The sequence below is a fragment of the Corythoichthys intestinalis genome, chromosome 13 (genome assembly GCF_030265065.1).
Source record: "Corythoichthys intestinalis isolate RoL2023-P3 chromosome 13, ASM3026506v1, whole genome shotgun sequence".
Taxonomy (NCBI): domain Eukaryota; kingdom Metazoa; phylum Chordata; class Actinopteri; order Syngnathiformes; family Syngnathidae; genus Corythoichthys; species Corythoichthys intestinalis.
Genome location: NC_080407.1, coordinates 1,381,800 through 1,525,978, shown reverse-complemented (window position 1 = coordinate 1,525,978; position 144,179 = coordinate 1,381,800). Strand labels below are relative to the sequence as shown.

General features: G+C 42.3%; 3 protein-coding genes and 1 long non-coding RNA gene across 12 annotated transcripts; 2 read left to right on the top strand and 2 right to left on the bottom strand.

The window, feature by feature from the left end:
* Positions 1-33,256: 33,256 nt before the first annotated feature.
* syt1a (synaptotagmin Ia) lies at positions 33,257-117,229 on the top strand. Of its 6 annotated transcripts, none has more exons than XM_057853777.1 (10): positions 33,257-33,275; positions 57,805-57,919; positions 91,234-91,426; positions 97,293-97,465; positions 101,108-101,233; positions 107,413-107,580; positions 107,985-108,152; positions 108,893-109,010; positions 113,952-114,085; positions 114,162-117,229. In XM_057853777.1, exons 3-10 carry the CDS (start codon positions 91,249-91,251, stop codon positions 114,366-114,368), a joined length of 1,272 nt encoding a protein of 423 aa, XP_057709760.1. In that variant the 5' UTR covers positions 33,257-33,275; positions 57,805-57,919; positions 91,234-91,248; the 3' UTR covers positions 114,369-117,229. The 6 variants fall into 6 exon arrangements, with proteins under 6 accessions (XP_057709760.1, XP_057709761.1, XP_057709763.1 ...); XM_057853778.1 differs by having other exon boundaries at positions 33,258-33,275; positions 57,805-57,918; positions 91,239-91,426; XM_057853780.1 differs by lacking the exon at positions 33,257-33,275 and having other exon boundaries at positions 57,603-57,918; positions 91,239-91,426; positions 101,117-101,233.
* A 1,265-nt stretch (positions 117,230-118,494) lies between these two features.
* LOC130929169 (NADH-cytochrome b5 reductase 3-like) lies at positions 118,495-123,307 on the top strand. Its single transcript, XM_057856150.1, has 9 exons — positions 118,495-118,678; positions 118,919-119,044; positions 119,136-119,208; positions 119,279-119,385; positions 119,446-119,575; positions 119,638-119,721; positions 119,794-119,879; positions 119,939-120,038; positions 122,832-123,307. Exons 1-9 carry the CDS (start codon positions 118,658-118,660, stop codon positions 123,002-123,004), a joined length of 900 nt encoding a protein of 299 aa, XP_057712133.1. The 5' UTR covers positions 118,495-118,657; the 3' UTR covers positions 123,005-123,307.
* A 319-nt stretch (positions 123,308-123,626) lies between these two features.
* Positions 123,627-128,255, bottom strand: LOC130929168 (E3 ubiquitin-protein ligase TRIM35-like). 3 transcript variants are annotated; one of them, XM_057856148.1, is made up of 7 exons: positions 126,503-128,255; positions 125,649-125,744; positions 125,362-125,592; positions 125,258-125,280; positions 125,076-125,194; positions 124,075-124,154; positions 123,627-123,830 (listed from the first exon to the last, which is right to left on the bottom strand). In XM_057856148.1, the coding sequence occupies exons 1-7, from the start codon at positions 126,926-126,928 to the stop codon at positions 123,714-123,716; spliced, it is 1,092 nt and encodes a 363-aa protein (XP_057712131.1). In that variant the 5' UTR covers positions 126,929-128,255; the 3' UTR covers positions 123,627-123,713. The 3 variants fall into 3 exon arrangements, 2 of the variants coding, with proteins under 2 accessions (XP_057712131.1, XP_057712132.1); XM_057856149.1 differs by having other exon boundaries at positions 123,627-123,854; positions 126,503-127,329; XR_009066830.1 differs by having other exon boundaries at positions 123,791-123,854; positions 124,075-125,194; positions 126,503-127,332.
* Positions 128,256-128,268: 13 nt separating this feature from the next.
* LOC130929171 (uncharacterized) lies at positions 128,269-134,869 on the bottom strand. Of its 2 annotated transcripts, none has more exons than XR_009066831.1 (7): positions 134,646-134,869; positions 132,121-132,189; positions 131,151-131,246; positions 130,726-130,924; positions 130,573-130,641; positions 130,440-130,502; positions 128,269-130,308 (listed from the first exon to the last, which is right to left on the bottom strand). It is a non-coding gene; the product is annotated as an uncharacterized LOC130929171 (long non-coding RNA). The 2 variants fall into 2 exon arrangements; XR_009066832.1 differs by having other exon boundaries at positions 130,726-130,841.
* Between the last annotated feature and the right edge of the window lie 9,310 nt (positions 134,870-144,179).

The following is a 144,179-nucleotide window of genomic DNA, read 5'->3' as shown; positions in this document are numbered from 1 at the left end:
GTGGGTAACATGCGGGTCTCTTTCCTGAGCGCATCTCGGACTGCGAATTAGCACATGCGTGATACTTGAATGGTCTCAATGGACAAAGGCAGTCTGAACGGCCACGCCAAAAAAAAACAGATATGACAAAAAATCGGATTCGTGCATTAAGACCTTATGTTCGCTAGGAAGGTTTGCTACAACAGCCTCCCAGAGAAGTCTACTGCTTTAAGATAGTGACTGTTTACTAACGCCGGCGAGTCCATCATTTCGCATCTAGTTCAATATACATGTGATTAGGGGTGTGACAAAATATCGAAATGGTGATATATCGTGATACTTTGTATCCCAAAAGGTTATTGATATGCTCCTGTCAAGAATCGAGATATCGTTTTATAAAGGGGTCAATGTTTAAAAAAAAAAAAAAAAGAGAGAACAATCAAGTTGCTATCAAAATCTTTGTTTTCCGAAATTTCCGGGTTCACGATGAGTCAGAACCAGCACACTTTTGCTCAATAGACGATGTTTATTGATTAGAAAATGCAGAATAAATGAGATTTATTGATTGCAATTCCACAAGAGCAAGCAACAAGTATCAAAACAAGAACAAGTGGTAACGATGACGTTAGATCGAGTTTGTCAATCCCTGAATCCCAGCGTTACCGTTACAGCACAACAAACTGTTTCTTAACAATGAAAATTGCTTACTGTTGACAAATGAGCGGGGAGCCAAACGCTCCGGCAAAGCGGTGAAGGAACAAAGCCAAGCGACCCGTACGTAATCCTCTGGCAGACGTCCGGGGAGTTGGGGGAATCTCCCGACTCTTATAGGCACGTCTGACGCTGGGACACGGGTGGCCACTCCCTGCCCCCACGAAAACGCACCACCCGAACTTATGAGACCCCCCCCCGCAAGTGTAAGAGATTAGCCCCCAGTTGAGGCTCCCAGCGGTTAAAGTAGAATGTTTATTTAAGTTATCTTGTGAGATTCCCTCCTAACTATAAGACTCAAGCGCATACTATGGTGCAAAACAAGTTATCTCGTGAGATTCCCTCCTAACTATGGGACCCAAGGTGAAAAACAATAGAAGTTGTTACAATCTAGGTCACAGAAGCAATCACACATCACAAAGGCATAATGTGCTAATGTTAAGGCATCACATAATAATTTCCCCCACCATTCTTCCACGATAATAGTGTCTCAGTTAACTCTAAGGCTGCCAGTGACTGTGCTCGACACCCAATCCATTTAGACTGGGAATGTTCGTTCATTCAAAACCAGAGCATTCACGGTCATTCCGCCTTATTTTCGGGGCATTAAGAGGTCACTTGCTGTTCATTTTAGGGCATTTAAAGGTCATTTCCTGTTGAGTTTGAGTAACTGCCTATTCATTAGGGTGACCCATAAAATACCCCAAAATCAACAGGAAGTAACTTTATATCAACAGGTAAATGACCTAAAATGGCCCAAAATGACCTCATTGCCTGGCATTGGCTGCCACTGACAGCCATAGACGTTCAATCCATTTGAAGTGGGAGGGATGGCGGCGAATGAACGAATGTTCATTTGCTGCCACCCTCCCACTTCAAATGGATTGGACGTCTACTAGTGATAAACTCATTCCAATTCACAGCAGAAGCTTGTTTTTCTGTTCATTACTTACTAGAAGGATTTCCTGACCAATGTATCGATAATCGTTTTATCGTCAGATCATCGTTATCGTGAGCTTTGTATCGCAAATCTTATCGTATCGTGAGGTACCAAGAGGTTCCCACCAATACGGTAATTACTTTTCTCATCTTGGCAACGCGGTTACCGTTGCTGAGGATGTAAAGGCGTGCGTTACCACGTTGGTTGAATGATGCGAGAAAAGTCTGAGGGACACGGACTCACGGAGACGAGAGAGCAGAGCGGGAGTTGTGACGCCGTTGCAAAGGCGACGCTAGGTGGCTCCAATAATACCTGACTGTAGCAGATAGCCGTTAAACTACGCTCACATGATGCTACGGTAGATATCACATGTATACAGAAATGACAGAGACGGCTGCATTAGCAACATGTATGATAAAGAACTAGATGCGTTAGTAAACAGCCGCCATCTTAAAGCAGTAGACTCTGTTGCAGAGAACCTTCCTAGCGAACCTAAGTAACTTTTTATCTAAAATGCTCCTAAATCGGCAAAATCTTGACTTAAATCTATCTTTAAATGATGAAATAGTTTTAAAAATTAATGTCAAAAGTAGACAGAAGAGAACTAATGCAATAATGGGAGCAATTTTAACAACTTTTAACGTTTCATTCACAACATTAAATGACTTCCACACATAGCAGAGGTTACTATGTAGTTATCGCAATATCTGCAATACCCCTGTGTCTAGTTGAGTTTAGGGTAAATTGGCCAATTGTCCCCCAAAAAACCCTTTAAGCTTCATGTTGAGTAAACTATTTTTTATTTTTATTATTGTTATTATTTATATTTTTTCTTTGAGGAAAAAAAAACATGAAAATTATCACCAGTTACTTTGCCAAGTAACTAATTACTCTTACATTTAGGTAACTGAGTTACTAACGCAATTACTTTTTGGGAGAAGTAATTTGTAACTGTAATTAATTACCATAATTTCCCAAATATAACGCACACTTTTTTTCCCCAATATCAACTTGTAAAATCATGGTGCGCATTATAAACGTGTACATGGATGGAGACAGAAATATATTTTCATATATCTATATATAAACCGATTTTTTTTTTTTTTGACACGGCCACGTTGTGTTGAAGAAACATATGCGGCGACTCGTTGCCGGCCATTACGGTACGTGACGTCACCATTTTGTTTCGGTAATACTTCACTCTTATCGGCCGAATGACTTCGTCGGTGTTAAATTCTGCTTTTTTCACTCTTCATGAAGCACAGAATTTAGTTTCTTGAACTCATTTGAGTCAACGTTTATTGCAGCTCCGCAACTCGGACCGTAACAAACGTAAGCACGCAGTCTTCCCGTGTCCATCAACTATATCTGTCCCTCGGGAAACTCAAACCCAAATAACAATAGTTCCTATTGTTACTGTCGTGTTGACAGCGATGAGTTCTCCCGATTTCCGAGTTACGTTCTCACTTTCATTTTACCGTACCAATCCATGGAAAAAACATTTATTCATCATGTTAAAACGAGCAAGTTATACAGCAGCCTTTAAAAGAAAAGTCACATCTGTTTTGTTTTCTCCTAGATTCTGGTAAGTTGGAGAAGTTGTCAAATCATATTATTACTGTAACTATTGTCAGTTTATGGTAATGTTTTGAACTACCAATGTGCTATGCTTGTGCTGTGTTTCCCAGTCAGTAAAATGACATTTCTGTATCAGTACACGAGCTCTGTTTTCTTGTATTCTTCTATTTATTGGTGCTAAAATTAGGGTGCGCATTATAAACGGTTCCAATAATTTTCCCTAGATTTTACAAGTAAATTTGGGGTGCGCATTATACACAGGTGTGCCTTATATTCGGGAAATTACGGTACTTTTCAAAAGTAAGATTAAGAACACTGATCAACATTGAATATCATGAAAGTCTTCAATACGAATACACTTGAATACTTAAACTTGAACACTTAAATAAGGAACTGATTACACGTAGCAAATATTTATAAATATTGGGGATGGTTGCAAAAGAGTATACGTTCCTAAAATATATCTAAAATACTGTCGTAATTGACCAATGGATGCTAATGCTGCTGAAAGGCATTGCTTATTTTTGGGAGCGAAGTCGGCGTCTGCTCTGAAACTTGCCTCCGATGCGAACATCCCGGTTTGTCGCCATGGCAACCCAGCCTCCCGACGGGCTGCGGGTTGTCATGCCAGCCGCCTTTAGCCGCTCCCTCCCTTTTTTTTTTAATGCTCGGGTCGGGAATGTCCGGCGCTCCCCCAGATATTCCGAGGCGGTCGCGGATAGCGGCCCGAGGTCTTTTATTCTTAAAGGCGTCCGCCCAGTTGGACGGCAAAACGGTCATTAGCGCGGCGCTCCGGGATAATAAGCGGGCATCTGCTTCCGTTTGATACGGAGCATCTCGCGCCGTTCCCGTCGGAAGATCGGACGCTCGGCAGCGGACCGCAAAGCCTCGGGTCAAACTTGCCATTTTCGCACCGTCTTATTTACTTACTCTTGTGCCAGGGACTCGCATAGAATTATGCCGGTCTTTTCTTATCTCCTAAATGAACTTATTACCGTCACGCACCGCGCGCGAGAGATTGCTCTCGAATTTATAATCAGCCTCCCGCCTAGTGACGTTCGTCGTCAAGAATTGTGTGATTGGAGCAGATTCGGAGCCAAAAAGATGAACGTTCCTCTCAATCAAGTTGTTGGTTGTTATTTTGAGAAGTTGGATTGTTTCATATTTGTTTGTTATCTTGTTTCATTTTTGCTGAATAAAAAAAAAAACACTCTTTCACAAAAATAAAATTCTAGAGGAATATTCAAAAACTCCCCCTACCCAGAATCCTTTGTGTAAACCTGGTATATTCCGCTGTCAAAAATGATTTTACAAGGGAAAAAAAAACCCCCTGCTCTAGTGATGTGATTGCATCCTGATTTCATTTCCGCCTAGCAGCTAGCAGGACGGCTCCACACCAAAACCACCCAATCAGACCCGGCCTGCCCGTCAATCACGCTGGTCCCCGGAAGCCGACACTAATTGCGTATGCAAATGAGCGACTTTGCATCAGCTTGGGGCTTTTTACTGATTGCCAGACAAGCGCCGCTCTCCTCGCGTTAAGCCGTCTTAATGAAGAGTTTTCTCAGGAAACCTTCAATCACACGCCTTCAGTGCCATTGACGGGGAAGGACGTCCGATCCATTTTGAGTAGTGTGATCGCTCGCCCATCGCTGTCAATGACATAGGATAAAGGATATATTCCGTGTACACGTGTTGCGCCACCGTTTGTGGCCGATTTGGTCATTCAAGGTCAACAAGTACAAGGCTTTTATTTCTCGCGGGAAAAGATAAGCTGGGTAAAATCTATACAGCTCATCACTTTCCAAGGAAGCGCCCGAGGCTCCGTCTGCGGGCTTTGGCCTCAACTTACCTGCGAATCCGAGAAAACGGCGCCGGCTTTTTCCCAGTTCCCGGCGGCGCGCGATTGACCCGGCGCGTCGCGGGTAAGCGATGTTGTCTGGGCGTACAGTAAACACGGCGGCTGAGTCGTGACTCGCGGGGTCAGCCACTGTTTACCCGCCGGTCTTCCGAAAGGACTCTCTATCTGGCTCCGGAGACGTTTGGCGCTTGTGTGTTTTCGCGGCGGTAGATTGACACGGTCAGGTGAAGAGGCCAAGTGAGACTTGGAGGAAGTGTCCGCAGTCACAAACTGGGATGATGGGTCATCTACTATAGTTCTGGGTAATACCATCACATACAGTGATCCCTTGTGAAAACCCGCAAAGTAGAGGCGGAGCTTATTTACATTTAAGAAAAATAAAAACATTTTGGGGGTGTTTTCAATGTATTTATTCAGATTTAACAGCCTTATCAAAAGATACATATAAGTTGTATATGTTTTCCCCCAAAGTATGATTAAAAAATAATTTGGAAAAAAAAAAAAAACTAAATATGTATAAGGCGGAAAACACTCAAGTGACTTGAAGTTCCCCTCTGATTTCAAAATTGTCCTATATGCATGTGTGACATCATTGGAAATCTTAATATCTCAATTTTTTTAGGGAAGAAAAAGTAGGGCATTTTTTTTCAAAAAATATTTGTAACCCCCTAAACCCTACCTCTAGGCGACAGCATGAGAGAGCATAATTAAAGACACCATGATGTTAACGAGATATTACCGCCAAAACACAGCTGTGAATAGCCACAGCTGAACTTCTGGGGGATTTTATGGGTGAAACACGGTAATATAATAAGGGTCACCATTCAGAAATTGTGGACATCAAGGAGTGGTTGAGATCTTCTTTTTCAATATTTACCCTTTTAAACGATTTTTTTTTTCAGTTTTTCTTTGTTTGGATCGATTAGTTAACATCTAAAATATGGGGAAAATACGACAGTAACAAAAAAATATAATTATGCGATAGTTATGACTATGAGGTAGATATGTGTGACGTATTTACAGACAGTTTTTTTCATTGTGACGTAATTTGTTTAAAAGTTTAAAATATGCGAGTAAATACTTTTATAAAGTCGTTTTTTTTTTGTTTTTTTTTACAAGCTAAATATTACACATCAATTCTAAGCTAAAAATGATGGGCATTTCGAATAAAGTGGCTGGGTTGAAACAAAAGTGGTTGCGCAGTGTCTGTAAGCAGGGGTCTCCAGGGTAAAACGATGAAATTACAAATAGTTCGGGGGCTTCATGCACCATGAAACTGCTATGGCAACATATAGACGTATTGTTCTATCAAAAACAACAGTTCTTTTAGCTTAAAATACAGTTTATTTTAAAGAGGAGTGCAAGAGCAGAAACTGCTTTTTCAGCTGTGTCTGTGTTTTCCGCCATATACATATTTTAATAAATGGTTTTTAAGCTCTGCAAATGTAATAATTGTGATATAAATATATATATAAAAGACAACAAGGATTTGCCCAACGACAGCCCCAAAACATCACTGCTCTAGAGGAGATCTGCATGGAGGAATGGGCCAAAATACCAGCAACAGTGTGTGAAAAGCTTGTGAAGAGTTACAGAAAACGTTTGGCCTCCGTTATTGCCAACAAAGGGTACATAACAAAGTATTGCGAAGAACTTTCAGTATTGACTAAATACTTATTGTCCACCATGATTTGCAAATAAATTCTTTAAAAATCAAACAATGGGATTTTCAGGGTTTTTTTCCACATTCTGTCTCTCACGGTTGAGGTTTACCCATGATGACAATTACAGGCCTCTCTAATATTTTCAAGTGGGAGAAGTTGCACAATTAGTGGTTGACTAAATACCTATTTGCCCCACTGTAGCGAAGGATCACTCTATTACACTTTTCATCCAATATGATAAATTATAGGATGAGGAAAGCCCTCTCCGTTTCTTTGAATTGGAATGAAACACACTTGATAAAATTGTGAAATCCATCAACTTAGTCGAGATCTAACATTAAACAAATGAGTTAACAGAAGCATCGATGCAGTATTTTTGCACAAATGTAAAGATGGCTAGTTACATAATAATACAAAATAAGGAATTAATATATTAAAAAGCCTCAGAATCCACAGGGACCGAACGGAAATTGCCCACAATCAACAGGTCTGTCTGTATTTAATGTGTCTTGCTGTTTAGGAGAGCAGTGCTATTTCCAATTGTTATGAATGCATTACTCACAGTCAACAAATATATTAATAATTACTAGGGTTGTTCCGATCATGTTTTTTTGCTCCCGATCCGATCGTTTTAGTTTGAGAATCTGCCGATCCCGATATTTCCTGATCCGATTGCTTTTTTTTGCTCCCGATACAATTCCAATCATTCCTGATAATTTTTCCCGATCATATACATTTTGGCAATGCATTAAGAAAAAAATGAATAAAACTCGGACGAATATATACATTCAGCATACAGTACATAAGTACTGTATTTGTTTATTATGACAATAAATCCTCAAGATGGCATTACATTATTAACATTCTTTCTGTGAGAGGGATCCACAGATAGAAAGACTTGTGACTTTGTATATTGTGACTAAATATTGCCATCTAGTGTATTCGTTGAGCTTTCAGTAAATGATACTGCAGCCCCAATGCATGATGGGAAGTGGAACCATGACTGTGTGTAGTGCTAGCAATTCATATATCTTCTCTGCGTTGGGAAATAAAATAAGGTGTTAAGATAAAATTCAAATGCACCCTTGCTTCCCCACATTGCTTCCCATCATATTTCTAATCGTAGGGAGAGGGATTGTAAGGCTTTAGCCAATTAAAATAAGCCTCCAAAGGCTGCCAAAATTCACGCTACTTATTTTATGCTGCCTTTTATCTCTTGAAATAGGTAAAATTGCACTATTACAGATTGAGCGCGTTAATGCGTGAGTGGGTCGTGCAACGCATGCATTAATTGCGTAAAATTTTCTAACGTGATACATTTAAAAAAACTTATTACCGCCATTATTGGGATAAATTTGATAACACTACCTTAAGCCTAAACTAAAGACTCTGGATGAGTGTAACATATTATGTCTGTAACTTTAAATACAATCAGAAAACGATTTAATGAAAAAAAAAAAGTATATTAAAAAAAAAAAAACGCATGGCCGATATTTTTTTGCCGATTCCGATACTTTGAAAATGACGTGATCGGACCCGATCGATCGGCACTAATTACCCATTTCATTGGCCAATTCATATAATGTTGTAGTAGTTGCTCTTTGTGTTCACAAATCTAGTAATTTATGCATTTTCAAGAACTGCATTCAATGTATGCACCATAGGTTTATATTGTTTGCTCATTTAATACGCCCTTGGTTTGGATTCAGTGACATCTACAGGTTCTTTTGTGGTCACATCCGGTTTATCATGGTGTTTGCGATATGCAGTATATATAGCATTTTCTCCTAGAGCGAACTTCATGACCATCCGTGCGTCTGTCTGAGTCACACGCGCATCCAAAGTGCTGACTCCGACTTGTAAAGCCATCTTTTCACGGAACGACAAGTAAAAATGTGTCACCGGAAACTGCAGCGCCATCAAAAAGTGGCGAAAATGTCACGCGGATGGATGACGCGCCGGCAAAAAATAGCCGCGGTGTCATCTCGCCGCTCATTTTATCTGGCGTGCGCAGCGGCTCCGCGGAGAACAAAAGCGCACAATGTTGAGTCAATTATAGAAACGATTATAATGTAGTCATCAATTATGAATCGGCGAATAATGGCAGCGGAGCCGGTGTCGTCCGAAAGGCGCTTTGAAAGCCCGTGCGAAAAACCCCACGGCCCTCAAAAATGTCAACATTTCCATTTTACACACACGCCGGCTGACTTTCAAGGGCGTGTGTTTTTCCCCCACCGAGATGGCCTTCACGCTATCTGTCCCTTCCGCCCGCACGGATTTTTACATTTCACCCCAAGATGCGCACCCGTGAACGAGCCTGCCTTTTAACTCCTTAGCTGCCATTGACGGCGAAAGACGTCCGATCCATTTGAACAGATGATCCGTTCGAGTAAGCAAGTGAAAAACTTCACCGTTTTTGTCTCATGGCTCGGTTTTGCTCAAGGACATCTGTTAGGCGCGTTGCAAAAAACAGTTCATCACCTTAAATGGGTACATTAATTGCGTTTCATTCAGATTCATGGCAGAAAATGCGCATTTCTTCTACCTGGTTACTGTCTTTTGCTGTTAAATCAAATAATTAAATATGTCTGATCAGAGCGTACAAAAGATGCTACTTCTCCCCTTTATAAATGCTGTATTTCCATGACAACTCTGCCGCTGACAAAAAAAAAGATAATGGCGCTCTCTCACTCACCAGGCCGGCGCGGGAAGAGCGGCCGTCTTAATGGAGCTCGGCCGACGTGGCGTGAAATCGCGCCCGCCCGAATAAAAAGCGTCCTGTTCTCGTCCCATCCGCCGTGAAAACATTTTTCGTGGCGGCCGATCAGTGTTGTTAGTAATCTGGTTACTTTCTTTCAATCTAACGCGTTCATTTTTCCAAACCAGTAATCTGATTAAAGTTGCAGTGCATCACAAAAGTGAGTACACCCCTCACATTTCTGCAGATATTTAAGTATATAGCCATTAATATCTATACCCCTGGCAACTAAAGTCAGTACACCCCATAAAAACTACGTACATCCCTAAATGTCCAATTTGAGTACTGCTTGTCATTTTCCCTCCAAAATGTCATGTGACTCGTTACAGGAGTGCTGTCAGCATTGCTGCAGAGATTGAAGAGGTGGGGGGGGTCAGTCTGTTAGCGCTCAGACCATATGCCACACTCTACATCAAATTGGTGTGCATGGCTGTCACCCCAGGAGGAAGCCTCTTCTGAAGATGGTACACAAGAAAACCTGCAAAGTTTGCTGAAGACATGTCAACAAAGCACATGGATTACTGGAACCATGTCCTATTGTCTGACGAGACGGTCGGGCTTGCTTGTGTACCGTCTTCAGAAGAGGCTTACTCCTGGGGTGACAGCCGTGCACACCAATTTGATGTAGAGTGCGGCGTATGGTCTGAGCACTAACAGGCTGACCCCGCCCCACACCTCTTCAATCTTTGCAGCAATGCTGACAGCCCTCCTGTAACGAGTCACATGACATTTTAAAGGGAAAATGACAAGCGGTACTCAATTTGGACATTTAGGGATATGTGTAGTTTCTATGGGGTGTACTCACTTTTGTTGCTAGGGGTTTTGATATTAATGGCTATATTATCATTGAGTTCATAAATCCGATGAACAATCATTCAAGTGTTTTCGAGTATTCGGCGACCCTGGCGTTGGTTTTATCAGCAAACCGTACGGAAGGGTTAAATATTTCTGGAGCTAATTCCGCTCGGGTGCCTCGGCCGTGCGATAAACCTCACCAGCCCCCATCCATACTCATCGATCTTCTCCGTTTAGAGGCGCGGCGTACAAGTGTTATCTCTGGTCGCACTGAATTGAAGCACTCAGACGTAAGGCATGGATTTTCTTCTGGGTTCAAGGTCACCTTGCTGCCCAGGAACTTGCAGTAAAAAAAAAAGAAAAAAAACACACTTTTTCAACTGTCAGCTAATGATTAGTTCTTTTTTTTTTAACCTTTCGAAATAGTTCATTTGCTAATCGATTCATCGTGAGACCCTTGGTTCTCTATTTGAATTGTTTGTACTTGCAGCTGAAAACTGTTATGATGGCAAAATGCTTTATTCTTTGGATCTTTGCAACATTGGCCTCTTTATTTCCTGCTTTTCAGGCCATTAGCGCATAGACTGTCGCGTCCGCTCGGCTCGCAGGCTAAACCAATCACGTCACGTCGCGCCGGGCCCATTGACGCTAACCAAACGTTTGACCGTAAGTGTCTCCGCTTCGTTCGGTGCGTCTGTCTGCATCCATTCCCCTCACTTAGCGCTAATGCTGTGTATTGAACAACAAGCAGGCCTGCTCAAAACACAAGCCGGGGCCTAATAATCAGCCTCGATGGGACTTGAGCCACGACCGCCGTCTCCCCCTATCGAATATCAAAGTAGTTGTTGATTAATTGGGTAATGGAACGATTCATCGCGAAAGTCGATCGGCGGCGGTCTAAGTAGGGGATTTGAGACATGGGCGTAGGTTTGCATAGGGACAGTAGAGACAAAACACTACCAATTTTCAGGATGCTCCAATTGTCCCCACCAACATTTAAGCATTATTTGCGTTATATAATGACTTCAGTTACAGTGGGGCAAATAAGTATTTAGTCAACCACCACTTGTGCATGTTCTCCTACTTGAAAATATTAGAGAGGCCTGTAATTGTCAACATGGGTATACCTCAACCATGAGAGACAGAATGTGGAAAAAACCCCAGAAAATCACATTGTTTGACTTGAGAATTTATTTTCAAATTAGAGTGGAAAATAAGTATTTGGTCAGCTACAAACAAGATTTCTGGCTGTCAAACTTCTTCTAACGAGGTCTAACGAGGCTCCACTCGTTACCTGTATATAGGCACCTGTTTTAACTCATTATCGGTATAAACAACACCTGTCCACAACTTTGGTCAGTCACACTCCAAACTCCACTATGGCCAAGACCAAAGAGCAGTCGATGGACACCAGAGACAAAATTGTGGACCTGCACCAGGCTGGGAAGACTGAATCTGTGATAGGTTAAAACGCTTGGTGTAAAGAAATCAACTGTGGGAGCAATTATTAGAAAAGGGAAGACATACAAGACCACTGATAATTTCCCTCGATCTGGGGCTCCGTGCAAGATCTCCCCCCGTGGCGTCAAAATGATAACAAGAACGGTGAGCAAAAATCCCAGAACCACACGGGGGGACCTAGTGAATGACCTACAGAGAGCTGGGACCACCGTAACAAAGGCTACTATCAGTAACACAATGCGCCGCCAGGGACTTAAATCCTGTACTGCCAGACGTGTCCCCCTGCTGAAGAAAGTACACGTCCAGGCCCGTCTGCAGTTTGCTAGAGAGCACTTGGATGATCCAGAAGAGGACTGGGAGAATGTGTTATGGTCAGATGAAACCAAAATAGAACTTTTTGGTAGAAATACAGGTTCTCGTGTTTGGAGTAGAAAGATTATTGAATTGCATCCGAAGAACACCATACCCACTTTGAAGCATGGAGGTGGAAACATCAGGCTTTGGGGCTGTTTTTTTTTATTTTTTTGGTTTTTTTTCCACATTCTGTCTCTCATGGTTGAGGTTTACCAATGTTGAGAATTACAGGCCTCTCTAATATTTTCAAGTGGGAGAACTTGCACAATTAGTGGTTGACTAAATACTTATTTGCCCCACTGTATATAGGCAATTTAGATTGTCTCCCCACATGTTTTAATTGTTGTCATTGACCCCACCATCATTAAGTTAATTATTTTTTATTATTGGACATTTTTCAGCCAGTAGCAGCCACTGTAAGAGATGTAAAAAGACTTCAATGTTGTGGAAGTGGGGAACACACCACTAATTTTGCTACTGAAAGTCTAACCTGCATCAGAGTTAGCATAACATTAAACTGTGTGAACTTGCCAACGTGCAAAAGTCAAATAGGAAGCTGCTTAGAGAAAAGTGTCCTCCTCTATGCGAACTGTGAGAAATGTATGTGGTCTTAAAGCAGCCCACAGGAGCTTTCATCTTTTTTTTATTTTGGCTTTGCTTGTCAAAAGCAGTAATGTTTTACCTGAAGGAAAGCTCCATTTTTATTTATTTTTTTGTTATTCCCTAACAAAAGTTTTATTATATCATTATATTTAATTTCTTTAATTAGACAATGTTGAGTAGTCTTAAGACATTTTTTTTGTTTGCTAAGAGATGATTAACAGGCTTTTATTTATTGTTTATGTTAATACTATTTTAGTGATATTCAAATAATGCAATTTCAACTTGCTCATAAAATCCGGACATTTTTTCTGTAGTTTTTGTCAAGTCAATACAGATTTATATTGCATTGATCATTACGAATTGACATCTTGATTTGACATCTATCGCCGTCAATGAATTCAAATCATCTTTAGTCGGATTGTGTTTCTCCACAACCCGTCCTGCTAGTTTATTGAAATGTTAGTTGTTGCGTGGAGTCTGCACAATAGAAGCACTCCGTGGAATATTTATGACACAGCATGCCGTTCGCAAACTCTGGCATAACAAGCCTGTTAATAATTGAAAAGGGCAATGCCAACGTTGCGAGCGCCGACGTCGCGCCGGCCGGTTCGATTCCGTGACGATTCTGCCGGGCGCTTTTTGGCGTTCGGAAAGGTCAAAGCGCCACCCGCCGCGTGGTTCGCCTTTCGCGCTCGGATGTAGGGGTGTGACAAGATATCGAAATGGTGATATATCGTGATAATTTGTATCCCAAAAGATTATCGATATGCACCTGCAAGAATCGAGATATCATTTTAAAAATGTGTCAATGTCAAAAAAAAAACAAAAAAATTTTTTAAAAAGGAACCAACAAGTTGCTACCAAAATCTTCCACCAAAATAATGTCTCAGTTATAACTCTAAGGCTGCCTTGACGGTGCTCGACACCCAATCCATTAAAACTGGGAACGTTCATTCGAAACCAGAGCATTCACAGTCATTCTGTCTGATTTTTAGGGCATTTATAGGTCACTTGCTGTTCATTTTAGGGCATTTCCAGGTCATTTCCTGTCAGTGTTGTTAATAACGGCGTGTTATTTTTTTCAGTAGTGAGTAATCTAATTAATGAATTTTCTCATCTTGGCAACGCCGTTACCGTTACTGAGGATGGAAAGGCGTGCTTTAGTATGCGTTACTATATTGGTTGAATGACGCAAAAAAAAGTCTGAGGGAGCCTGACTCACCGAGACGACAGAGCAGAGCAGGAGTGGGGAGGAGGCAAAAAAGTTGTGACGCTGAGCAAACGCGATGCTAGGTGGCTCCGATAATACCTGCCTGTAGCCGATAGCCTACAAAGTACGCCCACATGATATGGTAGATATGGTAGACATGGTAGATATCACATATACAGTGCCCTCCATAATTATTGGCACCCCTGAAAAAGATGTGGTTTTTAGCTTCTAATAATTTTTTAAAATTCAAATAATATGGGACCTTAATGGAAAAAAAGAGAAAAATCCAACCTTCAGTACAAGTGCATTCATTCAGTGGGGGAAAAAATCCCACATAAAGAAAAAATTATTTGACATCAAATAATGTGTGTCACAATTATTAGCACCACTGGTGTTAATACTTTGTACAACCCCCTTTTGCCAACAAACAGCACCTAATCTTCTCCTATAATGTTTCACAAGCTTGATTTTGTGTCTGGTGAACCATTTCTGTGTAGATTTGGCCATATGTTTAGGGTCATTGTCTTGCTGAAAGACCCAGTGACGACCCATCTTCAGCTTTTGGGCAGAGGGCAACAGATTTTGATTTCAAATGTCCTGGGATTTCAAAGCATTCATGATGCCATGCACCCTAACAAGGTTCCCAGGGCCTTTGGAAGCGAAACAGCCCCACAGCATCACTGACCCACCCCCATACTTCACAGTGGTCCCAGGCTTCAACTGGCACCGTGTGCTTTGGTCAGATGAGACCAAGATTGAGCTTTTTGGAAGCAAACACTCTAAGTGGGTCTGGCGTGCCACGAAAGATGCGCATGCTGAAAAGCACCTCATACCCACTGTGAAGTATGGGGGTGGGTCAGTGATGCTGTGGGGCTGTTTCGCTTCCAAAGGCCCTGGGAACCTTGTTAGGGTGCATGGCATCATGAATGCTTTGAAATCCCAGGACATTTTCAATCAAAATCTGTTGCCCTCTGCCCGAAAGCTGAAGATGGGTCGTCACTGGGTCTTTCAGCAAGACAATGAACCTAAACATATGGCCAAATCTACACAGAAATGGTTCACCAGACACAAAATCAAGCTCCTCCCATGGCCATCTCAGTCCCCAGACCTTGTTTTGTTGACAAAAGCGCGTTGTACAAAGTATTAACACCAGGGGTGCTAATAATTGTGGCACACATTATTTGATGTCAAATAATTTTTTTCTTTATGTGGGATTTTTTCACCACTGAATGAATGCACTTGTATTGAAGGTTGGATTTTTCTCTTTTTTTTTCCATTAAGGTCCCATATTATTTGAATTAAGAAAAAAATTATTAGAAGCTAAAAAACACATCTTTTTCAGGGGTGCCAATAATTATGGAGGGCACTGTATATAGAACTAGATGCGAAATGACAGACACGGCGGCATTAGCGACATATACAGTATAGGACCTAGATGCGTTAGTAAACAGCCGCCATCTTAATTAAAGCAGTAGACTTCTTAGGAAGAGAACCTTCCTAGCGAACCTAAGTAACCAACTAAAATACTCCTAAATCGTCAAAATCTTGACTTGAATCTATCTTTGAATGATGAAACAGTTTTAAAACTTTCACATGTCAAAAGCAGAGAGAAGGGAACTAATGCAATAATGGGAGCAATTTTTTTTTTTTTTTTTTTTTAACTTTGTTTTTATTCAACACACAAAACATTGGAACACAAGAGGATGATTCAGGGTAAAGGGTAAATTAGGGTAACCTTTTAAACTTCACATACCGTGACTTTTTTTTTTTTTTTTAATTTTGAGGAAAAAAACAAAACATGAAAATTATCACCAGTTACTTTGCCAAGTAACTAATTACTCTTACATTCAGGTAACTGAGTTACTAATACAATTACTTTTTGGGAGAAGTAATTTGTAACTGTAATTAGTTACTTTTTTAAAGTAAGATTAAGAACACTGTTTTCTGTGGAGTGAGTCTGTGAGTCACTGCCTATTCATTTGGGTGATTCCCAAAATACCCCAAAATAAACAGGAAGTAACTTAATATCAACTGGTAAATGACCTAAAATGGCCCAAAATGACCTCATTGCCTGGCATTGGCTGCCACTGACGGCCGTAGACGTTCAATCCGTTTGAAGTGCTGGCACATTTGTTCATTCGCTGCCATCCCTCCCACTTCAAACGGATTGGACGTCTACTAGTGATAAACTCATTCCAATTCACAGCAGAAGCTTGTTTTTCTGCTTATTAGTTGTTTGTAGAATATCCTAAAATGATTTCCTGACCAATGTATCGATAATCGTATCGCCGTATCGTCATCATGAGCTGTGTATCGCAAATCGTATCGTGAGGTACCAAGAGGTTTGCTTTGCGCCGTCTGCTGGATGGGAGGGGCCGCTTTGAGGCGGGGGAAGGATTTTGGGAGAGCCGCTTCCGTGCCTCGTAATTATTCACGCCTGCGAGTTATTTATACAGCGAGGTGCGTTTGTTGCCGGCGATTGGCGGAAACGACGTTTTCTAGGTCACGCGCACGCAAATGTTCTCCTCCCGCCTCCGCCGGGAAAAGGTGATGCGGCTTTTCCGCGTGGCCGCTCGGCACACTCGCCTGTGTGCTTCTTTTAATTTGTTTGAACGGCTTTCTTTTAAGCATTTGTAGGGCGCTCATTGGCTGTCGTTGACAGCGTTAGACCTCCTAATCACCCTGATTGGGAGTGGCGAATGAGCATTATGGATGTTCATTCGCTGCCACCCTCCCAGTTCAAATGGATTGGATGTCGAAAGTGTCTAAAACCCATTCAATATCAATATAGGGAATATCAAAAATTGATATTTGATATTTTCTACGTCCTGTATGGCATACTGGGGACGGGTTTCAATAAGCTTCGGCTTCTCCCGTCAGCCCTTTTCTTTTCGGGTTGAATTAATTGTAAACACATATAAATGCTGTATGTTTGTTTGGATTTGTCATGCCTGAAGGGAAATAAATAAATCAATAAACCACGGCAGAACTGTTTGCTAGTCAACATTTTTAAGCCATCAATGTGCATTCATGGTATGGATGATTATAGGAAAATACAGTGGCGCAAATAAGTATGTAGTCAACCACCAATTGTGCAAGTTCTCCTACTTGAAAAGATTAGAGAGGTCTGTAATTGTCAACATGGGTCAACCTCTACCATGAGAGACAGAATGTGGGAAAAAAACAGAAAATCACATTGTTTGATTTTTCAAGAATTTATTTCAAAATTAATGTGGAAAATAAGTATTTGGTCACTGCAAACAAGCAAGATTTCTGGCTGTCAAAGAGGTCTAACTTCTAACGAGGTCTCACGAGGCTCCACTCGTTACCTGTATTTATGGCACCTGTTTTAACTCATCGGTATAAAAGACACCTGTCCACAACCTCAGTCAGTCACACTCCAAACTCCACTACAGCCAAGACCAAAGAGCTGTCGAAGGACACCTGAGACAAAATTGTAGACCTGCACCAGGCTGGGAAGACTGAATCTGCAATAGGTAAAACGCTTGGTGTAAAGAAAGAAAACTGTGCAAGCAATTATTAGAAGACCACTGATAATCTCCCTCGATCTGGGGCTCTATGCAAGATCTCACCCCGTGGCGTCAAAATTATAATATGAACGGTGAGCAAAAATCCCAGAACCACACGGAGTGACCTCGTGAATGACCTACAGAGAGTTGGGACCACAGTAACAAAGGCTACTATCAGTAACACAATGCACCGCCAGGGACTCAAATCCTGCACTGCCAGATGTGTCCCCCTGCTGAAGCCTGTACACGTCCAGGCCCGTCTGCGGTTTGCTACAAAGCATTTGGATGATCCAGAAGAGGACTGGGAGAATGTGTTATGGTCAGATGAAACCAAAATATAACTTTTTGGTAGAAGCACAGGTTCTCGTGTTTGGAGGAGAAAGAATACTGACTTGCATTCGAAGAACACCATACCCACTGTGAAGCATGGGGGTGTAAACATCATGCTTTGGGGCTGTATTTCTGCAAATGGACCAGGACGACTGATCTTTGTAAAGGGAAGAATGAATGGGGCCATGAATCGAGAGATTTGGAGTGAAAATCTCCTTCCGTCAGCAAGGGCATTGAAGATGAGACGTGGTTGGGTCTTTCAGCGTGACAATGATCCCAAACACACAGCCAGGGCAACAAAGGAGTGGCTTCGTAAGAAGCATTTGGAGTGGCTTAGCCAGGCTCCAGATCTCAACCCCATAGAAAATCTGTGGAGGGAGTTGAAAGTCCGTGTTGCCCGACGACAGCCCCAAAACATCACTGCTCTAGAGGAGATCTGCATGGAGGAATGGGCCAAAATACCAGCAACAGTGTGTGAAAAGCTTGTGAAGAGTTACAGAAAAAGTTTGGCCTCCGTTATTGCCAACAAAGGGTACATAACAAAGTATTGAGATAAGCTTTTGGTATTGACCAAATACTTATTGTCCACCATGATTTGCAAATAAATTCTTTAAAAAATCAAACAATGTGATTTTCTGTTTTTTTTTCCCACATTCTGCCTCTCACGGTTGAGGTTTACCCATGTTGACAATTACAGGCCTCTCTAATATTTTCAAGTTGGAGAACTTGCACAATTAGAGGTTGACTAAATACTTATTTGCCCCATTGTATCGTTAGCAATTTCAAGACCAAAAGGTAAGCAGAGCTGCAGCATACTCAAAAGCGAGAATGATTCATTCGAGAAGTTTGTGGAGTGCGAAAAAACAACAACAACCTAATCTGCTTTCCTCTAACCATTTCCCCCCCCCCCCCACTTTACAAATTTATTTCATGCCAAATGTCTTCCTAGACTCACCTTGCGAAAATGAGCAATAAGTATTGTGGAGAGCAAAAAAATAAAGAATACATATAAAACCATGAGCGCAATCAACCTCCCTTCACCTAGTTTGTAATTCTGCCGTTTTCTGCGTCCGATCGCATGCAAATGTAATTTATGCGTCGGTAGGCCACCCACCCGGGACATTTGCATGTGGAAATTGGCGAGGTGAGATTGAAGGAGCTCTCTCGGTACCGTACCCGCAAGATATTCATATTCACGGCTTTATTTTGGAGACTTGACAGGACGGAATGGCCCTCCGTTTTATTGAAACGGTAAACACGCTCGGGCGCGAAGTGATAGTCCGATGCCTAACACGCTCTCGAGTGGGTTGATGGAGTCGGCGGGGGAGCGCCGAAGACTCTCTCCTAGATGGGCTATAACTCGTTGGCTGCCGTTGACAGATGTCGTTTAGGTGATAACTAATCCATTATACAATGAAAGGACAACTACTTGTTATTTAGAGACAGCGTTGGCCAAAAACTTCTCATATTTAAGCCTCTTAATAGTAATGTAATCATTCTTATTTTTGCCTTTTTTGTTTTTAGCCTCTTTCAGTCCGATAGACGTCCAAACATGTGGATGTTTTCATCCTTCCGCTGTGAATTTCAATGAGTTTTAGGACTAAAAAACATCCATCCAAACATTATGATACAGGAAAAAGAAAATCGATAAACATTCTCAAATGTTTTCTATTGTCTTTCCTGTTGGGATTGGGTTGGACGTCTACCGCCGTCAATGGCAGCCAACGAGTTAATAGAGTTAACTTCTCCATGCTGGCGGTTATCGTGTCAACAACTTGACTGTTTTCAACTTGACTTTGTTCCACTTGGGGAGCGCATTTGAATGTGTTTAGCTGGCCGCCTCAGGCTAAGCTGCTGTTCCGTTCTACTTATTTTGTTTAAGCCCGGCACTCTGCCTAAAATGATACACAAAAAGGATTATAAATAATCATTAAGGATTCTTCCCGGGGCCGCGTGAGGACAGGGAAGCCAAAACGGGAGGGAAGCGATGATGGAGGTCAGAAATACAGATGTGCGAGCGCGCCGTCACCGCCTTGACGTGCGATTGATGTCGGCGATCGAGCGCTGACGGATGAGCCGTCGGCTCGGCGCGTGATCGATGCCGTGACCGACGGGACCCAATTTAGGTCAAAGCCGACTAAACGGCCTAGAGTCCGGAGGGAAGTCTAGCACCGACTCCTTCATTCGCCGCTACCCTCCGGCTTCAAATAGATTGGATGTCTACTAGCGATAAATTCATTGAAATTGACGGCAGAACGCGGATTGGACATCTTGAGGAGGGCTTCAAACATTTTTTTACAGTGGCGTGTTCAGCTGGAAGCCATCTTGGATAGGGCAACCCGCAGTTGGAAACTTGATTTCAATGTACTAACTGTTCAACATCAGCACGCCATTTCTCGGTACGGCTTGAAGTACCTTTTCTCATAGGCACCGTCATTATTCTATCACACATAATCAATCAGAGAATATTATCTTTTCTTGTATTTACTGTTTGTATTACTCTAGCACACCCAATATAAAATAAATAGCACTGATAACATAGTTTAAGGAAAACAAGCAGAATATAGGGCATAAGAGATACATGAAGCCTTCTTATCACGGGAGCCCAACGTGTGCATCATGCAACTGACTGAGCAAGATTGACGCTGACAAGCCCACTCTCGTAATCAGTTCTCCCGGACAGTCCAGAACTAATGGTGGGGCGTCCTGTCCCAACACAAGGAACACCGGAGAACGCCCGATCTCCAACCGATAACACGACTGCTAAGACTCCAAGAGCCCCTTTGACGCTGAGGTGGCAAAATCGACGACCCTCGTTGCCCTGACAACAGTAACTCCCGAATCCTCCTGTCCAATCCACAAACAGACAATAATCCTAATAGAGGTGCACGATAGTAATAGGAATTATGACGTCATCCCAATAACTCCGATAACATAATATATAATTAATAATATTTTTGGCACGGTGTCGGATTGGGATTTGTGCGTTTGTTTCGACTCCTGTTTTTCCAGTATGCAAAGTTTTGTTACTGTCTTTGTTTTGTTCATTATAATAATGTTCATGTCATCATGATAATTCTGGTTCGGTCAAATGCAAATATAAGCTGCATCAACCATATACATTGAAAAGTTATATATATATATATATATATTATCTGTTATAGTATCGGTATCGGCCTTGAGGAGCAGGAAGTTATTGATATCAGTGTCGGTTTCAAAAAATGGATATCAAGCACCCCGAAATCCTAAACAATGCCCAAGCACACCTTTCTTCTGCCCACAGCCCGCTCCGGGAGAGCCTTCAAAAAGACTGAATGTTGAACTAATCGTTGTCATTTTTCTCTGGAACCTTTTGTTGACTTGTAATATGGTGACCTTGGAACGAGTCTGCCTCCTCGCTTGAGTCTGTTTCTGTTTCGCCTTGCCGTTTGATTGCTGTCGACCTCAATAAATTGTCAAATTGTGCTACAAAGCCTTTTTCCAGCTTTCAGGTAAATACAAGGGGTTAAGACTAAGGCGAACGCGCGGGGTTTGGCCTTTTGGCCAGGTGGTGAGATTCTCGCCGGCCCGGGTCGTTGGATCTGCGCCAGCGCGGTTCGGTTGGCGTGAATCCAGAGATCTGGCTGAAAGGTCACATTCCTTCAGGCCCAATACCGATGACGTCATTTCGGTATCTGTACCAAAATTAATATCCATTTCGGTGCAACAATACTATAGACGTCCAGTATTTTGAACTGGGAAGGGTGGCAGTGAGTAAATGAATCGAGGAAAAAAAGTAAATATGATCATTTTTATTTTTATTTTTTGTTTATTTGCAATGAATGATCATGTTTCAGTGGCATTGTGGACCTCCGTGAAGTGGGTCGCACATCAGATGCAACTTTATATAAAAATTGTCATTCGTTTGTGCTGAAAATATTGGTGGATAATATATTGTTTTTAAGATGTTAACAATTCTTTCATGGGTCAATCTGAAGTCAACCAGCCCCCCATTTTGATTAAATATCAGTAATAATGATGTCAATCGCTTATGCTATAATGATTTGAGTTTGTGCTGCTATCGTTAAGATATTAATTCTAAGAGATTACATCAATCGCAGCCAACTCTCTCAATAACAGGGGTGTCCTAACAACTCGTGCAAAGTTTTAACAGCACAAACGTAGCACAAACGACTGATACCATTTCTAGCCATTTTTAATTCAAATGAGGTGCTGGTTGACCCCAGATTGACCTATTAAAGAATTGTTAATATGTCAAATACGATGGCAGCGCAAACGAATCACATATTTTTCTGTAAATTTGCATCTGTTGGGGGGGGGCTACTTTACGGAGGTCCATTGTGGGTGATAAAACATTAAATACTTAGCGTCACAATGGTTATGAGAAAATGGCATTTTATGACGTTTGCTATTTCGGGGATCCTTTTTGTCATTCCGCTTCAGTTTGATTGAAGGGCGATTCGATTGTTTAGAAATCAATTTTTCCCCGACCGCATGCGGCAATATCGTAGGTGAGTGCGGCCATCTGGGCCGAGTGGACCGCCCTTGAATGCGCCACTCCAATCAGTCGGCGTAATGACATTCAGATGGTCTGGCGGCCGGCTGATGACACTTTTGCCCTTGGATGGCCACCGTGTTTGCATTTGAAATTGGACTTTTAAAAATTTTGAGCCAGACGACTGCCTCTTTCGCGGCGTAGCGCGGTATGAAGACTTTTGCATGAACTGAGGACCCCCGGCGTTTATTGGAGGAGACAAGCATGACCGCGTGTGACGCCGCTGAGGGTGACCCACTTTATGCCTCGCATCCATCAGAAAGACTCCTAATTCAAAAATGTCTCACTTGCAGGTGTTTGGCTGTTAAATATTTGAACTTGAGATATAAAAATGATCAAAAGTTAGCGAATAAGCTTGTTTCAGTGCCATTGATGGCGCCAGACGTCCAATCTATTTTGACAGGGGTCCAATGACTGTTCATTCACCCCTTCTCTGTCAAAATGGAATGACTTAAATGAGTAAGTCAGCACTCAAACATAAGTACCGTATTGGCCGGAATATAAGACGGCCCTGATTATAAGACGACCCCCTCTTTTTCAAGACTCAAGTTTGAAAAAAGACTTTGAACACCAAATTAATTTTTATACAGAAAATAATTACAGGATTACAAATGATTATAACAATATATTTGAGAGAAAAAGCGTGCTATTTTGCCTCATTCAAATCTTAATATCTGAACATTTAAATATGTAAACTAAAGTGCAATCACATTCGTAAATGAATGGCGTCTGGTTTTTCTAAATATAAGTAAACCAATCTATTGTGATAAAACAACAAAATTGCAATAACTAGGGGTGTGACAAAATATCGAAATGGTGACATATGGTGATACGTTGATACATTGACCGTGCATTTGCGGTGATGGCGCCCAGGCTGTGGATCCCATTACCACTTACTATTAGACAGGCCCCCTCACTTACGGATTTTAAATCACGCCTTAAAACATTTTATTTTTCTTCAGCTTTTAATGTGCAATGACAGTTTATGACCTCGTCTTTTATTTATTTTATTTTATGTGTTTGTTTTATCTTTCAAAGTTGACTTATTTTGCTGTGTTATGCTATGTAAAGCACTTTGGTCTCCTTGGCGGATTTTTAAATGTGCTATACAAATAAAGTTGATTGATTGATTAATGCATTGTATCCCAAAAGGTTATTGATGTGCTCCTGCCAAGAATAGAAATATCGCTTTAAAAAGGTGTCAATGTTTAAAAAAAAAAAAAAAAAAAGGAACCAACAAGTTGCTACCAAAATCTTCCACCATAATAGTGTCTCAGTTAACTCTAAAACTGCCATTGACGGTGCTCGTCTCCAATCCATTTCGACTGGGAACGTTCGTTCATTCAACACCAGAGCATTCGCAGTCATTCTGTCCAATTTTCGGGGCATTTATAGCTCACTTGCTTTTAATTTACAGGTCATTTCCTGTTGAAATTTAGTCACTTCCTATTCATTTGGGCGATTCCCAGGTCACTTCTTGTTCTGTAACTCAAAATAAACAGAAAGTGACCCATAAAATACCCCAAAATTAACAGGAAGTAACTAAAAATCAACAAGTAAACGACCTCAAATGGCCCAAATTTACCTCATTGCCTGGCATTGGCTGCCACTGATGGCCATAGACGTTCAATTCATTTGAAGTGGGAGGGTTGGCAGCGAATGAACGAACGTTCATTCGCTGCCACCCTCCCAGTTCAAATAAATTGGACGTCTACTAGTGATAAACTCATTCCAATTCATAGCAGAAACTTGTTTTTCTGTTAATTAGTTGCTTGTAGAATATCCTAGAATGATTTCCTGACCAATGTATCGATAATCGTTGTATCACCATATCGTCAGATCATCGTTATCGTGAGCTTTGTATCGCGTATCGTATCGTGAGGTAACAAGAGGTTCCCACCCCTAGCAATAACTCCGTTAACCATCAAAGTTAAGTCTAACTGTAACTGTAGTCTTGAAACAAATCTGAATATGGAAAAACATTGCAATAAAATAATGCAAACTGGTTAAACTTGAGTAGCTGAGATCTGTCATGACAGAACATCACTTCAATGATATCTGGCACCATCTAGCATTGCGAATGGGTATAACGTCTAGACCGCGAATATAAGACGACACCCACTTTTTCAGTCTTATTTCAATGCAAAAAAACACCCGTCTTATATTTGGGCCAATACGATATTTCGTCAGGTGAGGTTGTTTTTATGAGAACGAGGTGCGAATGTAAGTATTTATTCATTTTTACAGCAACTGTGGTGCAAGTGTGGGCATTGATGTCAGAAACTGACAAAACAACAGATCCAACTTGTTGTATGCCAGCAATTAAAATGCTAATTTTCCTTAATTGGTCCCTTTTAAACGAGCTGCGCTAATGTCGCTTCCGCCGGATCTGGGCTATTTAGCCACTGAATATAAGTGGAGCATGCCGATAATACAGGTATCGCTCAAGCGACCCGCCGAGCGAGGCGCCTTTTTCTTTCTATCACAGGGACTTTGGCCGCTTTGATTGGCGGCCATTAACCCCCGGCCCACGCTGTCACACACCCGTCGCTCTTTTTTTCCCCCTCTGCTCACCGTCAACGTTTGAAAACGAGCCCACGTCATCTTGACATCTCCACGCTTTGGCTCTGTTTTTTTTTCATCTTCTTTGACGTGACCACTTTTAATGAGACGCTAAAGGTCAACGCTGACGTTATTCCGGAATAACGAATGCGACCGATTTTTATTACTGGCCGATCTTGCGCGGACTTAACTTTGAAATTCTTCTCCACGGACGTTAGACAGTCCATTTCTCACAATACTGTACGTCTCCTTTGGCGTCCCGAGGCAGGCGCTCCAAAACTAGGTTTCCCCGTGCGTGTAATTGAATTGTCGTGTACTTTGCGGCCCGATGTGCGCAGCGCTCGGGCCATGTGCTCGTCGCGCCAACTCGATTAAAGCGCTCCGACGAGCTGCTTCTGACGTACACACTCCGACCGCGTCGTATTTTTAGGATGATCGAGATGCGCTCAGAAGAAAACGTCATTCCGATCGATGGATCCCTCCCGGTTCATAAGGATCTATCGCCGTCAATAAGGTTCATTAGCAATACGCTAACAAGACAAGCAACGGCCAGAGAGGATCATATGAAGCACTGGCACGAGGAAGAATGGCCGCCGCGCGTTTAACGCCAGGCGCAATATCCGGATGGGAGACAATACACCGGGGACGGAGGAGCTTTCATTACGCTCCTTTTGTGCGTCAAACTTCCTCGCTGCCTTCCAAGCAGACTGGCAGCGGACAGAAAAGCCAGGCCCGCTTGAACGCCGCTCAAAGATATTGGCCGGCGGCCGCAATTTCCCGCCAAACCTTTGCGCGAGGGCGCTCGCGTGTTTGCGAGACGTAATGAAGCCGTCGCGTGACGATCGCCTCAATCCGTCCTCAATCTCGCGCAGCAAACATTACATCCAAGTCGTAGCGACAATGGTCCGACCGCGCTTAGATTGGATGCCTTCTTTTGGTATTGAGTGATTGAGGTCAAAACTCTTCAAAGACAAAAAAATATCTGGATAAACAACCAGAGAGCAAAAACACAATGCCATTTTTTAAAAATTTTAACCATTAAATATGAAGCAATTGTCAGACAATCACAAAATTTGAAAAATAAGGTACTAATAAAACCTTTTTTTCAAATTTGTAAAAAAGAAAAAACAAAATTAATATGTGTAATAAGCGCTCTAATATCTATAACCCTTGCTAAATCCGTTTTTTTCCCCCTTTGAACCTGCAGATGCATGAGTTGACTTGCATACATTTTTTTTTTCTTTTGAGGAAAGATATTTCAAAATTCTGAATGTCTCAAAATCGTGAAATTCTAAGTATCAAATGTGACACATTTGGCAATAAAGGGTTAAATGTTGAGATGCCGATCGATCTGGTCCGATCATGTCATTTTCAAAGTATCGGAATCTGCAAAAAAATATCGGACATGCCTTTTTTTAATATATATACAGTATATTTTTTAATGAAATCGTTTTCTAATTGTATTTAACGTTACAGACATAATATGTTACACTTATCCAGAGTCTTTAGTTTAGGCTTAAGGTAGGGTTATCAAATTTATCCCGATAACAGCGGTAATTCATTTTTTAAAAAATGTATCACGTTAAAATATTTAACGCAATTAATGAATGCGCTGCACGACCCACTCACGCATTGTCGCGCTCAATCTGTAATGGCGCCGTTTTACCTATATAGAGAGCTAAAAGGCAGCGTAAAATGAGTAGAGTGAGTTTTGGCAGCCTTTGGAGCCTTGTTTTAAATGGCTAAAGCCTTACAATCTCTCTCCCTACGATTAGAAATATCGTGGAAAGCAATGTTGGGAGGCAAGGTAGTAATTGATCTTTTTCTTAACACCCTATTTTATTTCCCAACGCAGAGAAGATATATCAATTCGTAGCACTAAGCACAGTCACGGTTGCACTTCCCATCATGCATTTGGGCATGGCTACAGTATCATTTACTGAAAGCTCAACAAATACACTAGATGGCAATATTTAGTCACAATATACAAAGTCACAAGTCTTTCTATCCGTGGATCCCTCTCACAGAAAGAATGTTAATAATGTAAATGCCATCTTGAGGATTTATTGTCATAATAAACAAATACAGTACTTACAGTATGTACTGTATGTTGAATGTATATATTCGTCCGAGTTTTATTCATTTTTTTCTTAATGCATTGCCAAAATGTATATGATCGGGAAAAATTATCGGGAATGATTGGAATTGAATCGGGAGCAAAAAAAAAAAAGCAATCGGATCGGGAAATATCGGGATCGGCAGATACTCAAACTAAAACGATCGGGATCGGATCGGGAGCAAAAAAACATAATCGGAACAACGCTAAATGAAACCTTTTTTTCAAATTTGTAAAAAAGAAAAAACTAAATTTGTGTAATAAGCGCTCTAATATATATAACCCTTTTTTTTCTTTTGAGGAAAGATATTTCAAAATTCTGAATTAGTCTCAAAAATCATGAAATTCTAAGTATCAAATGTGACACATTTGGCAATAAAGGGTTAAATGCCTACATAAAGCAAATCTGTACTCATAAGCAACAAATATTTTTCCCATAAGTGATATTCAAGATCTCTTTTTTGCCTCTTAGTTCCACCAATTTTTTAATAACGATATAAATTGCAATAATTCCAAGAAAATGAACTAAGCAGTGCACGATCGTATCTGCAAAGGCAAAATAAAGCTAAACGGCTCTTTAGAAATGTTTATCGTAAGGGAAAAAAAAAAAAGTGTAATTGATATACGTCAACTCATTGGCCGCCACTGACAATGATAGCCGAACAAATGTTAATGCATGGACTCTACTCTACTTTCATTCTAAAGAGTCACATGATTTGACATGGTTCTCAATCTGGTATTCCTGTCACATATGTACGTTTTGATTTGCATGCGTTGATTTCCACAACGGCACCAAATAGCCTCAAGTGGATATTCTTCCCGCTTAATGTCAGCCAATTTGGGGCGATGACAACGGCGGCATAATTAAACACGCCGCTGCCTGTTTCTTGCACTTTTTTGCCAAGCAATCATGGCACGTTTTCACATCGAGACAAACACTGAGCGTTGGGCCGCACCCCCTCATTTGGTGCTTGAATTTACACTGAACACATATGCTACAAAAAGCCGTGGGGGAAATACGTAAGTAAAGTGGTATGAAAAATCATCTGAACATTTTGGAATTTCTCACTTTTCGGCATAAAATCCCCATCAAATGTGTCAAAATCAAACAGATGGAAAAACAGTGTCTGCTTTAACTATAACCACCCAAACATGTATAGGTTTTCATATTTTAATGAGCATAGCATGCAAACAATGACAGAAGGGGGCAAAATGAGTAAGTCAACACTGCCTAAGCAGACTTCAAGAGCAATTGAAACCAATTTTTACCAAACATTTTAAGTCAGGGGTTTGCCCAATCACTGATGTGTGGTTTAAAGCTGCCCTACCCACTATAAAACACACGCCTAGTAAAAATTGTCTTGATGGGAAGCATTGTCTGATGTGCATCATGGCTCTGTCAAAAGACCTGTCTGAAAACCTGCGATCAAGGATTGTTGATTTGTATAAAGCTGGGAAAGGATACAAAACCATCTCTAAAAGTCTGGATGGTCATCAATCGACAGTCAGAGAAGTTGTCTACAAATGGAGCGAGTTTGACACTGTTGCTTATCTCCCAAGTTTCAACTAGCAATAATCGTAGTGGCCGTCCATCAAAGAAGACTCCAAGAGTTCAGTGCAGAATACTCAAAGAGGTAAAAAAAGAACCCTAGATTGTCTGCTAAGGACTTACAGAAATCACTGGCACAGTCCAATATCTCTGTGCACGCATCAAATATATGTTAAACTATGGCCAAGAATAGTGTTCATGGGAGGAGGACTCCACGAATGAAGCCACTGCTGTCTAAAAAAACATTGTTGGTCGTTTAATGTTCGCAAAAAGGCACTTGGATACTCCACAGAAGTTATTTTGTGGACTGGTGAAACCAAAGTTGAATTGTTTGGGAGTAACACGCAGTGTCATGTGTGGAGGAAAAATGGAACAGCTCACCAACATCAATACCTCATCCTCAATGTAAAGCATGGTGGAGGAAGCATCATGATTTGGAGCTGTTTTGCTACCTCAGGGCCTGGACAATTTGCAGTCATTAATGAAAGAAAGTTTTGCAGGAAAACCAGAGGCCGTCTGTCAGACAGTTGAAGCTAAAAAGAAGATGGATGCTGTAACAAGACAATGATCCAAAACACAGAAGTAAATCAACTTCAGAATGGTTTCAGAAGAACTAAATACACGTTCTTGAGTGGCCAAATAAGTCCAGACTTGAACCCCACTGAGATGCTGTGCCCAGACGTCCCAGGAATCTGACTGAACTACAGCAGTTTTGTAGAGAAGAATGGGCCAAGATTAGTCCTGATCGATATGCCAGACTGATCTATAGCTATAGGAAGCGTCTGGTTGAAGTTATTGCTGCCAAAGGGGGGGCCACAAAATATTAAATGTGATGGTATACTTACTTATTTTTCCCCCTTCTGTCATTGTTTGCATACGATCCTCATTCAAATATGAAAACCTATGAATGTTTGGGTGGTTTTAGTTAAAGCAGACACTGTTTTTTCTTCTGTGTGATTTTGACAAAAATCAGATCACATACAGACCAAATTCCAAAAGGTTCAGATACTTTTTCATACCACTGTACATAAAAATACCAGTAGTAATAAAAGAGAATTAAATTGGAAAAACCCTTGGAAGGGGTTTACGCTACCTTTGCACATTGAAAAATAAAAGAACGCTTTCAATGACCTACTTTGCCACGCGTAAAAGTATTTAGCGGCGCCTGACTGGGACGCAGCCTCTGCGGACATCTCTCCGACGCTCGTGCAATTTTTCGTTTTGCTGATAGGCGATGCAACCATCTGTTTTTATCTCATTTGTCTGGATTTAATTGGCATCAGTTTTACGCTAATTAGCTTTAAACACTTGTTTAGCGCGACGTTGTAATGCATGAATAATAAAGTATAAATAAATATATCCAAAATAATAATAAATTATAGTCTAAATAGAAATATTAAAAAAAAAAAAAAAACATTAAAAAAATTTTTAAAAATAGTATCAATAAAGTAACAAACCAAACCTGTTTGGTTTGTTAACCCGCGGATTAACTAATGCAGTTAATTACATTAAATGTTAGTTAACATCAGAGCCATGAAAGAAAAAGTTGAGCCTTTTTTAAGAAAAATACCCTTTTTTAGTTGACCCTTTTTTTAACGCTACCTACCCATAAGTAGCATTCAAGTAGGGGTCTGCCATCTTAGGCACCACACAATTCGATTCGATTTTGATTCAGGGTGCAACAATTCCATGGTTGAAGGATAATCACGGTATTGACAATGATCACAATTATCAATGCGTCATACATTATTAATTAATAAAGTAGCCAAACAAATTCATGTCCATTAATTATTTAAAATATTCTAATGATTCAACAGGAACGATGGAAATATGCACAACAAAAATCTGCCCTTAAGCAGCTTTATTTGATTTGATTTTTTGACAAGACAGTGCAAAAACATGAAGCATTTCAAAGGCACTACTTATTTCTCAACATACCAGTACAACACAGCTGACCTTAAGCTGCTCTTTTTCACAAGAAGGTGCAAAAACATTAGCTGTTTGAAAGGCAGTACCTTATTTCTCACATTTACACTGCTGGAAATAATTCCACATTTTCTGGAAACAAACAAAGTGCCTTTACAGTAGAAATAAGACTATATTTAACCACTGTACTTTGTTTTCACAAATTTCTATTCTATTTAGCATGTTTGTAGTGTTACCGCTGTACTTAATCCTGGTTTTACACGTTTTACATCTGGAGTAACTTTTCTACACCACCAAACAACGCACAAATCGACACGTTAGCGAATTCGCTCATTAGCACAGCGTTCGGCGCTAACTAGTAACATCTCAAAAACAAAAACGAAGGCTAAACAGTACAAGAGGGTTCGTGTACTCACCTCTTATAGACGCACACGGGACTTAGCGACACACTAGGGACATTTTCCAATCAACATGACTTGAACCTACTGCTGGACAACTGAAAGGCAAAGAGCAACGAACTATCTCTCTTCCCCTCTCGCTCTAAAAAATAACTTGTGCACAGAAAAGGACTCAAAGCGCGACCCGGTGGTTGCCTGTCTCATACACAAATGCATTTTCGAGTCTTTTGAACAGGAGTAAATTTCTCCCTCCCGCAACCCGATTCAATGGCAACGAACAGCCAAACTGCACAGCCGAGCGCTGGCGGAAGACGACCGAGTGGATGCCAGGCGGCGGATGACTGAGTAGAACAATCGGTAGGACGTCCGGGATGCCAGGCGCTGGACGAACGACCTGGACCACTAGTGCAGCGGACGATGCCTTTTGAGTCCGTGCTGCTCCCGAGCAGAGCCTGCAGACTCAAAAAAATTCATCTTTATGAGACAGACGGTCATGAGGGAAAAGTTTAACCGGCTGTCGCGGCCAGAACAGCATCATCTTTCAGTTAGTTATATGTAAATAAATTGTTACTTTGCTACCAAAAGCTCTGTTTGTCTTGTTGTTTATCTTATTTTGTAAAAAGAAAACATTATTCAGATGTTTGGGATGTAACTAAAGCAAAAATAGCTGTGTATAGTAAGCCTGAAAGATATTTCGTTTAAACATCGCCATCACGATATGCGCATGTGCAATAGTCCCATCGTAAGGACGTGTGATATATATATATATATATATATATATATTTTCCAATCCACAAACCTTTGTTCTGCTTCATTCGCTCGCACAGCCTCTCTCACCCCCTTTCCCAGCTCTCAGTCACTGCGGCACTTGCTTATTAAAGTTAAGGATGGCTTTGATCTGGCCAAGGGCTGCAATCTGTCAATCATCGTTTAACTTGTTAAACAGTTTCTGCAAGGAAGCACGGGCTGGAATGAATGTGTGTGTCTGTGGACGGAGAATGTGGAGATGTTCGAGACATATAAAATAAACGCTAGAAGTGATTATGAGGAGTTTGTAATTTCTACATGTCAGTCCAAGAGTCATAGCCATGTTAGGTAAACAGAAGCATTTAATAAAGCCAAGCATTTCTCTACTACAGTACTTTATTCTTGTTTAAAAATGATTCAGTGGGACAGTTATGTTTAAAACTGATCATAATTATTACATTTGAAGTGCTTAAAAATAATTTATTAAAAGAAAAAAAATATATATATATATATGTATATATATGTATATATATATGTATATACGCATTTTTTAAAATCGTACTTTGGGGGAAAAATTGAGAAAAAGAACATGTCTTATATGTATCTCTTTCCAGTGCTAGATCTGTATAAATACATTGAGCACACACACACAAAAAAAAATGGGGGGGGTTTTGGGGGGTATGCACTACTTTGTGGGTTTTCACTTATCGCGGCGGGTTTTGGTCCCTATTAACAGCGAAAATCGATGGAATACTGTACACTGTGGTCATGATGAGTCATCCAAAGTCCTTCCAAACAGCTATTCAAGTCATCTAGTAAAAATTATTTAAAAAAAAAAATTTTTTTTTTTTTTTTAAATATTGCAATATAGTAGCGCAATATATCGCAAACCCCCAAAAAATCGCAGCAATAGTTTTTTCCAATATTGTTCAGGCCTAGTGTATAAGTCAGTTATGTTCGAAATGTATGTATCACAAAAAGCTCAATTCCTCCGTTTTTTTTTTTTTTTTAATCAAATTGGAAAATTGCTCAAACTAAGCTATTTTCTAATGCTGATTTCTACAGAATGGAAAAAAATATGAACTAACTTTTATCCTGCTGAAAAAAGAGAGTCTAATCTTTCTTTTGGTGGGTTCCATTTTTATATAGCAATAGAATAGAGTTTTCTGTGGGCCTTGAAAAATCAGTCAAAATCCAGTAAAACGGCCGGGAGCAAAGGGCCTTGCTCTGGTGAAAATGGCTGGGAGTGAATGAGTTGTGCATTACTTTGTCACTGGCAGACGTCCGATCCATTTGAACTGGGTGGCTGGCAGCGTCTATCGCCGTCAATGGCGGCCAGTGAGTTAAAGGAGTCGTCCGGTGAATTCTCCAGATAGCATCAATCAACGTGTCCCTCCAGGAGACGCAAATACCGACTTGGGAGTGGCGCTATGTCTCATTCTACCCGAAAGCGCTCGTTAGATGGAATTAATTACATTAATTAGTCAGGCCCGTCTGCCCTCAAGCTCAACCAGTGTTATTTAAAACATTCCTACATCCTTATTTGGAATTGGCTTGCCCTTGAATGGACTCCATCTTGAAATACTTTCATTTTTTTCTTTCAGCAAGCGCCGCCGTGAAGAACAGAACGACTCGGAGCGATCTGAACGTAAGTGTCGACGTTATTTTCTGAAATTTTTGGACTAAGGCTATCATCACACTATTGGGCAATGCCGTAGCCGTTCATATTGCACAAACGTAGTGACAAGAATGCATCCGTGACATCGCACGGGAGTAAGTATGGTCCATTTGCGAGGGATTAAGGTATTTTTTGCGCCTTTGTTTTTTGGCGAACAGTGCTGATGAATTTCATTATTTGTTGGTGAAGTACAAAATACAGATCGTATACGGATGAGCGTTTATTGTGCAAAAGCGTCTGATACATATCCCGTTTATGTCCACTTACTGCACGACAATATCAGATACGTACATGTCGCAGATGGGCAAAGAGATCGGAATTGACGTGCGGTGTGACCGTAGCTCAAGTCACACCTGAGTCACAGGTTCAGCCAATCTGTCGCTCTAAAAATAAGTGCAATTTATTGTCCAGAAAATATGGTAATTGTGTAAATCGGAGCAATTCCCAAAGTCCAACAGGGTTGTGATTGTATGTGTTACTGCCAGGCACAGAATGAGGAAATCCCACAGAGAGCGGCGAAGCTCATTGGACATGCAGACGTTGTTGTCCTGTTGCTCGCCATAATGAGATCTGGAGGCGTGCAATCTAATACGCGGCACGCAACACGGGGGGATCACGCGGCCTCTGCGCTCATTCACGTCGTCTTCTGTTTCCAGTTGGCTGATGTTTACCCATTTCAAACTGCAGCGTAGTGCATTTAGCTAGCCAATTTGACTGACTTTGAACTGTACTCTCACACCTGATCAGTCACGCCCTCCGTCTCTGATTGGTTGTTTTTTTTTTTTCCCCCCGCCGTCCTCCATCAATTTGAGTCCGATTGATTTGAAGCGTCACGTCTCGGTCCGTCGGCCGCTCTTTGATGGTTGTCTTTGGCCACCGAGGTCGCAAATGACTAATTATCACTTTCTGCCGCGTCGGGGTCGCACTCCGGGCTGTCAGACGTGATTGATGTGCGGCGCTGGCCTCCCCCTCGTACCTACCGTCTCGTGGAACGCGCCTTCCATTAGCCCGTGTGTTAATTACGCTTAGTACCGTGGATTACAAGTGCTTTTAAGTCTTTGGCTGCCATTGACACTGCTGGACGTCCAATCCGTTTCAACCTCGTCTATCGCCGTCAGCGGCGCTGAACGAACAGCCTCCCATTTCGAATGGATCGGGTGTATACTAGTGATAAACGTATTGAAATGAACAATCTACGTCGATGTCTCACATTCCCGAAAACAACCCCGATCACAATACTGGTGGTCAGCGTCTCAAAATGAAAGCCGGCGTCTCTCCGTGCCCCCTTTTTTAATCTCGCCGCAACCGCTATTTCATTTCCTGCTCGGTTGGATGAATCGAGCCCATCTCGTGTCACTCTCGTGCGCTTTACATTCATAAGCCGCATGATGGCACCGGCTTGTGTCATCTCCCGCAGATAAACAAGCACCTGTGCTCGCCGTCTCCTTGTTTACGGATGCGAGGCGAGGAGAATTTCACATCTGCAACATTCATTCTGGTCGTCATTTTTCCGATACCTTTAACATATTGTCAGTTGTGCGTGATAACACGGATGGAGGTTCCTAGTAGCGGTGTGACAAAATATCGAAATGGTGATATATCGTGATACTTTGTATCCCGAAAGGTTATCGATATGCGCCTGCCAAGAATCGAGATATCGTTTTAAAAAAGATGTCAATGTCTGGAAAAAATAAAATAAAAAGGAACCAACAAGTTGCTACCAAAATCTTCCACCATAAAATTGTCTCGGTTAACTCGAAGGCTGCATTGACGGTGCTCGACGCCTAATCCATTTAGATTGGGAACGTTCTTTGATTCGAAACCAGAGCACTCAGTCATTCTGTCCGATTTTCGGGGCATTTACAGGTCATTTCCTGTTGAGTTTTAGTCACTGCCTACTGTGTTTGTTGCCAAAAAGCTCAATCTTGGTCTCATCTGACCAAAGCACACGGTCCCAATTGAAGCCTGGGACTGTGTGTATTTTTGTGTGAGACAAAGATTGAACTTTTTGGCAACAAACTCTCTAAGTGGGTCTGGCGTGCCACGAAACATGTGCATGCTGAAAAGCACCTCATACCCGCTGTGAAGTATGGGGGTGGGTCAGTGAAGCTGTGAGGCTGTTTCGCTTCCAAAGGCCCTGGGAACCTTGTTAGGGTGCATGGCATTAGATGTGTGCGAAATTTCCGATTCTTAGATTATTCGCGATTCGGCCGTGGAAGATTCAAGAACGATTCACAAACATCCAAATTCCGATGATTGAAATATGTCAAGTAAAGCGGAAGTAAAACACAGCGCGCCGTGTGGTCTTCGGGACGCAATGAGGAACGGAGCGAGAGTAGCTAAACATCATGCTTGTCATTACCCGGCCCCTCGGGTAATGCCAATGCTCAACTCACGGCTCTAGCTCAACTCATGCCGCGAGATAAAAATACAGCAACATACCTGACTGCTGCCGACAGCTGCTACAAAGTACGTCCACATAATGTTAAGGTAGATATCGTATTTATATAGGACTAGATGCAATATAGACTCTGTGGCGATAGCAGCACATGTACAGAAAGCTAGATGCGGGCGTTAGTAAACGGCCGCCATCTTAAAGCAGTAGACTTCCCTGCAAGGCTGTTGTAGCGAACCTTCCAAGCGAACCTAATTAACTTTGTATCTAAAATACTCCTAAAATCATTAAAATATCGACTTGAATCTATCTCTAAAATAGTTTTAAATTTTTCACGTCGAAAGTAGACAAAAGGGAAATTATGAAATAACAGGAGCAATTTAAACAACTTTAACGGTTGATTCACATTATATTAATTGAATGTAGTTTATGTTAGGGTGTGCGACGAGAGAGGGATCCAAATGCAGACAAGCAGGGGTTGTGGCGAATAATATTTTATTGGCGAGCACAAACAATAACGTGGCTGGCCTAAGTAGTTCTGCTCGGGGTAGCTGAGCCGACGCGGGGTGTGGAAGCTCGGAAGAAAGGCAGGCGTGGGATCCGATAGGGGCGCGCAAAGTCAGGACCTGGGGCGAGAAGAGAAAAGTCGTGAGCCGGAGATCAGATAAATAATTAAGTACGCGAGATGCAACTGACGTGGTAAACAGACTAGTTGATCGGGCGACGAGGTGGTGGCGTCCACTGGCTTATGAAGATGGCTGATTGTCATTGCCAGCAGCTTGTGGTTTTAACTGTTAACTTGATACTGAAATAGTCGTTTATTTAAGCCTGCGAGGCTTTTTTTTTTTTTTTTTTTTTTTTTTTTACAGTTTTTGTAACTAATGTACAAAACATTAGCAGCCAATAGCGGGGGGAGGGGGTGTTATCAATAATCGATTTATAATCGAATCGTAGCCTCTGAATCGTAATCGTAATCGAACCATTAGGTGCCCAAAGATTCCCACCTCTACATGGCATCATGAAGGCTTTGGACATTTGAAATCAAAATCTGTTGCCCTCTGCCCGAAAGCTGAAGATGGGTCGTCACTGGGTCTTTCAGCAAGACAATGACCCTAAACATATGGCCAAATCTACACAGAAATGGTTCACCAGACACAAAATCAAGCTCCTCCCATGGCCATCTCAGTCCCCAGACCTTGTTTTGTTGGCGAAAGGGGGTTGTACAAAGCATTAACAGCAGGGGTGCTAATAATTGTGACACACATTATTTGATGTCAAATATTTTTTTCTTTATGTGGGATTTTTTTCCCCACTGAATGAATGCACTTGTATTGAAGGTTGGATTTTTCTCTTTTTTTTTCCATATTATTTTTGAATTTAAAAAAAATATTAGAAGCTTAAAAAAACACATCTTTTTCAGGGGTGCCAATAACTATGGAGGGCACTGTATTTATTTGAGTGATTCCCAGGTCACTTTATGTTCTATAACTCAAAATAAACGGGAAGTGACCCATGAAATACCCCAAATTCAACAGAAAGTAACTGAAAATGACCTTAAATGGCCCGAAATGACCTCATTGCCTGGCATTAACTGCCAGTGACGGCCATAGACGTTCAATCCATTTGAAGTGGGAGGGATGGCAGCATTCGCTGCCACCCTCCCACTTCAAATGGATTGGACGTCTACTAGTAATAAACTCATTCCAATTCACAGCAGAAGCTTGTTTTTCTGTTTATTAGTTGTTTGTCGGATATCCTAGAATGATTTCCTGACAAATGTATTGATAATCGTTGTATCACCATATCGTCAGATCATTGTTATCGTGAGCTTTGTATGGCAAATTGTATCATATCGTGAGGTACCAAGAGGCTCAAGATGAGCTCACAATGTGGCGTTGAGTGTCGCGCGGTATCCTTACCGATACGGCATTACGCTGTACCGTCGCGATCATATATTTTTACACCCCTCGGTCCTCGTGTCCCGCCGGAGGCCGCCGTCACCTCCGCTGTTCACGAAGCATCAAGGCGTGACGCCAACGAGGCCAGTGAGGACAAGGCTCGTCCTCGGGGACGGTCGGTCCCCTCGTCCGCCGACCCCCACCCCGACTCCCTCGCGGTTTTCTGACGGGGCCTCTGTGAGCCAAAGCGTCTCGGACACATTGCGGTCGCCTTGAGCTGGAGGAGATATGACAAATACAAAAGGTCGACCCCGCTCGCCTCGGCCGCCGCACGACACCCGACGCCGGTCTAGGCTCAGCTCGCTTGCTACGATAGCTTGCGACCTTCAGTTGTTCTTAATGCGGCGGATGCTGCTTTAACTCATTGGCTGTCTTTGAAAGTAATAGATGTCTAGTCCGTTTGAACTAGGAGGGGAGCTAGGATAGATGGCCAACCATCCCACTCCAAATGGATTGGACGTGAATCGCCGTCAAAAAAGCATTTCAGTCTTAAGCTGCTCTCATGAGCTTTTAGTCAGCCTATTTGACTCCTGAGGCAAAGACGTGTAGACCGATGTATCCAGGCGGGCGGGCAAGCGACCAATTAAATTAACATGTCAATTAAAAAAAAAAAAAAAAGGCTTCCATTGACGGTGCTCGACACCTAATCCATTTAGACTGGGAACTAGGGCTGCAGCTATCGACTATTTTACTAATCGAGTATTCGACTGAAAATTCTATCAATTAATCGAGTAATCTGAATAAACATTTTTTTTTATAGGTAAGGAGCAATCATAAATATACATGAGAAAACAAGACATGTCATCTAATACTGAACCATTTTCAGTCAATCAATGTCTTTATTTTCGATTGTTGAAAACCGCCAACAATTGCATCTCAGAAGTGACCTGGAAAAAAAAAAACTTTTTTACTATTTTCACTCAAAAACCTCTAGATCTTATTAAAAAAAAAAAAAATTCATACCTAAAAATTTAATTACGCTTGATAACACACTAGGGCTGCAGCTATCGATTATTTTAGTCGTCGATTAATCGATGAACTAGTTAGTTCGAATAATCGAGTAATCGGACAAGAAACATGAAAAATTAAAATACCTGAGCTGGGCCTCAAACGGTATAAAAAAAATATATAAATAAGGATTTATGTACAACAAAAGAACAATTGGCTAATATACATAGCAAAAGTCCACTAGCTTAAATGCTTTAAAATGCTAACTTTTTTTTTTTTTAACAATGATCTTAACAAATGGTTCAGACACATATTCCCACAAAAACGCTAAATATACCCATAAACTAAATTACGAATTAAAAAAAAACATTAGCTCAAACAAAAACTCAAGCTTATGTTGGTTTTAACATGGAGCAGCTGGATTCTGCCATGTGAAATGAGGCAGACTAGAGGGCAGTGTATCCACTCAAATCAATAAAACTGAATGCAAACACTTTCAAAATAAACCATCACAACGCCACTTTAATTAAACGAATACTCGAAGCAGAAAAATGTATTCAAATCTTTTTTTTTTTTCTAATCGAATACTCAAATTGGATTAAACGTTGCAGCACTACTCTCAACAAATAGTTCCGACACATATTCCAACAAAAATTGGCTAAATATACCTTCAAACTAAATCACAAATGCATTAAAAAACATCAGCTCAAACAAAAACCTAGCTTATGTTGGTCTTAACAGGGAGCAGCTGGATTTGGCCATGTAAAATGAGGCGGCTAGAGGGCAGTGTATCCACCCAAATCAATAAAACTAAATGCAAACACTTTCAAAAACAAACCGTTACAACGCCATTTTAATTAAATGAATACTGGAAGAAGCAAAATTTAATTTGAATCTTTTTTTCTAATCGAATACTCGAGGTAATCGATTAATCGTTGCAGCACTACTGGGAACGTTCGTTCATTCAAAACCAGAGCATTCACAGTCATTCAGTCCGATTTTCGGGGCATTTCCAGGTCACTTGCTTGTCATTTTAGGTCATTTACAGGTCATTTCCTGTTGAGTTTGAGTCAAGTAGTAAGTAGGAAGTAACTGAAAATCAACAGGTAAATAACCTTAAATGGCCCAAAACTACTCATTGCCTGGCAATGGCTGCCACTGACGGCCATAGACGTTCAATCCGTTTGAAGTGGGAGGGATGGCTGCGAATGAACGCCACCCTCCCACTTCAAACGGATTGGACGTCTACTAGTGATAAACTCATTCCAATTCACACCAGAAGCTTGTTTTCTGTTTATTAGTTTTTTATAGAATATCCTAGTATGAATGAATGGTTTGGTTTTTTTGTTCTTGAAACTTGTTGAGAGGCTGGTGCCGGGGCGCGCTTTTTTTCATACGGCGCCCAGTCGCAGCAAAGCAAAAGAACAACCTTGAACGGTCGGACAATTGGGGAGGGAGGGAATACGTTCTAAACCGCTCATTACCTGGTGGATACAGTGACTATTCAAAATGATCGACTATTTTCACGTCTCTACTTTTCGGTCGCTTTCGTGAGCCGATTAACACCAGGAGGTGACTACAAGTGCCATCGTGATCAGAATCCCGAGCCCAAAGCGCCCAGATGCTCGTTTAATGTGGCGTTGGCTGCCGATCAACTGAAAAAAAATTGAACACGAGCGCGTAATTCATGTTGTCTGTTTGCGCCGTTTCTACAGCGGCCAACCTTCTGCCTGTGCGGCCCTCTCTTAACGTGACCCACCTCCCTTTTGGTTTCCCCAACCTAACGGCGAAACGGGCCTTTTGAAAATCGACCGGTGACGATTAGCCCGACGTGAGACTTCAGAGCCGCGAGCGTCACGCCGGCGCCGGTTGCCACGGCAACTGAAAATCCGCGGTTATTTCGGCAAAGCGCGTCAGGTTTCTCACACCTTCCGAGAATAAACCCGCGAACCGCGTCGCCCGACCGCAGATGTGAGCGACGCTGACGACGGGCGGCTGACAACCGCTCGGCGTCGGCTACGCGTTTTAGAACCGGCTATTTGCTAATCGCTGCGACATTTTGCTGCTTGAAATTGTGGTAAAATGGCATGTTAGGCCAAAAGTATTTCATTTATGAAATAACACTGAAGCAGATACAACAGTAGGAAGGTTGTTGATGTGTTTCTTTAGTTCCAGTAGCTACGTTTACACGGACACGTTTATTCAGATTGAAAGCCTGATCGGAATAAAAATGCTTCGTGTACACGCCCCATTCAGATTATTTTATTCCCAACGAGAGGGGTAGTTTATGTCCATCGATAATATGATTGGCACGCGTGAAAAACACTTATTCCAAAGTTCCAGAGCAAACGGTCATCATGAGTTTAGTGTCATCGAAAACAATGCATCCGATCATAATTTTAACCCGAATAGGTTTGCATAGGGAAGGTAGGGACATAACACTGGCAACTTTTCAGGATGCTCCCCACCAACTTTTAAGCAACCATATTTCATTATACAGTTAGACCAGTGCTTCTCAATTATTTTCTGTTACGCCCCCCCAAGGAAGACGTAAATGTTTCGCGCCCCCCCCCCAACTCTCTGCCGCCACTGTAAATAGTATCATTCGTCTATATTACTATTATAAGTACGCCTCAGCCTAACATTGTGTCCTTTTTTTTTCTATTAAAGAAAAAAAGTAACATAGATCAACTTATAATAAAGTATAACTTTTTTAACATTGTGTTGCTTGTAACAGAAAAGACTTAACGCGCATCAATTTGCCTGAAGTTAAAAAAAAAAAAAGTCACATCCAAACTGTAAAAATACACTCAAGGTACATTTTTGACCATTTGATACTGAAAAATAAAATGTAATAAAATCAGTAAATAATAACAAATTCAAATTGATTAGAAACATTTACTCTTCAGGACAACATGCCAAAAAATTTGACCGAAAAAAAACAAAACTGAATAGAAGGGGGGGGGGAGGTCTTTGGACAGAGGGAAAGTTTTTATTTTCGCTGATTCACCACAGTGCTCACTGGTTTACTGATATAACACTGACAAAGCGGGACGATTGTGACAATTGGCAATATTCGGCACATTTTCGCTGAAAAACAAGCGGCTTATCAATGAGATTGAGGTCTAATGTCTTTAAGTGGCGTCTTAACTGATTTGGCTTCTCCGCTATAATCATTTTTAGACTCAGTAAACAGTGGTCTTTCCTCATTTCCCACTATATTAAAAGTCAAAGGCAAACGGCCCGGAAAAAGCGCATTCTCGGCGGCAGAGGGAGAACCGTAGGTGAGGGCGGTGGTCGTGACGATCCCAAGCCGAAAACGGCACTTCTCGGCCGGACACGTGAGAACCGAAGAAAACAGTGGGTCGCTGCGTGAGTCCAGCTCTGCATGAGTCTCTTCCGTGTGCTCTTGCTTACTTCAAAAATACTGCACGCACTTTGAAAATGAGAGCGCCACTGCCACCCACGGAGTGGATGTGCAAGTACACTTTATTCTAGTACGGCAAAAAAAAAACAAAAAAAAAAAAAGCATGTTCCCCGAGGTCACTCGCGCCCCCCCTGGCATCGCTCTGCGCCCCCCTGGGGGGGCGCGCCCCACCATTTGAGAAGTACTGAGTTAGACAAATAAGTATCTAGTCAACCACCAATTGTGCAAGTTCTCCTACTTGAAAAGATTAGAGAGGCCTGTAATTGTCAACATGGGTAAACCTCAACCATGAGAGACAGAATGTGAAAAAAAAACAAACAAACAGAAAATAACATTGTTTGATTTTTAAAGAATTTATCTGCAAATCATGGTGGAAAATAAGTATTTGGTCACCTACAAACAAGCAAGCAAGATTTCTGGCTGTCAAAGAGGTCTAACTTCTTCTTACGAGATCTAACGAGGCTCCACTCGTTACATGTGTTAATGGCACCTGTTTTAACTCATCAGTATAAAAGACACCTGTCCACAATCTCAGTCAGTCACACTCCAAACTCCACCATGGCCAAGACCAAAGAGCTGTCGAAGGACACCAGAGACAAAATTGTAGACCTGCACCAGGCTGGGAAGACCGAATCTGCAATAGATAAAACGCTTGGTGTAAAGAAATCAACTGTGAGAGCATTTATTAGAAAATGGAAGACATACAAGACCACTGATAATCTCCCTCGATCTGGGGCTCCATGTAAGAGCTCACCTCGTGGCGTCAAAATGATAACAAGAACGGTGAGCAAAAAAATCCCAGAACCACACGCGGGGACCTAGTGAATGATCTACAGAGAGCAGTAACAAAGGTTACTATCAGTAACACAATGCACTGCCAGGGACTCAAATCTTGCACTGTCAGACGTGCCCCCCTGCTGAATACACGTCCAAGCCCGTCTGCGGCTCGCTAGAGAGCATTTGGATGACCTAGAAGAGGACTGGGAGAATGTGTTATGGTCAGATGAAACCAAAATAGAACTTTTTGGTAGAAACACAGGTTCTCGTGTTTGGAGGAGAAAGAATACTGAATTGCATCCGAAGAACACCATACCCCCTGTGAAGCACGGGGGTGGAAACATCATGCTTTGGGGCTGTTTTTCTGCAAAGGGATCAGGACAACTGATCTGTGTAAAGGAAAGAATGAATGGGGCCATGTATCGAGAGATTTTGAGTGAAAATCTTCCCTCAGCAAGGGCATTGAAGATGAGACGTGGCTGGGTATTTCATCATAACAATGTTCCCAAACACACAGCCAGGGCAACAAAGGAGTGGCTTCGTAAGAAACATTTCAAGGTCCTGGAGTGGCTTAGCCGGTCTCCAGATCTCAACCCCATAGAAATTCTGTGGAGGGAGTTGAAAGTCCGTGTTGCCCGACGACAGCCCCAAAATATCAATGCTCTAGAGGAGATCTGCATGGAGGAATGGCAAAATGCCAAAATAACAGCAAAAGTGTGTGAAAGCTTGTGAAGAGTTACAGAAAATGTTTGGCCTCCGTTATTGCATTGCCAACAAAGGGTACATAACAAAGTATTGAGATGAACTTTTGGTATTGACCAAATACTTATTTTCCACCATGATTTGCAAATAAATTCATTAAAAATCAAACAATGTGATTTTCTGTTTTTTTTTTTTCACATTATGTCTCTCATGGTTGAAGTTTACCCATGTTGACAATGCCATTGTACTGACTGGTGAAACACAGCACAAGCATAGCACATTGGTTGTTCAAAAGATTACCATAAACTGACAATATTTACGGTAATAATATGATTTGACAACTTCTCCAACTTACCAGAATCTAGGAGAAAACAAAACAGATGTGACTTTTCTTTTAAAGGCTGCTGTATAACTTGCTCGTTTCATCATGACGAATAAATGTTTCTTCCATGGATTGATACGGTAAAATGAAAGTGAGAACGTAAGTCGGAAATCCGTGAGAGCTCATCGCTGTCGACACGACAGTAACAGTAGGAACTATTGTTATTTGGGTTTGAGTTTCCCGAGGGACAGATATAGTTGACGGACGCACTCAGGAAGTCTGTTGTTACGTTTGTTATGGTCCGAGTTGCGGAGCTGCAATAAACGTTGACTCAAATGAGTTCAAGAAACTAAATTCTGTGCTTTATGAAGAGTGAAAAAAGCAGAATTTAACACAGATGAAATCATTCGGCCGATCAGAGTGAAGTATTACCGAAACAAAATGGTGACGTCACGTAACGTAATGGTCGGCAACGGATCGCCGCGTACGTTTCTTCAACACAACGAGGCCGTGTCAATGAACAAAAATCAGTTTATATATATTTCTGTCTCCATCCATGTACCCGTTTATAATGCGCACCAAGATTTTACAAGTTGATTTTGGGGGGGGGAAAGTGCGCGTTATATTCGGGAAATTACGGTAATTGAATCTAGTTTAAAGCTGCTGAGGACTTGAGTATTTTATTTACTGTTTTGAACTGTTAACTAGTCATTTATTTAAGCCTGAGAGACTTTTTTTGTACAATTTTTGTAACTAATGTACCAATCATTAAAAACAGCTAATAGCTTGGGGGGTTGTCATTAATAATTGAATTATAATCGAATCGTAGCCTCTGAATCGTAATCATAATGGAATCGTTAGGTGCCCAAAGATTCCCACCTCTAAGCACGACACCGCGCAACCTGCAGCGTGCCGGCTTTTGATGCGAGAGCTTCTTTGTAGCCTACAATGAGCAAAACGAAAAGCCGACGCCGGCCCGGCCTCTTTGCCGATTAGTGACCGCCGGAGCTTTGTGACCTCGGAGCGACCTCCAAACATGACGTCCAAATTGCCACTCTTCTCTCCCGCGACCCTTGCAGTAACTCCCGAACACCTTCCTAACACTTTTTTTATGAAAGGTTACGGACCCGTCTTCTCATAATACGCCCTCGTGAAATCAAAACAGAAAAAATACTGGCAGATCTAACACAGGTGCATCCGGCTCTTTGGATGCTGTCGCCATAGAGACGACCCCCCCCCTCATTCGCAACCCGCGCCGCCCCCCTCGCTGGCCTAGTTTGGCTCGTTACGTAAGAAAAAAATAGTCGCTCGAGTGAAATGCAACGCTCACGATGTAGCGATACAACAATTACCGATACACAGGTCAGGAAAACAATGATTAACTCATTGGCTGGCATTGACGGCGTCGGACGTCCGATCCATGATGACCAGGAGGGCTAGCAGCAGTCACTTGAAGACCCCAGCCAAATTAGATTGGTCGTCCTTAACCGTCAATGGCAGTGAAACATTATCCGACGTTAGCTATCCTAGTTAAACAGATTTCACGCCGTCTTGTACCCATTTTACTTCGCTTCCCGGTCACCGAACTCCGACGGGAGCCTAATCTCGTTTGCTCAGGGTCGACTCGGAGAGATTTGCGAGCGCCGCGGCGATAAGGCCGAGGACGGTAGCGTCCAAGAGCGGCGCTACCGAGTGCAGTTAGCCTTGGAAATCTCAATGATTTGAAGTGAGTAATGACTGTGGGCCGAACGTCAATGGCGGCCACCGATTCACACGGCGACAAATTTCAAACAAATCGCGGCTAGCAACTTTCACGTTTCGATAACTAAAATGGTCTCTGTCGAATCGTTCAAGGTCAGGCCGCTCCGCCGCGTGCCCCCATTTCCGTCTAGATTACCGCAGTAATATCTCTCCTGTGGAGTGCGCCCCCCCACCTCTCGATCCAAAGATTGCCTCTTCTCCGTGCGATTACGTAAGCCGAGCTGGCCGAAGACGGGAATTCTCCACCGGGAATGACATTTAGCGATAGCACGTCACGGCGAAGGGGGTCGCTGGCGCGCTCCCCTTGTCATCCTCCTTGTTTTTTTTTTTTTCTTGCGGAAAGTGGCACGGGGTGGCGAGCAGAAGGCTCGGAGGAGAAAATGTGAAAACACAGCAGGAATGGAGAGAGAGAGAGCAGGAGCCGAGCTGCAGATGGCGGCTGAGAGGCAGATATTCTGACGCGCGCATATTTAGCGGCGCATTTTTTAACTCCTCGGCTGCCGTTGACGAGACGTGTCGTACCTAACTATTTATGTCACAGTTGTCCCATTTATACGATGCAAATTTCCAATAAATCATTTCTCCACTTATTTAATTCTAGTAAGCTGCTACTTTTTTCCCCCCTGCTTGGAACACTGCGTCTTAGTTTTCTTTATGTGCACGCGGCTTATGCTCAGGTGCACTATTGAGGGGGAAAAAGAAAACTAAAAAAATCAACACTAAGAATTTATAACCTATGAGGTAATAATAACACTGGTGTTTTTTTTTTTTTATACCGTATTTTTCGGACATTAAGTCGCACCTGAGTATAAGTCGCACCAGCCATAGAATGCCCAACGAAGAGGAAAAAAACTTATATAAGTCGCACCGGAGTACAGGTCACTTTTTGGGGGGAAATTTTCTCGATAAATAAATATACAAATACAATAGAGAACAACATGAGGAATAGGTGTACAGTATGATGTTACATGATGCATGAACAACGAAATGCAAATATACTGTCTTCACCAGGACGCTACGGCTCGGTCCTGGCTATACAGCGAGCTAAACTCCCAAATGACGATGCTGGATGTCCGTATAATTTGCTGATTCAATTTCGTCCTTGATACCAAACAGGTTCGCATCAATGTAAATAAATGATAATTAGGTGCTATTACAGCAATGATAGAAATGGTTAGCATGCGTTCGCTAGCATTAGCACATCGTTCAAACAACCACACAACTGGCTCTAAGTGTCCGATCGTGGGTGGAAAACACACAACAACAACAGAAAAGACGATACACACAGGCGTTGCCTCTGTAGAGATATTTTACAAGCATAAACAATGAACGTAGGTTCGCAGCCGTGCTTCTCTCTCGCTAACTCGCTCACTCAGTCAGAGCTACGTAGCTGTCGATCTTCTTCTGGAGGTTGAGCACTCTTCTTCGCTTAAACAACTACGGTACATATTTTATTAAATTTAATAACATTAAAATTAGGGCTGTCAAAATTATCGCGTTAACGGGCGGTAATTAATTTTTTCAAATAATCAGAAAATATTTGACGCAGTTAACGCACATGCCCCGCTTAAACAGATTAAAATGACAGCACAGTGCAATCTCCACTCGTTACTTGTGTTTTTTGGAGTCTTGTCGCCCTCTGCTGGCGCTTGGGTGCGACTGATTTTATGGGTTTCAGCACCCATGAGCATTGTGTAATTATTGACATCAACAATGGCGGGCTACTAGTTTATTTTTTGATTGAAAATTTGAAAATTTTATTAAAACGAAAACATGAAGAGGGGTTTTAATATAAAATTTCTATAACTTGTACTAACATTTATCTTTTAAGAACTACAAGTCTTTCTATCCATGGATCGCTTTAACAGAATGTTCATAATGTTAATGCCATCTTGTTGATTTATTGTTATAATAAACAAATACTTATGTACCATATGTTGAATGTACAGTGCCTTGCAAAAGTATTCGGCCCCCTTGAACCTTGCAACCTTTCGCCACATTTCAGGCTTCAAACATAAAGATATAAAATTTTAATTTTTTGTCAAGAATCAACAACAAGTGGGACACAATCGTGAAGTGGAACAAAATTTATTGGATAATTGAAACTTTTTTAACAAATAAAAAACTGAAAAGTGGGGCGTGCAATATTATTCGGCCCCCTTGCGTTAATACTTCGTAGCGCCACCTTTTGCTCCAATTACAGCTGCAAGTCGCTTGGGGTATGTTTCTATCAGTTTTGCACATCGAGAGACTGACATTCTTGCTCGTTCTTCCTTGCAAAACAGCTCGAGCTCAGTGAGGTTGGATGGAGAGTGTTTGTGAACAGCAGTCTTCAGCTCTTTCCACAGATTCTCCATTGGATTCAGGTCTGGACTTTGACTTGGCCATTCTAACACCTGGATACGTTTATTTTTGAACCATTCCATTGTAGATTTGGCTTTATGTTTTGGATCATTGTCCTGTTGGAAGATAAATCTCCGTCCCAGTCTCAGGTCTTGTGCAGATACCAACAGGTTTTCTTCCAGAATGTTCCTGTATTTGGCTGCATCCATCTTCCCGTCAATTTTAACCATCTTCCCTGTCCCTGCTGAAGAAAAGCAGGCCCAAACCATGATGCTGCCACCACCATGTTTGACAGTGGGGATGGTGTGTTCAGGGTGATGAGCTGTGTTGCTTTTACGCCAAACATATCGTTTTGCATTGTGGCCAAAAAGTTCAATTTTGGTTTCATCTGACCAGAGCACCTTCTTCCACATGTTTGGTGTGTCTCCCAGGTGGCTTGTGGCAAACTTTAAACCAGACTTTTTATGGATATCTTTGAGAAATGGCTTTCTTCTTGCCACTCTTCCATAAAGGCCAGATTTGTGCAGTGTACGACTGATTGTTGTCCTATGGACAGACTCTCCCACCTCAGCTGTAGATCTCTGCAGTTCATCCAAAGTGATCATGGGCCTCTTGGCTGCATCTCTGATCAGTTTTCTCCTTGTTTGAGAAGAAAGTTTGGAAGGACGGCCGGGTCTTGGTAGATTTGCAGTGGTCTGATGCTCCTTCCATTTCAATATGATGGCTTGCACAGTGCTCCTTGAGATGTTTAAAGCTCGGGAAATCTTTTTGTATCCAAATCCGGCTTTAAACTTCTCCACAACAGTATCTCGGACCTGCCTGGTGTGTTCCTTGGTTTTCATAATGCTCTCTGCACTTTAAACAGAACCCTGAGACTATCACAGAGCAGGTGCATTTATACGGAGACTTGATTACACACAGGTGGATTCTATTTATCATCATCGGTCATTTAGGACAACATTGGATCATTCAGAGATCCTCACTGAACTTCTGGAGTGAGTTTGCTGCACTGAAAGTAAAGGGGCCGAATAATATTGCACGCCCCACTTTTCAGTTTTTTATTTGTTAAAAAAGTTTAAATTATCCAATAAATGTTGTTCCACTTCACGATTGTGTCCCACTTGTTGTTGATTCTTGACAAAAAAATTACATTTCATATCTTTATGTTTGAAGCCTGAAATGTGGCGAAAGGTTGCAAGATTCAAGGGGGCCGAATACTTTTGCAAGGCACTGTATATATCCGTCTTGTGTCTTATCTTTCCATTCCAACAATAATTTACAGAAAAATATGGCATATTTTAGAGATGGTTTGAATTGCAATTAATTGCGATTAATTTTTAAGCTGTAATTAACTCGACTAAAAATTGTAATTGTTTGACAGCCCTAATTAAAATATATATTTAAAGAGAATATTCACCAAAAGGGCACCTTCCCGTGGTCCACCTCAGCCACAGATACTCTTATGTTGTCAGCATCCCCGCTGAGCGCGTGCGTGCACGCCAAATGAAAAAAATACAAAAGACAGCAGCGCAATTGCTCATTACGCAGAATTGGCCGCGCGGCGCGACGGAGCGAGCGTTCGGGAGTCGGCGGGGGTCCGGTGATGGATGCGCTCATTGTACATCAGGTGCGGGATTCGCAGACGCCCCTTGGGTTGATGCTTTCGCTTCGTCTCAATTTCCTTTTCATTTCCAGACCTTCACGCCTAGTTCGGGGTGGAAAAGCTCAACAAATGCATGTCGAGTAAACAAATCCTTAAATGGCATTTGACCGGGAAAGAGGCAAACGGCTCCAATGATGCTTTTAGCCGTCTTTCCAACGAAAACAAGACGTTACGGCTGGTAAATTGCTTCCGAGGGAAAGCAGACGCTGGCTGTAATTTACATTTCAACAGGCAAGTTGATATCAAAACAGACGCGGCGTAAAATATAAAGCCGATGCGTTTGTTTTCATGAGCCCAGCGAACGACAGACGAACAGATACGATAGCTGTAGTTTTTTTTTTTTTTTGTCTCATCCATCGTTCAGAAATGCACTTTTTACTCCCAGGAGTATAAATATGTATTTTTGCAACTCTTCTTTATTATCACAATAACATGTTAACCGTTAAATACCTGCAACATGTAGAAATTATCAGAGAATCTCAAAATTTGAAAAATAAGGTCCGAATGAAACCTTTTTTTCACATTTGTAAAAAGAAAAGTCGAAATGAATATGTGTAATAAGCGCTCCAATATCTATAACCCTTGCTAAATCCTGTTTTTTTTTTCTCATGGAACCCACCGATGCATGAGTTGACTTGCATCCGTCATTTTTTTTGTCAACATTCTGAGTTAGTCTCAAAATCATGAAATTTTAGGTGTATCAAATGTGATACATTTGGCAATAAAGGGTTAAGAAAACAACTTCATTGTTCACATTCTCTTCAATGGTGCTTTAATGTTTTTTAATTGCTTTTTGATAATAGAGTGCTATTTTTCCTTATTAAAAATAAATTGTGTTTTTGGAGGGACCAGAATAGATGATAAGTATTTTTAAGAGAAATGGAGAACAAATGTGTTATGCCAGCAGCACAATGTAGCTAATTAACAATGCAACAGTCTCAAATTAAACGGTAAATTTTGCTTATTTTGCCAGTGATTCAAAACGTGATAGTCGTCCAATTCATTTTGACTGAACATCTCTTTCGCTGTCAGCGGCACGCAATGAGCTGATAAGAAAATTGATTGACCAACTGATTACACTTGTAAGACACCAGACCCTGGTTTTGTCGGAATGAAATCCCGAACCCACCCTATGTGGAACAGTTTGGACACCCCTGCTTGAGCTAAATATAGTTTCTTGGCAGATGATAAAGAATAAATGCCTCTGAATTTTGGCATAATATCTGTCTACACATGTTACACCACCGTTTGCTGTCATTGGCACTGAAACGTGATCATTCCCTGCCAGCCACCAGACTAAATTTTGTGCAAAAGAAGTCGATCCGCTCTGTCACTTTGGATAAATCCCAGCCAATCACAGAACATAAATTGGACTTTTCTCTGTGGGTTTCAGCTCACGAGAAACGCCGACCCCGAGCCAAATAGGCTTAAACAAGTCCGAGAACGCCACGGGAAACGAGCGCTGAACCCCGACTGAACCGCCAAGTACGTGACGGGAAGAGAAAACCAAAAGGGAAAATTCTGTCCTGACTTTTCAGTGCGTTACCTGGATAGCTAGTGAAGAAATCTGACCTTCTAGCCAGACCCGGCTGTCCCGGCTCGTTGGATCTGCGCCAGCATGGGTCCAGCGAGACCGCTGAAATCCAGCCAGAATGGCAAACTCCACGCGTTCACCTTAGTCTTAACTCTTTGTACTGACTCCATTTTGAAAGGTTTAAAGAAGGCTCACCGAAAACAAATTGACAATCTATTCAGGTCGACAGCGGTCGAAACGGCAAGGCGAAACAGAAACACTTAAGCGGGGAGGCAAGGTCACCCTATCATACGTCAACAAAAGGCTCCAGAGGAAAAATGGCCACGCTTAGTTAAACATTATTGTCTGTTTGTGGACAGGAGGATTCAGAGGTTACCATAGTCCGGGCAACGAGGGTTGTGGATTTTGCCACCTCAGCGTCAAAGGGGCTCTTGGAGTCTTGTCAGGCGTGTTATCAGTTGGATATCAGGCGTTCTCCGGTGTTCCTTGTGTTGGGACAGGGAGTCGTGCCATTTGTTCTGGACTGTTCGGGAGAACTGATTGCGAGAGTTGGTGCGTCAATTAGGGCTACAGCTATTGAATATTTTAGTAATCGAGTAATCGACTGAAAATCCTACCGATTAATCGAGTAATTGGATAGAACATATTTTTAGGTAAGGAACAATTATAAATATACATGAGAAAACAAGACATTTCATCTAATATTGAACCATTTTCAGTCAATCAATGTCTTTATTTTCGATGTACATCTTTGAAAACAGTCAACAATTGCTTCTCAGATGTGACTAGAATAAAAAAAGACCAATTCACTGCTTTCACTGCAAAAACTTTTAGATCTTATAAAATATACATATATTTATATATATATATATATATATATATATATATATATATATATATATATATATATACATATATACAGTGGGGAGAACAAGTATTTGATACACTGACAATGGGAAATGGGAAAACCCATTGGCAGTGTATCAAATACTTGTTCTCCCCACTGTTTATATATATATATATAAATATATATATTTCTTTTAGGGCTGTCAAGCCATTAAAAATTTTAATCGAGTTAATCACAGCTTAAAAATTAATTAATCGTAATTAATCGCAATTCAAACCATCTATAAAATATGCCATATTTTTCTGTAAATTATTGCTGGAATGGAAAGATAAGACACAAGACGGATATATACATTCAATATACTGTACATAAGTACTGTATTTGTTTACTATAACAATAAATCAACAAGATGGCATTAACATTATTAACATTCTCTTCAAGCGATCCATGGATAGAAAGACTTGTAGTTCTTAAAAGATAAATGTTAGTACAGGTTATAGAAATTTTATACTAAAACCCCTCTTAATGTTTTTGTTTTTATAAAATTTGTAAAATTTTCAACCAAAAAATAAACTAGTAGCTCGCCATTGTTGATGTCAATAATTACACAAGGCTCGGGTTGCTGAAAAACCCATAAAATCAGTCACACCCAAGCGCCAGCAGAGGGCGACAAAAAACAAGTAACAAATGGACATGACACTGCTGTCATTTTAATCTGTTTGAGTGTAGCATGTGCGTTAAATGCGTCAAATATTTTAACGCGATTCATTTAAAAAATTAATTTCCGCCCGTTAATGCGATAATTTAGACCGCCTTAATATATTTCTTACCTAAAAATGCCATTACGCTTGATAACACACATCACTTAAAAGTTAAGTGTTTTCCCACGTGTTTCAATTGAATTTCCATTTGTGTCAAGCCATTTTGAAATTCTGGTTAAGTTTTAAGTTAGTCTAAACTGTAAGTCCTGATAGGTTTTGGAGTTTTTGCAGTGTTTAAAATAAATGAATTGTAACATATCAGGTTATAATATGGCGGGGATATTTGCATGCGTTCCTGAGTGCACCGTGTGACGTGCGGGGGTGAGGGAGGTGCGGGAGAGCACGAGACTTGCCTTCCTGTTGTTGTTGTCGTTCCACAAGTTCCCAAAAAAGAAATAATTGCAACTTAACGAAGCGGGTGACTCTTTGTCAACGTTACGGTATTATACCTGCTGTATTGGAACACATTAGGGACCAGTGCTACTTGGTGTTTTATCCAGCAATGACTACTGAGCTAAAATTGACAGTTAGCTTTATCATATTTTCATTTTACACCCTCATCACTCTACAGCGCTATGTTTTCACAGATTAAATAAAGCCTGTATATAAGACATGTTAGCCACGCATCGACAGTGGTCTTAATAGAAACCTAGCCCTTCGCAGGGCTAACGTTACGTACGTGAGCGAGTGACAGTAACGCTAATCTTATTAGCGCTGAGAAGTGTACTGCTTTAAGATGGCGGCTGTTTACTAACACCACTGACTCTGTCATTTTGCATCTAGTTCAACATACATGTGATATCTATGAGACGCATCAGATGCTACCTGCTATCGCTGTAGCATCATGCGGGCTAGTTTTTAGTAACGTCGGTGTAGTTTGTAGCGGCTGTCGGCTGCAGAAAAGTTATATAATTTTTTTATTGTTTCTTCCTCTCTGCACGTGACACCAGCGCGTTGTCCCGCATTAAAAGTGATGCTTAGAGCTGGCAAAATGAAACGATTCCTCGAATATTCATTTCAGCTCTAGCGTCAATCGTGCTCAGTCAGTTGTATGACGCACGCCCTGGGCTTCCGTGATAAGAAGGCGTTGTTTATCTCTTATGCCCTATATTCTGCTTGTTTTCCTTAAACTATGGTATAAGTGTTATTTATTTTATATTGGGTGTGTAAGAGTAGTACAAACAGTAAATACGAGAAACGATACTATTCCCTGACTGATTATATTAAGTGTGTTAGTATAATGCAAAAAGTTAGACGGTGCCTACGAGAAAAAGTCATCTTTTTCACTAACCAAAACTCAATTTGTGTCAGTCAATTGTCGGACGTCAGCACGCATCTTATCTGATATTCATGCGCCCATAAGTACATTTTCTACCATTCTTCGGTAGTTCTTTTCATGAACAATCGAAAGGTTCTGTTCTTTCCAGACCACGGCTGTATTTTGTTGCCGGGCAGACACCGAGGTCGCCGAGCTAATTAAATTACGCCACCCACCGCGGGGGTAGGCGTAATTACTTTCTCCCCAAATCCAAGCTAATCCCACCCCCACTTGAGTCTCCGGGAACAGAGTCTCATGCGTTCCGGACGTTCCGCCAATTGGCCGAGCGTTCGCCGTTCCTTTAAAAAACAGAAACTTTTTGGCGTTCGACGCGAGGTGAACATCTGCGCGTCGGCGTCGCTGACCCGAGCAGGTGTTGTGCTGCGCGTGCTTGAAAAGGCGCACCTGTGCCTGCTGAAAAGATGCCTGTGAATACTTCCATATTTCAACAGCCACTTATCCGGCAGCGAGCCTGTCAGCTGTTGGCGGCGGCGACAGCGGCGGCTTCCTGTCAGCGAGAATGCTAGCGGGGGAGGAGGCGATTGGAGGAACAAATGCAGAAGAGATTTCCGTCAATCACTTCACGCGGATTTCCATCCCGTTTCCCGCTAAGTTAGGATTCATAGCCGATTTTTTTCCAAATGGCGGCTACGCTAAATTAGCTTCTCGTGAAAACAAGTTATTGTTTTAGCTAGGAATTTCCATTTAGACGGTGACATGACGGCACGCGACTACAGTCAGTGGCGTACTTGGCAATTTTGGGGCCTAAGGCGAACATATGGCACAGGGGCCCTCTTCATGGGTCAGGGGTTAAAAAGGTGAGAAGGGTGTCGAGGAAAGATGTTCCGGTACACTAGGGCTGCCCTAAACGACAAATTTTCTCCTGATTAGTTAGCCAACTAGTTTTACGATTAGGCGAGTAATCTAATAATTTTCTTTTCTTTTTTTTTTTTTTTACTAATGTAACCCGAGTCTGATCTGTGCCGCCCCGCGTTCCGCTCCCACCTCTGACTAGGCTGGGACGCGAACCCGCGCGCCGCGACAAATCTGGCGGCAGGCAAGGACGGTAACCACTGCGCCAATAAAGCTCGAGCCAACGGCGCAGCCGTTAGCGACCTTACATGAAGGAATCGGCGGGGAGGTTTCCACGTGCTACAACGGATACACTTTCTGTGTACCCGTTACACTAATTTAGCAATGAAATTTTAGTTGACGCTTATTAATTCACAAAACCATTTTGGAACACTTAAATTCTTTATCAAAGTACAAATAATCATGTAAATAACAATAATTAATCATAAATAAACAATGAGGTTAAATGCTGACAGCTTTTACTAGTGCAAAAGAATGGAAAGTACACAGATTCAGAACACTGATTTTGCCTTTCCAACATGATTCAAAACAATTCTTAAAATTTTTTTTTATTATTATAGTATACTACTATATATAATGGTAGTATAATAATTATAATAATTATTCATTGCCAATCATATTTGTCATAAAGAGTCTCTTTTGAAAGCTATTCTTAGTTTAGAATCTGTATTCTGTAGTATTTACTCTACATATTGTAATATTAATTCTGAAGTATGTGGGATTAACTCCAGAAATCGTTATTTATATGACGAACATAACGTGCTTTTATTTTGAAATGTTCACCGGAGGTACGTTCGCTAAACCGCTAACCGAAAGCTTTACACTCTGTTAAAAAAAACATTCTTCGTCATTGCTTGTGGTGTCACTAATAGATTTAATTTTTTTTTCGTTAGCAAATGCTGTTAACCAGCTGTTGAGTGTTATTGTATGACTGATAGGAACTGTACTGCATTGTTTCGCCACAGGGTGTGCTGTCGTGTATTTTATGTTTGGTGTGAAGAAGAAGAAAGTCAAAAGAGGCATAAGCGGCCTGTTTTCAACGTCTCCTTCACTGCACTTTGGCTCTCATGGAGAGCACGTTCACTCATGTGTTCGAAAAAAACGATAGCTGACTTGCAAAGTAGCAAGTGAGCTGTAAAAATAGCGAGCTTAGTGGCGTGAAAAACGCGGGAGAGCTGGGTGAAGCTAACGAACAGCTAAGCGGAGCTAAGCGAAGCTAAACGGCGCTAAATGAAGCTAAGCGACTGATACTCAGTCCGTCGTCGTGGAACAGCAATTAGTGCGTGTTTGTTGGGGAGAAATAATAAAAATGCAGCATTCAAATGGCTTTCTTTTTTGTTTTGTTATTCGTTAGTTTGGTATGCTGACATAATTATACATGCTGCTGGCTCTGGTGGCCCAATCCCTTGCTTGTTGGGGCAAGGGCAGCTGGTTGGGGGTCCCCCGACTGGTTGGGGGCCTAAGGCGATCGCCTACTTCGCCTGAATAGTAGATCCGCCTATGACTACAGTCCTCGTAATGCCAAGTCACACGAGGCGGTAGCTTAGCAACGAGCTTAAATATTGCGTCAGACAATCCACCTGTGGGAGTACATTCGATTCCCTCGGGGAGGAACTCAGCGAGATAGAAAGCTAAAGAGAAATTGCGCGTTGACGTTCCGACAAAAAGACGGTGAACAAGACGTAACCGTGGCCGGGCTTCTAAAAGAAGTGGTGGGGCCATTATGGATAATGGCACTGGCATTTTGGGAACAGTGAAGTGAAGCGCAGACCAGGCAAATGCCACAAAACCAATGGAATGGGATGACTTGGCTCATCTTTCAGTGCCATTGACGGCGCTAGTCGTCCAATTCCTTTTGACTGGGAGGGGTGAATGAATGAACGTTCAATGAGTTGAACTTTTTTTCCTGCTCAAATATTGGTGCCATTTGCAGGCATCCGTGTTTGCTTTGTCCCCCGATGGCACTCCACGATGTTGTGCATCTCCCACACTGAGCTGAGCTTTATTTACCCTGACACGCGTCCGCATGTACGCTCAACCCCCCCATCGCCTGTCCTTTTTCTTCCACCGTATCGCACGCGCATCTACCTGACACTTTCTATTATGCGCGACGGCTGCCACTTTCTCTGCTTATTATTATCCGCCCGGTGACCAAAAATACACCCGAGCAAGACGGTAAGGAATTTGTGCTCTTGAAATTGAGAGTGTTCCCCCCCAGAATGTCTCTTTAATATGCAATGATTTTAAAAAAATGAATCCATTTTAAAATGAAAAAAGACACTCTGCCCCCTGTCCAGAGTTAGCTGGTATAGCCTCTAGGATAAGCGCTCCAGAAAATGAATGGCAGAGGATAAAGAATATATTCCTCTAAATATTGGCCTATCTGTCGCCACGTGTTGCTCCACCGTTTTCTAATCATTCCCGCGGCTAATGCTTGCTTCGAGTGGGCGCGCTATCGATACGTTTGTGCTAGGAGGGGGTGCACGTGGCGTCATTTTCACACACGCTAACCCAGTGATTGTTGTTTTCACAGTGCAGAGGGTGCGAGTGGGTGGGAGAAAATCAGAAATAGCCAGCGCTGGGATGCGGTGGGATATGTGCGTTTTGTCTGACGGGAGAAGAAGACAGCCAGTTTGTGTGCGCGTGCATGCGCGGGGGGCTTGAGTAGGTGGGCGGGAAGAGAGTGTCACGGACGGATAGAGAGAGAGAGAGAGAGAGAGAGAGAGAAAGAGAGAGGCTGAAGAGGCAGCCGCTCGCTCGCTGGCTGGATGCTGAAGTGTGCCGTCGGGAGCGTTTCTCCAGCAGCAGCGGCCGTCGTCGTGGCTTTCCGAGCGCTTTTCATTGCTGACGTTTGGCTTTCGTTTGCATAGAGCGGCCCTCGCGACTTGACCCCGGCACCCCGCGCAGAGCCCTCATTCCGGAAAGTGGGAACAAGACAAACGGTCAGCCAGCCAGCGCTCCCGGGAAGACGAGACTGCTGCCAGGTAGGACGCTATGTGACGCGCACGAGTCCGCCCGCGCGCGCGCGCACGCACGCGCAAGGTCGTGATTGCTGGAAACCGTAAGAGGGAGGCGGGCGCGGTGACAGGTGTCAGATTGGGTATGACGGGATTACTGGAAAGGAGTCAATCCCCCAAAAGGAGCGGTTTTAGCCGTGTGTGGTAAAGTAACAGGCGCTTTTCCTTCGCTTACTTTTTGGGCTTTTTTTTTTTTTTTTTTTTTTTTTCGCGCACACAAACATTGGCAAATTCAGTATCGGATTTTAGGAAGATAATTGTTTGGTGAAACGCCGTACCTGATGGTTCAGGGATCATGGTATATCATAGCAAATCTTGGATGACAAGCAGTTTAGCCCCACCCCTTTGGGCACGTGGTTGGGATGTCACTTTTAATCTTTTCCACGAAAAAAAGTCCATTTTTACAATGAAAACCATTATTTCTTAAAATCATGGAGGAACTTTTTTTGCTCAGATATAGAAATTGCTATGACCTTGACACAACCTCGATGGAAAAATTCTGCCCGATCTTTGCCCGTGTAATGTTTTCAACAATATTATTTATCTCTTTTGAGGCTGTGTTTTTGTTGATTCCTTTATCACAGAGAAAGTATTGGTTTACTTTATTATCTATTTATCATCTGAAAATACCCCCCACCCCCCCAAAAAAAGCATTCCTTTATGTTTGCCCTTCTGTGCTCTAAATGGCTCCTTCTGAAGGGGCGGGGCTGGGGGATTCTTTGCCTTGGGGTGGGTCTCAGCTGTCATCTCCATCCCACAACGTCATTTCAGGACCCCGGACAGCGCACGAGCTCCTTTCTCGAGGACAGCCGTTACATAACGATGCCACATTTGAATATTTACTATAGCTGTGACTCACTCACCAGCGCTCGCACATAATTACAACCGGGTCTCTTCACTCTTTCACTACCATTGACGGTGATCGATGTCCAATCCCTTTGGAACGTCGAACGTGTGTTCCTTTGTTTTACCACACACAAATATGCAAAGCGGCGTGACATTGATTGTGCGCAACACCCCCAAACAACAACATCTTGCCCCCCGGCCTCACTTATCACCATCGGACAGCCGAGTCGCCCTCGACTCCCCCCTCCGTCGTACACATGTCGACTAATTGAGGCGACTAATAACCAGCTCGGGTCATTTGTACTATATGTAACCATTAGCATAATTGAACAGGCGCGAGATGGAAGCGCTGTAAGACGTGTTCAATAGTCTGCCAATATGGCGGAATTGATGGCGGGTTTTGATGGCAAAGTTGCGGATTAATCGCCTAATTGTTCAGCTGGTGTAAGTTAATAGAAGTGTACATGGTGCAATACATAGGCCGCCATATAGCATTATTAACGATCCTGATTAGTTGATTCAGGTGTGTTAGAGGAGGGAGACATGGAAAACAAGTTGGATAGGGGCTCTCGAGGACCGGGATTGGGCACCCGTGATTTAATGTAAATAATCAGCTTTTTTTTTTTCAAGGCTGTCAAAATTATCGCGTTAACGGGCGGTAATTATTTCTTTTAATTAATCACGTTAAAATATTTGACGCATTTAACACACATTTCCTGCTCAAATAGATTAAAATAACAGCACAGTGTCATGTCCACTTGTTACTTGTGTTTTTTGGTGTTTTGTCGCCCTCTGCTGGCGCTTGGGTGCGACTGATTTTACGGGTTTCAGCACCATGAGCATGGTGTAATTATTGACATCAACAATGGCGAGCTACTAGTTCTTTTTTTTTTTATTTTGAAAATTTTACAAATTTTATTAAAATGAAAACATTAAGAGATATGGCATATTTTCTAGATGGTTTGAATTGCGATTAATTACGATTCAATAATTTTTAAGCTGTGATTAACTCGATTAAAAATTTTAAGTTTGACAGCCCTATTTTTTTAATAGATTATATTTACTTGTTTTTTTTAATCAAAAATGTATTGTACATCATTATTATTAATTATTGTAAATATATATATTTTTTAAGTACACTTAGCATCAAGAGTATCCGAAAAAAAAAAAGAGACAGAATGTGAGCTGTTTTTTTCAACTGTAAACTATTCATCTCCTCTGATGCTAACGGCGCCCCCACCAGGTGTTTTTACCCTCCACGGTTCGTCGCTTCCTTGGTTAGCAGCAATTAAAACATCCGTCACACCGTTAGGCTATCAAGAGGAAGTCAGAGCGCCGCGGTTATCTTCGTCATCGTCCTTTTTTTTTTTTTTTTTCCCCCTTCCGCGCTCTCTTCAAACTCCAAACGGAGGCTAATCGCCCATCTCGAACCGGCGCATTTATCCGCCCGGGAACAGATCCCATTACAGATGCGTCCCGCGCCGGGTTTGTGCTCTCCTGGCGGAACGCCGCGTGCATAATATTCAGCCGTCCTCACCTCGTCCGCCGTCGCGTCGTGACTGCAATTTGGGAACGCGGCGGAATCGCAATGTTCCGGGTGAAAAGATCAGGAGAGCGCCTTGAAGATTGACATCGATATTCCGAAACCGTCTCTCGGCGCGCTCTTCATCAACAATCGTAACGCCACTGTCAAAATTCTTTCAATTTATTTCTGTGGTCCAGCGTGGAATCTTAAAATACAAGTTTAATCCTGTCCACTGTCACACTCATAACTCAAAAACTCGTAATTTAAATCACGGCACGTCAAGGGAATCAAATTTTCCGGCCGAAAGGATCGGGATTGCGCTTTAGTGTAAATCCACATCCTGTCATTCCGTCGCCGTGAAAACATCAGTCCACATACCCTTGACGCCGTTCGCCCCCGCCCGGATCCGCCTTGAAACAAATTACCCAGGATGCACCTGGGAGAGGTAGTGAAGAGCGGATTACGGCGGCACGTTTCTGACATTCATTTAATATGCCACACTAATGGACTGTTTCGAGCCCCCCGCTGTGTGTTTGTGTATTGGGTCCTCGTATGAATCACTTCTTGTGCCAATTTCACACAACTTTCATTGTCATTTTGCACGGTCACATAAATTTTGCTGGCGATGGATGGCAGTTTTGTGATATTTAACAACGTTAAGCTCTTTTATGCTCAGTCGGTGACTTTGGTTTATTGACGACATGACACAAAAACCTACAGTACCATAATACTATGTAGTACTAATATAATATAATACTAATAATACTATACTAGCTCATGCCATTTTAAGAAATTTCGGGATATTATTTTGCATAAAAGTGAAGGAATCTGGCCTTCTTGCCAGACCGCCGGAATCGCGCTAGCCAAACCGCCGGACCCGCGCCGGAGCGGCTCCAACGGCCCGGGCCGGCGAGACCCCGACAATCCGGCCAACAAGGCAAACTCGGCGCGTTCACCTTAGTCTTAATGCTTTGTACTGACTCCATTTTGAAATGGTTAAAGAAGACTCCCCGAGAACAAGTTGACAATTTATTCGGGTCGACAGCGATCAAACAGAAGGCGAGGAGGCAGACTCGTTCCAAGGTCACCATATACGAAGTCGACAAAAGGTTCAAGAGAAAAAATGACAACGCTTAGTTAAACATTCAATCTTTTGAAAGCTCTCGCGGGGCGGGCCGCGGGCAGGAGGAAGGGTGTGTTTGGGATTATTGTCTGTTTGTGGATTGGACTGGAGGATTCGGGAGTTACTGTTGTCCGGGCAATCAGGGTTGTGGATTTTGCCATCTCAGCGTCAAAGGGGCTCTTGGAGTCTTGTCAGTTGTGTTATCAGTTGGATATCGGCCGTTCTCCGATGCTCCTTGTGTTGAGACAGAGTGTCCCGCCATTTGTTCTGGACTGCCCGGGAGAACTGATTGCGAGAGGGCTCGTCAGCGTCAATCTTGCTCAGTCAGTTGCATGACGCACACGTTGGTTTTCCGTGATAAGAAGGCGTTATTTATCTCTTATGCCCTATATTCTGCTTGTTTTCCTTAAACTAATAAGTGCTATTTAGTGTGTTAGAGTAATACAAACAGTAAATACGAGAAAAGGCACTATTCCCTGATGGATTATATTAAGTGTGTTAGAGTAATGCAAACAGTGAGACGGTGGCTACGTACAAGAAAAGGTACTCTCCTTCAAAAGGATGGCAGCCACACAAACTGCCGTTAGACCCTCCGAGACTTTTGTGCCTGACCAATGCTGTGTCGGTGTTATTGAACATTTGTCCGTTGGCCCCTCTACATCAAATTGATGTTGTTGTCATATTGTGCGTTATTTTTAATCCGCAAATGAGCGTGTTTGCTCTCCAACAATGCGAGCGAGTGAGCGTGCAATCAGGGCTCCCGCGTGCGTTTCTTTGGAATCGTGCGACAACTCGAGCATCCACATTGTTCATTTTCTCGCCCAATTTTCCCTCCTTAAGATGACACTAATTATAAAAGCCTCTTTCTTGGATGCCGCATTTCCCAGAAAGCAATTATCTACTCCACGCACAAAAGAGCTTAAGCGAGCACAATTTGGTTTGGAGGGTCCAGCAGGTTGAGGCATAATTGAATATGTTTGACAATTAGTAGGCGCGGCGACGCCAGGCGAGGCATGTGCTTTAACCCAAAACAGGTTTTCGGTTCCTGCTTTTCTGACCTCGGCCGCTCTTTACTCGACTCGCCTTTTGCCTTTATCTGATCGGCCTGAGGACGCGCTCCTCGTCGGCGTATCGATCGCGACATCGATCCTCTTTAGCGGCGTACGCCGACGTCATTGAGCATCACGTGATGGAGGCCGGGTCGGTGTATTCCCTTTTACATCCGGCACTGAAGCCGCCGAGTGATTCGGAGCCTGAAAAGATTTGGAATATGATGGGGAAAATGAGTCAGAAGTCACCCAGAGTAATAGTAGGTCATTAGGTCAGAATGTTCTGAAATTGACATTTCGTCATTAAAGGAAAATTACAAACCAACTCATATTCTTGTGAAATACACATTGCAAAGCTTAAAAAAAATTGCATCTGTGAAAGGTATTCCACCAAGACGCCTGTTTTCCGAAATTTCCGGGTTCGCAGTGAGTCTGTAACAGGCACACTTTTGCGAAATATATGATGTTTATTGATTACAATCCCACAAAAACAAGCACAGCATGTAATAACAATAACGCTAGATCTAGATTGTCACTTCTAAAATCCCAGCGCTACCATTAAAGCACACAAGATATTCCCTAGCAATGAAAACTCTTACCGTTGACAAAAGGTTGGAGAGCCAACGCCCTGGTCGAGCTGGCAGTGTAATAAGGCCGGGCGATTCGTACGTTATCCACGGCTGACTCCAACGGGGTTGGGAAATGTCCCAGCTCTTGTAGCAGGGGTGGCCGGCCCCCCCCTCTCAGGAGACGTGCTGCCTGCCCAAAAATGGTAATCTTAACATGTCTTTGCTCAACCCCTTAGGAGATGACCCCCGTGTCCAAAAATGGTTGATTAACATGTTTTGCAGTCTCAGCAGTAAATGTTATAATAGTTACTATGGCTACGAGGCAGCAGGCGTCAGAGTGGTGGTAAACAAGAAGTTGATACAGTATAAGGAGTTGTACAGTCAGTCCCAAAAAAATTCATACATCTCAAAGGCAGTCATCACAATACGTGGATCCATTTCGGGTCACACTATATTTCTCCCATCAACGCCGTGCACTATTTAAAAAAATAATTGCTCGTTTTTGTAAATATTACCGTAATGGCCCAAATATAAGACGGTGTTTTTTGGATTGAAATAAGACTGGAAAAGTGGGAGTCGTCTTATATTCTGGGTTTAGACATTATACCCATTCACGACGCTAGATGTCGCCAGATATCATTGAAGCGAATGCTGAACTTGAGGATTAATGTTCTGTCGTGACAGATCTCAGCTACTCTCAAGTTTAACCAGTTTGCATTATTTTATTGCAACGTTTTTCCTTATTCAGATTTGTTTCAAAACTACACTTAGACCTCTCTTTGATGGTTAATGCAGTTATTGCAATTTTTTTGTTTTATTACAATAGATTGGTTTATTTACATTTCAAAAACCAGAAGCCATTCATTTACGAATGTGATTGCACTATTTAGATGTTCAGATATTGAGATTTGAATGAGGAAAAATAGCATGCTTTTTCTCTCAAATATATTGTTCTAATCATTTGTGCTGTAAATATTTTCTGTGTAAAAATTAATTTGGTGTTCAAAAAGTCTTTTTTTCAAACTTTAGTCTTGAAACAGAGGGGGTCGTCTTATAATCAGGGCCGTCTTAGATTCGGGCCAACACAGTATTCATATTTACTGTAAGTTTCAGACTATAAGGTGCACTTAAAATCCTTAATTCTACCCAGGTATCGATAGTGTGCCTTACGTAGGAGCTGCCAGTCTCCCAGTTCAAATGCATTGGACGTCAATGGCCCTGAAAGAGTTCAAATAAAATAGCTCGTTTGCCCGTGCTAGATCCTAAATAGCTTTAGAAGGAGAATTTTCCCGCTCCTTCCCAAGGTTCCCGGACACGTGCGAGATCCTCGTGTGCCATCCTGGGTTTCCATGACGACCGCGATCCCCGCATGATAATGGGATTCCCGACGAAGCCGTGAAAACGCTCTTCCGCGCTCGCCGTAGCTACTAATGAAGTAGCCCGACCCGAACTTCTACAATATGGCAGCGTTTTCGTTTTTTTGTTTGTTTGTTTCATCCGGAAGATGAATGATTTGTAGTTGTTAAAGAAAGACGAGGCCCGACGGAGCGGGAAAGAGCGTGACAACTATAGATCCGACTCTCCTTTTGCCGAGACAAATAACCTCGTTACCCAACGGGAGCATTCAAAATAGGATCATGTCGGGAAAAGCGCCTCGGGGGAGACCGCGCAGACCTGCTGCTTTTTTGATTCTCCTTTCACCCGAAAGACAAAGCGCCGGCTCGGTCTTGTGCTTTTATGCGCCGATTGGCTGCTAGGATGCATTTGTGTCACTTTCATAGTCGCCTACGGGCCTTATTTGTGAGACGATGTGGGCCCCAAATGAGCCTGCGATTGAGTCATTGGTTGCCTGTGACGGCGATAGACGTCCGACCCATTTGGACTGTCAAGCCTGATGCTAATAAAGTTATGAATAACTGTAACTATTTTATACAGCGGTACTTACAAATGTCTCTACATACAGAAATTCCGGGTTAAGACACACCTCAACGGGAAATTATTGCCTTTTGTTACGAAAGACATTCCAGAAGACGAAAGGCAAAAATACAGTATGGCCGATTCTCGCAGCTTACTGAACGTAACATACCGTATTGGCCCGAATGTAAGACGGCCCTGATTATAAGACGACCCTCTCTTTTTCAAGACTCAAGTTTGAAAAATGACTTTTTTAACACCAAATGAATTTTTATACAGAAAATAATTACAGTACATCTGAAACAAATGATTATAACAATATATTTGAGAGAAAAAGCATGTCATTTTTCCTCATTCAAATCTCAATATCTGAAAATTTAAATATGTTAAAGTGCAATCACATTCGTAAATGAATGGCTTCTGTTTTTTGAAATGTAAATAAACCAATCTATTAGGCCTGCAGCTATCGATTATTTTAGTAGTCGATTAATCGATGAATTAGTTAGTTTGAATAATCCAGTAATCGGATAAGGAACATGAAAAATTAAATGACCTGAGCTGAGCCTCAAACGGTATAAAAAAATTAATAAATGAAGATCTAGGAACAAAAAAAGAACAACATCGCAAAAGTGCTAGTTTAAATGCTATAAAATGCTAACTTTTTTACAATGCTCTTAATGGTTCAGACACATATTCCCACAAAAATAGGCTAAATATACCTATAAACTGAATTACGAATGCATAAAAAAAAAAACATTAGCTCAAACAAAATTTAGCTTATGTTGGTCTAAACAGGGAGCACCTGGATTCAGGCATGTGAATTGAGGCAGACTAGAAGGCAGTGTGTCCACACAAATCAATAAAACTAAATGCAAACACTTTCAAAATAAACCATTACAACGTCACTTTAATTAAACGAATACTCGAAGCAGCAAAATTTAATTTGAATATTTTTTTCTAATCGAATACTCGAGTTAATCGATTAATCGTTGCAGCACTAGTTCCCAGTCTAAATGGATTGGGCGTCGTGCACCGTCAATGGCAGCCTTAGAGTTAACTGAGACACTATTATGGTGGAAGATTTTGCTTGCAACTTGATGGTTCTTTTTTTGTTTTTGTGTTTTTTAAAAAACATTGAGACCTTTTTAAAACAATATCTCGATTCTTGACAGGAGTATATCGATAACCTTTTGGGATACAAAGTATCACTATATATCACCATTTCGATATTTTGTCACACCCCTACTATTTGCATTGCTTGTAGCGTCACCATGCGTGTGGTTAAATCGGTGAAGCAAAGCGCGGACGTCTTTGGCAGTCTTTGGCGGCCAATCGCTCATCCGGACTTTTTATCCCACGGGTGAGCTCTCCCGCCCCGCCTCTTCACTGTCAACGTGTGACAGGAGGAAGCAGGAAGCTGGCTGTTACTTTCCACTCGATCTATTTTTTTCCCCCTTCCACATCAGTCTGGAGTGTTTACACACAGCTCAAGGTCAAAGTAGGGCAAGCGCGCGCACGCACACAGGCCAGCGAGCAGTCATTTGCATGAAAAAGCAATTTAGTAGATATTTGGGAGGAGGCAGCAGACATCTGGAGGGCACTGGGCTTTCTCCAATTAGACAGAAAACGGAGAGCGCATTCAAGTCGGAACCCCCAGTTAAAATCCTAAATGGAGAATTTGGTTATTTACTCGGCCGAGGCGCTTTTATCTCAAGGTCCGGCTGTCTTATAGATGTTTCAATGCGCATATATTTGTTCTAATATTCAAATAAAGAGTACCGTAATTTTCGCACTATAAGGCGCACCTGACTATAAGCCGCCACCCACCAAATTTGACACGAATACAACATTTGTTCATAGATAAGCCGCACTAGAATATAAGCTGCAGTTGTTCTAACTGTATTATGGGATATTTACACCACAAGATTTTAACCGGGAACACTTTATTTGACAGTGGCATCATGTAACTGTCATAAGACCAAATGAACCACCATGAAGCTTTGAACCAATTGACTGCGAAGCTTCATTGCTTTAAGAAGCTTCATTTGGCCATTACTGTTGCCTTGGGGGAGACAGTGAACCTCTACAGTCACCGTCTGTCAACACTGTTGTTGTCCAACATGCCTCCTAGCATGCATTGCAGTGCTACAGATGTAAATAACAATCAAAATTCATGTTCTGTGCTAATTCTTCAGTTACTGTTCCAGTTGTTTCATTAATTGCTAGTTATGGTATTTGGTAAAACTTTCCTTGACAGTGGTGCCATGAGACCGTTATTAGACAATTATGATTATGACATGACATTTTTAAATGCTTATAACAGATGTCATTTAGTGTTATCTGGCAAATTATCTCACCTTTGAATGGATGTAAAAGATCCAAGCTGGACCTAAATGGATTTAGTGACATAATTTGCCGGATGACACTTAATGACATATGTCATAAGCATTCAGTAATGCCCATGTTAGTGTCATGTCATAATTATGAAGGTCTTATGACACTGTCAAAAAAAGTGGTACCTATTAACCCAAAAAAAATCAACGAATAAGCCGCACTGGACTATAAACCGCAGGATTAAAAATGAAGGAAAAAAGTAGCGTTTTATAGTCCGAAAATGACGGTAGTTTATTTTTCATCGTTGTATATACATTAGGGGTGTGAGAAAATATTGAAATGGTGATATATCATGATACTTTGTATCCCAAAAGGTTATCGAAATGCTCCTGCCAAGAATCGAGATATCGTTTTAAAAAGCTGTCAATGTTTCAAAAAAAATTTAAAAAAGAAAAAAAAAAAAAAAGGAAACAACAAGTTGTTATCAAAATCTTCCACCACTAGCAAAAAAAATGATAGAATCACCAGTCTCGGACGAGCACCCACTCAGACATTTTAATCATGTAGAGCAAACGCGGGTAAAAAGCTTGAAAAAAATAATGAATGAGTTCAAAAATGCAATTCTGTAGCATTCAGAAACACTAAAAGAAATGAATAAAAACATTGCGGTGGTCAGTAAATGTTAATTTTATAGAGCAAGTTCAGGGAAATATGTATGGAATCACTCCATTCTGAGGAAAAAAAAAATGGAATCATGAGAAACAAACAAAGAAATAACAATCTCTAATAGTCAGTAGCACCACCTCTGGCTTTTATGACAGCTTGCAGTCTCTGAGGCATAGATTCGGTGAGTATTCTTCATCACTTTGGTGCCAACTCTCTTTGATTGCAGTTGCCAGATCATCCATGCAGGTCGGAGCCTTGCTGTGGACCATTTTTTTCAATTTCCACCACAGGTTATCAATAGAGTTGGGATCTGGGCTATTTACAAGCCATGACATTGACTGGATGAATCTTTCTCCAAAGATTGCTTCAACTGTTTTAGCTCTGTGGCATGATGCGTTGTCCTCTTGGAAAATGACATATTTTCAATTGAAGGGATAAGTTGTCTAAAATGTCAGTGTATATTTGTGCATTTATTGAAGATTTAACCACGGCAATCTCCCCAGTGCCTTTGCCTGACACGCAGCCCCATATCATCAAGGACTGAGGGAATTTTGATGTCAATCATCTTTGTAAATCTCACTGGAACGGCACCAAACAAAAGTTCCAGTTTGTCAAGAGTCAAGAATCTGCATTGGACAAGGATGATGCTGGAACTTTTGTTTGGCGCTGTTTCAGTGAGACTTTAAATGGCCCAAAATTACCTAATTGCCTGGCATTGACTGCCACTGACAGCCATAGACGTCCAATCCGTTTGAAGTGGGAGGGATGGCAGCGAATGAACGAATGTGCCAGCTTGTTTTTCTGTGAATTAGTTGTTTGTAGAATATCCTAGAATGATTTCCTAACCAACGTATAGATAATCGTTGTATCGCCATATCGTCAGATCATCGTTATCGTGAGCTTTGTATCGCAAATCGTTTCGTATCGTGAGGTACCAAGAGGTTCCCACTCCTAGTATACATGTTATATTTAATATTTATTGGTTAGTTATGCCCAATATCGGTTCGCCCTTTCTCTAATTTACTAGAAAGGAAGCTCAAAGTCAAAGAAGACCGATTTTAGTCCGAAAATAATCCATCAATACTTTTGGTTGTCACGGCGACCGGTGAGTATTATCTCCAAAATGACACGTCTCGTCTCACCCCGACCGGCCACGGCAAGCACAGAAGGCGAGAGCCCAGCGTGAGGTGCACTTAAAGCCGCTGGAAAAGATCCACGTTGTAATACTCTCTCTGCCTGGGATAAATGGAGACAAAGTGCTTGTCATTTCCTTCCTAACACCCTCTAATTCCTGAAAATGTCAGCGGCAGCCGCGTCGCTCTCAGGTGTTTCAAAGCGCAAAAACACAATCGCAGGCGTCAAAATGGCTATTTCCGGACGGATTCGTCGTGCCGGAGAACGGCAAAATAATCAACGACTAATGTTGTAAAATGCATCTTTAACCTGGCACGTTTCGGTAACGTTGACGACGGTCCACGTCCAAATTTACTTGACCCGGCCCCGCCTCTTCAATTGTCGTCAACGGCAACCAATGAGTATCGCCTCAAAATTTGGTAGGCTTCATTTACACAGGTGGGCGACACTAAATTCTTCAAAAATTGTGAAATTCTGTCAAATATTGTTGGCGCAGCTCTTTGGCAAAGTTGAATGATTCTTAACACTTGGATGTTATTATTAACCGGCAGTAGTGCAGCCAATCACCCCTAAATCTGGCGCCTACTGTATCTTCATGATAACGAGATGCATGACAATCAACACGATGTAAAACGTTGAAGGAGTCTGCCATTTTGTTTTAAAGATGCCATTTTCTGCTACTTACCCAGATAGCAAAATATAACTGGAGCAGGCATGGGGCAGATGTATTGCAAATTTCGGCCCAACTTCGTAAAACGGATCCGCCCCAGTGTCTTTTTGAACAATGGCCCAAACTCGGTAAGGAGTCACGTGCCGGATCAGCAACCAGTTTTGGGCCAGAACTGGTCCAAAGTAGCAGACACGACAATAATGTATGGCCTGGATATGGCACACATTTTACCCAATCCGGGCCAGATTTGTATCAAAACCGTTTTCAGTATTAAATTTTGAGTCCATTTTGTACAATGTATCCTACTGTAATGTGGTTATATTGCAAATTAAATTGTCTATTAAAAGCAATAATAGCAACGCTTCTTTTTCATGCCATTTATTAATGCTAACATATTAATGCAACATAGAACAACATAACAATATAACATTGTTTTTTCATAAAATATTTTATTGGAACAAACGACTCCACATTAAAGATGACCCATTTTTAGACAGTTAACAACATATTGTATTTGTTAAGGTGCTGGGGTAACCTAATTCATTGACGATGAGAGGGAGTGGTAGATAGTGTCCAAAGAATCCAGGGGGCACTTTGGTGATTGAACGGGCAGGCGGGCATTTTGCCAGACAAACAGTACAGAATCTAGGAGGGAAAAACACAAAAATTAGCTCAGTATCGGGATTACGAGATTTTTTTTTTTAGCTGAAAGTCACATACTTGTAGGTGAGTTGTTGATCTGGCAATGATGTGAGGCCAAGGACCGTTTCAAGAGCAGCACCTGGTTCCAAGCTCACCCATCTGTGTGTAACCGGTAGGGGTGCACGATATCCATTTTTTTAAAACCGATGCTGATATTGATAACTTCCTGCTCCTCAAGGCTGATACCGATACGAAAAACGTTAATATATATATATAATTTTTCCAATGTATATTCACCTGAGTTTTTGAACACCTGTAGGTCAAAAATAGTAGTGGTTGATTAAGCTTAGATTTGCCTTTGAACAAACCAGAATTTTCATGATGACATGAACATTATTATAAGGAACAAAACAAAGACAGTAACAAAACTTTGCATACTGGAAGAACAGGAGTGGAAACAAACACACAAGTCCCAATCCGACACCGTGCCAAAAATATTATTAATAGGGCCGATAATATATTATGTTATCGGATTTATTGGGATGACGTCATAATTCCTATTATCGGACCGATGATTATCGTGCACCTCTAGTACCCGGTGTGTCCGCGCCGACCGTGTTCCGATCCCCCTTGCTCAGGTCAGGGCTCGAACCCATGCCGCACGACGCGTCTACTCGGCAGGCAGAGACACTGACCGCCAGGCCATAAGCTCGAGCTGATGGCCTAGCCGCCAGCGCACCCACATGAAGGAATCGGAGGGAAGGTTTTCCACGCACCGCTCACACACGTGGACCTGCGTGTACCCGTTACATGTGCAATCAAGGCGTTAAACGGTTGTGATTGCTATGCGGATCTGGCGAGCTGAGGCCGGATCCAGCACGTGGTCGCCTGCTATTGGGACGTGGGATATCTTGCGCGCTGTGAGGCAACAGGGGCTGCAGAGTGTCACAATATTCCAGTAAGCTTGAGAACGATAAACCGATACGACCGGATATCCGGTTTTACAGCTGAGAGATACAGCTGTATCGATAGTAAAGTTACCATTCGACAGTAATTAGCCATTAAATATTCAATGAACCGATAGTAGAGATAGAATTCGGCTATCGCATTTAATGCCTAGTTCAATGCATTGCTTAATGGGATAGTAATTTAGCTTTTACTTCACATGCTGCGCTTGTGTCATTCACCACACAGCGCACTTAGATCAAGACCGCACGCATGATGTAATATTGACAAGCACAACTCACGGTTGTGGTTGCCTCAGAAGAACCGCTACTAGTCGCCGTCATTACCCGATCGTCACGGGCGTGTCATCACAACGCGAGAGCTAACAAAACCACTAACGCACGCTCCTTAACGTTTTCTTCACAGCCCAAAACGAAACTAGTAGTGGCAACAAAGCAACATGCTAAAACAATGGATAGTTTGAGCACCGACGCCAGCGACGTGCAGCGATTGATTTTCAACGCACCCAGGAAAACAAAAGTCGGACTTTGAAATGAGGAAGGTAGCCAGATCTGTTCGCATGGGACAGAGCTAGTGTGAAGTGTGGAGCGGTACAGAGATCGTGAGTTTTTAACCCTAAAAAATAACCCACTACAATGGTGGAAAGGGCAGCACGACCCTCTGGAGATTTTTTTCCCCCACGAAACGCAGTCTACTTAAACATGAACATGTGGATTAGTTGATCTTCCTCAAGAAAAAATCTGCCCTTCAAAAAATATATGGACAGTGATGAGGAGTAAAAAAATGTGGAAACACAGGCATAAGTGAATGACTTTGCTGTGTATAAGGTTTAAAGTAATGATTATTGACCTGTCTGTCTAAAATGCCATATTTTTATTCCCCCAATTATACCAGTACTAAAGCATAATTTATTATTTATTTATGATAACATTGCAGGTTTAATTCTTTTTTTCTAGAGCTGTTGCATATAATTAATATATTTTGTTTGTAAGATGTTTACGTTGAAAATTTGCACTTAAATTACTTACCTCTTGTGTTCAAAAACACCAGGAAATACAGTAACAGTGTTGTCTGTCACTGTAGTTTTATTATCAATCCCATCCAACGAAAACGACGGTCATATAGTAAGCCTTAATTTTTTTTCCATAAAAAAGATAAAACATAAGATTGGTATGAAATTTTGTTGTTTAGTTTTGCGCTTAGAAATGTGGTCTTTTTTATATGTTTAAAATACTGTACGAACACACACAACAAATGTTTACTATCGTATCGTTTTCACTCTGTATCGAACCGTATCGTTCTTAAACTGTATCGAATCGCTCGGCCATAAAAATGTATCATTTTTGAATCAAATCGTAACTTGTGTATCTAGATACATATCGAATCGGCTTCATGCCAGAGATTCCCAACCCTATATTCCAGTTGCCTTTCCGCGTTCTATATGTGCACTGACGCAATGATTCAGCATCATTTGCGGGCATTGATAAGCGATCTAAGCGCTATAATGGGACACGCAGGCCGCCTCTGGCAATTAACGTCGGCCATAAATCATCACTTTATCTGGTTCTTCCTGCAGACGCTCTGTCCCGACCAGTAATGCTGATTAATTTTGTTTACGCATCCGACCGGGTCCTCTCGGCTGACCTCGAGCGCGGGCATACCGGGCATTAGCGAAGCAAATATCCCGGCATGCTCTGTGATGTGGCACGGTAATTGGCCTAATGATGGCGCGGGAGAGGGTCCCACTCAGAACACAATGCTGTTTGATTGTATAGCCTCGGTGCTCGGCGGCATTCCGTGCAAAATCAGCGCTCCCTTGTACAGTAGGCGTCTCGCCGCGTTCCAGAAAGCTTGTAATTTGCTTTTTTTAAAACTTTCAATCTAATGCGATGATTTTTTTCCCCTCCCCTTCAGCGTAGGTGGTGATCCGTCTCGATAATCACGACTTTGTAGCGGACGCACTTTTCCGGTTTCCAATTGCTTTTAATCACTCGAGTTTCTACTTGCCGGTTAAGGAGATGTCGGCCTACACGCTTCTGCGTAAAAGCCATTGATTATGATTAGGGGCACAATCACCGACTTGTTACCCGAAGGTCACATCCTCCCGACTCGAGAACATTGAGGTCCGGAACCTGGCCTAATAGTCCAATTTCAGGCTGGCTTCACTCGCTCGGGTCTCGTCCTCCGCGGCAAAATAAGAGCCGGGCCGACTCCACATTACGGATGATAATGGAATGTTTGTATGCCCGGCTCGACTCCAGAGGCCACGGGGTTCAGCGGGTATGTGGTCGCCGCTCCGAGCCTGGCGTTTTGGTTACGACTCGTATATTTTCACACGCGATGACAAAAAGATTCCTGCTTTTAGAGCTCATTCTCCCCGCCGCGGATTTTTCGTTCACGCTCCGTCGGCGTCTTCCCGTCTTGTCCGTTCCGATCGAATTTCGTCCAAACGTTTGCGCCAGAAACTAGGTTGTCTCGCCGCCTGCCAAAAAATAAGCTAGATCACCGATACATCTGTGTTAGATTTAATTCAGAACGAGCACACTTGCAAACTTTCTAGCTAAAGAAATACACAAAGGAATACAGGCTACGTTAGCAACCAAACATTAGACGAACATGTGTTAGCAGCAACCATGTGCTCAACAGCACACACAAAGTGAAACAGTTTAAATCAACCACATGTTGTCATTCATACCCCTTAGTAGACTAAACGTCGTTCAGGTATTTATTCAAGTTCTGAGAGAATCTTGAAAAGGCTTTTATACTCTTGTATAAAACCTAGTACTTTTTTGAGTAACTTCTCAAGGATAGAATACCAAACCCAACTAAACCCTCTATAAGACAAGTCCTTCAGGTATTCTTCCAAGTCCTAATGAGACCCATGGAAAGGGTTTTATACACGCGTATAAAACCTAGTAAATTATGAGAAACTTCTCAAGGAATACCAAACGTAGTTTCTGAGAGTTACCGCTCTCAACAATTACACGAACCATCCTAATTTTTATGACTTTCCGCTTGAAGGAAACCGTTGCAAAACCTATTTTAGTATGCTTTTACGAGTTACCGCACGAATGAATTTAACCTATTTTACACACACAAAAAATAAAACTACCTCCCGCTTCTTCTTCTGCTGTACTTCAGCAACGCGTCAATCCTTGGACGCCAACAAACCAGAAAAATCACCTCACCACAGTAAAAAGTTGAAATTTAATAGTGATAGTTCTTGCTGGCTGGCGTCATCCAGATATGTTGCGTCCCGGCTCGAAGGACCAAGAAAATGTTAGATATGAAGCTAGGTTTATGTACACCTAGCTTGGCTACAAAGAACACGCAGGACCAGGAAAATGTTAGATTTGAAGCTAGGCTTATGTACGCCTAGCTTGGCTAAAAAGAACACGCAGGAAGTCGATGTAGCTTTTGTGGAGGTGGGTTGCTGCTCCCCCCAAGCTACTGTGAAGTAACCTTCTTATTCAGGGGCAAACAATAGGATGGGAGGGGTTAGGAAAGACACTACATGGGGGTCACATGGCCCAGATCAAAGGAAAGGCTAACTAGACAGAGGTTATTTGCCTGGCACCACGAGACTATTCTCCCTGTATTTTTCAAACACTGTGAGAAATATTCTAGGACCCAGCCCATTAACAGCCTCTCGAGCAAGTACAAAATATACCCTCCAATCAGATTTGTTTATTTGCGTGACGTTTCCTTAACGAGTAACGTCACTCTTGCGCGCCGATGTCGTCTCTACAACAACACAGATGGCGAACGGGAGAGCCGAGAATGTGTTCCAATCCGCAATAAAACGAGTTTTAAATTACCAAAAACACATTGAAAAAAGTCATTGACAACAGTCAACATGGCTCGTGCTAGCCGTATTGAATAAACTTCTCCATTCTCCGCTCACGCTAATTACTTGTCACTTTAACAACGTCACGTCTGCCTGTCGCTGATTGGTCCACTCCGCTGTTTCTGCCCTCGGAATTTGATCCGCCGGACGGTCGCCAGACTCAATCGCTGGAACAGCAGTGAGTCTAGTATACCAGGCAAGGCGTCGTCCAGATATGTTGTGTCCCGGCTCGAAGGACCAAGAAAATTTGTAGAAGATTTGTTGCTAGGTTTATGTACACCTAGCTTGGCTACAAAGAACACGCAGGCCCAGGAAAATGTTAGATTTGAAGCTAGGCTTATGTACACTTAGCTTGGCTAAAAAGAACACGCAGGTAGTCGATGTGGCTTTTGTGAAGGTGGGTTGCTGCTCCCCCCAAGGTGCTGTGAAGCAACCTTATTCATTCAGGGGCAAACAATAGGATGGGAGGGGTCAGGAAATACACTACATGGGGGTCACATGGCCCAGATCAAAGGAAAGGCTAACTAGACAGAGGTTATCCTATCTGGTACCTAATTACAAGGAAAGCAAAAATGTTAACTGTATGCACAATTCCAACAATCTGCTGTGTTTGAAATTTGCACGTCTCGCAGTCGATGAACTCATTGACTGCGATAGACGTCCAATCCATTTGAACTGGGACGTGTTGGCCACCACCGGATAGGATGTCTACTCGCTATTAACTCATTTAAATTCACAGTTGACCAACGGACAGAGCCATGATTAGGTATCATTTAAGATTCAACATTTGGGATGACAATGAAGGAACCAGGAGTTGGAGTTAGAATTCGATTTTTGGGTCCAAGTTGGTGTTTCAGAGTAGAAGTTATAAGTCATACTTGGCCTTGCTTGGAGGTTAAGGCTTTATTCTTGTTTATCCCGTCTCTCTATGTGGCATGAAATCCTGCCACTGCGTTTTTTCCAGATTAGTTTCACCTGGCTGCTTCTTACTGTGGCGCATCCAGACAAAACATGATATTGCCGTTATCTGCTTTTTTTCCTCTCCATCTAAGCAGCCGGCGATGCCAACTGAATTGCGGTCGCCATTTTGCCCGCAACTAAAGACAAAAGGCTGTGAGTATTTGTCAGTCATCACCATGTTTTAGTCATCGCTGACAGAGCGCGTTGGCGCGGCAAGTGAATGAGCAAACATCTCATTCCCTTTCTTCACGCTCGCGAGAGGATGGAATAATCAAAAATAGCGTTGACAGAGCGTCTGGATAAAACGAACGGGCGAGTCCCGCGCCACCGTCACGGCTACCTCCCCGGGAATTAAGACGAGCGGCGAGATTGGTCGCGGCGCTGCGGTTTTGGGTGTCGGAGGACGTTATCTGCAAAGTGCGCCAACGGGAATTTGTGTCGACAAGATTGTGTGTCACGGGGACTCGGGGGAATGTTTTTGTCGCCTGAAAGTCACGACTTTGAGGAATACGGCAAAGGGATACCTGGAAAACCTAACTTGCTGACTGCAGGACAAAAATCTTTCAACCAATGGCTGTAAACAGATAAATGCCAGAGGCGTATCGTTATCCTCAGTTCAGTGTTTGAGATTTTATCAATACTAAATGAAGGCGATAGTACCTTTTCTCGTAGTCCCCGTCTAACTGTTGGCATTATTCTAACACACTTAATATAATCAATCAGGGAATAGTATCTTTCCGCATATTAACCGATCGACTGGTTGTATTCCTCTAACAAACCCAATATAAAATAAATCGCACTTATACCATAGTTTAAGGATATAGGGCATAAGAGATACATGACGCCTTCTTATCACGGAAGCCCCACGTGTGCGTCATGCAACTGACTGAGCAAGATTGACGCTGACAAGCCCACGTCTGCACCACCCACTCTCGCAATCAGTTCTCCCGGACAGTCCAGAACAAATGGCGGGACGCCCTGTTCCAACACAAGGAACACCGGAGAACGCCCAGTATCCAACTGATGACAAGACTGACAAGACTCCTAGAGCCCCTTTGATTCTGAGGTGGCAAAATCCACAACCCTCGTTGCCCTGACAACAGTAACTCCCGAATCCTCCTGTCCAATCCACAAACGGACAATAATCCTAAACGACGCCTAAACACACCTTTCTTCCTGCCCACAGCCCGCCCCGCGAGATCCTTCAAAAGACTGAATGTTTAACCTAAGCATTAGGGGTGTGCGAAATTTCCGATTCTTTGATTATTCGCGATTCGGCCATGGAAGATTCGAGAACGATTCACAAACATCCAAATTCCGATTATTGAAATATGTCAAGTAAAGCGGAAGTAAAACACACTCAGTGCGCCGCGCCGTCTTCGGGACGCAATGAGGAACGGAGCGAGAGTAGCTAAACATCATACTTGTCATTACCCGGCCCCTCGGGTAATGCCAATGCTCAACTCACGGCTCTAGCTCAACTCATGCCGCGAGATAAAAAAACAACATACCTGACTGCCGCCGACAGCTGCTACAAAGTACGTCCACATCATGGTACAGTAGATATCATATTTATATAGGACTAGATGCGAAATAGACTCAGTGGCGTTAGCAGCACATGTACAGAAAGCTAGATGCGGGCGTTAGTAAACGGCCGCCATCTTAAAGCGGTCGACTTCCCTGCAAGGCTGTTGTAGCGAACCTTCCAAGCGAACCTAATTAACTTTTTATCTAAAATACTCCTAAATCGGTAAAATATTGACTTGAATGTATCTTTAAAATAGTTTTAAAACTTTCATATGTCGAAAGTAGACAAAAGGGAAATTATGGAATAACGGCAGCAATTTTAACAACTTTAACGGTTAATTCACAACATTAAATTAATTGAATGTAGTTTAAATCTGCTGATACAGAATGGGGATTTGAGTATATTATTTATTTTTAACTGTTAACTTGATACTGAAATAGTCGTTTATTTAAGCCTGCGAGGCTAGTTTTTGTAACTAATGTACAAAACATTAAAAGCAGCTAATAGCGGGGGTTCATCAATATTCGATTTATAATCGAATCGTAGCCTCTGAATCGTAATCGTAAGCGAATCGTTAGGTTGGCAAAGATTCCCACCTCTACTAAGCATTGTCATTTTTTTCTTTGGGACCTTTTGTTGACTTGTGATATGGTGACCCTGGAACAAGTCTGTCTCCTCACCTGAGTCTGTTTCTGTTTCGCTTTGCCGTTTGATCGCTGTCGCCCTGAATAAAATTGTCAACTTGTGCTTCAAAGCCTTTTTCCAGATTTCAGCGCGGAGTTTGGCTTTTTGGCCGGGTTGTCGGGATCTCGCTGGCCCGGTTCGCTGGAGCTCCACCAGTGCGATTCCGGTTCCCCTGGTGTGATTCCGGTAATCTGGCTAAAAGGTCAGATTCCTTCATAAAGTTGTGATTTACTTACTAAATTCAATGAATATTAGCTGTCAGCCTCTATCGTCATGGATTTGCGCCAATGAGGTGATATTGACTTCATAAAAACACTCGCCTGTTGACTAATTAACAACGACTTGACTCAAATAAACAACCCCTCGTAGAGCTCATTTAGCTTAATAACACAATCGCCTAACGGCCTAAAATCAGCACCGCCGGCGGTGATAATAATCACGTTGGAACTTGTCGCCTTGGGCGTCCTCCGCAACAGATGTTCCGTGGTGGGGTTTTTCAATAAATCTTATTTTTGAAACCAAACGACAAACGAAAATAAAGAGGTAGGTCCCTGCTGAAAATGAAGTCTCAACCGCAAGAGCCGCCGAGGCATTTTGTCCCACCTGGGCGCCGAACCTCCATCTCTATCTTCCCGTGGCGACGGCCGCAGTGTATTATTCAGCGGCAATTTTGTTCCAATTTAACAGGCTGCCTCGATACTGTCGCCTCAGATCCCAATCTGCGGTTTTGATGCCTCGCCGGTACGGAAACGTAGGGACACGCTTGCTGTAAAACCTGTCGGGTGTGAAGATGTGTTCAACAGCTACCGAGGGTGTCGCCGTCAAATTGAAATGCTGTAAAACCGCCGTTTTGTTTATGGTGCAAAAAGCGGCACTGCATAAACTGAACTCTTCCATTTTGACCGGGAGGAGCGAACAAACGTTTGTTCGTGACTGAAATGCCGTTGTTTTTCAGAGACAAACGGTCAAAGGAAGACTTGTGCGAGGTTGGAACGTCATCGAAACTGATGATTACAACTTAGTTTTTGAGAATCTACTGTATAGAAATATTGGCATATCTGTCTTCATATGTTGCTGCTCATTCACGAGCAGCCCTTTCAGTTCAAACGTGTCCGACTGAACATTGCCAATTGATAATAAAGTTGGAATTCAGGCCCCGGCCAAATTCGAGTGACATGTTGCTACACTGACACTACAATCTGATGGGGTAAAAAAACAAATGAATAAATCAAAAGTCAATTCATAATACGGCACAAACACATCGTCAGGCTGCTAATCTGATGACGGCGTCATAGAGAGACCGACGGGAAGACAAAACACCTTCGGCAAATAACGGCGTGATTAGATGATGGCAGCGCGACGGGGCGCAGTGTAAACACCGGCGACACAATGAAAGCCATCTCTGATGTGACGCTTCTCCTCCTCGCTCCAAAAGTCATTTCAAAGTCGTGGCTCGAACACGCCCGCTTTGTTTCCACTCCGACGAGAGAGCGGGCAAAATAACACCGTCTTTTCTTCGGACTTGACAGAGCTGTCACATCCGATCCGGCTGACATTATCATTCAACGCAACAGCCTTTTGAAATTATAGCGCCGCTTGAAAAGCGGGGCCCAAACCACGGACGGCGGTATTGTCAGTTTATCACAAAGCGTGGGCTCGATGATAGGCCATCAGCGGCGAGCTCGCTTCGTCCGAGCGCTCTTGATTGCGAGTCTGCTTTTGTCGCTCTAAAAAAGAAGCGAAAACAAGGATGCCAGAAAGACTTGTTTAGGTGATATATGAATTGGACGTCTAGTGCTGTCAATGGCAGTGAATGAGATTTTTTTTTTAATTAAAAAATTTGCAATTGTGTCCTAACCCCCATCAATGAGTTTATCACTAGTAGATCTTGAGTCTATTCTAATGTTTTTTTTTTTTGGTTTTTTGTTAAAACCTGTCCTGTTCAGCTGCTTGACACGGACAATGGACATCTGAATGTCTAATTGATCAGAACAGTTATAATGTATCACATGGGAGTATGACATACATTCATTGTGATCATGCAACGTACCTCGTTTATTAGGAGAAAGCAGCAAACAGGAAGGTGTTTTGGAGGAACAAAAGAAAAGAGGGAGAGAGAGACAGGAAAAGCACAAACAACAACAAGAAATACATTGAACGCCTACTCTAACTAGCTATAAATATGTTGGAGCTATTGTTAGTAGGGCTGCAGCTATTGATTATTTTAGTAGCCGATTAATCGATGAAGTAGTTGGTTCGAACAATCGAGTAATTGGATAAGGCACATAAAAAAATGAAAATTCCTGAGGTGAGCCTCAAACGGCATAAAAGATTTACAAAATGAGGATCTAAGTACACAAATGAACAATTGGCTAACTTACATGGCAATAGTCTGCTAGCTTAAATGCTATAAAATGCAAACTTTTTTTAGCAATGCTCTTAACAAATAGTTCAAACACATATTCCCATAAAAAATGGCTAAATATATCTATAAAGTAAAATTACAAACTTATGTTGGTCTTAACAGGGAGCATTTGGATTCAGCCATGTGAAATGAGTCATATTCACTAGGCCTGAACAATATTGGAAAAAACTATTGCTGCGATTTTTTTGGTGTTGTGTGATATATTGCGATATTACATTGTGATATTAAAAAAATAAATAAATAAATAAATATATGAAATAAATATAAATATAAATAAATATAAATATAAAATATATATGTTTGGAAAGACTTTGGATGATTCACCGTGACCACAGTGTACAGCGATGCCTCGTTTTTCGCGGCTAGTGGGGACCAGCACCCGCTGCGATAAGTGAAAAACCGCAAAGTAGCCCACCCCCCAAAAAAAAAAAAAAATTGGTGTGTGTAGCATTGGAAAGAGATACATATAAGACATGTTTTTCACTTTTTTTCCCCAAAGTATGATTTTTAAAAATGCATACATATTATATTTTAATAAATGTTTTTTAAGCACTTCAAATATAATAATTGTGATCAGTTTTAAACATTACTGTCCCACCGAATCATTTTTAAACAAGAATAAAGTACTGTAGTAGTAAGATGCTTGACTTTATTAAATGCTTCTGTTTACCTACCTTGGCTGTGATTCCTGGAGTGACATGTAGAAATTACAAACTCCTCAAGATCACTTCTAGCATTTATTACCATGACATAACATGTCCGACTGCCTCGAACGTCTTGACGCACACACATTCATTCCAGCGCGCACTTCCTTGCGCAGCAACTATTTAACAAGTTAAACGATGATTGATGTATGCGGCGCATGTGAAGTCGGCTTCTCTGGCAAGATCAACGACACCCATCTGTCAACATGGTTAACTTTAATAAACGAGTGCCACAGTGACTAAGGAACAAAGAGCTGGGAGAGCGAGGGATGGAGGCTGTGCGAGCGCATGAAGTTTGTGGGATAAAAAAAAACTATCGCACGTCTTTGCAATGGGACTATTACGCATGCGCACATCGCAATGGCGATGTTTAAACAATATATCGTTCAGGCTTAATATTCACGATTGCCACTAGAGGGCAGTGTATCCACCCAAACCAATAAAACTAAATGCAAACCTTTTCAAAACAAAACATTATACCACTTTAATCAAACAAATACTCGAAGCAGCAAAATTTAATATGAATATTTTTTTCTAATCAAATTACGCAGCACTAATTGTTAGCTAGTTGTATTTCCAGTTGACGCCATGTGGGGGGCCTGATAACTAAGGAAAGAGGGGGGAGGGTCTGAGAGATAATTGGTTGGGAGGGGTGAAATGTACCTAAATCAGCCATGTGGTCTAGAACCCAGTATTTGCGTGTAGTGCTGCAACGATTAATCGATTAACGCGAATATTCGATTAGTAGAAACAGATTCGAATTAAATTTTACTGCTTCGAGTATTCGTTTAATTAAAGTGGTGTTGTAATGGTTTGTTTTGAAAGTGTTTGCATTTAGTTTTATTGATTTGGGTGGATACACTGCCCTCTAGTCTGCCTCATTTCACATGGCTGAATCAAGCTGCTCCATGTTAAGGCCAATATAGAGTTTTTGTTTGAGGTAATTTTTGTAATGCATTCGTAATTTAGTTTATAGGTATATTCAGCCTTTTGTGTGGGAATATGTGTCTGAACCATTTGTTAAGAGCATTGTAAAAAAAAAAAAACACACACACACACATTTTATAGCATTTAAGCTAGTGGACTTTTGCTATGCATGTTAGCTGATTGTTCTTTTGCTGTACATAGATCCTTGTTCTTTTTTTTTTTTTTTTTTAATAACGTTTGAGGCTCAGCTCAGGTATTGTAGTTTTTTGTTTTTTATCCGATTACTCGATTATTCGAACTAACCAGTTCATAGATTAATCGACTACTAAAAACATCGATAGCTGCAGCCCTATTTGTGTGAATCCCATGCGAGTGTGAGTATGTTGGTATCCTATTCTATGCTGTCTCTTTGCTAATCCTGACACTGAGGTTTCCTACTTGAGAGTGTAATTTCACCTACTCTTGCGTGAGTCCCATCTAACATGTGATAGTCCCGCAGACAAATGGAGATGCCACGTGGGTGCCACCCCGGGGCCATGGCCCTTCCCCCAGCCATTCGAATGTATTTTTCTAACGTGCGAATAAAGGAGAAAAGGTTGCGGTGACGTGAGAGTACCGCAGAGATTTGTCACATCGCATCACGCCGGTCTCCCCAGCTCGCCGCGTCAGGAGGTCGAAAAGCAAGAAGTCTGATAGAGCGGCGGCTCAGCCTTTAAAGGACTTAATCCCGTTGCTTTCTCCGCGCCGCCGGTTTCCGAGCAGCGCGGCGGAATCCGAGCAAAAGCCTCCGACCCGGCCACCCGCGTTCAACCGAGGGCGCTTTGCCCCGGGGCCGTGCCCCGTTGGCCCTCGCCGTCGTAGCCCGAGCTCGGCGCATCTGTCAACATTTGACAGACGGACGTCGGGTGTTGGTTTAAATCCTTACCCCTTGTCATGTACTTCATCTTCTCCTCAACACTGCTGATGAAAATTAGGTCTCGAAAAGTACATATTGCGCAGTATCGGTGAAGTACTCCCCAGTACCGATGACGTCATTTTAGTGCCGTATCTGTACCTAATTTGACGTAAAATCGATTCATCCTTCAGCCCTAATGTTGATTTGAAGTAACGCTGGTGTGTTCCATCTTCATTTTGTCACACCCACTTATCAATCGGAATACAGGCCATTAGCCATATTCCGACGGGCGCCGCTTTTGTCGGATAAACGGAGCGGTCGTCCCCTCCGGCATCTCGCTCCGCCGCGGGAACGACAGAAGGCCGATAAAAGTCCCGCCCCGCCGCTTTCTTGCCTCTACTTAGCTTTGCGGCGCTTTTGGAAAGCGTAATTGAAAATGTGGGGAAATCTTTGAGCTGCGGCCTTAATAGAGCTGTCGCGGCCTGGCAGCAAAGCGGGGTTAATAACTTTTTTCCCACTTCCATTACCCTCAGAGATTGGCTGCAGGTGAGTAAAGAGGCCGCGCCGGACAAGGCGAAGGAAGCCACTTCCCTTCTCTTATCTGCCGGCGCAGCCCGCCAAGTCACCGAGCGCTTTATTGTATTTCCAAAGACGCGTAACGGCGCGTGTGACACGTGTCGGCGGCCGGGCGGCGTCCCGCCCGTGATTGACGGCAGCGAATTAACGGCGTCGCTTCGCTAACCGGGCTTTCGACACCCGCTGTAGGTCCTTCGTAGCCATTGACATTTGGCTCTCACGTGTACATTATTTGCTATGATTGGCTCGGAGGTGGCGGCTTATTTTCTACGAGAGCGACACGCCGCTCGTTGGCTTCTAACTCTGGCAATCGAACATGTTGTTAAATCAAATGCCATTCGTGTACCGATGATGGATTTTCCAAGTCCTGTTGTTGTCGGAACAATGAAAGCGAAAGCCCGAAGCGAGGTACACAGATACAGATTTTTTTTTTTTTTTTTAAATCATCTTGGTCGAACTGCCATACTGTCAGAAATGCAACAAATGTTAAAAATTGCTTTGTATTGTCTATTGCTGCAGATGAAATGTAATCATGTTCATCGGGATCACGGTAGACTTTGTTTTATTGCCAAGTATAGTTATTAGGTTTTGAGGGCACGGTTCGGTTCATTTTCAGTACAGTAAGAAAACAAAATGCAAAATATAAATGTGCTTGTTGTTTATTACACACTTTTGTGCTTTCAACAATAGGAACATTAGCCTATACAAAGCTAGAATTCTGCTCAAAAAGTAGCGGGTATTTAAAGATAATAATCCAACAACAATTTGCCTTTCAGACCCCACGTATTGGTCAGCTTTCTTTCTGAAAGAAAGAAGAAAAAAGAAGTCCTGTGCTAAAGAGAGAAGCAATCCCAATGACAAAGATTTTAACATGTATTTTACAAATGAAATGTCTCAATGAATCATTTTTTTTCTTATGACCGGTTTTCAAAAGCTTTATTGGTGGATTTTCTCAAGTTAAAGCGCCACACAGAAATGAATAAATTTAATTGTGTAACCAGGATCTGTGTATTATTCTTATTATTTAATTGCAGGTGTTTTAGCTAGAGATGTCCCGATCGATCGGGTCCGATCACGTCATTTTCAAAGTATCGGAATCGGCAAAAAAATATCGGACCTGCCTTTTTTAAATATATATATATATATATATCGTTTTCTAATTGTATTTAACGTAACAGACATAATATGTTATGTATATATTTGTCTGAGTTTTATTCATTTTTTTCTTAATGCATTGCCAAAATGTATATGATCAGGAAAAATTATCGGGAATGATTGGAATTGAATCGGGAGCAAAACAAAAACAAAACATTCAGATCGGGAAATATCGGGATCGGCAGATACTAAAATGATCGGGATCGGATCGGGAGCAAAAAACATGATTGGAACAACCCTAGTTTTAGCTCATTTCAATTTATTTTATTCAAATAGGCTATTATTTATTTTACTATGTGTTTATATTTTACAAATGTGATGTAGTATTCATTTATATTGTATATTTTATGTTGTATAACTTTAGTTCCTATGTGAATATTAGTTCCTACTTGTTTTGTTGTGGTAGGAGGGTTTTGTATTGAACACGGGGCCGTGTTGGTTATTATTATAGCAGAGAAGACAGCAGTAAATCAACAAAGACAAGTCAACTGTGCCCCGATCTACCACTCAAGAGATCTGATGGACACAAAAAGTGGGTTACGATTGCATATTAGTTTGAAGATCGACCGGATCCACCGTATTTTTGCACTAGTGACTTCCGGTCTGCCCGATCCTAGCTACCGGTAGTAGTATTGACACAGGAGGGTCACGTCTCGCATCAAATAATAAACTCTGCAGTTCTTTTCGCATGCGTTGTGTTGAGCCGCTTCTGGGATGCATCTAACACGCGGCCGCACTGCGACTGGTGTGCATTGGCTGATTGACTTTAACGCCTGCTTTTCACTCCGTTCTCGCGGCGGCCACGTTGACGTTTCTGGGTTATACTGTTCTACCGTTTTGGTCCTAATTATAGTAGAGAAGACGGAGTAAGTATAATCTACACAAAGAAACTGTTACCTGATCGACTCACAGCATCGAAAAGTAAGGGTTACATTACGTCAGAAACTCATTCGGTACGCCTCCGTTCCGAACCGAGCACCACGTACCGAAACGGTTCAATACAAATACATGTACAGTTACACCTTTAATAGTTATTCAATCAATTGTATTGTTGTGAAATTGTTCACTTACACACTTAATGTGGACCCTGCCTGATTTTGTAGTCAAAAAAGCCCAAATCCAGCTCTCGTCAGATGGAAAAAATGAACCAAAAAGCCACGCTCACACATCCTCCACGACCTCTCTCGACTCAACATCGGCGTAATTAAACTGTTGCCGTTCCCTCCGGACCCCCAACGAGTGTCCTCGCGCTGATTATTATTGGTTTATCCCGGATCTGCGAGAAGCACCCGATTCCTGAGCCGGGGAGCGTAATGAAACCTGCGAGTGATCATCTGCGGCGTCTCGACGACGCGCTCGGAGGCAATCAAACTTTATTAGCGTGATTTTCACGGCCGCCCGGGGAATCGCAGGCCGACGACTGGCCGGCCGGACAGGCTGCTACGTGCAAATAAAACGCGTCTGCGTGCTCCTTATCGATTCATTTTATTGAGCTAGCCCAATTAAAGTCTTCTGTATTTATACTACACGGACGAAAGCGTTTCACTGACGGCAACAGACGGCGATCTGGGGCAGCCGTGCCATCCAATCCATTTGAACTGTGAGGGGCCATCTTCCAAATGGATTGGACGTCTAGCGCCGCCAATGGCAGCCAAGGAGTTATAGGTAAATCGACAAACCAAAACCCAGGAAGCCAGCCTCATATTGATCATTTTCAGATGGCTCCGTATAGGAAGTAATTCATCCGTTCTGCTTTCATTTAAGTTGACGTGTGCCAATAACGAGCGAGCGATTATTGATAAAAAGCTTTTAATTGCTGATTTAGCGCATGGTTACCTCATTGAAATGAGTAAGACGGATGCTTCCTGCGTGACGGGCCTTTTGTGGTTTTTATCTCCAAAGTAGAGGATGTGCGTTTTGACTGGGGGGGGTTAGAGTATGATGGAGGAAACATGTCAGAGCGAGGTAAAAGTGACCCAGATAGAGGGAAGAGAAGAGTGTTGTTTCCAACAGGGGCCGGCGCTGCGTTTGGGGACCTGATGGGCCATCTGGCTGCTCTAATTGGGTTGAAGCTTTACAAGCCAGGAAATATTCCAATATTTGTCATTTTCTTATTAAACCCAGTGAATATCATGTTTCGGCGCCATTAACGGCAATAGACCTCCAATACATTTGGACTGTAAAGGGCTGGCAGGGATCGAAAGAGTTAACCAATGAGTTCATTTCAAATAATTCTCTAATTTATTCATTTTATTTATATGTTCTAATGAATGTATCATTTCCCGGCGCACTGGAACATCCAATGTGACACTTCACTGGAGTGGAATGGATGCGCTCGCAGAGGCCGACAAGCGGCCATTTTGTGCTTGTTTTTCTTTTAGGTCGTCGGGGGGGTATATATGCCGCGCGTGATATTCCCGCGCTCGGAAAAGGTCAGCGGCGCTTCGGTTTTTCCCCGTGAAGCGCGCTGAAGTGGACCTAGAGGAGAGCGTGCGGAAGTTGTCGTGCGGTTCTTGAACGAGAGATGAGTCATTAAGGTGCAAAGGTAGCGTGAGAGCATTTATGTTCAAGTGTTGCCTCTGTGGCTTTAAAAAGAGTCGTGCGGCACGACACGCGACCTGATGGAAATTCAGCCTGTTGTCACTTTGAATTAGCAACTTGAAGATGGGTGATCAAGAGGTGACCCGCCATTTTCTATTGAAAATGTTGTTTTTTACCCCAGTACTTGTAAAGTACTTTATAAATACTTGAACCTAGAGCAGTGGTTCTCAAAGTATGTGGTACGTGTACCAACAGTCAAGGGCGTAGGTTTGATCTCAACATCATTGGTCGATCGGGACGATATAAAAGCATAACATGCGTGTACGCTTTTTGCTGGGGACGGGACGTTAATAAGAACAAACATTACTAAACGGGGGTCAGGGCCACATTTCTCATGAATATGAATTTAATTGATAGGCGAAATGATCCAAGCAAAAATAAATCTGTATTGACTGATAGTAACTTTTATGTGTATTGGTTCACGTTATACAGTGTTCGATTGAAACCTTTTTTTTTTTTTTTTTTTTAATCCCAAAAACTACTAAAGAAACATTTTGAAGTCCCTTTATTAAACAAAAAAACGGGGCGCTATCCCAAGAATGAGTCCACTTCTGTCTGGGAGACACTGGAGCACCCCTACTAGAATATAAATCAGTGGTCCCCATCGGTCCGCGGCGCATTTGCTAGAGAAACAAGTACCGTAAATTCCGGACTATAAGCCGCTACTTTTTTCCCTCCATCAGTATCCTGGGCGGCTTATTTGTTGATTTATTTGGGTTAATAGGTAACACTTTATTCAAGAGCGGCGTCATAAGACCGTTATAATTATAACACTATCAAGGGCATTAATGAATGCTTATGACAGATGTCATTGTCATCCGGCAAACTATGTCACTAACTCCATTTATGTCCAGCTCGGATCTTTTAAATCTATTCAAAAGTGAGATAATTTGCCGATGACACAAAATGACATCTGTCATAAGGATTCATTAATCCTCATGGCAATGTCATGTCATAATTATGACAGTCTTATGGCACGACTGTCAAATAAATGTTACCAAATACCATAACTAGCAATTAATGAAACAACTGAACAGCAACTGAAGAAATAATTGGCACATAACATGAATTTTGATTGTTATTGACATCTGTAGCGCTGCAATGCATACTATGAGGCATGTTTGGACAACAACAGTTTTGACGGCAGGTGGCAGCAGAGGTTGACTGTCTCTCCAAGGGAGCAGTGATGTCCAAATGAAGCTTCTTGAAGCAATGTTGGTTCATTTGATCTTATGACCGTCATAATTATGACATCACACTATCATGGGCATTACTGAATGCTTATGACAGATGTCATTAAGTGTCATCCGGCAAACTATGTCACTATCTCCATTTATGTTCAGCTCGGATCTTTAACATCCAGTCAAAAGTGAGATAATTTGCCGGATAACACTAAATGACATCTGGTATAAGCATTCATTAATTGTAATAACAGTGTCATGTCATAATTATGATTGTCTAATGACAGTTTTATGGGGCCACTTTCAAATAAAGAGTTACCAAATACCATCTCTAGCAATAACTGAAACAGTAACTGAAGAAATAATTTGCAGAGAACATGAATTTTGATTGTTATTTACATCTGTAGTGCTGCAATGCATGCTAGGAGGCATGTTGGACGACAACAGTGCTGACAGCAGGTGGAGTAGTGATGGGCAAATTAAGCTTCTCAAAGCAATGAAGCTTTTCAGCCCATTGGTTCAAAGCTTCATGGTGGTTCATTTGGTCTTATGACAGTCTTACGGTGCCGCTGTCAAATAAAGTGTTACCGGTTACTATCTTTTGGTGTAAATATTCCATAATACAATGAGGAGTGCTGCGGCTTATAGTCCAGTGCGGCTTATCTGTGAACAAATGTTGTTTTTGTGTCAAATTTGGTGGGTGCGCCTTATAGTCCAGAATTTATGGTATTTTAATAATGACTGCAATCTGGCCAGCGGCTCTTGACACATCGATATCCCTGTCTAGTCTATAGACTAATCCGAGTAAAGAGTTGTATAGGTCGCCATCTAGTGGTTGGCTTCAATCGCTAGGGTGTTTGCACATTACAGCAGCCCAGCGCCAGTCAATGTACATAGTAATATTAGCTGCTGTTGGCTGTGTGCTGCGGGCGGCGACATCTTTGGACAGCTTCTTTACGTGGAAAAGGCCACCTGCTAAGCCACAAGAGGAGCCTACAGCCAAGTTTATTCTGCATAATATGTGGCTAAAAGCTAGGAAACGGGGAAACAAAAGCCAATGCACTGAGAGCGTCATACCTCAGAGCGAACCGTATCGCTAAAGCTAAGAAACCTTTCACGCTTGGAGAAGAACTCGGTATGCTTGCGACGGATATTTGCCGGCAACTTTTAGACGCGGGGACACGGGTGGCCACTCCCCGCCCCCACGAAAACGCACCACCCGAACTCGTGGTACCCCCTCGCAAGGGTATGAGATTCCCCCCCCAGTTGAGGCTCCCAGCGGTTAAAGTATAATGTTTATTTAAGTTATCTCGTGAGATTCCCTACTAACTATAGGACTTAAGCGCGTACTATGGTGCAAAACGAGTTATCCCGTGAGATTCCCTCCTAACTATGGGACCCAAGGTGAAAAACAATAGAAGTTGTTACAATCTAGGTCACAGAAGCAATCATACATCACAAAGGCATAATGTGCTAATGTTAAGGCATCATATTTTCCCCCATCACGTCCCTATGCAATTCTACGCCCTGTTATGCAAGCGCCCTCTAACGGGGTCAAAAGAATCTAAAAATTTAGGGTTCACTTTTTTTCCCTAAGATGGGGAATCCATTTTGACTAGGGGGTCGACAACGATCATTCCATTTATTTTCTGTTGCATGTATCACATTGTCTCTATATTTGGTCTCCACTGTGTGCAGTTGACTAAACCATGGCATAACAGATATTATTTTGCTACATATTGTTACTTTGGGGCTATTTTTAAGTGGTCCCTTCGTGAAAAGAATTGCTTGACAATCATTTTTCATTTCACAAAAAAATTGAGATTACAGAAGGTAATAAGGTCACATATGGATTCAGCAAACTAAAATTATGTGAGAACAAGTGGGACGATTTTTTTGTTGACCTTTGTTATATTTTATTTTGGTTACGGTTGATGTTCATTTATATTTAAATGAATGTTTCAACCTTCTACCTTACTGTATTTTGTTGGCCTTGATGGTGGTACTGATCATTTTTTGAGGCAGTACTTTGTTTATAAAGTTTGATGTTTCCGAATTTTGCTTGTTTGCCATTAACCACAAAGAAACCTGTCAAGTGGTAAGAACAAAGTGCGGCGTCTTTTCGGTCCCGAATCCTTCAATTATGTCTGAACGCGGCGCCGACATTTATTACGGGGCTCATAAATAATCTCCCGTTTAAGCAAATGGTGAGCAGCTTTGTTGTGACTGCACGTGCCTCAGCGGATGTTTGTCCAGGCTTCGCCGGCAGATGCCGGCGCGTCTAAGCAAACCCCACGCGCATCTGTCCGGAGAAAGAAGGGATGAAAACCTGACATCTTTGTTGTTGTTTTTTCTTGCTGGCGGAGGCTCGGCGAGATGAACGAGAGTCGGAGGGAAGCGCTGGCGGCGGCCCCCGCGCCCACCGCCGCCGCCTCCTCCTCCTCGGCCTCATCCAACACCACCGGCGTGGCGGGAGGCCCCGGGGCCGGACCCAAAGACGAGGCCTTCTCAAAGCTCAAGAACAAGTTTATGAACGAGCTCAACAAGATCCCACGTGAGTTGTTCCGAATACCTGTGATTTGGATGTAAATTGGTTAAAAAAAAAAAAAAAGAGTACAGGGGGGCAAACAAGTATTAAGTCAACCACTAATTGTGTAAATTCTCCTACTTGTAAAGATTAGAGAGGCCTGTAATTGTCAGCATGGGTAAACCTCAACCATGAGAGAATGTGGAAAAACCCAGAAAATCACATTCACAAACACAACGTTTGGCCTGTGTTATTGCAAACAAAGGGTACATAAGAATGTATTGAGATGAACTTTTGGTATTGACCAAATACTTATTTTCCACCATGATTTGCAAATAAATTCTTTAAAAATCAAACAATGTGGTTTTCTGGGTTTTCTTTCCACATTCTGTCTCTCATGGTTGATGTTTACCCATGTTGACAATTACAGGCCTCTCTAATCTTTTCAGGTGGGAGAACTTGCACAATTAGTGGTTGACTTGAATACTTATTTGCCCCACTCTACTTGGTTAAGATGTGTTTTTTAGCTTCTAATATTTTTTTATTCAAATAATATAGGACCTTAATGGAAAAAAAGAGAAAAATCCAACCTTTAATACAAGTGCATTTATTCAGTGGGGAAAAAAATCCCACATAAATGAATCATTATTTGACATCAAATAATGTGTGTTACAATTATTAGCACCCCTGGTTTTAATACTTTGTACAACCCCCTTTTGCCAACAAAACAGCACCTAATCTTTTCCTGTAATGTTTCACAAGATGGGAAAAGACAGAAAGAGGTATCTCAGACGGTCAAACGGACGGTCTCAGGCTTCAACTGGGACAGATGAGACCAAGATTGAGCTTTTTGGCAACAAACACTCTAAGTGGGTCTGGCGTGCCACGAAAGATGCACGTGCTGAAAAGCACCTCATACCCACTGTGAAGTATGGGGGTGGGTCAGTGATGCTGTGGGGCTGTTTCACTTCCAAAGGCCCTGGGAACCTTGTTAGGGTGCATGGCATCATGAATGCTTTGAAATACCAGGATATTTGAAATCAAAATCTGTTGCCCTCTGCCCGAAAGCTGAAGATGGGTTGTCACTGGGTCTTTCAGCAAGACAACGACCCTAAACATATGGCCAAATCTACACAGAAATGGTTCACCAGACACAAACTCAAGCTTGTGAAACATTATAGGAGAAGATTAGGTGCTGTTTTGTTGGCAAAAGGGGGTTGTACAAAGTCTTAACACCAGGGGTGCTAATAATTGTGACACACATTATTTGATGTCAAATAATTTTTTCTTTATGTGGGATTTTTTTCCCCACTGAATAAATGCACTTGTATTGAAGGTTGGATTTTTCTCTTTTTTTTCCATTAAGGTCCCATATTATTTGAATAAAAAAAATTATTAGAAGCTAAAAAACACATTTTAACCAGGGGTGCCAATAATTATGGAGGGCACTGTATATGTTGTGGTAGTTGTACATTTATGCTTAAAACCCACATTGACCGGAATAGATGTCCAATCAATTTAAACCTGAAGGAGCTGGCAGCGATGGCCTGATTTATTCACTTTAGCAGCACTCCAAATCATTGTCGCTGGTGTTTTGTTGACACCTGCACATGCAGTACACATCGTCAAGTGAAATCCACACATGTCATCAGGAAGGAGCGCTAAATATAGCAACAAGCACCGGCTCACCAGCCAGCAACTCATTTTCACCGCAGGGAGAGAAGCTCCTCTTCCTGTGAAAGAGTAGTGGCCCTATTTTCCGCAAATGCACGCAGCGCCGGCTGGCCGCGCACGAACCTTTAAAAGGGCCCGCAGAGAAATTTCTGCCTGTTTACCGAAATAAAAGTGCCATCAACATCACCGCCGCGTGCTTTAGAGGTCATTTGTGAAGGTGGAGGAAATGGACAAGCGTACCGTGCTTGGATTTTTCCTCGTAAAGAGAGCACAATCAAATGGGCAGCCACGATTAATCGGCAACTCATTCATTTGCATAAATATACCGGACCACAAGGCATCCCCACACTGGGCTACAAGTGCCTTTTGAATTCCAGGCATTTAAAGCGCTAATAATAGAACACGTTCCTGGTGATTGTGCCGAGGTGTAGAGCGTTTGATAGTATTCACGGTGAAACAATGCAATTCCACGGAGAAACGCCACGCAAATTAGCTCGTTTGAAATGTATTATTTGCCGTATCTTCCTTTTATTTTGGGGGAGGAATGTACGCCGTGTCACGCTCCCCGCCGCCGCCTTTCCTTCAACACGCACTGCCGTAACAAGGCGAAGGTTAATTGACCCAACAGGAGGCCGCCGCATTAGAGTAGTGCGCTTTAAAACAACTAGGCTGGCAAGGAATGATCTTGTTTCAGTGCCGTTGACGGCAATAGACAGCCAATGTGTAAGCAAACAGCAGAGCAATATATTTATAAGCACATATTCTTTATCTTCTACCCAAAATCTTTCCTCGGTTTTCATACTAAATGTACGTGTATTGTTCACTGCCACTGACGGTGTTAGACATCCAATTCATTTCTCTTGGCTTTGACAAATGAAGGAATATGACCTTCCAGCCAGACTGCTGTAATCGTGCCAGCCGAACTGCTGGACCCGCGCTGGCGCAGCTCCAAAGACCCGGGCCGGTGAGATCCTGACAATCTGGCCAGAAGGCCGAACTCCACGCATTCACCTTAGTCTTAACCCTTAGTACCTTGAAACAAATTACCCAGGATGCACCTGGGAGAGATAGTGAAGACCGAATTACGGCGGCACGATTCTGACATTCATTTAATATGCCACACTAATGTGACTGTTTCGAGCCCCCCGCTGTGTGTTTGTGTATTCGGTCCTCGTACGAATCACTTCTTGTGCCAATTTCACATAACTTTGATTGTCATTTTGCACGGTCACATCAATTTTGCTGACGATGGATGGCAGTTTTGAGATATTTAACAACGTTAAGCTCTTTTACTTTCAGTCGGTGACCTTGGTTTATTGACGACATGATACAAAAACCTACAGTACTATAAATGCTAGTTCATGCCATTTTAAGAAATTTCGGGATATTATTTTGCATAAAATTGAAGGAATCTGGCCTTCTTGCCAGACCGCCAGAATCGCGCCAGCCAAACCCCCGGACCCGCGCTGGTGCAGCTCCAACGACCCGGGCTGGCGAGACCCCGACAATCCGGCCAGAAGGCCAAACTCGGCGCGTTCACCTTAGTCTTAACCCTTTCTATCGAGTCAATTTTGAAAGGTTTAAAGAAGGCTCACCGAAAACAAGTTTACAATTTATTCAGGTCGAAAGCGATCAAAAGGGCAAGGCAAAAAAGAAACACTCAGGCGGGGAGGCAAGGTCACCCTATCACACGTCAACAAAAGGTTCCCCAGAAAAAAATGAAAACGCTTCGTTAAACATTCAGTCTTTTGAAGACTCTCGCTGGGCGGGCTGTGGAAGAAGGGTGTGCTTGTTTAAGATTATTGTCTGTTTGTGGATTGGACTGGAAGATTCAGGAGTTACTGTTGTCAGGGCAGCGAGGGTTGTGGATTTTGCCACCTCAGCGTCAAAGGGGCTCTTGGAGTCTTGTCAGTCGTGTTATCAGTTGGATATCGAGCGTTCTCCGGTGTTCCTTGTTTTGGGACAGGGTGTCCCGCCATTTGTTCTGGACCTTCCGGGAGAACTGATTGCGAGAGTCGGTGCGTCAATCGTGATCAGTCAGTTGCATGACGCACACGTTGGGCTTCCGTGATAAGAAGGCGTCATGTGTCTCTTATGCCCTATATTCTGCTTGTTTTTCTGAAACTATGGTGTAAGTGCTATTAATTTTATATTGGGTGTGTTAGAGGAATACAAACAGTCAAGCAGTAAATGCGAGAAACAATACTATTCCCTGATTGATTATATTAAGTGTGTTAGAATGATGCAAAGAGTTAGACGGTGCCTACGAGAAAAGGTACTAATTCCTTCACACAGTTAAATAAACGGTGAACAGATAAAATGCTGATACAATGTATTCTTAACCCAACACGAATGTGAGCATATTCAGCCTTTTGATTGTGCAACTACTGCTAAAAAAGACCATTTGGAAAGGTTTATTGAATGCATATAAACGTGACCAGTGAGCAAAAAAAATACACTTAAAAAAAAATAATGTGTTGCTTTTGTCAGTTGAAGCACAAAAGAAGAAAAGTGTATTTTTCTGGGAGTTCTTTTTTTAAGAGATGAGCGGTGAGTGGCTACTGCGCAAGGATCAATGGCCTGTTGACAAAAATCAATAAGCTCTTTCTTCTGGAGAAAAACAAAAGTCGGCATCACAACAAATACGTTTTTTTTGCTAGGACTTGAAGCTCCGTTTTCAACACGTGACATGCTAATTCTGCTAGCGGAGCGGCGTTATCGCCGACTCCGCTTATCGTCCTCATCGGCCGCACGACGGCCAATGAAAAGCACTTGGGTGTTCCTTAATTAAAGCCAGCCCGAGTCCCGGAAAGCAATAAAAGCGTCCCCTAATTAACGACATTGTGCGAGTGTCGTCTCTCCAGAGAAAAATGGCACGAGAGAGCTGCGGGAATAAAAGGCGGGATTTGCTAAGCCCTTCAACTGCTTATCGGCACTGGGACAAACGTTAAGAAAAAGTCTGATTCCGAGCTGTGAATAGCTTGAGATTTTTCCATTAGCAATTAAGAGAAATTTTAATTGGACAGTTTTTGGCTATGTATTACATAAGCTGTAAAAATACAGTGGGTCATAAAAGTATGTCAACCTTTTGCTATTTTTGCTTAAATTCAACAGTTCATAATAAAACCCAGTTAATACCACTACCAACTGCTTGTCGGCACGGGGACAAACGTTAAGAAAAAGTCTGATTCCGAGCTGTGAATAGCTTGAGATTTTTCCGTAGCAATTAAGAGAAATTTTAATCGGACAGTTTTTGGCCATGTGTAACCTCAGCTGTAAATATTCAGCCAGTGGGTACAGTGGGTCGTAAAAGTATGTGAACCTTTTGCTATTTTGAAAATACTGCTTTATTCATTAATAGTCTGAAATATCAACAAATCTTAGCTGCCTCTTACATTCCTAACCTTAAAAAGGGACAAATTCTGCAGCAGGATGGTGCTCCATCGCATACTTCAATCTCTACCACAAAGTTCCTCAAGGCAAAGAAGATCAAGATCCTCCAGGACTGGCCAGCCCAGTCACCAGACATGAAGATCATTGAGCATGTCTGGGGTAGGACGAAAAAGGAAGCATGGAAGACGAAACCCAAAAATGTTGATGAACTCTGGGAGGCATGCAAAACTGCTTTCTTTGATGTTCCTGATGACTTCATCAATAAATTGTATGAATCCTTGCCGAAGCCCATGGAAGTCATACAAAATATGAAATTTGGATCTCACAGGACCGCTACTTAATTCGCTTATGTTATGTAACATATTTTTGTATTTGAAGTATATTTTTTGTTCAATTTTCACACTACTTTCTGTAGGCGACAAAACTTTTGTCTTGCCAAAATTTGACCTTTACGTCTTCATTAAATGATCAATCTTTTTTCAGCGGAACAAATATTATTTTGTACATTCAACATCATTTGGGAGAGTCTTAGCTTTCATATGAACCATTTCTGAAACCAATTGAATCATTAAAAGTCAGGTTATTAGCAATTTTTTAAACAAAATGGATAAGCGACAAGACTTTTGTCAGGGACTGTACATCATCCCAGGTGAAAATGGAGAGGACGTATAGCGGCGTCGTTGTCACCCAATGAGATAAAAATGCCGTTGCCAACTCTAAAACCATCAATATGCTCCATTCGTAGTCCGGGTGCACGCGTTTCACCAGCGACGTTAATCACATCACCACCAGAACCGTTTGGATCTGTCGTTTGCCCTCCCCGCAGTGCCGTCGTGGGCCATCGTGTCCATCGCCTTCGTGGCAATCATCTTGGTGCTGGCCTGCTGCTTCTGCGTCTGCAAAAAGTGGATATTCAAGAAGAAGAACAAGAAGAAGGGCAAGGATAAAGGCAAAAATGCCATCAACATGAAGGACGTCAAGGACGGAGGCAAAACCGAGGTAACGGCCCGCGGTTCAAATTTGACTAGAAGTGACGACACCTTTGCTTACAGCGTCTGCTTCTGTCGCTCAGAATAATAGCTCAAAATTCCTCTTCAAATGACGAAATGATGACATTTAGTGACAATTTATGTAAAGTGCCAAAATAGATTTCGTCATAAAAGTTTGGAGGCGCTTCGGAACTGTCATCACAACCAATGAATCATTGGCTTTTTTAATTTAAAATAGATAAATATGTCTGTTTCATTTTGTTATGAAAGAAAACTATTTTATTATGAATATTTCATCTTTGATTACATGAATAATAACGACCATGTTTTCCGCACTATAAGGCGCATCGGAGTGTAAGGCACGCCTTCATTGAATGGCATTTTTAAAAACTGGTTTCATATATAGGGCGCCCCCGCATTATAAGGTGCAGTAGTAGTAGTAGTAGTAGTAGTGGTGGTTGGGATTGTGTTACACATCCACTAGATGGTGCTGTGCTAAAGGGAATGTCATGCCATGATTAACCAATATTGATCCGTTTATAAGGTAAATGGATGGTAAATGGAGAGTACTTACCGTATTGGCCCGAATATAAGACAGCCCTGATTAGAACACGACCCCCTCTTTTTCAAGACTGAAGTTTGAAAAGAGACTTTTTGAACACCAAATTAATTTCTTATACAGAAAATACTTATACTACATCTGAAACATGATTATAACAATATATTTGAGAGAAAAAGCATGTTATTTTGCCTCATTCAAATCTTATTATCTGAACATTTAAATATGTAAAGTGCAATCGCATTCATAAATGAAAGGCTTCTGGATTTTGAAATGTAAAATAAACCAATCTATTGTGATAACACAACAAAACTGCCATAACTGCATTAACCATCAAAGTGAAGTCTAACTGTAACTAGTGTTGAAACAAATCTGAATAAGGAAAAACATTGCAATGAAATAATGCAAACTGGTTCAACTTGAGAGTAGCTGAGATCTGTCATGACAGAACATCGCTTCAATGATATCAGGCGCCATCTAGCGTTGTGAATGGGTATAATGTCTAGACCGCAAATATAAGATGACTCTTTTTTTCAGTCTTATTTCAATGCAAAAAACACGGTCTTATATGCGGGCCAATACGGTGTATAGCACCTTTATCTACATTGTTACAGTGCCCAAAACTCTTAACATTAGCACGCTTTCACACACCCGTTTGGGGGGAAATTAGGGTTCAGTGCCTTGCCCAAGGGCACTTTGACGTGGACAGTCATAGCTGGGAATCGAACCGCTGATCCTTCAGTTCCAGGACAACTCAAGTTACAAACTGCACCACTCCTGCCCAAGGCACATTGAATTATAAGAAAAAAATGACAAAATTGAAGGCTTTTAGGTGTGCCTTATAGTGCGGAAAATCTGATATATGTAGTCGTAAATATAATCTTTTTCCTTCTACATTTAAAAAAATAAATCTATATAATCTTCCATCACAAAGCCACTGATTCCCTTCACTTTTTGTGAGACCTGCTCTCCCAAATGCTATTATTCTGAACTCCTCATAACATGTTCATAAAACGGTTGCCTTTTTTTTTTCCATAGTTGAGCGATTTTATTATGATTTTAAAATGATTCAAGTGATTATTTTGTCATTTCTTTTTTTTTCTTTTCTTTCTTTTTTTTTTTTTGTCTAATGAGGACCTAATGAGGTAATGAAGCGGCAAGCACTCCGAGAAATGACAACACCGATTCAAAACGACTTAAGTTAACAATGCGCTAATGCTAAATACAAATCTGGTCAATTAAGCTTGACTTTTACGGCATTGGCCGCCATTGACGGCGATAGACATCCCATCTGTTTTGACTGGGAGCGGTCGAAACGGATCGGACGCCTGGCGCCGTCCGATCATTTCTCGCGATGTTGCTCCTGTTGACTCCTGTGTGTGGTTGTTTTAATTTGTGTTTCTTCCTTCTATGTCCTCCTTATCTGTGTTGTGTCTGATGACTGTGCGGGATGGTCGCTGGCGGTAGGTTTCCCAATTGCTGTTGGATTTTCTTAAGCCTGCTGCTCTGATGTTTTGATCGTTTTCTAATAGCCTCTTGACGACAACCTAACTCCCGTTGAGCCCAAATAGATGTAACTATGCATACCGTATTTCTACTGTACTGTATATATGTGCGTACACGCTGCATATGCACATATATATACACACGCGAGTATGATAAGACGGGACCGAGCGACACCGATGGGTTGCCGAGTTTTCCCATCGTTCAAGGCCACTTCAGAGCCAAATCAATTGGAGTTGATTTTTGAAAAGGGACACCAATCAGTGTTGCTCGGCCTTTTGCTTTCACTGGAGCGGACTGGCCGATTGACTAAAAACAAGGGGTACTTTGCTAGCATGACGCTTGGATCGCGCATTGGCATAAGAGAGGAGCTTGGGGTAGGGGGGTGGATAGCGAACAATCTTTAGGGCAGGGGTCCTCAATTCCAAAACTTGGAGAACGTGTCTTGCGGGAAACCAGAATCCCTTTTTGAGAGGGATTAAAAGATTGAAAAATGCAAATAAGTTTGTTTAAAGCTAAAGAAAAATTTGTCATAAAAGTTGTCATGTACGTAACCGAACGAAATGATTCATATTTACGTGTTTTGTAGTCCATCAACGCTTGTCTGCCTCGCACGCACCCCCGCTTGCAAACCTCTGATGATTTGGAGAAAAGTGAACAAACACAGAAAGTGCCCAAAAATTGGGTAAAAAAGTCATTTAGTAACTCGATAATTACAAACCTATTTGCAACTATTAAAAAAACAACAACTCATATTTAGTTTTAAACGTAACCACTCACGAATGTTAAGTCCATCATTGATATTTTTTTTTGCTAGCAAGATAAATAAAATGTGAAATAGGTAAAAAAAAAAAAATGATAAAAATGAAAGAAAATGGGCAAATCAAGTTGCAAACTGAACAATTGAGGACCTCTGCTCATTCGGTGATGCTGCCGATGATGTTTGAGAGTGACAATTTTTAGTTAGGGGTGACACGGGAGCTTCACAGAGAATGCTGTGCATGCCAAACGAGCAACCCAAAAAGAGAACCCTCTTGGACGGCAACTTTTGATGCTGATTTGAATGACTTTTGAGCCTCTTCAATCGCATGTTGTAGACCAACTTCCCTCACCGCCATGATCACCACCACCTCCCGCTAACCCGGCACCCCCCACCCTGCCATCCCCCACCCAGGCTACTGGCTAGAAAAGAGTTGATCTGACTTGAACTGACACCAAGGCAACTGTGATCTTTTTCCAGAAGATTCTCTTCTTCTTCTTCTTCTTCTTCTTCTGTGTGTGTGTTTGTCTCCATCTTTTGTGCTCTTTCTTCTCAATGCCTGCCCATCGCTCTCATCTCCGATGCCATCCTGTGATCTTTCCTCCAGACGCGCCATCAAGGGAGCGAGGTTTTAGTGCATCTCGGAGCATGTACCCGTGTTAACTGCCGTGTCTTTTAGTGCTTGCTTCCCCTTCCTCCTCCCTTCCCACGTCATAAAACAAGCGGCAGCCTTCGCAGGAGCGGTTCCGCCCAGCCGGCGGAAGGGGGAGCGGCGCCGGCGCCCGGGCGGCACTCAGGCGGCACTGACTCTTGGTGGGTGTCTCCTCCAGGCCTTGAAGGATGAGGAGGACGCCGAGACAGGCCTGACCGAAACGGAGAAAGAGGCCGAGCCCAAGGAGGAGCAGAAACTGGGCAAATTACAGTACTCGCTGGATTACAATTTCACCGAGAACACGGTGAGAGCCCCCGATCTTCCCCTAGCTAGCTCGTGCCGTCGTTTGTCTGGTGTTGTCGTCGTAAGTATTATCCAAACCGGGGCGTCGCCGAGTATCGATACTCGGTTAGTTGCTGTTAAATGTCATGTTATGGGGTGAACTTGAGTTTGCCCGATTAATAGTACCAACGATAATAGTTTTGCATTTTACTCGTCAACTCATTGGCTGCCTTTGAAGGCGCGGGTTGGACGTCTCGTGCAGTCAATGGCACTGAAGGAGTTTCTAAAATGTTGAATATTAATGTAGTACTGAAAATGTTACCGACTATTTTTTGGAGTCATGATTAGGGTTTTCCCGATCCGATATTTGGATCGGATCGACTGCCGATATGCGCAAAAAAATGTGCATCGGTATCGGCCGACACGGAAAAATTCCGATCCAGACTCCCGATTCAGTTTTTTGGGAGATCCGATTTACATAATCCACTCCAGTTTTTGCTTTGGTTTCCCTAAAATCCGGTCTGCATTTTACGGCACACTTTCAGCACACTAGCATTACCGTCACCCAATTTACCTCCATGGTATCTCCTACATTGGGACTGCAATGTAAATTACAAATTAATCGGTAAAAATGTCAGCTGTCACCTTAGCATCTTGAAATGCTTGTCTTTGTAAAAAAAAATCTCACCATCATGCTGGGACTGCATCCAGGTCAAACAGCTGAACGAAGTGTGTAGAATAGATGGAGCAACGAAGTGTGGAGAGGATTGGGGAGTAGAAACCATTTTTGGTTTAAAATGGTATTATTTGCACTTAGTTTTTTAAAGCCTTGGTACAGTTGTTCAAGAGCAAAGAACTGATGCTGAGTTAATAGTTTATTTTCCACTGAGGTTGTTTGTGTGTTTTGCTTTTTAAGACAGTTTACAATATTATTTGCACGTTTTACTGACTGAATATGCCATTTCTGTTTGTTATTTATCATGTTTTGGTGTTTATCACTGAATAAACAGTTCAGTTTCTTGTTACCAACCATTGTATGTTATTCAAACTCACCTAATTCAGCTGGCTAGTTGTTATCGAGAGTACTAAAACCCTTTTCAACATGAGTCTGACAACTAAGTAAGGAGGCTAAATAACTTTAAAACTTTAATACATGCGTAGATAGGCCAGTATCGGTATCGGCCAGTATCGGATCGGAAGTGCAAAAACCTGGATCGGGACATTCCTAGTCATGATATTGAGTTGTAGTAACTCAAGAACCAATTATCATCATGACCTAGTGTTATATCAGATGGCGTTTCTCCCCAAATATGTATTATCGTCAGGTATGTTTCCCTTATAGTGAGATGAAGTGTTGGCGCTCGGTCGCAGAAATCCCCGGCGTTCCGGTCGGCCTGGTATTTCGGTTTATTTCCGCCCGATCGGAACGCATCCCCCCCGGCAGATCTCCATCTGCTTTATTCGGTTCCGCCGGATGACTTTTAAAAAGCAGACGATGCAGGACCGACATCAGCTGTCCAGATGTTGTGTGACAGATAAGAGATGCGCTGACTGAACACGCCGTCCCGCCCCGACGGGACCGACGCGCTCCCTCGGTAGGAGCGCAGCTGACGACGGCGCAATTAGCTCAGATGCCTTATATTTTGTCTCGAAAGAAACTTTAGAATGGCATTCTGCAAAGAACTAGTATGGATGTACAGCCGGTAAATCCTTGGAGACTATAAAACGTCCAATATCTATTGTCTGTAAGGCAATGTTTTCATGGCAACCTCCAGATCCGTCTCTGGCTAATCTTCAATCTAAACCTTAATCCCTGAAGGGCGAGGCTGCATCTGGAGAGAAGCACTTCGTCAAACGAGCAATGTCAGTTTCTTACAGTGTTCTTTATAGTGCCTTCAGAATGACGGACGATGCTCTATCTTATCTAGCTTTACCCAAGTAGAAGGAATGCGCTGTCTTTCCAATGATCCTACCTGGAAAAGCGGTCAGTCTTGAAGCATTCGCTACAAAGAAATCAGTTTTACCTCTAGTTTCTAGTCCAAAAAAAAAAAAAAAAAATCACACTTCAGGTAATTTGAGTAAGATATGCAAGCTGATTTTGCTACAAGGAACGTATTTTCAAGACACTTTCTTGATTTTTTTTTTTTTTTTCTCTGACAACTCGAAGGAAACGAAACCTACTAAAATCCTTCTTTCTGGCTCTTTTCACTAGGGGTGTGATAAAATATCGAAACGGTGATATATCGTGATACTTTGTATCCCAAAAGGTTATCGGTATGCTCCTGCCAAGAATCGAGATAACGTTTCAAACAGGTGTCAATGTCGAACAAAATAAAAAGGAACCAACATATTGGTACCAAAATCTTCCACCATAATAGTGTCTCAGTGAACTCTAAAGCCGCATTGACGGTGCAGAATGCCCAATCCATTTAGACTGGGAACGTTCGTTCATTATAAACCAGAGCATTCACAGTCATTCTGTCCGATTTACAGGTCATTTCCTGTTGAGTTTGGGTCACTGCCTGTTCATTTGGGTAATTCCCAGGTCACTTCCTGTTCTGTAACTCAAAATAAACAGGAAGTGACCCATAAAATACCCCAAAATCAACAGGAATTAACTGATCATCAACAGGTAAATGACCTTAAATGGCCCAAAATGACCTCATTGCCTGGCATTGGCTGCCACTGACGGCCATAGAACATTCGTTCATTCGCTGCCATCCCTCCCACTTCAAACGGATTGGACGTCTACTAGTGATGTACTTATTCCAATTCACAGCAGAAGCTTGTTTTTCTGTTTATTAGTTGTTTGTAGAATATCCTAGAATGATTTCCTGATCAGTGTATCGATAATCGTTGTATCGCCATGTCGTCAGATCATCGTTATCGTGAGCTTTGTGTCGCAAATCATATCGTGAGGTACCAAGAGGTTCCCACTCCTACTTTTCACAGCAGGAAACAATTTTAAATCGGCGTGTCTTCATTTCTTTTACGTAATGATGACTTTTCACGGGTGGCCTTTGTCAGCGCTCAAGTGAAACGGCGCCGAATGCTTAATGACACTTGTAAAAGTCAAAGGAACACACACCATTAGTGCTCAGTCAAGGATTACTTTCAAAATGACAAATTATGGAACGCCGTCTCCAAAAGGGCTTTTCATATGGACAATATCATATTAAAATAGCACTCTGTGATTGTGCCGCTAATAAGCGCGGCGCGGCGCGGCGCGGTGCGGCTAAAGCGGAATGAAGGGACGGCGCGTGACAATGGCCGGCGAGGAGGAGGAGGCAGGTGTTTATCGCCGTCGCTTTCAGGCACCGCGGGAAGGCTTCCCTCTTAATCCTCGGGCAATTTTCGCCAAACACCCGATGGACGCGGGCGATTGCTTTCTGAGCTCCTCGCGTGTATCCGGAGGGGACTCGATAAACTTCCCATTTCTCTTCTTGTCAGTCGACCCAAATATTGCCGCCCGCCGGATTCGGAGTTAATGAGAGGAAAGATCGCGCAAACAACGCAAATGGAGCACAAAGAACCCGTCGCGTGCGGTCGAAAATGACATTTTAGAGATGAACTAGATCTAGACGACGTAGAATTACCTCGGTTTAAGATATGCTCCGGTTATGTTGACAGCACCCACACAGTCTCAACCGAGTTTTTGGAGTAGAGTTACAGTAAATTTGTTTCCAAGGATTTTATCGGTCTGCGTTGGATGTAGGAGTGATTGGTCGCGGTGGAGCCCCGGTGCAGTTAAGCTAGTCAAACTGAAGCGCGCGGCGGACTGAAGAGCAGCGCAAACACGGCGGCAGATGTGCAAACAGGGCCACGTGTGACAGGTGTGATTACAAGCGGTGCGCGCCAAGGTCACGCCTTGTTGGTTTTTGCTGCTTTTTCAATGACGGGATTTAAAATCACCCCGACGCCACCACGCCAGTACATGCTAATTACGCTCAGGTTTGTCGGAAGGCCGCTAAAAAAGCTCCGGGATTGATTTTCACATCAGATCGCCCCACCTCCCCTTTCTTTTTCCACCCTGGTAGGCTTCCAGGATCTTGATGACCGCCTGATGGGAAGTTGATTGACAAAGCAGCTTGGTCGCCTCTCGCGGGGGCGATGACTGGCAGGTCAATCCAACCGACCGCCGGGCGCACTTGACAATTATCGGCCTCGTCTAAGGGCCGACACAAGCTGCTAGTACGAAAAACACCCCAACCTCACGATGGTTGGAAAAACTGTGACATAGCTAGACTTGATTAACCAACCAATGTACTTTAAAAACCTTTTCAAACTATATATTTTCAATTCCATTTTATTTGTGTAGCCCTAAATCACAACAAGGTTGTCTCAAAGGGCTTTGCAGAGGCAATATGATACACAATCAGAAACAGCAAATGAAGCAACAAAGATGAATAAATAAAGTTCAAGTCCTGGGCACCCCCCAGCCTTAGACTTTCCATGTCGGGAAGGAAAAACTCCAAAAACTCCAGAGTCTTTGGGAGAAAATAAGAAGCCTTAGGGAGTACCACAGTCAGGAGAGATCCACTCCCAGGACGGATAGACAGGAAGCACCAGGACTGCTAATGGAAATTAGCAGGCGAAGTTACAGTCCGTAAAGATGCAGTGGAGTAAAGGAACAAGAAGAGGTCCATCTAGCCAGATGAGATGGGGGTAGCAACGAGGACGTCCATCCAGCCAGGGGTCCGGACAGTCAGGAGGCTGCAGCTGAAAAATAGCCCCTCCCCAGAGGGGAGGGGGGAAAGGGGACACCGGGTGACTAGTGATGAAGAGACTAGACAAGTAGATATTAACATTGGAAAATAGAAATAAAGTAAGACAAGTGGTAGGTAGAGTGAGAAAAAGAAGATAGAACTCAGTGGCTGTACTTCCCCCAGCATTATAGCTTCTAGTGCAGCTTAGACTAAACTCTTAGTCTACTCTGACTTCAACTAGCTTGACCATAAGCTTTGTCGAATAGGAACGTTTTTAATCTAATCTTAAATGTGCAGACTGTCTCGGCTTCTTGAATATTAGCTGGAAGCTGATTCCATAAAACGGGGGCTTGGTGGCTAAAGGCTCTACTTTTAGAAACCCTGGGAACTACCAGTAGACCTGCATTCTGAGAGCGGAGTGTTCTGTTGGGGCGGTATGGAACCAGAGCATTGGTGAGATAAGATGGCCCCAACCCATTAATGGTCTTAAATGTAAGAAGGAGGATTTTAAATATAATTCTAAACTCGACTATAAGCCAGTGAAGGGCCTGGAGCACAGGGGTGATGTGCTCTCTTCTATTGGTTCCTGTTAAAAGTCTTGCTGCTGCGTTTTGGACTAGCTGAAGACCTTTTAGAGAACTTTTAGGACAAGCTGCAAGTAGGGAGTTACAGTAATCCAATCTCGATGTAACGAACGCGTGAATTAATTTTTCTGCATCGTTTTTAGATCAAATATTTCTAATTTTGGCTATGTTGCGCAGGTGAAAGAAGGCCGTTCTGCAGGTTTGTTTAATGTGAGCTTTAAACGATTTTCAAAAGTTAAAGATTCTTTAAAGCTAGTCATTTCACTTAAAGTACGTAGCTTTGATCTCCACAGCTAACGCTTTAACTCGTATACGGGTCCTTCTCAAAAAATTAGCATATTATGATAAAGTTCATTATTTTCTGTAATGGACTGATAAACATTAGACTTTTATATATTTTAGATTCATTACACGCAACTGAAGTAGTTCAAGCCTTTTATTAGTTAAATATTGATGATTTTGGGAAAAAAGTTGTTACCTATCTCAAAAACACGCTCAAACACACTCACTTTCCTGATGTCACTTACGAAGCCACGCCCATTAAAGGTTGAATTGAGTCACGGCAAACTATGTAATATTGGCAAATATTGTCACGTTGTCCAAAGAATCTAAATAGTCATTATTTTTTTGATTGACACTAGGCCATGCCCCACAAAGGCACATATCAGTTGAGCTGTCGTGCTTGTCCCAATGTTGAATAATAATCACCAATGAAACCGAATTGTCTATTTTTTGTTTTTGTACAATTCACTGGTAAAAACGGTGTCTTTTTGCGAGGCACCGGAATGGACCGTTTCAATTTGTGTTCATTGAGAATATGAATTTGATACATGCGGAAACTGAATGAGTCTTCGTCCAGAGGGTGTTTCCGTCACCGCCCGAGATGAAAAAATGTCTTCTCCTCTTGTCAGCTCATGGTGGGAATCATCCAGGCGGCCGAGCTTCCCGCCATGGACATGGGCGGCACTTCCGACCCGTACGTCAAAGTGTACCTGCTCCCCGACAAGAAGAAGAAGTTTGAGACCAAAGTCCACCGCAAGACCCTTAATCCCACCTTCAACGAGCAGTTCACCTTCAAGGTAACGTTCCCCGCGGCGCATTTGTATGCTGGGTAAGGTGCGCCGACAGCGGCCAGCTGGCCCGTTAACAAGCTCCTGACAAAAAAGATCACACGCTCGTGCGGCAGATGCTGAGCCTGTGCCGTCACGGATGCGAGGATTTCGCCAAACTTTGCGCCCACCCGCAGTTACAGTATCGTCTTAGTTGATGAAGTTATCGGATGCCTATGACGGTGATAGACATCCGATCCTTCTGGACTGGGAGCTGCTGGCGGCAGCCGGCTGATTGGATGTCTATCACCATCAATGGGAGCGAATGAGCAAAGACATTTTGCTTGCCTGTAGAGCGGCAAGGCTTACCTTGCCATCTTATTTTAACCCGTTAAATGTCCGGTCTCGGTTACAAGATTGAATTTTGCACTCAGGTTCCCTACGTGGAGCTGGGCGGTAAGACGCTGGTCATGACGGTGTACGACTTTGACCGCTTCTCCAAGCACGACGCCATCGGCGACATCAAGGTGCCCATGAATAAGGTGGACTTCAGCCACATCACCGAGGAGTGGCGAGACTTGCAGAGCGCCGAGAAGGAGGAGGTGAGCGCTAAACGTTCCGGCTTCCCCTTCAATTAATACCCGGCAACAGTTGAGGAGATTCCATTTTCACGCTAAATGTCATGGCGCACCCTCGCGCGTTGCTACGGCAACCTGCTTCTTAGCCCCACCGCCGCTGCGTTTAAAGGTTAATTGCGACAGAGCGGGGCGACCGGGCCGACGCGGTTTTAAGGTGGAGGCCGGCACCACGTTTGCCTCGTGGTTCCGAGGTTCCGGGTTTGAATCTCTGACGGTTTGTCAGTCTTTGCGATTGGCTGGCCACCAATCCAGCGTGTGCGGATCTCCAGTTTCCCCCTTTTTCTGCGAATCGTATGTTCCGCCAACACGACTTCCTAATGAAATGCTTTGTAATGGAATCAATTCATTTCAATTAGCATGGAGCTAATGACGGCATTTAATGGAGCCGAGCTTTGGCTTGTTAGACTTTTTCTCGCGGGGAAATGAAATGTTGTGAAATGAGCGCCGACTCCTATTTTTTGTCAAGGGGCTTCGCTTCATCTCGATCACGGTTCTGCTCTGCGGCGTCGCCATTAGCTGCTAAATGTTGACGCGGAATTGATTGATGATGTCTGCGCGTTCATTACAAATAGGCAAAGTTGCCAGCTGCAGCTCATACCGAGGCAATAAACGTCTCGCGACGTAATGACGGTATTTCCCGACCTTTATTTACGACAGAAAAATGTCACCGCTAATTTACTGGACTTGCATTTTTTATCACGCAGCAAGAAAAACTGGGCGACATTTGCTTCTCCCTGCGCTACGTGCCCACCGCCGGCAAGCTAACCGTGGTGGTCCTGGAGGCCAAAAACCTGAAGAAGATGGACGTGGGCGGACTGTCAGGTGAGTTTCTGTTTTGGAAAATGAAGAACTGAGTCCAGCCCAAAAATTGCTAGACTTTATTTGAATTTCTGCTCTAAGATAGAGAAATTGTCATGGATTTCTTCAATCATTGGCTGCCGTGACGGTGATCAGGATGCCCCTTTCGCGCCGACGGCGAGAAAATCCGGCGTTTATCCGACCACTCGACAAGCACTCGACAGTCGAAGCGTTAAATGTGTCGCGGCGCGGCCTCTTGCGAGGAAAACACACCTGAGCAGAACGAGGAGAATGCGAGCGGGACCGTATCGCCGGCTCGCTGGAGCTCATCTCCTCGGCGTTTTACCGCCGCTTGTTATCGCTGGCATTTTTACGCACGGGCGACGAGCGGCGGATTATTACGGGGGTAGAGGGGGGTGCGCGGCGTGCTGGGAGTTTGTCGCTTTGCCCAATGAACATCAAAGGAGGGTAAAAATAGAACGCCTGTCATCTTAGCTAGCCCTCGCGTCACTTTGGATTGGTCGCGCTGCGCCCGCGGGTGACACAGGCACGCGCCTGAGTCATGTGACTTTAATGCGTCAGCGCTGCAAGTCACATACTACAAAAAGTGCGAAGGTGAAATGAACTGTTGGGCCGCCGCGATGCACTCGTTGCCTGCTATAGACTTCCTATTCATTTTGACTGGGAGGGGCAAATGAACGAATTTCTCTTAAGACCAAAAAATTTAAAACTAAACATCAATATGATTTTTTTAAAATATTGTTTTAAAGTTTCTATTAGGATTGATTAAATAATAAACTTTTTTTTATGATTAATATTTTCTATTTTTATGCAAAGCTCATTCATGCTTCTCAATTTTTTTCTGTTACGCCCCCACCCCCCAGGAAGACGTTTCGCGCCCCAGCCCAACTCTCTGCCGCCATTATAAATGGTATCATTCGTCTCTAAAATTATTATAAGTACACCTCTGCACAACATTGTGTCCTTTTTAATATCAAGAAAAAATGATTGACTTACAATAAACCTTTAACTTGATGAACATTGTTTTGTTTGTAACAGAAAAGACTTACAGTGCTAGCCAAAAGGATTGGCACCCCTGCGATTCTGTCAGAAAATGCTCAATTTCTCCCAGAAAATGATTGTAATTTCTTCATTTATTTTGCTTGCAGTGAAAAAACAAAAAAGACAATGGAAAAAATCGTGATCATTTTACGCAAAACTCCAAAAATGGGCTAGACAAAAGTATTGGCACCCTTTGAAAAATCATGTGATGCTTCTCTAATTTGTGAAATTAACAGCACCGGTTACTTACCCGTGGCACATAACAGGTGGTGGCAATAACTAAATCACACTTGCAGCCAGTTAAAATGGATTAAAGTGGACTCAACTTCTGTCCTGTGTCCTTGTGTGTACCACATTGAGTATGGAAAAATGACAAAAGAACAAAGAACTGTCTGAGGACTTGAGAAGCAAAATTGTGAGCATTGGCAATCTCTAGGCTTCAAGTCCATCTCCAAAGACCTGAATGTGTCTACCGTGCGCAGTGTCATCAATAAGTGTAAAGCCCATGGCACTGTGGCTAGCCTCCCTAGATGTGGACGGAAAAGAAAAATTGATGAGAGATTTCAACGAAAGATTGTGCGGATGGTGGATAAAGCACCTTGACTAAAATCCAAACAAGTTCAAGCTGTCCCACAGTCTGAGGGTACAACAGTGTCAACCCGTACTATCATTCGGCGTCTGAATGAAAAGGGACTCTACCCAGGAAGACCCCACTTCTGACCCGGAGACATAAAAAAGCCAGGCTGGAGTTTGCCAAAATTTACCTTAGAAAGCCCAAAACGTTTTGGAAGAATGTTCTCTGGTCAGATGAGACAAAAGTAGAGCTTTTTGGGAAAAGGCATCAACATAGAGTTTAAAGGGGGAAAAAAACGAGGCCTTCAAAGAAAAGAACACGGTCACCACAGTCAAACATGGCGGAGGTTCCCTGATGTTTTGGGGTTGCTTTGCTTCCTCTGGCACTGGACTGCTTGACCGTCTGCATGGCATTATGAAGTCTGAAGACTACCACCAAATTTTGCGGCATAATGTAGGGCCCAGTGTGAGAAAGCTCAGAGGTCATGGGTCTTCCAGCAGGAAGACACACTTCATAAAGCACTAGAAAATGCTTTAAGAGAAAGCACTGGAGACTTCTAAAGTGGCCAGACCTGAATCCCATAGAACACCTGTGGAGAGATCTGAAAATGGCACCAATCAAATCTCAGTTGGCCCTAGAAGAATGGTCTAAAATTCTAGCAGAGCATTGTAAGAAATTCATTGATGGTTATTTGCAGTTATTTTGTCTAAAGGTTGTGCTAACAAGTATTAGCCTGAAGGTGCCAATACTTTAGTCCGGCCTATTTTTGGAGTTTTGTGTAAAATGGTAATGCTTTAATTTTTTTTCTCATTCTCTTTTGTGTTTTTCATTGCGAGCAAAATAAATGAAGATATTACTACCAAAGCATTTGTAATTGCAATCATTTTCTGGGAGAAATTGGGCATTACCTGGCAGGATTGCAGGGGTGACAGTACTTTTGGCCAGCACTGTACAGTGCATCAATTTGCCTGAATGAAAAGAAAAGGTCACATCCAAACTGTAAAAATACTTTTCTGACCATTTGACACTGCAAAATTAAATAAATAATAATGAATTCAGATGGATTAGCAACATTTACTCATGAGGACAATATAACAAATAATTTGAACGAAAACAAAAATTAATAGAACAAAAACAACACTGTCATTGGACAGTGGGACTAGTTTTTATTTTTTGCTGCAGGGTTTATTTTGCACTGAGAGAGCAACTTACTATGCCACTTTATATAATGCTAACAGTCCTCGCTGGTTTACTGACAAAGCGGGACGATTGTTGGCAATGTTTGTCACGTTTTCGCTGAAAAAAATAAAATAAAAATCGAGCGGCTTATCAATGTGATTGGGGTTTAATGTCTTTAAGTGACGTCTTAATTGATTTGCCTTCCAAACATTTTTGGACACAGGAAGCAGACTGGTCTTTCATCGTCTCTCACTGTATTAAAAGTCAAAGCCAAACGCTATACATGCTTTGTCATACTTCCTCATCTTAGCTCTTCATACTGTATATCCAGTGCTCTTTGCTGTGTGATCCTGTTTGGTTTGAAAATACTGCACAAACTCTGAAAACGAGAGCGCCACTGCCAGCCACTGACTGGATGTGCAATTACTAGAGGTGGGAATCTTGGGGCACCTAACGATTCAGAGGCTACGATTCGATTATAAATTGATAATTGATGGACCCCTCCCCAGCTGCTTTTAATGTTTCGTACATTAGTTACAAAAATTGAACAAAAATCCTCTCAAGCGTAAATAAACTGCTATTTCGGAATCAAGTTAACAGTTCAAAACAGTAAATAAATTACTCAGGTCCCCATTCTGAATCAGCAGCTTTAAACTAGATTCAATTAATTTAATCTTGTGAATCAACTGTTAAAGTTGTTAAAATTGCTCCACTTGCAACTGTTAAAGTTCTTAAAATTGCTCCAGTTATCATTTCCCTTTCTGTCTACTTTCGACATGAAACTGTTTCATCATTTAAAGATAGATTCAAATCAAGATTTGGCCGATTTAAGCGTATTTTGGATAAAAAGTTAATTTGGTTCGCTTGGAAGGTTCGCTACAACAGCCTTCCAGGGAAGTCTACTGCTTTAAGATGGCGGCTGTTCACTAACGCCGGCAAGTCTGTCATATCACATCTATTTTTCTAACAAGTGCTAACACCGCTGAGTATGTCATTTCCCATCTAGTTTTCAATACATGTGCTAACGCCGCAGAGTCTGTCATTTCGCATCTAGTTATATATACTACATGTGATATCTACCTTAGCATTATGTGGGCTTTTGAGTGTTTGTAGTGGCTGTCAGCGGCAAGTTTAGCATGATGTTTACTCTCGGTCCGTTCCTCATTGCGTCCGGAAGACCGCACTGACTGTGTTTTAGTTACGCTTTACTTGACATATTTTAATAATCGGAATTTGGATGTTTGTAAATCATTCTCGAATCTTCCACGGCCGAATCGCGGATAATCTAAGAATTCGGCCTGTCAAAATTAGCGCGTTAACGGGCGGTAATTAATTTTTTTAATTAATCACGTTAAAATATTTGACGCAATTAACGCACATGCCCCGCTCAAACAGATTAAAATGACAGCACAGTGCAATGTCCAAGTGTCCATGAGCAATGTTTTTGGAGTTTTGTCGCCCTCTGCTGGCGCTTGGGTGCGACTGCTTTTATGGGCCTAAGCACTCATGAGCATTGTGTAATTATTGTCATCAACAATGGCGGGCTACTAGTTTATTTTTTGATTGAAATTTTTACTCATTTTATTACAAACGAAAACATTAAGAGGGCTTTCAAAATTTCTATAGCTTGTACTAACATTTATCTTTTAAGAACTACAAGTCTTTCTATCCATGGATCGCTTTAACAGAATGTTAATAATGTTGATGCCATCTTGTTGATTTATTGTTATAATAAAGAAATACAATACTATATATATATATATATATATATATATAATAAGAAATACAGTACTTATGTACCGTATGTTGAATGTATATATCCATCTTGTATCTTATCTTTCCATTCCAACAATAATTTATAGAAAAATATGGCATATTTTATAGATGGTTTGAATTGCGATTAATTACGATTCATTAATTTTTAAACTGTAATCAACTCGATTAAAAATTTTAATCATTTGACAGCCCTACTAAGAATCGGAATTTTCGCATGGCTCTAGCAATTACACTTTATTCTTGTACAGCAAAAAAATATGTTCGCATGCTGCCCCGTTGTTTGAAAAGTACTGATCGATGGCAACCAATCCAAGTTTCAGTGTAAGCGCAAAGCAAAGCTCCGTGATTGACAGAGTGTTCCTTCTACGCGCCAGATCCGTACGTGAAGATCCACCTGATGCAGAACGGCAAACGTCTGAAGAAGAAGAAGACCACCATCAAGAAGAACACGCTCAACCCGTACTACAACGAGTCCTTCAGCTTCGAAGTCCCTTTCGAACAAATCCAGGTACCGGCCCGGCCGCGCGGCGACGTCTCGTTACCGAGCGTCCGCTTGAGCGAATACGCGCGTGTGGATTTTGCAGAAGGTGCAGGTGGTGATCACGGTGCTGGACTACGACAAGATCGGCAAAAACGACGCCATCGGCAAAGTGTTCGTGGGCCTCAACAGCTCGGGAACGGAGCTCCGCCATTGGTCCGACATGTTGGCCAATCCCAGGAGACCCATCGCCCAGTGGCACGTGCTCAAACCTGAGGAAGAGGTGGACGCGCAGCTCTCCACCAAGAAATAGGCAGGATCCCCTCAGAATCGGAAAAAAATAAACCCCGCCCCCCGACCGTCGCCTCCTCCACGCTCCTGCCTTCTTGTATAGCAGGGGTGGGCAACGCTTGACCCGGGGTCCACCGGTCCTTGGTTTTGATTTGTTCTAAAGCCAATTTAGTATCATTTGCTGCCATTGGCGGCATTCGCCCGTCCCAATCAACGTGGATTGGACGTCAAAGACAGTGAATGAGTGACGTTACCCCCGCCCCCAATTGAAAACATTCCTGATTTATTGTAGTAAATCACCAAAAACTCATTTCATATTTAAATGATAATTATGTAAACAATTGTGCATTCTTCATATTGTTTTATTATCAATAACTGACCTGTAGTATGCATTAAAAACAAGGATACACATTTTTCGAAAGTTTTCAAATTTACTGCAAATGATGTGAGGGGTCAGTTATATACATTTAACATCATGAAATTGGTTAATGAGTCTTGAATCACTTTAGATTTCATTTTTATTTCAATCATGTAATTTAAAAAAATGACTATGTCCCGCAAACACTCGTCCATTTTTCGAACAAGACACCTCGGACCAGTCGCCGTCCAGTCACGCAAAGAAGCATATGCTATTGGCTTGACGAGGCAGCAATTCTACTCACGAATTTATACAGATGTTTTCATTTTTCTTGTGTGATAAATTCATTTGTACAGACCGACTTAACACGGCGTGCTTTACGTCAAAAAATGGGAAAAAGTGGCCCCCGGGGCATCCAAGTTGCCACGCCCCCTCCTTCTATAGCCAATCTGTGTAAATACCTCAGTGACACGCCTCCTCGCTTTTCCCGCCATCAGGGTCGTCTTGTCGCTCGGTCGCACCCACCCCCCCCGGCTCCGCCCCCTTCTTTTAAGCAATATGACGTGTATAGCTGACATAGCGCATGACTGACATTCTTGTACATATATGACGTTCGTCCGCCCCCCCCATCGTACTGTATGCAGGTCACATTACTAGTTGTTTCTATGTTGTTCTATCTGGATGTTTTTAATAAGATGTTCTATTTTATGCGTGCGAATGCGTGAGTGCGAACCAGAGCCAATAGGACGCAATCCAGGATTTATGAATAATACATACTTCTTGTTACTGCATTCCATGTTTTCAGAAAAAAGACACGCATGATTTCTTACAAGTTTTTCTACTTATTTGTCAGTCGCCAATTCGTACCACCCGCGCCCAAGTCGTGATAAAAGCACCGAGTCGCCGCCGTGTCCTTAAACTCCTCGTTTTTGTTAGCCTCTTCGGCCGGCGTCCGCCGAGTTTTTTTTTGTTGTTTTTTTGGGTCGGGTGACGCCGGTTCGTAAACACTGCCAAAACAAAACGAGCGTCGGCTTTTCGGACACAACTTTTTTGCTTTTTGCTCATGCGTTCGCACTCTTTGGGATTTTTTTTGCTGTTCTTGCTTTGCGAAAACGACTTTCCTTGAGCGTCATTGATGTAATTTACACGCAAGCGATCAAATGTCAAGAAAAGAGTATACACTAGTGTCGCACCGATACCATTATTTGGCTACCGATACAGATTGGATTGGATTGGACTTTCCGGATGCCACATTTAAAAAAAAAAAAAAAAATCTTTTCATACTAAATTACTGAATACTCACTTGACTATAACATAATCGCTATCATGGCTTGGTCATTGTCTGCCATTGGCGTCGCTATACATCGTCAATGGCAGACAATAAGTTGATAATTAAATAGTGTATTGTCATCCTTTCTGTCCACGTGTTTCTCCACCGATTGCTGATCATTCATGTCAATGGCAGCCGGTGTATTAAGAGACTCATTGCAGCGCTTGAAATGACCGCTTTTGGTCAAATCGAGCGGTCAGGGGGGCCTTTTTTCGCTTTTTCCTCTAGTGTAGTTTTGGGAAAAGCTGCCCATCGCCATCATTCCACGGGCATCCCTTGACCGAACGCCCGCTTCGTGTATCACTGTGATGCCGTGCGTGTAGACGTGTAGCGCTAGTCCGTCTCGTAGTGATGTCGCCGATTCCCCGCCGAGAGAGTTTGTCGAGCGCCGTGTTTTGAAATGCTCATCCCGTCATCGAAAAAAAGGCGAAATTCCGAGCGAGGAAGCAGCGACGACGACGTTCCCCGTTTGGTTCGGTTTTCCACTTCAGGGAGTTGAATACCAAACGAGCTCTCCAAATCTGTGTGTGTACATATTTACATAAAAAAATGTATATCTATAAGAAATATAATAATGGAATCTTCTTTTACGTGTCGCCATCCTTTTCTATTGGAGGTTACAATGTTGAATGTACAGTACGGACTGTGTTGGTGTTGATTAGATGTATTTTGCACTTTTATTTTGTATGAACTCAACCTTTGGCGTCATTTTCAAACCCCGAAGAATAAGAACAGCAAATTTTCGAGGAAACGTGTCGGGAAAATGAGACGTGCAAAGTAGAAAAATGGCGGGAATGCAGTGGCGGGTGGCGCTGCAGGAAAACACTTTGAAAAACAAAACAAAAAACAGACTAAATAAAAGCCATTCCACTGCAGCGGCGCCGAGCCAAGCTCCGCCTTTGACGATTCCCTGCACCAATCAGAGCAAAGCGGTGTAAAAAGTGCGTGACGATCCTTGTTGCCTTTGCTGTTTCCAAAAACTGCCTGCTTTGACTATTTTGTGCGTTTTCCTCCTCCGTGAGCTCGTAAAAATTGTTCATCCTTTATTTATTTTGTTTTGTTTTTTTTCTCCTGTGCGTGTGCGTGTATGTTGTGATTCACTCTGTGGGGTTTTCTGACTGTTGTTCTATAACTTCATAATATACAAATGATCAATCAATAAAAAAATGTTTAATTTCCCAGTTGATATATAGAATCTTCACGTGTCTTGTTGTCGTCATTCTGCAACTATCGACGCATTTACTTTGCTGCCATCTCGCGGCCAAACTGCAGAAACTCACGGCTTCACCATTCATGGAACACTTCTGCCCTCTAACGGCGATTAGGCATATAGCCCCAAATTTCCATCCATTCGTTTTCTCCCGCTTACCTGATGTCGACTCACTTAAAAAAACTATATATATATATATATATATTAGGGGTGTCAAACGATTAAAATTTTTAATCAAGTTAATTACAGCTTAAAAAATAATTAATCGCAATTCAAACCATCTATAAAATATGCCATATTTTTCTGTAAATTATTGCTGGAATGGAAAGATAAGACACAAGATGGATATATACATTCAACATACGGTACATAAGTACTGTATTTCTTTATTATAACAATAAATCAACAAGATGGCATTAACATTCTGTTAAAGCGATCCATGAATAAAAAGACTTGTAGTTCTTAAAAGACAAGTTATAGGAATTTTATATCAAAACCCCTCTTCATGTTTTCGTTTTAATAAAATTTGTAAAATTTTCAATCAAAAAATAAACTAGTAGCCCGCCATTGTTGATGTCAATAATTACTTACACAATGCTCATGGGTGCTGAAGCCTATAAAATCAGTCGCACCCAAGCGCCAGCAGAGGGCGGCAAAACTCTGAAAAACACAACAAGTACACCTTTCACTGTGCTCTAATTTTAATCTGTTTGAGCGGGGCATTTGTGCGTTAATTGCGTCAAATATTTTAACGGGATTAGTTTAAAAAATAATTACCGCTCGTTAACGCGATAATTTTGACAGCCCTAATATATATATATATTGCTCATATGTAAATTCTATTTTTAAAAAACGCATTTACTTTTTTTTTTTAACCTGAATTCAATTTCAATTTAATTGTGTCTAATGGATAAGATCCGTACAAAGGAAGTGATGATTTACACATAGAGGTGCCCCGTTTTTAAATTGATTTATGAAAATATTTTAAATAAAATCTGCCATACGGAAGTGACTTTTGACAGAAGGAAGTGACGTCAAGCACGGCTATAGTCAGGTTAGAAGTGATAAGAGTAGACAAAGCCGGATATTGTCATTTCAATATATTTTTTTCAAACTCTGCTACACTTTCAATTGAGAGAGAAAGTTGCCATTAAAAAGTTTCAGCTAAAACGCAAAGTCAAACATGACCTATATACAGTATAACTGTTGAGTTGGCTTTTGAAAACATAAGCACCGTTCTATCGTGCCGGGCTTTTGTATTGAAAGGCAATGCGGAAACGCACTTTTAGCCTTACACTACTTTGACTATCACGCTTGTCGCGACCTGTTGACAGCTCTAGTCGCAGCAGCTGCCTCCAAAAGGCTGAAATTCGGCATTTTCCCCTCCCCTCGGACGACGCAGAAAAGAAAACGATGCTTTCCTACATCATCGGGGTGAGTAAACTTTGACAGAAACCTCATCGGTGCTCGGTCACTTGTCGTGCGCTTCGGTAACTTGCTCGATGTGCAAAAAGTGAGTAATCGGGCCCAGACTGAGAAAGTGACTCACTTGTCCCGTTTGGCGATGGCGCAAAGTGAAGCCTTTTATCCGGGACAACGCCCAGGAAAGCGCCTTTTCACCCCAACGCACACTCGGCCGATGCTAATGTTAACGCTAATGCTAATTTGGGGCAGGTCATCCGGAGCGGCATTGACAGCTTCGTCAACCTCCTCTTCCGGCTCCTATTCCCCCGGAGGAGACCCGCCATCACCCTGCAGGACCCCAGCGTAAAGTATGCATTGCGGCTCATTGATAAGCAGGTGAGGCCGTCTCTGATAGTCACTGATGTCATTTGTTTATCATGTGAAAAGGTCACTTCTCTGTCTTCATGTTTCCATGAAAAATGTACAGATCGTGAGTCACGACACTCGCAAATTCCGCTTCGCCCTGCCGTCCGGTGAACACGTCCTGGGTCTCCCCGTGGGTGGGTGCGATGACCTCACCGCGCACGTCCGCGGTCCACTCGTGAAATCACGTTCACGCGTTTCTTGCAGGTCAGCACATTTACCTGTCGGCCAAAATCGACGGCAAGCTGGTGGTGCGCCCTTACACGCCGACGTCTAGCGACGACGACAAAGGCTACGTGGACCTGGTCATTAAGGTGATCTCGAGGAAAAGATTTTCCCGGATCGATGGTGATCGATTCCCTTCTCTCTTGCAGGTTTACTTCAAAAACGTCCACCCCAAATTCCCGGAAGGCGGCAAAATGAGTCAGTACTTGGAGAGCCTTGGCATCGACGACACTATCGATTTCAGAGGACCTAGCGGACTTCTCGTCTACAAGGGCAAAGGTGACCGCGGAGACCGCTTGGCACTTTCCGTTGATGATATTAATCCCCGTGTTGCCGTGCAGGCGTTTTTGCCATTCAGGATGACAAAAAGTCCCCGGCCGTGACCAAGACGGCCAAGCACGTGGGCATGATCGCAGGCGGGACGGGTAAATTCTAGTTGTCTACACGTGTTGCTCCACCGCTCGCAGAGTTATACTTTCACTTCTCGTCAACGTCAGGAATTACACCGATGCTGCAGCTCATCACGGCCGTCATGAAGGACCCGCAGGATCAGACAGTTTGCCACCTGCTCTTTGCCAACCAGGTCCGTCGAACCCCTGCCGGCTTTCTGTATCGTCCATCTCATTTGCCGTTTCCCGACAGACGGAAAAGGACATCCTGCTGAGGCCCGAGCTGGAGGAGATTCAAGTCAACCACCCCGAGCGCTTCAAGCTGTGGTTCACCGTCGACAGGGCGCCCGCCAGTATGTTGAAACATGCGCACACACGCACATCTGAAAACACAACGGGTATTTTTTTACGTTACGAGTTGCTCCATTTATTCAATGCCGTTGACAGGGATAGACATAGAAATTCATTTTCAATTGCTCGTGATTTGATCATAAACTAAATGATTAGACGCCATTTATTGGCTTTTAAAAGTGATCATACTTTACAAATAGCTTAAATATTGCCAAAATCACAGTTTGCCCATGTAAAATGGTGCTATTTGTTGACATCATTTTGTCCCCTTCAGCTATCATTTTTTGATTAAACAAAGCTCACGTTTTGTAATTCTGTATGTTCTGATAATGAAATCTTTAATAAACGCCGTTCATTTGTCAATGTCATTTTCAAATCGGATATGCCTTTGCCTCCTGGGGCGTTTACAGTCTCTGTAATAGAGTGAGGGTAGTAGAGTGATCGTATTTCGAATTAAACTAAAACAGGGGGAAATTAGAAAATATCCTATTTATTTCGTTCATCAAACATGCAATTTTAATTTTTACTCGAGAGTTCCTTGCTTCCTGAGGGGTCAGTTTAACAGCCTCTATAATAGGGTGACGTTGTATGTACTGCCCCCTGCCGGATGTTCAAGAAAAAATCCAGTTTGCATTCCATTTTAATTCAACATTTTAAGCCTTTTAATACGAGTAAATATTGTCATTATTTCGTGTTTTTTTTTCGGGGGTGTCATAAATTAAACTAAAAGGGGGGAAATTAGAAAATATCCTATTTATTTCGTTCATCAAACATGCAATTTTAATTTTTACTCGAGAGTTCCTTGCTTCCTGAGGGGTCAGTTTAACAGCCTCTATAATAGGATGACGTTGTATGTACTGCCCCCTGCCGGATGTTCAAGAAAAAATCCAGTTTGCATTCCATTTTAATTCAACATTTTAAGCCTTTTAATACGAGTAAATATTGTCATTATTTCGTGTTTTTTTTTCGGGGGTGTCATAAATTAAACTAAAAGGGGGGGGGAATAGAAAACATCCTATTTATTTCGTTAATAAAACGTACAATTTTAGTTTTTTACTCTGCGATTTCTTTGCCTCCTGAGGGGTCAGTTTAACAGCCTTTGGGTAACATTGTATGTACTGCCCCCTGCCGGATGTTCAAGAAAAAATCCAGTTTACATTCCATTTTAAGTCAACATTTTGAGCCTCTTAATAGTAAATATTGTCATTATTGCGTATATATTTCGGGGGTGTCATGAATTAAATTAAAATGGGGGTGGGGAATAGCAAACATCCTATTTATTTCGTTAATAAAACATACCATTTTAGTTTTTTACTCTGCGATATATTTGCTTCCTGAGGGGTCAGTTTAACAGCCTCTGTAATTGGGTGACGTTGTATGTGCTGCCCCTGCCGGATAAACAAGAAAAAAGACGGTTCATGTTCCTGCAGCTCTTAACATTTGGCAATATTTAAGTTATTTACAACTAATTTTCGATCTATTTTAAAAGAAAATGAATGGCGTGCAATTTCAATTATCCATCTATCCATCCATCCATTATCTTCCGCTTAGTCCAGGGTCATTTTTGTATTTTTGAACCAAAAGAACTTTTTGAACTAAAATACGAGCCATTGTGTTACACGAGCGTCCTCTTGTGGTGTCCTAGAGAATCGTTTGTAATCTTTTTTTTTTTTTTTTTAATAGAATTTTTAGAACCTTACTAATATCACAAAGAATTACACCCAAAAATATTTTAAGCTTACTGATAAGATTTTTTTTTAATTATATGGTTGGATTTTTTTTTTTAAAGGATATTTGCTATATAATTATATAATTACAATATTTCCTATTAAGAAGCTCAAAATGTTAATTTAAAATGGAATGTAAACCGTTTTTTTTTTCTTGTCCATCCGGCAGGGGGCAGTACATACACCTTCACCCTATTACAGAGGCTGTTAAATTGACCCCTCAGGAGGCGAAGAAATCTCCGAGTATAAAACTAAAATTGTATGTTTTATTTACGAAATAAATAGGATATTTGCTACCCCCCCCCTTTTTTTTTTTGGTTTATTTTAAAATACCCCACCAAAAAAACTAAATATTAAGCGGCTGAAAATGTTTACTTAAAATGGAACCGTTAACCAGCTTCCTCTTGTTTATCCGGCAGAGGGCAGTACATACAACGTCAGTGTATTACAGAGGCTGTTCCCTCAGGAGGCAAAGAAATCTCTGAGTATAAAACAAAAATTGCATGTTTTATTTACGAAATAAATAGGATATTTGCTATTTTATCACCCATTTTCTTTTCATTTAAAATACCCCTCAAAATAATAACTAAATAATTACAATGTCTACTTTTATGAGGCTCAAAATGTGGAACGTAAACTGGCTTTTTCGTGTTCATCCGGCAGGGGGCAGTACATACAACGTCACCCTATTACAGAGGATGTTAAACTGACCCCTCAGGAGGCGAAGAAATCTCTCCGACTATAGAACTAAAATTGCATATTTTATTTACGAAAAGAATATGGTATTTGCTACAAAATTTGATTGATGTAAAATATCCCTCAAAAAAATGTAATAATTACAATACTTTCTATTAAAAGGCTCAAAATGTTGACTTATATTTTATGAACACCTTGACGCCAACATTTCAAAAGTCAGGTTTTTTTTTTCAATGCTAAGTAGTTAATAAAATTACTTGATTATTTTAAGAATGACATTGAATTCAAGTTCAAAAATGATCCAATTGATTGCAAAAATAGTTGGTTCCTGTTAGTTGGCTGACGTGATAAATCAACTATTTCTTTTGTCAGACTGGGACTACAGCGAAGGCTTCATCAACGAAACCATGGTGCGCGAGCACCTGCCTCCGCCTTCCGCCGACACGCTGGTGCTGATGTGCGGCCCGCCGCCCATGATCCAGTTCGCGTGCAACCCCAACCTGGACAAGGTCGGCCACGCCGCCGAGCGCAGGTTCGCCTTCTAGGAACTCTCCGGGTCGTATTTATGTCACTCTGCGTAGCTTTGGCCCTCACATAGACGGTGCCTTTTTGTATCATGCAGGCTGATTTGACGTGTAATGATGCAATTATGTCATTCCCTCCCTCTTTTTGGCACTTGGATTTTCTATTCCAAAGTAAGTCAACCATGTGTGTTGACAAATCGCGCATGTCGGCACTTTATGGAGGCGCCAGAAAGTTGAGAAATGATGCAACGGGTTTTGTGGCTCAAGAAAATGAATTGCTGAAATGTATGCATTGCTTTTGTTACAAGAAATCTCCCAAAAACACTTGGACTTGCAGCGTCTTTCTTGAAAAATGGACTGTATTTTGACACTTTGGGTAGCGTTGACGACGATTTCAAATGAGTTTATCATCAATCCGTTTGACGTCAGTGGCGAATGAATGTTTGTTCGCAACCAACCCTCCAGCTTCAAATGGATTGGACGTCCATCAGTGGTAGCCAATGAGTTAAATGTGAACAATATTTCATTGCAAATAATGCTCGTTTAAAAACCCTGTAAAACTGCAAGTACTTAGTTTAGCGATACCTTCAACCACAATACTGACAAAGTTTGTTTTTTTCCAAAGAAATGAAGTCGACACGAATTCATTACAAAAGGTTTTTTTAATCACTTCCAGCTAATTGTGATTGTGTAATATCAGTCTGCGCGTGTTGCGCCACCATTCGCATGTTCACTTGGCGTTCTGTCGAAGCCACAAAGTTTGGAGAAGAAAAAAAGAAAGGAAGAAAAAGAGAAACAGCAGACAGCCTCCGAAGACGGCCTTGGTGGCATCCGATCCGTAGATGGCCTACAAGCCAACAAAGAAAGACAGCTTTGCACAAAAAGTGCAGAGCCCAATGGACGTAAACAAACACTAAATAATCCGAAACAAAAAACAACGGCACACTCATCGACCAGCGAAGGAGACCATGTCAATACATCAGGCAAACTGGTGTGCTACATATCAGAGTTAAATCTTAACAGTCCTGGTTGGTTTGACTATTCATCATGTACACGTGTCAACAAATTAGGACCGCTAAATGGACACTTACCACCTCGTCGTCATCATCTTCGAGGTAGTCTACCTCATCATAGTCGTCATATTCTGCTTTTCCTTGTAACTGGCGGCCATCTTGGAACACGGGACCAATGGTTGGAAACAAAACTTGTTAGTCTTTACCAATACCTCGATTTTAGTAGTATTTGGACAATGCTAATCTAGAACGTTAATTGACAACGATATTCCCAGTTATGTTTGTCACTTGTAGATGGTAATGGTATCCAATGGAAATATCAATGTAGTTAGTAACATCCCCTTGTTTCAGGTAGGGATGTAAATAAGCAATTTCATGCCAATGCGATGTATTGACTGCTTTGGCACCAGTTTCAATGAGATTTGAATGGATTTCTGATGGGAAAAATGACCCAGAGTGAATCGTCATATTGTAATGATTCCCTTTATGCATCAGCATATTGCGATGATTCCCTTTTATGACTGTAATCTTGTAATCTTCGCCACTTTGGCGTCCTTGTGATGTATGATTACAAAACATGTATCAAAACACGTGTAACAATGGGCAAGTGGCTCGACATCTGAGGTAAGGGACTGACCATCTCTGACCTCACGTGATGCACCACTATAAGAGCTGGGATTTTTCCCTCTTCGGTTCGAGTCTGCCGTGGATGTCGTACGAATTGCTCGGCCTGTATTCCTCTGCAGCTCTACCGGGGTGTCGGCTCTATGCCCACTTGTCAACGGTAAGAGTTTTGATTGCTCAAAGGAATATCTTGTGTACTTAGTAGCGCGGGGACTTTAGAAGTGACAATATATATCTAGCATTATTTTTGTTCTTGCTTTCTTCCTTTTTCTACATTAAACATTGTATATTTCGCAAAAGTGTGCGTGTTACTGCGAACCCGGAAACAAAATTTCTTTCGCAAAAGTGTGACACGGAAATTTCGTAAAACAATTTCATCTGACAAATTGTGCACAATCTGTTCCATTTGACTTCATACAAACTAGAAAACGAGGTGACGCCAATGGGCTCCTCACCCTTCTTGACAATGTCCCGCATTTTCTCCCACACGTGGAAGCTCAGCGAGCCCAAGTATTTGGCCTCGTCCACGAGGCAGCCCGAAATGGCGGCGCGGCCGTCCAGTTGAATGTCGGCGCTGCGGAAAACACGTCAATTTCTCATTTGAGCGTCTGCGAGAGGAGACTTGCCAGATCTTTACCCAGGTGTTGCACCCTTTCCTTTCTGAAAGAAAAGAGCAAAGTATCCATCTGAAATGAGTGTTTTGCTATTTGTGAAAGCCATCAAAGATTGGTAGGTTTACACCTTGAGGACGGAGACGCTGGTGGACGCCATCTTTTCCTCAACGGCCCGTACGGCGTCGCCGAGCGCCTTGAGGCGGCCGTTGACGTCGTCCACCTTGGCGCGCGCCGCCCGGGTCTTCTGCTCCACCTCCTTACGCAGGACGGCCACGCGGGCTTCCTCCTCGGCCATCAGGAAGCGACGCAATCGAGAGAACTCTTCTCGCATGCGCTTCTCCACGAAGCGCGCCTGCACCTGCGGGAGCGCAAAAGCGGCGTCACGCCTGACATGGGCGCCACCTCGCGGCTCACCTGGATGTGCTCTTCTGTGTCCGCGTGGGTGGACTTGGCGGCGTCCAGGGCTGCTACTTTCTCACACAGGGAGCGGCGCTCCATCTCCAGTTTCACCTGAGTAACATTTTGGACCACGTGAAATTACTATTCTTATTGACTGCGACAGATGTCCGATCCATTTGAACCGGAAGGGCTGGCAGATGTGTCTGTGGGCCCCAGGTAAAGTATGTATCAAAAGACATGATTTTAACTTGGCTGAAGAGAATGTCACCGGCCGCTAGGGGGCAGTGGCTTCCTGTAGTAATGTTAATCCTACTAACGGGGAGAATGAGCAGTTGGGATGCTGGTATTATTGATGCTCCTGGTTCCCTCATGAACAAATACCCCATCTTTGTCAATAAATGGATATTATAAATTGACATTGAGGGGTATTTCTTCATTCAATCATATCGTGGCTGCCAATTTAAGGCAAATCTAGGTAACTTTTCAGCCTTTATAAAACATTCTCATCACATTTGTCGACTGACAACTCGTTGACTAAAGGAAGGCTACCAGCATAAAAGGACACTCAAGAATAAACATTGGCCCGGCTTTCGCGCTGAAGTTACCTAGTGTTGCTTTAAATGACTTAATTGTGTGATAAATTAAGACTTTTATTTTTTTACTGACAATTTTTGTCATTGTCAAGTTAAGCATAACTTTAACCGTCGTCCATTCATTTGGCTGATTTTATCCGTCTGCTTTTGTTACTAGAAGACGTCCAATCCATTTGAAGTGGGAAGCGAATATTGAAATGGTAAATGAACGCCTGTTGCGGGCAGTCATTGAAAAATGTTTCTCAGTTTGGACGTCATACAGAAATTTGACAGTACCTTGAGGTCGGCCATGGCCTCCTTGACAGGGCAACATTCGTGTCGTTTGTGTCTCTTGGAAGTTTTGCAAACTACGCAAATGGGCTCCTGGTCGACACGGCAGAAGAGTGTGAGCTCCTTGCGGTGAATGAGGCACATCTCCCTGGGTCTGTAGTCGAAATCACCGTCGTCATCATCACTCCCGTCGTCTTCGTCCTGTACGAGAGCCTCGCAGAGGTTCCTGATGGTCAAACTGGGCACCGGCTCCCCTCGTGCCGGGCGCCGACACAGCGGGCAATCGCGGGTCTGGTTCTGCCGTGCCCAGTGACGCTTGAGGCAGGGGCCGCAGAAGCTGTGGCTGCACTTGAGGACCACCGGCTCCTTGAAGATCTCGCAACAGATGGTGCATGACAGGTCGGCGGCTGGAAGCGGAATACGGAACGCCATTTGCTCGGATAAGTGCGCTTCCCAAGTGCTTCACAGTCAACAATGGTGACATTGGGCTTCTTTTTAGGTGACGAGGGGAGCTCAAAGCATAAAGGCATTTGCTCCGGGATGCTCATACCGAGCGATGGATATGTTGCTTGAGCGCCCTCTTGTGGCCACAGGTCCGTGTAACTTTCAGCCGTTCATTTTGCATTCTAATTTTGGAAATCGAAAAACGAGCCCCCAAATCCGTTTTTCGTTTTTGGATTCTAAAACGAAAGATTATAAAACAGATATGGAATGAACGAACACAGCCGCGCGCCATATATTAGAGAGAGCAACAACTATTTTCCTTCCTCAAAAGACCAAAGTCCGGTATTCTTCCTCATTTAAATATAAAAATGTTAAAATCCGTCATCAACATACTGTTTAAAATGAAGACAACTAATCTAAGAATCACATTTTATAAATCAATTTGAAATGAAGTTATGAATTCAAAATGAGGAAAGCTGAGGATTTGTTTTTTCACATTTAGATTGAAATATGTTTCGCATGTCCTCTGGAGAGGAAACACTGTTTTGTGTCCACTTAAAATGCATTTTCATAGTAACCAGAGTTCTTGGAAGCAAAGAAGTCATTCCGCCCACCAGTCGCTGGTAGATAAGTGGATTAAAATGAGCCATTTCACTTGATCTGCCATTGAAAGAGATATACGTCCTATCCATTTGAAGTGAGAGGGAAGGTTCATTCGCCACCCTCCCACATAAATGCATTGGAGTGATTTCAATTCCAAACATGATTAACAGGACGACTTTGAGTTTTCATAATTTTCCCATCGATTCCGTCATAGCTCATATTTGAATCAAAACGTTCCGGCCTCAGATGAGTCTATTTATACCTGCAGTGCATTGTGGGATGCATCCAAGATGGCCGACTGACAACACACTGTGTGTGTTTCGTCTTTTTGTGTGTGCACATTTTGGCTGTTCTATGGGTTCTCAAGGTCAAGAAACAGAAAATAATCGCTCTTTGGACGACGCAAGTTGCTGACAGTCTCGGTCAACTGTCGGTTTGCAGTTGGAGCACTGTTTGACTGGTGTTAACATCTGTGCAACTGCAAAGGATGACAGCTGACTCCAACTCTGGTGAATGGAGTGTCGCGGAGAGAGCAAATAAGAAGGTTGCGTGCCCGGGTTTGTTTGGAAAAGTCTTGGTTGTTGATATCAAATGGCTTTACATGGTCAACTGCCAGTCAAAAGGCGACGCCTGGCTTTCATGGGACAAACGTTACGTGATGAGATTCCATCACCGTCAATCACCTTTATCCCGATAATAACTGAGACAAAACAGTTTCTTTTGTTTTTACTGTTGTGGCAGTGCAAGTTGTTCGTCCAACGCATTTAGATTGTGCTTTTGATCCTACTTTTGAGGCATTGTAAAATATTCACGCTTTGGACCGACCGTTTTTGACAGAAATCCAAATTGTGACGTTTCAATGCCTTTGACAGTGAAAAACGTCCAAACCAAATGCATGACAGCGAATTGGAAAGATGAAAAAATGTTTTATATGCTGCAGTTGATCATTGATTGCTCATCAAAATGCTGTCCAGTGATGACCCACAAAATGGCATCAGCCCAAACGGGGGACAAAAAATGTTAATATGTCCGAGGTCACCTTGGATGCATTAGGATGAAATATGATGGTGTGTCTCGGCTCAACGGTTGAGCGCCCCGTTAACTGCCAGCACACATCACATCACAAAGTCCACATCACAAACACAACACACGTGATGATAGAGAAGAGACATTTCATGTAATGGGACACTCCATATGTATACAGTTATGAAGCACTCGGGCTGAGAATAAACACTTCCAAATATGAGAGCATGGTCCTCAATGGGAATAAGGTGTTATGCCCTGTCCAGGTCATGGATGAGGTCCTTCACTAAAATGGAGTATCGTGAGTGAAGGAAGGATGGAGAGACTCAGTTGTAGGCACTGGGTGGGTGTAACGTGTGGAAGGAGTGAAGACAAAATGTTGACCTAGGTGATTCTAGTCATTGCTAATTTCTATAAATTCTATTGCCAATTATAGTATGGATTCCTGGTGCTACTTGTCGGTGTAGTAATACTATGAATATTGAATATTTTTCCCGCGGAACCCGATCTCAGATGGCCGAATGGTTAAAACTATTGACTTCCACCCAGTCAACCAGGGTACGATTCCGACATAGTCCCGCATTCGTCGAACCTGGATACGAGCGGACCTATGGCCAAGAATGTAACCATTCGGCCAACGTGCCACGCTCACACACCGTATCGGAAGTTATATTCATCCTTTATTTTAGCCATGAGGACCTGTGTTCATACTGTGTTGTAGGTATAATACAGAAACACATATTGTTTACGTCATCTCCGTTGTAGCCTTGTGGTTAAGGTCTGGCCCGTGCAAGCGAGCGTAGCGGGTTCGCGTCCAGCGATTACCGCTTTTAAATTCGTCACCGTTTTTTCACTCGATGTGGACTTTTCCTATTTCTTTTTAGTTTAACGATGACGTCATTGCCGGAAACGTATTTAAGCTGCAAGAAATTGAGCACTCGTTCTTTTCCATCCTGCTGCCAGCTCTCGTCGCCACCTGATTGCCGCGCTCCGCACGTTACCACAAAGTAAGTCATCCAAATCATTCTTTAACCTCCCAATTGCTACTTTTTCATTTCTTTTTGACACTAATTCACGTTTTGAGCGTGCTAAAAGCTCGCCAGCGTGTTTTTTATGTTTGTTTGCAGGACGGCGGCGGTCTACTTCGAGGGAACAAGAGCGTGCTAATAAGACATTCATTCGACGAATACAAACAAATGCAGGCGTTTAACTGAATGAGGTACAAACTTAAATACATCGAACCATGTTCTGTGAGTAAATTGCACTTTCTCCTCACAGGATTGACGCCAATATTTCCGACATCTGTGGACAAGAGCGCCGTTTGACCGGAGGTAAGCTGCGGGAAAAACTCACGATTACCATTAAAACTAATCAAGTATTCTATTTTTGTCCGCAGGTTCTCATCTTAAAGCGAATGGGCAAATTGATTCTAAACGACCGAATTAGCTTACCAATTGTTTTACCTTTTCTGTTGCAGGCCACTGTCAAGATGTCCGCCTCGGATCACAGGTGAAACAAGCAAACACATGCACCAACGCGTGCAAATCTCATTTAGTCTTTTAATTTCTTTCAGCACGTGTCGAGGAGATGCAATGTCCAAGGTAAGGACGCCTGAAATCATTTGCGATGGCCATTTCTAATAGTCCCCCCCCCCTCTTTCCCTTGTGCGCAGTCACGAGAACCACCTGGTTTGATTTCATCAAGATGGACGTGGGAGGCCACGTCTACAGGGTTTGAGCACGCTGCAAAACAAAATGGCGGATGTTAACATTTTAAACATTGAACTGAACATATTTTTGTTTTCCAGGCAGGCCACCCAAAGCGGCATTCAAGTAAGCAGGTAAACCTTCCCCTCAATTTGCATAGAGCTCACCTGCTTCTTATTTTGTGTGCAGGGCTCCTTGCCGTCATGGAGGCGGATTGCCAAATCCTCCACCTGTGAGACAAACGACTTCCACTTGAACTGTCTTAAATGTTGAAACATTATTGAAATAAAAATGTCTGACCGTTCCCTCTTCTCTCAGAACTGTTGTCCTGGCAGGAGTGGAAGAGGCTGCAAGGCGCTCGTCGACGTCCTTCGAGCCAAAGATCCAAAAGAAAGAAAAATGGCAATAAAAATCTTTGACAAAACTATTTTAGCTTGCAGACTATCTACTTACACTGAATGTTTACTCATTTCAGGTGGACAGACTCATCCAAATGAGTGTGCAGATTTTTAGGTGTTGTGAATTGAGAAGTTGACGCCATCGAGGTCACGTGAGTTCAATCGCATCTCCTGCACAAAAATGAACTCCTCAACATGGTCTTTTTTTTTTTTTTTTTTTAAAGGTCCACACGACTTCGACTGGATCCAAGAGCCTATTGGAGAAGGGAACATGTAAGTGTTCAACTCATTTAAAGTTGATGAGTTTAAAATCTTCATGACTTCAAATATTCTTCCGCAGGGATTGCAGTCAATGTTCCAGTCATGCAATGTGGGAACTTTGTCAGTCCCAGAAAGAAAACTGTCCTCTTCCTCATGGGTGAGTTTCATATCTGCTGAATTCATTTGCTGCACAACAAATTCACTTAACTTTTGACTTACCTTTTTTTTCTTCTCCCCCCTTTAGAATCCCCACGCTGGTCTGTGATGCTCCTGTTGGCCGACGAGTAAGAGTTGTATTTTTCCATGTGTGCTTGTCTGAAATGAAAAATAAAAGATTAAAAAAAGCATTCCATTTCAACTCTCATTTCTCAAACATCAATAAAAACAAACCATTCTTGATACAAAAATATCTAAATGAATAATACCTTTTTTTAATCTTTTTTTTTTTCTATAAATGGGAGGCGTGGCTATGCAAATGACCTAGCACAGGGCAAGCGGATTGGTGGGTTTGTGGAATAGTGGGTGGGGTTACACAAATAGAAAATTATGATTGGCTGAGGCTTTGTGACTAAGGAAGCAGCCTGCAATCTGATTGGCTCTCAGTTGGTGGGCGGGGCTACTTTAGAATAAATTTGCATGGGTGTGGTTTGGCGCGAAGAAGGCGTGGTTTTGTCCAAAAAACGGTTTTTTTAGCGAAAAGTGGGCGTGGTTTTGAAAGCTAGTAATTTTTGATTGGTTAATTTTGTGGGAGGGGCGTGGCTAAGAAAATACTGTTTTCTGATTGGTTTTTGTATTGGTGGGCGTGGTTAGGGCGGGTCTAAGCAATGCCGTGGGTGTGGCTAAGCAAAAATTCTAAGCGCGCTGATTGGATGACTAAGTTGTGACAGACTGGGTTGCCGGGCAGATTTTTGGGCTCTCCGAAGCCAGTTTTTCTCAGCTTTCTGAGAGCTCCGCTTGTCATGCATTTTAGACCCAAAAAAGACCAATTTTCAACCACAAAACCTATTTTAAACTTAGTGGGGGTGTGTTAAGCAAGAAAAGACAAAGACTCCAATTAAAGTTGAACAATATATTGTACAAAAACAGCATCTTTTTTTACCATTTCTCAACATTTGACATGCCATACATGACCAGAACAGCAGTAGACATCAGTGTTACATTGCTTTAGGAGATGTGTGACATCACATACCGAGCGAGTGCGCTCGCATTTGTCCGGATGCTTCTAGTGGCTGTGTACTCATCCAAAACCTCTCCGATCCTGTTATGAAAACAAAAAGAAGAGCAGTCAGTGATGATCTTTGCGTCTGAATCACATGATAGAAAACAACATAGCTTGCCAGGTACTAACAAGTAAGAGTTTATACATTCAAATGTTGCTCATTTCATGACAAGACCTTGACAACACATTAATTTTTCATCCGCAATATGATAGCCAGCAGTCATAAGTTACAAAAAAAATAAATTACAATCGCTATGTACCTAATGTTTTGATCAATTTGGTAATGTCATTAGTTACACTTGGGAGGGTTGGCACTTTCATAACCACACATGACATTATCTGCAACGCAGAAACTAAACCGAGGGTTCACCAAAAAGTTTGCACAATTGGGAACCATCGTTTGTCTGGGTTATGGACGGAGGGCAAATAGACAACACATCAATTTTTAATCCGCAATAAGATAACCAGCATTCATGAGTCAAAAAGAAAAAAAAACATTTAATTTGTACCTAATATTTTGCTCAATTTGGACATGTCATTAGTGACACTTGGGAGGGGGGCACTCTCCTAGCCACACAGGACATTATCTGTAAAGCTGAAACAAGACCAAGGTTTTACCAAATTTTTTTGGGACAATTGTGACAATTAATTTGTCACACTTAGAGGGGCTGCGGGTTGTGCGGCTGAAAACACATGAATTTTCCATCTACAATATGATAGCCTCCACTTTCAATAATAAAAAAAAAAAACAAATAACAAGCACTACTATATACCTAATATTTTGACCAATTTGGTCATGTCATGAGTGACACTTGGGAGGGGGGAGGAGGACACTCTCATAGCCACACATGACATTATCTGCAAAGCTGAAATAAAACCGAGGCTTTACTTAATATTTTGGACAATTGGGAACCATCATTTGTCACACTTGGGGGTACCGGGGGAGGAAGGGAGGCGCTGACAACCTGAATTTTCCATCCACAATACGATAGCCTGCTCACATAAGTTGAAAAAAAAAATTACAATCACTTTTAACTAATATTTTGACCAATTTGGTCATGTCATTAGTTACACTTGCGGGGGAGGGGGGCACTGTCATAGCCACGCATAACATTATCTGCAAAGCTGAAATAAAACCGAGGCTTTACTTAATATTTTCAACAATTGGAAACCATAATTTGTCATAATTTGTGTTTGGTACGGGGGGGGGGGGGGGGGGGGGGGGAGTTGACAACCTGAATTTTCCATCCACATCATGATAGCCTGCACACATATGTTGAACAAAGATGTAACTAATATTTTGACCAATTTGGTCATGTCATTAGTTACACTTGGGGAGGGTGTGACTCATAACCACACATGACATTTTCTGCTAAGCTGAAACAACACTGAAGGCTTACCTAATATTTTGGACAATTGAAAATCATCATTTATCACATTTGAGAGCTTGGATGAGGGGCTAAAGATGTGAATACTTCACTTGGTACACTTGGGGGGCACTAAATTGTGACTCCTGCTTATATACATTGGGTAGATATTGATGGCTCATCCTTGATATCTAGCTCCTGAAGCCAAGTGACTATGTACACATGGATGAGACAGTACTCAGATTGTACATCAAATTTGGACCATTTCAAAAAAGTACTCATGGGCACCAAAGTGGACAGTAGGGACACCAAGCTATCTTGCTCGCATAAAATTCTGCACTCCAATAACATGTTTGAGCTTGAAAATGCATGAAATGAAGTGAATGTTTTCTGGTGGGCGGAGCTAAGCAAGCCCCTTGACATATTATCAAATAAAGTTGTCCAATTTTCAGGCGTCAAATGCATGGTAAGTGACGGTGGAGTGTCTAGAGAAGCAGTTTGGCCTTTAATACGAGCACTTTCCGTCATTTCACGCATTTTCCAAGTCGCCACTCTCGCCGTCGGCATGAGCTGAGCTCGCCGGCTCGGACCAGAGTTCAAACTTCGACTCAAACCCTTACAATCCCCTTGCCTTCCAAGCCACGCTCTGGGAGCGCTGCGGTAGCCCCGCCCACTCCCCCGCCTTCGATGTAATTTTGGGTATAGCTCCGCCCAGTTGAACAAACAACAGCCCAGTACTAACACGCCCACTCGGCAGAGCCGTATACAACTAAATTGCCAAACGCCAACCCACTTGCAAAAACACGTGGATAGTACAACGCCGGTCAAAGCACTTCAGTTCTCAAGCATTTATTCCATCGTCAGCGCTTGTCCTCATTGTGTGATATTTAAAAGCATTTCAAGGTAAATATCTGAGATCACTCGAAATAAGTTCTCAGTGTTTTGCAGGTCGTCTGTTAAGTTGAAAAACAACATGACTGATTGTTTGATGGAAGCGTGCTTTGGATTACTGAATAGATCACGCTTTGATAGGATCAAGACAACTGAGGAACAAGTTCAAAAGACGACAATGGGTCTTTTCTAGCACATTCAAACGGCCATGGAGAAGAAAACTGCAGCCATTCTTACCTTTTGTTGTGCAGGTTGACGGACGGCAGCCGACGACGTGGAAATAACTCCTTGTTTTTGGACATCCGCGTTCGTAATCCATCAAAAAGGAATTACTTGACGCTAACGTAACATCACTGTTTCAGATCGCGTGCTAAAGCACGCAAAATGAACGTGTACGAATAAACAACACGCCAAACAAAACTGTTTACACATCGCACGCCAAACAAAAGATGCTCCATTTCCTTTTCCGGTCTGTGATTTACTTCCGGGTCACAAACTTTCTTAAAAATATACCTGTGCCGCGGATAAAGTGTCATTGTGAATATGTATTCTCTTGGGCTATGAAGGTTTAAACCACTCATAGAAAAGCTAGAGCATCGCGGATGTGAGAACGCATGCAACGTGTACAGTATTGCAAACCAGTTGCAGTGCCACCAAATTCCCACAGGAGGGCAGCTTTGAAACAAACATATTGTGCTATCATTTTTTGGGTAAACATTTCAAGATTTCTATTTTCTCCTACGGTACTTTGAAATTTTACGATTATTGAAAAGCCGAAAGTAAAAGAAGAAGAAGAAGAAGCACTGTAAAGGGCACCTCAATTTTTTGTACAATTGTATCATGACATTAACGGCATTCTTTCATAAAGTGCATTTTCTCTGCGAATAACCTACTGTAATCCAAATTACCCCCACAGGGTGGCAGCATTGCAACGTGTATTGCATTTATGCATTTCGAATAACCAGTTGCAGTTTCACCAAATCCCCACAAGGAGGACAGATTCGAGACAAATACGAATTCTGCTATCATTTTTTTGTAAACATTTTCAAGTTGTCTATATTTTATTAATTCGCAATTTTACTATTTGCACTGTAAAAAGCACCTCATTTTTGTACAAGTGTGCAATGACAGTTAAGGCATTGGTTCATAAAGTGCATTTTCTCAGTGAATAATCAGATGCAGGGCAGCATTGCAACATGTATGCAACATGTAACATGCTGAGGTGCAGTGACTCGTCAAACGAAGTTGCAATTCCAAATTATTCCCACATAAGGGCAGTATTGCAACATGTATTGTGCTGAGGTGCAGTAAATCGTCAAACGAAGTTGCAGTTTCATTTATTCCCCACAGGAGGGCAGCTTTGAGACAAATATTGTCTCATACAAGGTGTAAAAAAAAGTATTACATAATATAGTGACTTGATGAGGTTCCCCTTATTTATAAGATTTCGGGGAAAAGACGTTTGGCGCCCTCATCCCCACTTTCTGATTGGCCGTCGTCTTGTGGGCATGGCTTCAAGCAAACACTTTCATGAGTACGCTCACTAAATGTGACGTCATCATTCATTTTTATTAGGTACAGGGCATATTTGTCCCCCCTGCACCACTTTCTGATTGACTGTGACCTCTTGTCATAGCGGTCTCAGGCAGCCACCTCATGGATAGAATAATTTATTAGGAATGATTCAGGTCAGAATGGTCTGAGGCAACCACTTTATGGATAGCATGACAAATTCGGAGATTAAAAAAACTTTATTGAGCCTAATAGGTGATATAGGGAGAAAAGATGGCCACAGTACAGCAATAGCAATAAAACAAGAATTCATGAAGTCAATACAGTCGATAAAATGCATTTTAAAGGACTTTGTCTAGCAAAGTAATAAAAAAGGCATTCAAAGACTATTATAGATATTTAAAAATCAGTTATATGAACACTTTATATTTGCTCTTAAGCAAAAACACAGAATGCAGTTAAAAACCTACCAATATATTTAATGACATTTTTAAAAGCCAAAGCTTTGGACTTTATTAAGAAGAGTTTAATCAAAAACTTTATTCTTTAATAGATCCTCACTCATTTTCCCCCAAACAAATACCTCCTTACTCCATTTTCCTAAATTCCTTCAACTAGGATCAATTACAAATATAATTGTATAAGTAAATAAAGATGTGTATTATATGTACAAAATAAAACTATTAGAAGACAGCTAGCTAAATGTGACCTAAAAAACATTAAAAAATACTTTGGCATTATCCTTGCATTGTAAATCCATAAATCTGGAATAATTAAACTGACCAATCCTGTAAAGTGTAAAATAAGTTGGTATGACATCCTATTCTGCACATGCATCCAACATATTAACAGAGTAGGGCTACGTGATCGAGTTGAGCAATCCAGTAACAGCTCCACCACAGACCTGGCTGGCCTGACCGCATCAGACGTGCTGCTGCTGCTCCTCGTCATCTGTAGTGGACTGTGACCCGACTGCAATGATGATGGCAAGTAATTCTCAGTTTTGCACTCGGTGCCCTTTTAAGTGCAAAACGGAGGCCATCTTCCAGCTCCATCCAGCCAGACCACGTCTGCCAGATTAAGCCACAGGCTGGCCAAGGGACCGTCCAAGCCCGCAGTCTTCGACAGAGAACAAATACACCATAGCAAAACAAAGCAACCATTACAGCATAATCACATATTTGTCTTTTTTATCAAGCTCACGCAAACGCCGCACAAGAAGGCCCGTTTCTGTACAAGGGTCAGAGTCGTTCCATTAATTGAGGGGGAAAATCTTTTGGGAAAACATGCAGATCTATAACAAAACATTTGATAGCTCAGCCAGTTTTCTGGTCTGTTGACTCCACTTTGTGTACCTGCCTAGAATGTCCACCTCCTCCTTTCTTCACAAAACATAAAAGGTCTCAAGTTCAGCTTTTTTTTTTTTTTTTTTTGCTCAGTCTTCCATTTCTATCACACAACATAACATCTAACATTCCTCACTTTTTCATCAGACTGTCTGTGGACCCCTACAGTTGGGGCCTCTTTTGCGGCCGCTGACTCTGTGTTCGCATTCATGCTGGCAGTGTCCACCGCCATCGGTGTCTACTACGCCTGGATCGACCGGGAGCTCGGACGACTTCCCGACGGGCGGACGACGGCTCTCGACTCTGCCAGTCTCTTTGTCGCTGACTGCCAGCTTCATGTCGGCCATCACGATGCTCTCACACCCTGCAGAGACAAGAAAGAATCATCAGTCTAAGGTGTAACTCGAAATGTCTTTCTGTAGGTGTACAGCTACGGGGCCAGCATTGTATTTTACAGTCGGTCTTATTTCATGACCATGGTGGTGACATCTGGGGTCTTCCTTCCAGTAGTCTACAGACTGTCCATCACCAGCACTTATGAGATACGAACTTTAAAGCATACACAGTGCTTTTAATTCGTCTTCTGTCTAGTATCTGGGACTCAGTTTTAACAACATGTAATTTCTGAAGCAATCCTTATTATACATGGTCGTTTTTTTGACAGAAAAAAAGCCTTACCATACTTTTTTTTGAGGGAAAAAAAAGCCTTGCTTACCATGGTCGTTTTTTAAGAAAAAAATAAAGCCTCACTTTTCATCGTTTTTTGATTTTAAAAAAAGCCTTACTATACATGGTCGTTTTTTGTTTTTGTTTTTTTTTTTAGAAAGAAAGCGTTACTATACATGGTCGTTTTTTGAAGAAAAAAAGCTTTACTCTACATGGTCTTTTTTAAAGAAAAACAAGCCTTACCATACAAGGTCGTTTTTTTTTAAAAGAAAAAAAGCCTAACTATACATGGTCTTTTTTTAAAGAAAAAAAAAAGCCTTACCATACATGGTTTTTTTTTTTTTTTTTTTTTTAGAAAAAAAAGCCTGTCTATACATGGTTGTTTTTTTTAAAGAAAAAAAGCCTGTCTATACATGGTCATTTTTAGAAGAAAAAAAGCCTTACTATACATGGTCGTTTTTAAGAAAAAAATAAAGCCTTACTTTTCATGGTTGTTTTTTGAAGAAAACAAAGCCTTACCATACATGTTTTTTTTTTTTTTTTAATAGAAAAAAAGCCTTACTATACATGGTCGTTTTTAAGAAAAAAAATAAAGCCTTACTTTTCATGGTTGTTTTTTGAAGAAAACAAAGCCTTACCATACATGGTCTTTTTTTTTTTTTTTTAAAGAAAAAAGCCTTATTAACATGGTCGTTTTTTTTTTTTTTGGGGGGGGGGCTTACTATACCCGGTGGTCTTTTAAAGAAAAAAAGCCAGACTATACATGGTCATTTTTTTAAGACAAAAAAAGCCTTGTTATACATGGTCATTTTTTAACAGAAAAAAAGCCTTACCATACATATTTGGGTTTTTTTTTAGGAAAAAAGGGCCTTACTATACATGGTCAGTTTTAGAAGAAAAAAGCCTTACTATACATGATCGTCTTTAAGAAAAAAAAAAGCCTTACTATACATGGTCATTTTTAAGAAAAAAAAAGCCTTACTATAATGGTCGTTTTTTGGGGGGTTTTTTTAAGAAAAAAAAAAAGCCTTCCTATAATGGTCATTTTTTTAAGAAAAAAGCCTTACTATACATGGCCATTTTTTAAAGGAAATAAAAAAAGCCTTACTATACATAATCGTTTTTTTTTTTGATGGAAAAAAAAAAAGCTTTACTATACAAGGTCGTTTTTTAAGAAAAAAGAAGCCTGACCATACATGGTCATTTCTAGAAGTAAAAAAGCCATTCTATACATGGTCGTTTTTTTGGGGGAAAAAAAGCTTTACTATATACTTACTGTGGTGGAATTTTAGTAGGAACGTACTTGCTGGGTCGCTTTCTCCATCCACTGGTACACATAAGAACAGCAAGGCCCTGTCACAAATACACACAGTTGAAATTCGTGTTCATTAACATCACTTCCAAAGTTGTCATTTTGATGTTCACGTTGATTAAAAACACTTGTAACGTTGTCATTTTGAAAGAAAACCCCAACGTGGCTCGTAAAATGAGTTAAAAAGGCTCGGTTTCGTCCATTTTTAGCGACGGAGTCGTTTAAACACCAATGTGGCTGAATCAATTATACAGTATAAGGGTGATGCACGTTTGCATTGATAAAAGTTGGGAAGTAAGCATGATTATTATTCTTTTTCACACATTCACATCGGTTATGTTTGTCCCACCTGTGCGAGGAAGGGGAGACAAAGGATACAAATGTCAATTACATAACCTTATTGCTGTCACACCCTGCAAAAAACACAATTTTGTTGTTGTTGTTGATTTTTTCCACTTTTCATTCTCGTAATATCACAATTTTCAAATGATAGTGTGTAATATTCACCAATGGCCACAAAAGGGCAGAAAATTAATACAGCCAAAGTTTTTTTTTTTTTAGAATAGAATACAATGCTTTAGTGGCAGCTAGTAGCTAGCAACAGGCTTGCTGCACCACAGTGGATGCAGTCGCACGAATAACCAGTTGCAGTTCAGAAATGTCCCCACAGGCAGGCAGCATTGCATCGTGTGTTGTTTAAATGCAGTTACTTCAGTTGCAGTTCCATCAAAGAATTCCACCTCCTCTTGTACGTGGATGCACTCATCTTGCAAGTTCGGATTAATATTTTCAAGTAAAACATCGGACACTGATTCAAGTCGGACGCGCTGCGTTCGGCCATTGACGTCAAGTTCACACTTGGTCCTCTATTCGATCAGCCCCGGCGGGCTCCTCACGAGCAGAAAAGACTGCTTGAGGGCCCAAGAAGTCATGTCACCTAACCTCTGTCATGAAAAATCAGGATAAAAGACCACCACCTGCCTGGTCAATGATAACAATGCAGCGTCTAATCCATTTAAACTGGCTGCAGGCCTCACGTTCGAACGGATTGGACATCTACTAGTGATAAACAAATTCATAATGTTGCTAATGTGACTTCATTTAATGTATATTTTTCTGGACTTTCCAAGATATAGGTCAATGTGCCAATGGAAAAGGATTTCAATGCGCGTCCAGGAGGTGGCAGCGCCCATCACACACAGCGGTACCAGTCAACCTGAGGCCTCTGCGGTTGGCACGCTCGCCCACTCTGGTGCTGTCAGTAATCCCTCGCTTCGAGGGTTGTCATTTTCCCCCGTTAGCTGCGAGTGGGAGGTTTGCCGTCTGTGGTCTGTCGCACTGCGCTAAGGGAGGCTAAGGTCCTGTGGTCACGCATTCCACAACTCCTCCAGACAGCCGTGACCAAAATATCAGATCCTGCCGTCAAAACATTGTGCCTTTATTCACACGGAAATATGTTGACCGTGTGACAACACGTTCACAACAACTTGCCTTAATAACCGGAAATGTCTTTGTACGTCAATGTTTTGGTGCAACATAAAGGGTAACGATCGCCAATAGAAAACAAGCAACATGATGCCTTGTGAAATTATTTCCGAATTTGTCCTGAAATAGAAAAATGGCAATGGATTATTTCACTGTCAGGCCTACCACACTATGGACGTCCATACTTTTGAAATCTTTCAAACCACTTGTGGCCATCTTGAACTTGAGCATCAGTGTTGTTAGATAACGACATTACAGACTTGGGATGCACAAAGCCTGTTGGCTGCAAAATCCATAAATGAAGGAGTTACCGAAGCTGCAGGATTCATAGGGACAGGGAGAAAATGGTGACTTGTCGTCCCAAAAATGCAGTATTTGTTGACATAGATTTTGTTGACACCTGTTGCAAGCGAAACTGGTCCAGCGCCTCGTTGTCCTCCGTTTGAGTTTGTTCCTCGGATGTGGTCGGTGTCATGCGAACGCCATCATTATGTTGCGTCCACGCATGCTGCTCAGGGTGGTAGTTTGCCAGCACCTCTGCCCTTGTACGGTCGTTCCGCTGTTGTTATTTACGTTTGGGCAGCGCTTTACGTCGTCGTCCGGAAAGTATTTTTGCTCTTCAGCACGTCCCGCGCGCAGAGACTTTCGACGGTCACGTGCTCAGGCGTCGACCACGGCTCAGAAGGTTTCTTTGGTGCCGCCGCTACGAGTGGGTAGACACATCTGTCAATCGGCGGCTTCCGGAGATTTGTTTTCCGAGATCTCCAGTACATGCTTTGCCCACGATGCTAATTGCTAGGCACATCATAGAACACGGAGGCTGGAGACTGCACAAATTTAGGATGCTAAATTGCTTTCATGCAAACCACCGGATATTGATTAGCTGGAGGCCCTCTCAATGAGTTAATGTCGAAGCTTTACGAGTTTTAAGTTCAGGTATAGGCGACATCACTTTGCCAGACGATGCAGAAAGGGATATTGATCTGTGGGGACTGCATTCTCCAGTGCTGCATTGCAGTCACAAACCATCAGGTGGGTATTGGGATGACCTGACACCTGAAGGGGGTGGTAGTCTCACTTGATTTTTTTCCCCCCCATGTGCTTTTTCTAGGTTGAGCTTCATCCAGGCTGGAGTTGTGTAAACGTCTCAGCGACTCCTCAATCTCATGTTTGTTGCTGTCCAAACGGGCCCCCTGCCAAAGTTGTTAGATTCGAGTCCGGTGTGGATTTCAGCCGGCAGTGACGGAAATAAACGGGTGCGATCTTTGCTACGCTGGCCGAGTGACAGCACATCACATCCCTCCTCACTCGGCTCTCTCGGCCTTGATCGCCCGCCGCCACGAGCTTTTTATCTCGCAGGGGTGAGAACGCGTAGAGCGGAGGGCAAATTTGCCAGAGAGATTCCTCGCATTCTCCCGCTCGATGCGCTGCCCCGGTGTCTGGTTCCCCAACGGGAGGGGGTTGGAACCGGCTGACGGTTCAGCAGCTGACACCTCCAGCGGTGGATGCGCGTTTTCCCACTGTCGTAAAACAGTTTCCAGTTTTGCCTCGGAGCACCATTATGTCCGATTTTACGGAGTAGACCAGCTTTGAACGGTTAAGCCATCCCAGTTCAATTGGATTAGATGCTTACTAGTGCTAAACTAATTGAAATTGGACGTGTATTATCTTGGAAAGGGTGACAAGTGCTCGTTTTTTTAACAGCGGTGCGCGTAGCTGATCTTCGGTAGGGCAACCAATGATTATAGATCTCGAAAACTACATGTTCCGAAGCATCGGCACGTTATTTCTTTAGTACTCCATGATTTAGATGTCAAAATTTTAGCTCTGTATCGATATCGATACTAGTAACGGTATCGATGGAACCTAGTTGGAACTTTCAAGACTAGTCTTGAGGGTCTTGACAACAACAACAAAAAATGTACAGTGGGGAGAACAAGTATTTGATACACTGCCAATGGGTTTTCCCATTGGCAGTGTATCAAATACTTGTTCTCCCCACTGTATAGCTGTATGTAGCAAATTAGCCCAGCAACAAATTTTTGCGTGGTATCATTCCCGATTTTGTGCTCAGGCTGAAGTGGCACAACTTGGACTATCGCTCCATCTTGTGCCAGGGAACTGCGTTGAAGTGAATAGCAGAATTTCATTTCAACAAAAATAGTCCATAGGTAATGATAAAAGTAAACTGTATAATTATTTCATCTATTTCATGAATTCACAAACGATCCACCATTTATCACCAATCATGTTGCAAATATGTAGCCCAGTCCCAGCTTTAGATTTGGTCAGCTCTGCTTTAATGTTTTCCGTTTGTCGTTGATCGCCGTCATTGGCACTGAAACCTCATCCACAGTTAACAGTTTCCAGTTAAAATGGATGTGGACATCCATTCTCATCAGCAGCAAGCAATGAATTCATGACAACGAGATCATGATGCATGGCATCAGTTCAGTTGTAGGTGCGTTGCTTTCAAGGACAATAAACTGCTGCGTCACAAGCAGTCACGTCCACCTTGCTGAGTCAGCCGCTTCCGATTTGGCATGCGGCACCACTGCAAGATTCGCTGTACATTCCCTTGCGGAGGTAACGCCAGCAGGAAACGCCCGCATCCAAAAGCTCCCAACTTGATTTATTTATAAGAGAACGTTCTGCCGTTTTTTCCCCCCCAGCTGCTGAATTAAACATAGCTATTCCTGCTGAGTCATCTTAAAATCCTATCCCGTCTTTAATGATTACTAAGTTGCACAAAAATCTTCTTTGAACACTATGATTGTCAAGTGTTGTGATGCATGTCATCCTGCAGATATGTCAGCTGTTCCTGTTAAAGCCAGGTTTAATCAGCCGCTCACACTTTGCTAATTCCCACTGATTGGCCGCACTATACGCACGGTATAATTGCAAGCCAGACAGCTGAGCCCGCCGATGGTGGTCTGTCAATCAAAGCGCCCCCGTGATGTTCTGACTCAGTAAATCTGAGGCGCCATCGATGTCCCCATCGTTAAAAGTGCCCACTCGGCAACGATTCGGGTTTCGTCTGTCGATAGGTCGTCTTCTCTATTGCTTGATCAGGCCTTTTGTGGCCTCTACTTGAAAGAAAAAAAAAAGTCAGTGAAATGAAATGTCCCAAGATTTTAGGTGCATTTGCACTGAGCCACCTCTGGCTCGATCGATATGGGGATGGTACCTGCCTTAAAAATCCTCCAACTGCACCTGCGGTTCAATCAGTGTGTGCCAGGAAGTCTTGCCGTAAGCTTCCGGTCTAAATAAGGCACTCAAGCAGGCACATGTCATCCCCCGGATAATGTATCAGTCCTTCCATTTCGTCCCACGATTACTCAACCCCAATGAATGCCAAACACCCCTCACCCAACCTCCCGTGTCACTTAAATCCCACCAGAGCAAAGACAACTACTAAACGGGGGAGCTACCCAGAATAAAAGCAGATTT

Coding starts and splice junctions, on each gene's coding strand:
- syt1a (XM_057853777.1), top strand. CDS start 91,249: ATGAACGAGAGTCGGAGGGAAGCGCTGGCGGCGGCCCCCGCGCCCACC. Junction 97,466..101,107: donor AGGACGGAGGCAAAACCGAG/GTAACGGCCCGC, acceptor TGTCTCCTCCAG/GCCTTGAAGGATGAGGAGGA. Junction 108,153..108,892: donor AGAGCGCCGAGAAGGAGGAG/GTGAGCGCTAAA, acceptor TTTATCACGCAG/CAAGAAAAACTGGGCGACAT.
- LOC130929169 (XM_057856150.1), top strand. CDS start 118,658: ATGCTTTCCTACATCATCGGG. Junction 119,576..119,637: donor TCTCGTCTACAAGGGCAAAG/GTGACCGCGGAG, acceptor GTTGCCGTGCAG/GCGTTTTTGCCATTCAGGAT. Junction 119,722..119,793: donor CATGATCGCAGGCGGGACGG/GTAAATTCTAGT, acceptor CGTCAACGTCAG/GAATTACACCGATGCTGCAG.
- LOC130929168 (XM_057856148.1), bottom strand. CDS start 126,928: ATGGCGTTCCGTATTCCGCTTCCAGCCGCCGACCTGTCATGCACCATC. Junction 125,745..126,502: donor AGGCCATGGCCGACCTCAAG/GTACTGTCAAAT, acceptor AATGTTACTCAG/GTGAAACTGGAGATGGAGCG. Junction 125,593..125,648: donor ACACAGAAGAGCACATCCAG/GTGAGCCGCGAG, acceptor GCGCTCCCGCAG/GTGCAGGCGCGCTTCGTGGA.